This window comes from Neoarius graeffei, chromosome 5, assembly GCF_027579695.1.
Source record: "Neoarius graeffei isolate fNeoGra1 chromosome 5, fNeoGra1.pri, whole genome shotgun sequence".
Classification (NCBI taxonomy): Eukaryota; Metazoa; Chordata; class Actinopteri; order Siluriformes; family Ariidae; genus Neoarius; species Neoarius graeffei.
The window spans coordinates 59,847,193-59,964,908 of record NC_083573.1 but is presented as its reverse complement, the minus strand read 5'-3'; the positions used below and the strand labels follow the sequence as shown (position 1 = coordinate 59,964,908).

Sequence of the window (117,716 nt, the reverse complement as noted above, 5' to 3'; positions counted from 1 at the left end):
TAACCCCTAACTGCTCCCTGGCTGCTGCAGTATGGCTGCCCACTGCTCTGGGTGTGTGTGCACGTGTGTTCACTGCTTCAGATGGGTTAAATGCAGAGGATGAATCTCACTGTGCTTGAAGTCTGCATGTGACAAATAAAGGTTTCTTTCTTTCTTTTCTTTTCTTTCATTATACATAATCATGGATGCAAAAGACAGTTCTGAAAGCAAGTGGGAGATCATTGAAGGATTTCTTTGTTCTGCCATGAGATTAGTGGGTCATGAAGTTGTAACCAAGGGTAGCCGAGGATGATATCATGCTGAGACGTATTTGTGATATAGAGGGAGATGTGTTCTGAATGGAGAACTCCCACCTGAATCTGAAGAGGAACGGTTCTGGTGGTGACGAAGCCATCACCTATGGGTCCTCCATCGACTGCTCGGATGCTGAGTAGACTCTGCAGAGGGGTTGTGGGCAGGTTGTGCCCTTTGACAATCATACTGCTGATGAAGTTACCCTCTGCCCCTGAGTCTATAAAGGCAGACAATATGTGGGTGGCTGACTGTAACTTTAATAACACCGGAACCATAAACGAATGAGCATTAAGTTTTCTCTCTGGACTCATCGTATGACTAGAAGTTTCCACTGGGCTGAAGTGCGATGGGAGAATAAGGCACTGTCAAATTTGATGCTCTGAATTCCCACAGTAAAAGCAGAGACCCTCCTTTCTTCTCCTTTCCCATTCAGAATGCTTCAGGCACATGTTAGAAACCTCCATTGATGCAGGTTCGTCAGACGGTGGAACGGGTACAATGGTTTCTTTAAGAGAGGGTTGACTGGTCAGCAGGTGGTCCAATCGGATGGCTAAGTTGATGAGAGAATCTAATGTTAACTGTTCATCCCTGCATGCCATTTCACGGAGTACCTCAGGACAGAGACCTTGGCGAAACACTGCCTTTAGTGCTGGTTCATTCCAACCACTCGCCGCTACCATGTTTCTGAAGTCTAGGGCAGTGGTTCTCAAACTTTTTTCACCAAGTACCACCTCAGAAAATACTTAGCTCTCCAAGTACCACCATAATGACCAACATTAAAATACAGTAGCGTAGTAGGCCTAAGTATTCATTAAAAACAAGGCGGAGGTTTTATTTAACAAGTATATTTAATATTGTTGGCCACTGTAACATTACACACAGTACTTTGAACAGTAACACTGTGTTTAAATATAGGAAAATAAAACACTGTACTTAAATAATGAATCAAATAAATTGGCCAAATCTGCAACATCTGTAGTCTCATCAAGCTGTATGGTAAAATATCTACTGTTCTTAATGCACTCAATCAGTGTCTTTTTAACATCGTCAGCCATGTCATTTATTCTCCTTGACACGGTGTCATTTGAAAGCGGCACCAAGTTTAACTCTCTGCCAGCTTTCTCTCCACACATGATACATGTCATCTCTCTGGCTAATGGCAAACACAGCAGTTCCCCGATTGTGTGCGGCTTACCGGCTCTGGCGATCAGGAGGCTGGCGCGATATGAAGCTTCCTGTGCTTTGGCTACGGGTGTACCATAGGACAGAATGATGGACTTGGACTGCTTCAGTTCATCACGTTTTCGTAAAAAAAAAATCCATTGGTTTGTCCTTTAGTGCTGTGTGTTTGGTTGTAAGATGCCATTTGAGATGCGATGGTTTCATGGACTCATTGCTCAGAACGTCCCTGCATACAACACACTGCGGCCTGGGCAGCTCCTCTGTCCCGTTCCAAATGAATCCCAGTTTTATTTATTTTTCGTCATACTTCCTCCTCACTGGTTTCTGCCGTTTGCTAGCAGTTCTGGGGCTGGTTTTGCCACTGTCGTTAGCATCTGCGCTCGGCTCACACACGTCCTCTTCAGTTCTCCCTCTCTCCTGATCCACGCTCCCATTCGCGGATTTAAGCCACGACAGTAATTTTGTTGTACTCGTCATAATTAGCAAAGCCACCTCCACCTTTTCCCATCACAGCCTAGTCTACCAATGGCAGATAACTGTCTGTCAGCGGAACCGGCGGAAATGCGTACGTACGCTACGTATGGCTACCCAGAAGCACTTGCAAACTTTTTTAAAATTATTAACTTAATTTGTATCTCCTTTCATTTTCTTGTCATCGGTTAATATTTTCATCCATTCGGATATTATGGATAGTATTTCACGTTTTATTTTATTTTATTTCTTAAAATTTATTTATATTTAATTAAGTGATTCTTTGGAGTACCACTAGAATGGAGCCCGCGTACCACTAGTGGTACGCGTACCACAGTTTGAGAATCACTGGTCTAGGGCATACTCGGCAACACTCCGTGAACCCTGCTTCATGCTGAGTAGGCTCTCTCTGACTTGGATTCCCTCTGGTTCATGGTTGAAAACTTGTTTGAAAAGCTTGAGGAACCGCTCGTGAGAAGTTGTGTGATTGCCTCCACTGATCCATATGGCACTCGCCCACTGTAATGCCTTACCAGTGAGGAAAGAGAGAAACTTTGCAATTTTATGTTTGTCTGATAGATTAGGCAAGGTGGAGAAGTAAAGAGAACACTGAAGCAGGAAACCTTTACAGGTGTGCAGGGCCGCGTTAACCCTTGCCGAGGCCCTGGGCAGACACCCCCCCGAGGCCCCACTCCCGCCTGTTGTCAACTGCAAATAGGCAATTGCATGGTGAAAAAAATCCATCAGACATCACGGTTAACAAGTCTGGTGAACTAAAGTTTAGCCTCAAGAAGCCTTTGAATGAGTGAGTCAATGAACAACATGTCAAGAACATAACCTAGGCCTACAACAGTTTCTTTAGTATTCAGAACAAGAACATTCATTTGGTATATAACCGTTCGTTTTCATTTTGGAATCCAGGCGACTTTTAACTTGTGAAAACAAAGAGCGATAACAAAGAAAAATATCTTGCTTCTCAGAAATAATCTCAAAATGTTAGGCTATGTGAAACATTTCATCCTTTCACACACGTAATGTCCCAAACAGCAGTGGCACACAGCTTTGCGCATTCAGTTTGACAGCCATGGGTCAACTTACAAGGGCACTTTCCTACTTTTCTGGAAAGCGAAGTCATTAATTGAATCATTGAACTCAAGCTGGCATAGCGTGTGAAGACATGGTGGACAGTGATCATATTGACAATGACGGGTGATTTATGTGACGGGACAAGGTGGGCTTCCTTACGGGTGGCAAAATGCATCAAAAACGTTATCAATATGATCAAAATTTCTGAAAATATCGTTTCATATTTTCCAATCTCGCTACCTCCGAGGCCCCCTAGTGGCCGAGGCCCTGGGCAGCTGCCCATGAAGCCCATTAGGATAACGCGTCCTTGCAGGCATGAGCATCACCGGCGAATCTCTCCAGGACAGGAAGCTGGATAGCAGAGCTGGGAGATATCTCAGGGTGTGGAAGGAAGGCCTGCAACATAACAGATGCAAGCTGTGCCATCCATGTATTGAGGTCCACCAGCATTTGCTGATGTTCTCCCAACAGTCGTCCCTGAGTGTTCAATGCGGTTTGTTTCGCCTCCTCAGCTACATCCACTGTAGGCAAAGTATCCTGTCACGTTGCAGGGACTTACAGATATAATTGCAGAGGAGAGCAGGGAACAAATAGTAATGAAGCCAAATCGTGAGACATGAATCGTGGTTGGGGACAGGCGAGGGTCGGTCAATCAGCGAACTGGACAATGTAGACAAGACAGGAAGAATAAACGAGGAAATATAGCAAGAATCAGAAGAATAGTAGGCAGTCAGGAAACCAAGGCTTGGTATGCACTGGAGAACACAGAACAATACTTCGCGGTGAGTGCTTGTATGAGAGGGGTTTAAGTAGCGTGGTACTGATTAACGATGAACTTCAGCTGTGCTCAATACTCCGGTGACAAGGGCCCTGTGGCTCATGGGTGTTGTAGTCTTGAGCCATGTTTGTAGTTTGTTTGGCATTGTTGTTCTCACTACTGATACTGACAACATCATTACTGTCGTACAATTAAAACGTGCCAGATCAGTCAGCTGATGGGTTTTCAAAATAACATGCATGTATTTTTACGATAAATACATATTATACTGAGCGTATTTCCCACATTAATAAATACAAAGTACTGTGTGTCTGCTGCATCTTTCAGTTCTTTTAAACCAATGCTGAATACTTTCTTCTTTGCCGCTGCCTAATTTGAGGCCTTTGATTAATTCCTTGCTCAGCACTCTAATGTTTATTCTTATTTTTTATCTGTCTGATTCTATTTTAGCTTATTTTCTATTCTCTTACTATTTTTAATGGTACTTGAATGTCCGTTTATAATGGGTGTCTTCCTTTTTTTCTTTTGGCACGATCGCAATGCGTAATGGTATATATTGCTTGGTTAGTAGCCATCGGTTGTACATTACTTTCCACAATCTATTGTGTAATAATTCTTGTCTGTGTCTGAAATCACTCACTACTCACTATATAGTGAGTTCGCCATTTTGTAGTGCTGTCCGAATGTATAGTGAATAAATACTGTTAAGACATGACTGTGAAAATGAAGTGAAAATGGCAAATAACATGAGAAAATAATCTTGTTTCAACAACTGTCCTAAACAGAAAGGAAGTATTGTACAGCCTTTGTGTTGGTATAATATATACAGTGGTGCTTGAAAGTTTGTGAACCCTTTAGAATTTTCTATATTTCTGCAAAAATATGACCTAAAACATCATCAGATTTTCACACAAGTCCTAAAAGTACATAAAGAGAACCCAGTTAAACAAATGAGACAAACATATTATACTTGGTCATTTATTTATTGAGGAAAATGATCCAATATTACATATCTGTGAATGGCAAAAGTTTGTGAACCTTTGCGTTCAGTATCTGGTGTGACCCTCTTGTGCAGCAATAACTGCAACTAAACATTTTCAGTAACTGTTGATCAGTCCTGCACACCGGCTTGGAGGAATTTTAGCCCATTCCTCCGTACAGAACAGCTTCAACTCTGGGATGTTGGTGGGTTTCCTCACATGAACTGCTTGCTTCAGGTCCTTCCACAACATTTCAATTGGATTAAGGTCAGGACTTTGACTTGGCCATTCCAAAACATTAACTTTATTCTTCTTTAACCATTCTTTGGTAGAACGACTTGTGTGCTTAGGGTCATTGTCTTGCTGCATGACCCACCTTCTCTTGAGATTCAGTTCATGGACAGGTGTCCTGACATTTTCTTTTAGAATTTGCTGGTATAATTCAGAATTCATTGTTCCATCAATGATGGCAAGCTGTCCTGACCCAGATGCAACAAAACAGGCCCAAGCCATGATGCTACCACCACCATGTTTCACAGATGGGATAAGGTTCTTATGCTGGAATGCAGTGTTTTCCTTTCTCCAAACATAATGCTTCTTATTTAAACCAAAAAGTTCTATTTTTGTCTCATCTGTCCACAAAACATTTTTCCAATAGCCTTCTGGCTTGTCCACATGATCTTTAGCAAACAACAGATGAGCAGCAATGTTCTTTTTGGACAGCAGTGACTTTCTCCTTGCAACCCTCCCATGCACACCATTGTTGTTCAGTGTTCTCCTGATGGTGGACTCATGAACATTAACATTAGCCAATGTGAGAGAGGCCTTCAGTTGCTTAGAAGTTACCCTGGGGTCCTTTGTGGCCTCACCGAGATGGTTTTGTAACCTTTTCCAGCCTGATGAGCATCAACAATGCTTTTTCTGAGGTCCTCAGAAATCTCCTCTGTTTGTGCCATGATACACTTCCACAAACATGTGTTGTGAAGATCAGACTTTGATAGATCCCTGTTCTTTAAACAAAACAGGGTGCCCACTCACACCTAATTGTCATCCCATTGATTAAAAACACCTGATGCTAATTTCACCTTCGAATTAACTGCCACTCCTAGAGGTTCACATACTTTGCCCCTCACAGATATGTAACATTGGATTATTTTCCTCAATAAATAAATGACCAAGTATAATATTTTTGTCTCATTTGTTTAACTGGGTTGTCTTTATCTACTTTTAGGATTTGTGTGAAAATCTGATGTTGTTTTAGGTCATATTTATGCAGAAATATAGAAAATTCTAAAGGGTTCACAAACTTTCACAAACTTTCAAGTACTAATATATATATGAGTGATTCCACGCTTATGGGTACTGAAATGGGGACATGAACTTATTTTTAAAAATTCACCTAAAACCATTTCTTTTTTTACCATCAGGTCACAAAACATGTAATCTTTAATGAATGATATGTTAAAAGATAACTTTAATTTTCTGAGATGTAATAAAAACATATTTATATGCCAAAGTCAGAACGTAACAGAAGTGTTGTGGACATATATATTCTCAATTTTAACAATGTAGAATTACTTTTTGAAACATAGGAAGGTGATGTTTTAGCAAATATAATTAATAAACATGTGTAGTAGAATAAACATACACATTCTTTCAATAAGATTAACATGGTATATAGCTAGATTGTAATTAATTTGTAAGAGACACGAGATGGACAATCGTAACAGAAGTAATGGAACAGACATCATTTTGGAACTCATAGGCTTGACTTTGGCATATAAATATGTTTTTATCACATCTCAGAAAATTAAAGTAATCTTTTAACATATCATTCATTAAAGATTACATGTTTTGTGACCTGATGGTAAAAAAAGAAATGGTTTTAGGTGAATTTTTAAAAATAAGTTCATGTCCCCATTTCAGTACCCATAAGCGTGGAATCACACTCTCTCTCTCTCTCTCTCTCTCTCTCTCTATATATATATATATATATATATATATATATATGTGTGTGTGTGTGTGTGTGTGTGTGTGTGAGAGAGAGAGAGAGAGAGAGAGAGAGAATAACTATACAAAAGAGAAAGATACATTTTGTAAGAGAAAAACTGAAATAATCTCCGTTGAAATAATTATAGTAGTAAAAGAGCTGTTCAAAAATGATCAGAGACTGAACTGGAAAAGGAAAAAACATTAACAGTGAAGGGGAGCGCTATAAAGATATGTAAGGAATGGGGTAAAGGTGAGAAAATAAGAGGAGGTAATGAAAGGGAAAAAATAGGAGATACTTTTCTTGGGGCAAATTTGATCGGATACGACAGTTTAACACAATGTTTCTCAACTAGTGGGCCACAAAGCGCCATCGAGTGGGCTGCAAATTTTTTTCAAGTTGAAGCTAATTTTTACTCATAGTAGGGTACGCATCCGACGTCATATCTGCCTCATTAAGCTATGGTCGCACTACAGCTTGCGATGCTTTGCGATGGATTATCGATGAAAATGAGGCATTTTGATGGCAATATACATGTGAGCTAAAAGTTGTGGTCACACAGCTGGTGACCACTTGACTGTCGCGCCTTTGCGCGCTTGAGCCGGGCGCATCTCGAGCGGCCGCACACACTCGGGATCTATTCGGTCATTATAGGAAACACCTGATACTAATTTGAGCGCAATCAGTGGATACGGACGCTGTTTACACAGAGGCTTTGTGAAGAAATATAATTATCACTGTCACATTTCAGGTGGTGTAATGGTCAACACTGTCGCCTCACAGCAAGAAGGTCCGGGTTCGAGCTCAGCGGCCGACGAGGGTTTTTCTTTGCGGAGTTTGCATGTTCTCTCCGTGTCTGCGTGGGTTTCCTTCGGATGCTCCAGTTTCCCCCACAGTCCAAAGACATGTAGGTTAGGCTAACCGGTGGCTCTAAATCAACTGCGAGTGTGGATGGTTGTCTGTGTCTATGTGTCAGCCCTGTGATGACCTGGCGACTTGTCCAGGGTGTATCCCGCCTCTCGCCCATAGTCAACTGGGATAGGCTCCAGCTTACCTGCAACCCTGTAGAACAGGATAAGTAATCCTGATAATAGATGGTGTAAAGGACCACCATTGTCCTTGTATGTGTTTTGTCATTTTGCCTGGGAAAAACAACATATGTCTAATTTATTCTCTAACTTATTCATAAATATTTCTATTTTTGTACATGCTTTGATCTGATCTGATTTGTGTGTGAATTTGTGATTGAATATTGTATGTGCTCATAGTATTGAATTTTGGCCTATGGGTGACACCATAGTTTGCACAAGGGGGAGATCTTTGTAAAGGTAGCCTGTAGGTGGGAATGATTGGAAGCTGGTTTGTTCGGGCCGAAGCCGCATGAGTTTTGTCTCCAAGTTTTTGTATTTTATGTACACAAGAAAAACTCATTTTGACGCCTGTTTTAACGACAGAAGATTATTGTATCATACATTTTTCTTTGCATTCCTTGGTGAGTGCAGCGAGGTATGTTTATTCAGTCGTGGTTTGTAAGTCATATGTATGTATGAAACGTGGTTGCAGAGGCAATTCTAGAGTCTGTTGTGGCCCCAAGGAAAAATTTCCAGGGGGCCCTTCTGACCAGTGTTCATCACCAATACGTTATAAATAATCCGACACCAATGAAAAATGTATGAAACCAAAGTTTTTTAAATTCCAAATGTGAAAATACAATAGTAAAGAACAATAAAAATAATGAAAAACAAAATAAATAAGCCCTCAGGCCCTGACTCTCAGGGGCCCCTGGGCCAGGGGGCCCCAAGCAGTTGCCTGCCTTGCCTGTTCACAAGCGTTTGTGTGGTTGTGTATATGATTATTGCTTTCACATAATGAAGTTTGTCCTCATGGAAACTAGATGCCAAGATGTGTTTGTATGTCTTGATACAGTTTTCACGGTGCTATAAGGCTAAGACGAAATGGATTAAAGTTGATGCTATTACGAACTAAAATAAAAGAAACCTTAAGCATCTGTTGAGACTCTTTGGTCTCCAAGGGCTGCTACAGATGGATAATGGATGGATGGACTGTCACATTTCACGTTTCTAGCCATGTTTATAATGCTGTTTAACTACTCTGCTTTATTATTCTGCTTTTTTTTTAAAAATTAAAATAAAAAAAAAACTTGGAAGATGACTCTAGACACTTACAGTAATGGATTTATGTCTGAGGACTACAGTTGACTTGCTAACTTAGCACTGCAGTTGTCATGAACAGTTTTGCACTCAAGTTTCCATCAATTAACAGTTTATAATTTCAATAAAACAGATTTCATGTTAGAACTATAAGGAATTTCCTGGTTACACAGTTATAGAAGTGAATTATTTATAATCATATCTGTCATCACCCAGATGAAGATAGGCTCCCTTTTGAGTCTGGTTCCTCTCAAGGTTTCTTCATGTTGTCTGAGGGAGTTTTTCCTTGCCACCGTCATCACAGGCTTGCTCATTAGGGATAAAATTAGCTTATGTTTAAAGTCTTTAATTCTGTGTAAAGCTGCTTTGTGACAATGTCTACTGTTAAAAACACTATACAAATAAACTTGACTTAAATATCACGCCTGCTAATAAACACTTCCTGCACTTAGATCTGTCAACTGCCATATATCTTATAGTGTCCTGATCCCCAGATCTTTAACCCAGCCATATATTAAAAAGTTGTAAGTCTCCATGCTCTTTCAGATTTTCATCCGTTTGTCTGTATAGAACGATGTCTGCAGCACCAGGTAGTTTGAGATGTCTGGGAACTCAACGGATAGATAATTTTCCAACTCCCAGGAAAAATCCTTCTTTGTTAGCGTGTAAGGATCTAATCCCATTGAGTGGTTTCTGTATCCACTTCTTTTAAGTGTACTTCTGGGTTTAACCTGCTTGTTTTCTGTACACAAACATGGCAATAAGTTCTTGTGTTAATGGATCAGACTCCACTTTTGTATCATTAATCCCTTTTGACTGAGAATGCCCTGCATACATGGGTTTATGTTGGCTTCTGGTACATCCATACAGTTTTGAATACAATACCTACAATTAAAAACAGTTTGTTTTTATTGCACTTATTTAATTCCTGGGCTCCCATTTGTAACAGGGAGTGATGTTGCCTTCCGTTAATACACTTTACAATAGATTATTAGATTCTAATAGAATAGATAAGCCAAAATAGTTGGGAACCTTTTTTAATGGGCCCCGACTCATTATAAGTATGAATAAGTGGGCCTTAAAGCAGAAAAGGTTGAGAACTCCTGGTTTAACACACAAGCCAAATACACGCAATGCGAGTGGTAAGAGGGCGGCCAGATGGCTTCACTCTGACGAGCCTATGAGCTCTCCAGATTTTATATAGAGCTCAGTGATTCAGCCCTGTTCTGGTGCAGCTGCTTTGGTCTGAATTTGTGAGATAACCATGCCCCCATTTATTTGAAGATAACAGAACTACATCTAGAATTAGGAAATAAAAGTCCCCTGAAATAAATGTCATTTGAAATGTAAAATTCATTCATTCATTTTTCTATTTAAATACTATTAATATTTTTATTGACATTTATTGTGTCATTTATTTCAGAATTTATTTTGCCGGCATATTTGTTTTATCATATGAGATTGTCAGCTGCACTCGTCCACAGTACTCCAGATCAGTGGGTGGCAGTAAAGCACATAAAATTATTTTCCAACCGCCTTAAAAACTACAGTAGAAGACAAAGACCTTTATAGTAAAGAGAGTGTAGTAGCTGTATTTTTTTGATGTTGAAAAAGCATGTGATATGATGTGGAAAGAGGGGTTAATAATTAGGTTGCATCAATTGGGGATAAGAGGGAGAATGCAGAGATGGGTGAAAAGTTTTTTAACTGATAGGATGATCTCAGTAAGAATAGGAAAAGAGTATAGTGGGAATTATTTAATAGAAAATGGAACCCCACAAGGTAGTATAGTAAGTCCAATATTGTTTTCAATTATGATAAATGAAATATTTAGCAATGTAGATATCCATTTGGGCACTGTGTGAGATGGCTGCCTCTCCAGTAGCTCTGTAGTTTTTAGCTCTTTGAACCTCTTTTTTCCACCTTTTTTAAACTTTTTTGCTCTTCTTATGAAGACATAATGTGTTTACCTATATAACATGGATATATTTAACTTTAACACGTAACCAGGAGCTAGTTTTCTCACTTATTCGAGAGAGGAGCTGCTGGCCCTGAAAACAATGGACCAAGCCAGGATACGACACCCCATCCCAGCCGAGCTGAGGAGGAAACCCAGGGGCTGCAAAGCTGGAGCTAAGCTAAAGGCTAGGCTAGCGGACAACTGGCGGCGCTACAAACCATCCATTCCCTCTGTTATCATGGGGAATATGAACTCGCTGACGAATAAAGTCAACGAGCTTTCCGCTCTGAACAACCAGTGGATTTATCAGGAGAGCAGCTTATTTATCTTTACGGAGACATGGCTAACACACCTTGTACCGGATGTTAACGTGGACCTGTGGGGATTCACTGCTGTGAGAGCCGACAGAGACACTAACACATGCAGGAAAAGTAAAGGTGGGGGACTCATAATTTATGTTAACAACCGCTGGTGTAACCCGGGACATATCTCCGTAAAGACAGTTTTATGTTGCCCGGACTTGGGGCTGCTAGCCGTTGGCCTGCAGCCATATTATCTGCCGAGGGAGTTCAGTCACGTGATCACCATCTGTGTTTATATCCCTCTGAGGGCAGACGCAGCCGCTGCATGTGAGAGGATTCACTGTCACAGCAAGGCTGCAGACACAGCACCCTGAGGCGTTTATCATAATTTCTGGGGACTTTAATCATGCTACTTTGGACTCTACTTTGGCTGCGTTTTACCAGGCTGTGGATTGTCCAACAAGGAACAACAGGACAATTGACTTGCTGTATGCCAATGTGAGGGATGCATACAGAGTCACACCCCTCCCCCCACTAGGGAAGTTTGACCACAACCTGGTTCTTCTACAGCCGAAGTACACCCCCCTGGTTCAAAGGCAGCCTGCAACAACTAGCTCCATCAGGAGGTGGTCCCCTGAAATGGAAGATGCCCTCAGGGACTGCTATGACATCATGGACTGGGATGTGCTGCTTAGCCCACACTGTGAGGACATACTGTAGAGGGGCTGACACACTGTCTGACAGATTACCTCAACTTCTGTGCAGACATGGTCTCCCCCACTAAGACTGTACGGTGTTACCCTAATAACAAGCCATGGGTAGCACAGGAAGTCAAAGCTGTCCTCAACAGGAAGAAGGCCGCCTTCAGGAGCAGGGATAGGGAGGCAATGAAAGCAGCACAGCAGGAGGTGAAACGCTGCATGAGGGAAGCTAAGGACAGCTACAGGAGAAAGGTGGAGCAGAAGCTGAAGGAGAACAGCATGAGGGAGGTCTGGGAAGGTGTGAAAACCATCACAGGCCACAACACAAAGACCAGAGTCGTTGAGGGGACAGTGAAGAGGGCGAACGAGTTGAATGACATCTTCAATTGGTTCAACCAGCCCACGTCTGCCCCACCCTCTCCCTCACTGCAGCCATCTCTCCTCCTCCCCTCAACACACCTCCCCCCCAGTCATCACAGCAGCCCCTTCCTCCCCCACCTCAACACAGACTTCTCTATGCATTACTGCAGACCAGGTCAGAGGTCAACTGAGGAAGCTTCACCCCAGGAAAGCAGCAGGCCCGGACAAGGTGTGTCCACGACTACTGAACACCTGCGCTGCTGAACTGGGTGAACCACTCCAACGCATCTTCAACCTCAGCCTGCAGCTGGGGAGAGTGCCAACCCTCTGGAAGACATCATGTATCGTTCCAGTTCCCAAAAAGAATTGGCCCAGCGAGCTGAATGACTTCCGACCGGCGGCACTCACTTCACATCTGATGAAGATGTTGGAGCGGCTCTTTTTCAGCCTCCTCAGACCCCAGGTACAACATGCCCAGGACTGTCTGCAGTTTGCATACAGGGCAGGTGTTGGTGTGGAAGACGCCATCCTCTACCTGCTACACCAAGCCCACTCGCATCTGGATAAGGGAAATGCCACAGTGAGGATCCTCTTCTTGGACTTCTCGAGTGCCTTCAACACCATCCAGCCCCTACTGCTTCAGGACAAACTGAACAGGATGTGAGTGGACCCCTGCCTGGTCACCTGGATCTCCAGCTACATGTACCTCATTGACAGGCCGCAGTACGTCAGGCTGAAGGACATCACGTCTGACACTGTAATTAGCAGCACCGGAGCACCCCAGGGCACAGTGCTGGTCCTTCTTCTCTTCACCCTGTACACCACGGACTTCTGCTACAACTCTGAGCTGTGTCACATTCAGAAGTTTGCCGATGACACAGTCATCATTGGGTGTATCAGTGACGACAGAGAGGAGGAGTATAGGAGCCTGGTGAGGGACTTTGCTGTGTGGTGCAACAGGAACCATCTGCAGCTCAACACCTCAAAGACCAAGGAGCTGGTCATTGACTTTGGGAGGTCCAGACCAAGGTCACGACCAGTTCTGATCGAGAGAGTCGAGGTGGAGGCTATGGATTCCTACAAGTACCTCAGGCTGTGGCTGGACAGGACTTGCAATGCCAATCACTTATACAGGAAGGGACAGAGCAGGCTATACTTCCTTAGAAGGCTGTGGTCCTTTAACATCTGCAGGAAACTCCTGTGGATGTTCTATCAGTCTGTGGTCGCCAGTGTCCTGTTTTGGGCAATTCCATGTAAATGTCAACCTCACCATGCAAAAATAAAGCAACATGTAATACATCAAAACCACTCCCAGAGATATCACCTAGGCCTGTATTTTACAGATGTGAATAAGTTGAACCAATTTGTAACCAACCTAATATGTCACTGTCAGTCTTTCTTTCTTATAATGTAAAACCCAAGCTAAAATCAACTTTGATCATGTACAATTCTATATTATTGCCACAAGCCACAGAAATGTATGCTAAAATCCACAAAACAGCAAAACAATAGCCATCCTAAATATTATTTAAGAACTTTGATAGTTTTAGCTGATATTTAGAGAGTTTTTCAAAGGGTTATGGTGGTTAAATTGCTGATTTTCTAAACATATGCCATGTCTATTTCAGACGCGTCACATCCATAACGGAATTTCGTCACATCCATAACGCTGACTTTTCCTTCTGAAACTCTGCATGAAATACAAAATATTTTAAACAAAGATTTTTTTAATATTCACCTTGGACCCCTCTATCAAATGGATATCTCCATTTCGACATTAGGTTTACAATTTCAGAGAGTTTGATAAAAATGTACAGTCACCCAAGAAAAGTGATACTTTTTCTGTCACATCCATAACGCATCTTTTATTGACATTTTCTGGCATGCCCTAGATGTACTATGGGAATTGTTCTTGTTCTATCACTTCTCCAGTATGGTACAGCCTTAAAATATGCAACACCTGTTTAAATACTGGGAGACAATAAAACGTGCACTGGGTCATTTGTTGCCATTTTGAGTTCAAGTGTCACGTCCATAACGCTGGAATTGCTCTTTTACACTATGGTGTGCTGGGGGGGGCAGCACATCCAAGAAGGACACATCCAGGCTGGACAAACTGATCAGGCGGGCTGGCTCTGTGGTCGGCATGAAGCTGGACTCTCTGGTGATGGTGGCAGAGAAGAGGTCTATGGACAAACTATTGAACATCATGGATGATGCCAGTCACCCTCTGCACACCGTCATCAGCAACCAGAGGAGTCTGTTCAGTGACAGACTGCTCCTTCCCAAGTGCAGGGCGAACAGACTCAAAAACTCCTTTATCCCTCATGCCATCAGACTGTACAACTCCTCTCTGGGGGGGGAGGGGTAACAGGAGGACAGAGGATGGGAAGGAGCAGTAGCCTAGCCTAACAATAAGCAATACCAGACAATGTGCAATATAAAGTGCAATATCTTTCCTGCTCGGGGCGGCACGGTGGTGTAGTGGTTAGCGCTGTCGCCTCACAGCAAGAAGGTCCTGGGTTCGAGCCCCGGGGCCGGCGAGGGCCTTTCTGTGTGGAGTTTGCATGTTCTCCCCGTGTCCGCGTGGGTTTCCTCCGGGTGCTCCGGTTTCCCCCACAGTCCAAAGACATGCAGGTTAGGTTAACTGGTGACTCTAATGCCGCTTTTCCACTACAAACGCGGCTGAGTCGGGCTGAGCCGTGCTGAGTCGAGCTGAGCGGGGCTGTTGGAGTTGCATTTCGACTACAACCGCGCTGAACCGTGCTGGCTGGAAGTGGGTGGACACATTGGGTGGAGTTAGCGAAAGTGGGTGGACGTCAGGTGATGTCGTTAAGCAGCGCAAACAGTGACATCAGTGATCTTTTAAGCGGTAGTCTCACGACCCGGAGAGTAAACAATAAACATGGAGGACATGGAGTCGTTAGTGTGGCTGGTCTTGGTGCTGTGGCTTGTTGTCACCGACAACGCGGACAGATACTGGCAAGAGCGTATAGATGAGGCGAGGCGCATAAGGCTTCAGAAATTCTCGTAATTCGTAATTATTCTCCTTCCGGGTTTGCGGTGTTTACAGATCCCAGCGCGCTCGCGGGGCGTGTGTGGGCATGTGAGGACACTCCTCCTCACCAATCAGTGCACAGGGGAGTGTCTGCTCACGCCCCCAACCTCACTCGGCATGGCTTGGCTCGCTTCAGCCCCACTCCAAAACGGTGCGAGTTTTAGGGGCTAAGCAGGGCTGAAACGAGCTGAGTCGTGCTGGTTTTTGGTAGTCGAAACGCGAGCCGTGTCGGGCTGAAGTGAGCTGAAGCGAGCTGAAGTGAGCTGAAAAAGGGTAGTGGAAAAGGGCCATAAATTGACCGTAGGTGTGAATGTAAGTGTGAATGGCTGTCTGTGTCTATGTGTCAGCCCTGTGATGACCTGGCGACTTGTCCAGGGTGTACCCCGCCTTTCGCCCGTAGTCAGCTGGGATAGGCTCCAGCTTGCCTGCGACCCTGTAGAAGGATAAAGCGGCTAGAGATAATGAGATGGGATGAGATCTTTCCTGCTCCCCCCCCCGCCCCACCCACACTTACCCTAACCCCACTTCTCCCCCCCTTTCCTCCCTTCCCCATATCTTATTCTTTTATATTTGTATATGTAAATTCTTAATTTATCTAGAAGTTTTCTCTATTTCTTTTCTCTGTTTATCTGTAATGCTGCTGCTGGGATCTTAATTTCCCTGAGGGAACCCTCCCAAAGGGATCAATAAAGTTTCATCTAATCTAATCTAGGTCTATTGGGGTCTCACTGTTTGCTGATGATGGGGTAATGTGAAAAAGGGGACGAAATATAGAGTGTATAGTGAAGAAATTACAATAAGCAATAAAAAAAAGTAGAGGCATGGGCACAAGAATGGGGTTTGGATTTGCAGTTGTAAAGACAAAGGTACTTCTACTTTTTTTGAGTAAAAAAAAAATCAAATTAAACTATATGGAGAAAACCTAGAAAGAGTATCCATCTATCCATTATCTGTAGCCGCTTATCCTGTTCTACAGGGTTGCAGGCAAGCTGGAGCCTATCCCAGCTGACTATGGGCAAGAGGCGGGGTACACCCTGGACAAGTCGCCAGGTTATCACAGGGCTGACATATACCCCTTTTCCACCAAATCAGTTCCAGGGCTGGTTTGGGGCCAGTGCTGGTGCTGGTTCACAACTTGTTCAACTTGCGAGCCAGCTGAGAACCAGTTTGCTTTTCCATAGCTTGGGGTGCTAAGGGGAGCCACGTCAGTTACGTCACTGTATATGTAAGTTACGTCGCTGCGTTTGCATAAACCTTGGCGCGAACATCGAAGCAACAACAACACAGAGAAGAAGAAGCAGCAACAACAACAATAATAATGGATGACTTCGCGTTTGTACAGCTGCTGCTTCTCGTCACTTAAAAATGGCGACCTTTCGCGGTCTTGCTATTGTTGTCGGTAGTAACAACTCCGCCCCCGCTGACGTAAGCGGTTCTTTCCTCTGGCCCAGCAGAGAGTTGGTGCTAGCCTGGAACCGTTTTTTCTGGCCCCAGAGCCAGTTCTTTGTCAGTGGAAACAGAAAACCCGGTTCCAAACTAAGCACTGGCCCCGAACCAGCCCTGGAACTGCTTTGGTGGAAAAGGGGCAACAGAGACAAACCACCATTCACACCTACGGTCAATTTAGAGCTACCAATTAGCCTAACCTGCATGCCTTTGGACTGTGGGGGAAACCGGAGCACCCAGAGGAAACCCACGCAGACATGGGGAGCGCATACAAACTCCACACAGAAAGGCCCTCGCCGGCTGCTGGACTTGAACCCAGGACCTTCTTGCTGTGAGGCCACAGTGCTAACCACTACACCACCGTGTCACCCCCCTAGAAAGAGTAGATTGTTTCAAATATTTAGGGATTTAGTTTGACAAGAAGCTCACTTGGAAAACATATTGAAAGAATAGAAAAATGTAAAAAGACAGTGAATATTATTAGATGTTTGAGGGGTAGAGAGTGGGGAGCAAATAGATCGGCCTTGAAAGCTATCTATAGCGGTCTAATCAGATCAGTTCTTGATTATGAATGTATAATCTATGAATCAGCCTCAAAGACATTACTTTAAAAAATTGGATACAATCCAGAGTCAGGTTTTGAAACTGTGCTGTGGGGCCAAAAAGACCACTCCGATATCAGCTTTACAGGTAGAAATGGGTGAAATGCCTTTGGAAAAGAGAAGAACTCAGATAGCACTAACATATTGGGCAAATGTAAGGGGTCATAATGAAAGTCATCCAGCTCAGAGTGTATTGAAACCATGCCAGGAAAAAGAACATACAAAGAGTTTTGGTTGGACGATAGAGAATAAGGTCAATGAGATTGGAATAGCTGACAAAATGGCAAGCCCCACTGCGCCATTCTGTGTTGCCTCACCATGGATTCTAGAAGAAACAAGGGTCGATTTAAATCTGCTAAAGAAGAGAAAGGGGATAATATAAGCAAAAATGAAGTTGGTAAATACATCAAAGAAAGTTATCCAGAATATGTTAAAATATTTACAGATGCATCTAAAACATTGGACAATAGAGTAGGAATAGCGTATATCATTCCAGAAGTAAATGTCATGTTGAATAAAAGGGTTAGTGATAATTTAGCAGTATATACAGGGGAACTGTTAGCTATTCTTCTTGCTCTAAGCGGAGTAGAGGAAGTAAAACCAGTCAAAGTTTTGATAGGTTCTGATTCTAGCAGTGTACTAAAAAAGTATTAAATACATGCAGTCAAAGACAAGACATAGTACTTGACATAACTAACAATATTCAGAATTAAAAGGGCAGGAATGGAAGTTAAATTCATGTGGATTCCTGCACATATTGGAGTGGAGGGAAATGAGCTGGCAGACAAATATGCAAAAGGAGCAACAAGAAAAAGTGAAATAAGTATGGTTGTAAAATATAGTAAGGCTGAGGTTAAAAGTATAATCAAAACAGAAATAAGAAAGAAATGGTAGGAAGAGTGGGGTACAGGAAATAAGGGTCGATACTACTGCAGCATTCAAAGTGTTTGTCATATGCATGGTAAGGACATGTCCTCTTGCACAATGAAATTCTTAGTTTGCTGTCCACCATGAATGCCAATTACAAATAAATAAATAGGCAGAAGAAATAATACAAAGTAAAGGCAATATAGTGCAAAATAAAAGCAAAAAAGAAGGTAGAAGCAGTGGCAGCTGGCCCAAAGGGGGCGCTCGGGCGCCGCCCTCCCAGATGTGGAGGGGAAAAATCTCATCTCATCTCATTATCTCTAGCCGCTTTATCCTTCTACAGGGTCGCAGGCAAGCTGGAGCCTATCCCAGCTGACTACGGGCGAAAGGCGGGGTACACCCTGGACAAGTCGCCAGGTCATCACAGGGCTGACACATAGACACAGACAACCATTCACACTCACATTCACACCTACGGTCAATTTAGAGTCACCAGTTAACCTAACCTGCATGTCTTTGGACTGTGGGGGAAACCGGAGCACCCGGAGGAAACCCACGCGGACACGGGGAGAACATGCAAACTCCGCACAGAAAGGCCCTTGCCGGCCCCGGGGCTCGAACCCAGGACCTTCTTGCTGTGAGGCGACAGCGCTAACCACTACACCACCGTGCCGCCGAGGGGAAAAAAAAAAATATATATATATATATATATATATATACATATATATATATATATTTTTTTTTTACAAATTTTATTATCAATGTCAGTTTTACTTAATGGGGCAGCACGGTGGTGCAGTGGTTAGTGCTGTCGCCTCACAGCAAGAAGGTCCGGGTTCAAGCCCCGTGGCCGGCGAGGGCCTTTCTGTGCGGAGTTTGCATGTTCTCCCCGTGTCCGCCTGGGTTTCCTCCGGGTGCTCCGGTTTCCCCCACAGTCCAAAGACATGCAGGTTAGGTTAACTGGTGACTCTAAATTGACCGTAGGTGTGAGTGTGAATGGTTGTCTGTGTCTATGTGTCAGCCCTGTGATGACCTGGCGACTTGTCCAGGGTGTACCCCGCCTTTCGCCCGTAGTCAGCTGGGATAGGCTCCAGCTTGCCTGCGACCCTGTAGAACAGGGTAAAGTGGCTAGAGATAATGAGATGAGATGAGTTTTACTTAATAGTGTGTGCCTACATGCAATCTGAATTATTTAAACAACATTTCCACCAACTGACTCTCATTCAACAGTGAATTTCCACTGACAGACTCGTATCATTTCTCTTCTTGGGGCGCTCGGCAAAGTGCCCCAGAAGTGCAGCGAAATAGCCAATCGTGTATGGTTGCTAGGGAAAAATAATAAATATTTGGCCAATCAGCATCGCCGAATTTAATGGTTTTGGGGCGCTGGAAATTTCGCCCCTGCTACAGAAAATGTAGCTCTCTCTCTGGTTAGAGGTGATGTTCAAAACTAGACTTTTGGTTCATACTGGACAATAAATCACATCTTTCTTGTCATAGTTTGTATTCACAACAAGAGTGTCAACACTGTTTCACACCCCCGCCTCGTTTCACAGAAATACACCTAGCTCAGAACACACACACCTCATTTCATAGTCAGTCACTCTCTCACACAGAAATCTTACACTCACCTTAGAATCAGACACACACACCACCTCTCTCTCTATTTATTTTCATACAATCACTCAGTCCCACACTCACCTTAACCTTCCCCTCTCTCTCTCTCTCACACCACCTCTCTGTCTTTCTTTTCATACAATCACTCAGTCCCAGAGCCGGCCCGTGGCATAGGCAATATAGGCAAATGCTAAGGGCGCTGCGTCCATCCAGGGGCGCAGAAACGGGGGGAGAAAAATTATGACTTCCACTATTCTGAAAACGAGTCAGCATTATAATGTCTTAGCCTAATTTAATTGTACAGCAAAGCATGTAGTCAGGGTGCGATTTGTCAAAAAAAGCGGGGTGGGGTGGTGGTTGTTAATCATGAAACAATAAGCGCTCAAGTGCGCATCCGCGGCTATTCTCTGTTTTGGCCATGTAATAGCCTAATGCCGCTTTTCCACTACAAACACGGCTGAGCCGTGCCGTGCTGAGTCGAGCTGAGTCGAGCTGAGCGGGGCTGTTGGAGTTGCATTTCGACTACAACCGCGCTGAACCGTGCTGGCTGGAAGTGGGTGGACACATTGGGTGGAGTTAGCGAAAGTGGGTGGACGTCACGTGATGTCGTTAAGCAGCGCAAACAGTGACATCAGTGACAGTGGCGGAACAAGTCAGAGCCGGGCCGGGGGCGGGGCAAATGACCGGGCCCTTTATTAAAGCTTATCATAACATCATTTTAGGCTACAAAATGTCCGCAACTGCGGTGTTTACCAATTTCAACACTACCGGGTGCAACTATGTTATTTAGTACATCAAGTCCTTCAAACGAACATGTAACTCAGAAACAAAAAACATTAGGATACTGTACATGGCTCATAATAAAACATCAATAGCCTATACTGCGCACATTATTTGAAGGGCATACGAATGAGCGCTCAGAGGTTGCAACGGTGACAGGAAGAGTCAGAAATAAAAGGAGGGCGGTGCAAACCTCACTGAATGCACTGTGTTTACCAATTTCAACACTACGGGGTGCAACTATGTTATTTTGTACATTAAGTCCTTCAAACGAACATGTAACTCAGAAACAAAAAAACATTAGGCGACATACTGTACATGGCTCATAATAAAACATCAATAGCCTACTGCGCGCATTATTTGAAGGGCATACGACGAGCCTTGCGCTCCGCGAACTCGTCCATGATGCTCTGTATGTCACTGATTCAGTGATCTTTTCAGCGGTAGTCTCACGACCCGAATAGTAAACAATAAACATGGAGGACATGGTGTCGTTAGTGTTGCTGGTCTTGGTGCTGTGGCTTGTTGTCACCGACAACGCCAACAGATACTGGCAAGAGCGTATAGATGAGGCGAGGCGCATAAGGCTTCAGAAATTCTCGTAATTCGTAATTATTCTTCTTCCGGGCTTGCGGGGCGTGTGTGGGCATGTGAGGACACGCCTCCTCACCAATCAGTGCACAGGGGAGTGTCTGCTCACGCCCCCAGCCTCACTCGGCACGGTTTGGCTCGCTTCAGCCCCACTCCAAAACGGTGCGAGTTTTAGGGGCTAAGCAGGGCTGAAACGAGCTGAGTCGTGCTGGTTTTTGGTAGTCGAAACGCGAGCCGTGTCGGGCTGAAGTGAGCTGAAGCGAGCTGAAGTGAGCTGAAAAAGGGTAGTGGAAAAGGGCCATAAGTGTTGTAGGCTAAAGAGTGTTTTTGCATAACGTAGATAACTGACATAGATCTGTTGCTTGTTTTGAATATGGCTGCACTTGGAGCAGTCTGTCGGTGTCGTTGAGCAGTCTGGGCTGAAGTAAAGGTCTTTTATGCACTGAACACGTTTCGCAGCGAGATATTCCAATGGTGCCTGGCATGTTTTTTTTTTTTTTTTAATAAAACAAATTCAAGCAACCATGTTGCAAAGAGCTTCCTGGAGGAAAATATAATAAACGCATTGAAAACAAGAAACAATCTCAGTGCATCAAGACTGCATAGAAACGAAACAAGCACTCAGATGTGTTCTCTTTACCAGCGCCGGCAACTGCCTAGAGTGCAAAGTGTGCCCAGGGGCGCCAAGGGCGACCAAAACCCCACCAAAAAGGAGGGATGGAGTTATTGAATGGAGATGTTACCAAGTGCATCAGTGGTGTACAGTGTTTTCAACCACTGTGCTGCCGAACTCTAGTACCGCGGAACACTAGTGTGCCGTGAGAGATCACCAAGTGTACCGTGGAAAATTATAGAATGACTGTATATTGTAAATATTGGCAACAGCGTTTTAGTTTCAGTCAACATTTTCTACTGGTGATGTGCCTTGAGATTTTTGCATTGAAAAAAGTGCGCCCTGGCTCATGAAAGGTTGAAAACCTTTTTTACAACACCTCTGATGCAGCTGGGGATGTAGAAATACGCGCTCCTTACCTCTGCTGTTACACTACCTGTGACTATAGCTTCTGCTGAAAGAAGCTTTTCAAAATTAAAACTGCTGAAGACATACTTAAGGTCAACAATGAGTCAAGAACGTCTGAATGGGCTTGCTCTAATGAGCATCAACCAAGAGATCTCAAGAGAAATATCATTTGATGATATTATCAAGGAATTTGCCATTAGGAAGACCAGACGAGTCCCATTGTAATGTTACTTCAATAACAAAGTACCCATAATAGCACTTTTGTTTGAAAATACAGCCGATTGATGTCCTAACAGGGTGCTTAAGTTTGCACAATTTAGAATTGTAGAATTTTTTATTCATTTAATTTGTTAATTCTTCAGAGATGACTTAACTTTTAATAGCAAAAAAGAAACTAAAAATAATTTCTTGTTTATTGTCCATGCACTACACTTTGAACAGGGTGCGGAAGAGTTTTTGCCCATTATATGGAGATATGTATTGAATTTGTGTGGTCATTTTACTTTGTGACACTTTATGTGAATAATGATTAACAATAATAACAATAATGAAAAAGATAAAAATGACTTCTTGGGACTTCCGGTGTAGCGACTAATGGAGTAGGACGCGTTTCTCCGAGCTCCTGCAGCAACCTTTAAAAAACCCTATTTTAGGTACACCTTTTGTATCTTTTTTCGGTGTGTGTGTTCTCCACCACCATAATTTGAATTTAACGCTGGTTTTTTTTGCCGATCTAAATGCCTCCAAAGCCTAAAGTACCTGTGCAGCCACCGCGGCCTGCTTCGCACGTTACATCCCCGCCTCGTAGTGATTCTTCTTCTGGTCTGGCTGAAGCCGCAGGCGGCGCTGCTTTCCACGACTTTAAGGCCGAGCTGCTCTCGTCACTCCGTGTTGAGATGTCGGCTATTTTTAAAACTGAGCTTCAGGCTGCCTTGACCGAAAACTTGTCAAATATCAAGGCTGAGCTACAGGCAGTGAAGACTGAATTATCCAGTAGCATTACAAACATCCAGTCCGATGTGTGCACTCTGAAGACTACCGTAGGTGAAATGGAGACATCGCTGTCCTCCTGCGCCGACGACATTACTACCTTACAGGCTAAAGTGGAGCATCTGACAACTGAACTGACGAGATTGGACAATAAATGCGAGGATTTGGAGGCGAGATCGCGGCGCAACAACATACGGCTAGTGGGCATTCCCGAAGACTTTTCCACCTCCTTTACTGCTACAGCTGTTTCCTCTCTGCTCAAGGAGGCCTTTAACCTCGCGAAGGAGCCTCTCGTGGACCGCGCTCATCGTACTCTCCAGCCGAAACCGAAGCCCGGAGAGCGCCCGCGCCCCATAATCGCTCGTCTGCACTACCATACAGACTGTGTGGACATACTGCGCCGAGCCAGGGCTCAGCAACGGATCAAGATTGGAGACATGAGTTTTTCTGTCTTCCCCGACCACACTCCGAGGACGGCCCGTGCCCGAGCCTCCTTTAATGAGGTCCGACGCCAGCTCCGCGAAATACCGGGGATTCGCTTTGGTTTGCTGTACCCGGCGCGCCTCCGGGTCACTCATAACGGTGCAGAGAAGGAGTTTAAATCACCAGAAGAGGCCAGTGCATTCATCAGATCGCTCAGTAGTGAGAGAACCGAGAAATGATACACAACCTTGAGGAAGCAGAGTCAGTTAATATTGACAGTTATTACTTTATTTCATTTGTTTCCTCTTTATTATTCTCATATACGCACAATGTGTGGTTTTCAGTTTTCACTTGGACTTGATTGGTTGTACCGATCTGTCAAATGTTGCTAGGACTGCAGGAGCTCAATCCGAAGCTCGATAGTCATGCTCAAAGCCGCAAGTTTTCGTTTTGGGGATCTGACTCCTTGTGGAGTTAGCACTGGGTTCTCCATCGTTTGGGGATGGGGTCGTTGTAAGTGCAATGGGGCGGGGTGGGGGGTTCAATTTGTAAGTGTGGTGTTTTTTTTTTTTATTTTTATTTTATTCTTTTTTGTGGGTTTTTTTTATTTTTTGCGTTTTTCCCCTCTTTTCCTTCCTTCCCTGGGGGTCCGTTTTCAGTCTATTTCTATCTCTAGGAACTTAACATATGTCCACCAACGCTCGTACTCCTGATATTCCACATATTGGGTCCTCTGTGAGATTTTTGAGCTGGAATATTAAAGGCATGGGGAGTCCAATTAAGAGATCAAGGATATTTGCTCATTTGAAACGTCTTAAAGCTGACCTAGTGTTTCTGCAGGAAACCCACATGCGCGTCAAAGATCAGGTCAGACTTAAATGTTCCTGGGTTTCTGAGGTGTTTCACTCTAATTTCAACTCTAAAGCCAGGGGGGTTGCTATTTTAATTGGTAAGTCAATCCAGTTTTCAGCTTCTAAGGTGATATCAGACAAAAACGGCAGATACTTAATTGTTACAGGCACGCTATTCCATACTCCCGTTTTATTAGTTAACATATATGCCCCCAATTTTGATGATCCACACTTTATGAATAAACTTTTTGAATGTCTTCCCTCATTGAACAACAGCCTTCTTATAATTGGAGGGGACATGAACTGTGTAATTGATCCCAACCTAGACCGCTCTAACCCACAAACTCTGATCCCTTCTTTAATGTCAAGGTCACTTTCAGATTTTATGTCTAAGAACAGTTGCATTGATCCTTGGAGATTTTATAACCCTTGTACCAAGGAATATTCATTTTTCTCTCAGATGCATCAGTCTTTCTCTCGGATTGATTATTATTTTATTGATGCCAAACTAATTCCCAAAGTACTGTCTGTCAATTACCACCCGATTGTTATTTCTGACCATGCTCCTCTTTCTTTAGATATTCAGTTTTCTTCACAACCCCGTTACTCAACACCTTGGAGGTTCAATACATTACTTCTCTCAGATGATAAGTTCACAGAATTTATTGCAACTAAAATTGATGATTATATCTCTATAAATCAGAATGATATGGAACCTGTTTCTTGTTCATTGCTGTGGGAATCATTAAAAGCATACTTGCGGGGACAAATTATTTCCTACTCTGCCCACTTGAATAAGTCCCGTAAAACCAAATTGCAAGAACTCTCTATTAATATCGCCAAATTGGACCAACAACTCGCTACTTGCCCCTCTCCCAGTTTACTTAAACAACGTGTTGATTTACAGACTGAATTTGATCTCATTACCACTAGTGATGCAGAGCGACTTCTCTTACGATCACGCTCCACATATTATGAACATGGCGACAAGGCAAGTCGGCTCCTGGCTCATCAACTACGTCGCCAGGCAGCCTCACGTATGATCCCTCAGATAAAAGATTCATCTGGCTCATTGCATAAGGATCCCATTACCATTAATTCTGTTTTTCACTCATTTTACTCCTCTTTATATACATCTGAATCTTCACCTGACACCACTGAAGTGAATTCATTCCTGGATAGCCTCAATTTTCCTGTGTTAAGCTTAGATGCTGCTAAAAAACTTGACTCCCCATTAACGGTAGAAGAAATCACTCTCGCTGTGAGTAGCATGCAAAATAACAAAGCTCCTGGCCCTGATGGATTCCCAGTTGAATTTTTTAAGAGATTTCAGGAAAAACTGCTCCCTTTACTGCATGCTGTTTATAAAGAATCACTGGAACATGGCACTCTCCCTCCCACTTTAAGGCAAGCCTCCATAAGTCTCCTCTTAAAAAAAGATAAGGATCCAAATCTCTGCAGCTCATACAGACCTCTCTCATTAATAAATGTAGATGCTAAGATCCTTGCTAAAGCTTTGGCCTGTCGCCTGGAAAACATTGTACCAACTATTATCTCACATGAGCAAACTGGATTTGTTAAGGGGCGGCAGTTATTTTTTAATGTCCGCACACTCCTAAATATTATTTATTCTAAAACTACCACAACAACACCCGAAGCAGTAATCTCGGTTGATGCAGAAAAAGCTTTCGACAGGGTTGAATGGGACTATTTATTTACTGTACTAAAGAAATTTGGACTGGGAAATGGGTTCATTTCATGGATACGTCTCCTTTATACATCTCCACAAGCAAGCATCTCCACTAATGGCATCCAATCCAGTTTTTTTACTCTAACCCGTGGTACCAGACAGGGGTGTCCCCTATCTCCTCTATTGTTCGCACTAGCTATAGAGCCCTTGTCAATCTTTCTGAGGTCCTCCTCAACTTTTAGAGGGATCTCACGATTGGGCACAGAATTTAAGTTGTCACTTTATGCTGATGATTTATTGTTATATGTCTCAGATCCTGTCCTTTCCATTCCCACAATTTTATCTGCTTTCCAGAGATTTGGATCATTCTCAGGCTATAAAGTGAATATCTCTAAAAGTGAATGCTATCCTATTAATGCTTCAGCATCACAGCTTACACAGTCAGATATCCCTTTTAAGATGAATCTGTCTGGCTTTAGGTATCTTGGGATCAGCGTTACTAGAACGTTAAAGTCACTTTTTTCTGCTAATTTTTTACCTTTAATGTCTAAAATTAAATCTGACTTCCAAAGATGGAGAAGCTTGCCTCTCTCGTTAATTGGAAGAATTCACGCAGTTAAAATGAACATCTTGCCCAAATTTCTATTTTTGTTCCATTGTCTCCCACTTTTCCTGCCAAAGCAGTTTTTTAAAACAATTGATCAAACTATTTCTGATTTCTTATGGTGTGGAAAGGCTCCCAGGATCCGTAAATCCATACTTCAGAGATGTAAATTCAATGGTGGATTGACACTTCCGAATTTCCAACTGTATTATTGGGCGGCACATATTCATAAAATTTCATTTTGGTTCAAATCTACCAATCTGCCATGGTGCAACTTGGAGGCACAGTCATGTGTTTCATCCTCCTTACCTGCTTTACTTACCTCTTCTATTCCATCTAACCCCTCTGGCTTTACAAATAATCAAGTGGTTCTCTCCACACTTAAAATTTGGTATCAATTTAGGAAGCACTTCAAATTTAAGTCAGCGTCTACATTAGCTCCTTTACTGAAGAATAATTTATTTCAACCTCCGTTTACAGATTCAACCTTTCTTGCATGGCATAATAAAGGCCTGAAATGTTTTAAAGACCTTTACAAGGATGGTATTTTTCGCAGCTTTATAGATCTCTCAAAAGAATTTCATCTCCCACCTTCTCATCTCTTTCGATACTTTCAAATTAGACACTGCGCTAAAGCTTTGTTTCCAGTTTTTCCTTCCTTACCGCCTACTCTACACTGGGAGGTGTTTTTAAACCGCGATCCACTTCAAAAATCATTTATTTCTAAAGTTTATAACGAACTTCTTTCTTTTGATTGCTCACCAGTTACTAAAGTTAAGACTGCCTGGGAAGATGAACTGGATCTAAACTTGGAGGATGACTGGTGGGACACTGCTCTTAAGAAAATTCACACAAGCTCATCCTGTGCTCGTCTCACACTTATACAGTTTAAAGTACTGTTTAGAGTCCATTTTTCCAAAGCTCGATTGTCTCAAATCTATCCCAGTATTGCTGACAAATGCGACAAATGTCATGCCTCATCCTGCAATTTAACCCATATGTTCTACTCTTGTCCGCTACTCTCTTGCTTCTGGTTGAATTATTTTGATACCATGTCTAAAATACTATCAGTGACCATAAAAGTCTCCCCCCATGTTGCTATATTCGGGCTCCCAGAGGACCATAACCGGTTTACCTCTCATCAATTGGATATTTTAGCTTTTACTTCCTTACTGGCAAGACGCCACCTTCTACTCCACTGGAAGTCGACTAAAGCTCCCTCGAGTCGTCAGTGGCTCAGTGACGTCATGTCTTTTCTAAAGTTGGAAAAGATCAGATATTCAGTGAACGGTAACTCTGCTAAATTTTATAACAAGTGGCTTCCCTTTCTTACATTCTTCCACTCTCTCCAGTCTCTGCCCCCTAACTGACGGACCCTCTCGTTCCCTTTTTTTTTTTTTTTTTCCCCTTTTTGTTTTATTTGTACTGTGTAGCTTTAATATTTTAATTATTTCATAAAAGAATCTCGTTATCAATTTTTATTTTTTTTTTTTTGAATTGTGTAATGTTCTTGTTTGTATGAAAAAAAAAAATCCTAATAAAAATATTAAAAAAAAAAAAAAAAATGACTTCTTGTTTATTGTCCATGCACCGTACATTGTTTAATAGTAATAGAATAGAGTGATTAGATTAAAGTGTTATTTAGATGTTATTCGAGGGTTTTTTTTCTGGGGGGGGGGGGCGCCAAAACTCAATCTCGCCTAGGGCAGCCAAAGACCTAGAGCGGGCCCTGCTCAGTCCCACACTCACCTTAGAAACCTTCCCCCTCTCTCTCACTCATTCACACACCACCTCTCTCTCTCTCTCTCTCACTCACTCACTCATTCACACACATCACCTCTCTCTCTCTCTCCATTTCTTTTCATACAATCGCTCAGTCCCACACTCACCTTAGAAACCTTCCACCTCTCTCACTCACTCACTCATTCACACACACCACCTCTCTCTCTATTTCTTTTCATACAATCACTCAGTCCCACACTCACCTTAACCTTCCCCCTCTCTCTCACTCACTCATTCACACACACCACCTCTCTCTCTCTCTCTCTCTCTCTCTCTCTCTCTCTCTCACTCATTCACACACACCACCTCTCTCTCTATTTCTTTTCATACAATCACTCAGTCCCACACTCACCTTAACCTTCCCCCTCTCTCTCACTCACTCATTCACACACACCACCTCTCTCTCTCTCTCTCTCTCTCTCACTCATTCACACACACCACCTCTCTCTATTTCTTTTCATACAATCACTCAGTCCCACACTCACCTTAGAAACCTTCCCCCCTCTCTCACTCATTCACACACACACTCTCTCTCACACACAGTTGATTTGTATAGATTCAGCTGAAATCATATCCTTGCTGTAAACTTCTCTCAAGAACTTGAGTATTGTATTATATTTGATACCGCTCCTTTCCAAAGCATAAATGGAGCCTAATATAGCTGTAAATTGTTAATTTACTTTATCTGTGAAACTGCTGATTTTGAGAAGGAAATTAAATTATTGTGGAATTGTCATTTTCTGACTGTTCATTTGAATGCTTATACTGGACTAGGCAGGGAAATCTATTGGCACACCAGCCCCACCAAGAATTTTTTTTCACCAGCCGCCACTGGGTAGGAGAAATGAGAGGAAGCAATAGAAATAGAAAGGAGGAAGACATTATATTAAGGATGAGGTTTGGTTACACTGGGCTGAACAGTACATTAAACATAATGGATAAGCATGCTACTGGTAGATGTGAATATTATGGACTACAGGAAACGGTGGAGCATGTGATGTTGGCTTGTCCTAGGTATCAACAAGAGAGACAGCCACTTAAAAGGAATCATATGACACTAGATATCAGAGAGATGTTGCAGATGAGGTCAGATAGGGCTGTTTTTAAATTATAATTTAGCACAATAGTGTAGTAAACGTTCTGGTTCACACTCCAGTCCAGAAGGTGGCGGTAATGCACCTAAAAGCTGTTTGCCAACCGCCATAAAACAATGAAAAAGAAGTCTTTATAGAATTGCGCAACCATATGGCTGCCTAGTGTACAACGTCTTGTTGCTAAGCTGTGTGTTGACACTTCAGAGTGCGGATAATATGCAAAGATAAACATCACAGAGGATATAGTTAAGAAACCCTGCGGTAAGATAATGGAAGTGTGGCGTCTTGCGCGGGTTTTGTCGTGTTATAGTTCGGCGTGTGGAAGAGTTTTAGTCTCTGGATCCCGGACTCGGTCCAGTGGTGTGACTGTGCTCCAGGGCAACATAACTCACTGTGACTTTTCAACAGGACCCCCAGTCACAGAGAGCACTGCGTTAGTGTACAAGAGTCACGGAGATCCATCACAAGTGGTTCAGTAAGCACGGTCTACATCATACAAACACATTCCCACTTCCACACACCTGCTATAAATTCTGTTGCCTTTTGTCATTGGCAGGTTGGAGACTCTCAGACTTCCTGCCCTAGAAGCTAAAAGTGCCCTTGTGAAAATGCTTGCAGCTCCCATCAACCCCTCGGATATAAACATGATCCAAGGCAAGAACTATTCGAGCAGAAGTCTTTATTGAGGTTAAACGGTTAGCTTTGACATTTATTTTACCTGACTGCATGATGTACCTGAGAAAACTCTGTCGAGCAAATAACTAAAAAAAAAAAATCCATTCAGCTATATTTATAAGCCGAAAGTTGTTCTGACCAGGTACTATCTGCTTAAAGGCCCGGTCCCACTGCACTTACGGATGCAAAGAGGATGTAAAACGTAAAAAAAATCTTTGCCATCCGTTGGAAAACGCTATGCATCTGTTGTGTACTCATTGCATACGTGCTTCATACGCTCTATCCATCGAGCATCCGTCCACTGTGATTTCATCCGCGCAAGAAGTTTTGAGCTGCACAAAACTTTTAGAACGGATGAACTTTCCGCCGTGTACGATGTAAATCCGCGACATATACGAGCAACAAACGTTCTATGTCCGTTATCATCCGTTAACCGTCTGCTGTATCCTCTCTGCATCCTCTGGGCATCCTCGCAACTCTCATCCGCTGCAGCTGAAAACGGAAAGAGGGAGGAAAGATAAGGTACATGAAACGTCTATTCATCGTTAGTAGCACGGAAATAGAAAGGATGTAAGCGTATGCATCTCGTATATAAAGTATTCAAAACGGACAAAGCGTTTATATCTGGGATGTATCTCGTATATTTAGGATGTCTGGAGTATGTCTAGAGTATGTAGAAGGACACCTAGCGGACAATCGGTCTGCATCCGATATACATCCGCGCAACATCCCCTTTGTTTCCGTTAGGCGTACGTGATGCAGCCCCATCTTCCGCTATGCATCCGCTCTTTCTGCTATGCGTCCGCTTCTCAGTTATCACCGGTAACCCCTTCAGAGCTGTCATCCACTTCCATCCGCTTTCATCCGCTAGGCTTCCTATGAACATGCGTTTAACATCCCCGCTATATACTACCCACGACCGTTCTTTTCCGTTCTGTTTTCGCAAATTTTCGCCATTTCTGGAGCGGATGAAAACGGATAGAGCCACCCCCGAAATTTTGCTCGTCCGCTGTGTCCTTTTTGCATACGTTTTGTGTCCATCGGCCAGTGGGACCGGGCCTTAAGCCGGTCAAAACCACTGACTGAAGAATTTATAGGCTGTGTCCGAAATCACTCAGTCATTCACTACTCACTATCTAGGGAATTCTATATAGAGGACTATGTAGTGAGTGATTTCGGACACAGGAGTGGACCGTGTGAAAGTACTGCAGCTCTAGCGCCCCTGCTGGCAGGCTGAAGCAGCGTCCATCCACACGGGTTTCAATGACAAAAAGCCAATTATGTCCCTTTTCTCCTCTAAACTCTTTCCATCTCCAGCACCTAATTCAAACATTTTAGTTTTCCCTGTGCTGATATTTGCACATTTTTTAAAATTCCCCTAGAAATTACAATGTTATTCTACTGTACTGTCAGAAGGTGTGGCTACACTTAGGAATGATGTGATTGACAGTTGTGGTGACACGTTGGACCTTGGGATGGGGCTTCCAAATGAGTAGGTGCACCTAACTTTAACTCTGGTCTCTCATGCAGCTCCGAATTTGACAACACGGTGGAGGAAGTCTGGCTTTGTTTCTATAGAACGGAAGGGCATGGAGCTATGCTGTCCGTGTTTTATTAAAGTTATTTAAACAGGTTGACCATCTTTTCCAGCTGTTAAGTCTGGAATAAGAAAACCATTACTGTTGTTACATCATAGACAAGCCTTTTTTTTAAAGTAAATAAGTGGTAATGAAAGATGTTATGCATCATTTGCATTTAGAAAAAATTCAGTTCTCACTGGGAGAGCATGAGGATAATTTCTACAAGATCTGGCAACCCTTTATAGAGCACTTCAGTAACATGTTTACTCTTCCTACAAACTAGTCTCTCTATTTAAGAGTCACCAAAACCAATTCTTTTGACATCCTTTTTGTCTTTTTTCCTTATTTTTTCCTCTTTTTTTCTCCTTTTTTCTCTTTTTTGAATGTTTACATGTTTTGTCTTTGTAAATGTTCTGAAAACCCCAATAAAAAGAGTTGTTAAACTAAGTGGTAACATCATTAGAAAATCTGAAATATTGATCGGTTGGTTTAGTCAAGCAATAAGGAAGCTTGATGCAACTTACTAACTGGTAAAGATGGTCTCCCAGTTTGGCCAGCTTGGCCTGTATTTAGTCATAGCAAGCTTTATTTTTTTTCTCAGCATATTTGCTAGACCTGCTTAACAGTAACAACAAACACATTTATATTAGTGCATTATATCAATCTACTTTGAATATGCACAAGCAAATGGTAGATAGCTTCTTGATTTATCTTAAGTAGATGTGCATCGATGACGGGAATCATTTAACCCACTGATATTTACATGCTTTGTCTGCTTTTAATAGGAACCTATGCTATCCTGCCTGATCTTCCAGCTGTAGGTGGCAATGAAGGAGTGGGTCAGGTCTTGGAAGTGGGCAGCCAAGTCCAAACGGTTAAAGTGGGTGACTGGGTCATTCCTAGAGATGCTGGTCTTGGTGAGTCCTTGCACCTTAATGTAGATCCTGGATCCCTAATATACTTTTTTAAATTCAGATGTTTTTGTATAGGCACATGGCGAACTGCTGCCGTTTTTGGAGAGAATGATTTGGTGAGAGTGCCCAGTGATATCTCTCTCCTTTCAGCAGCCACTCTAGGAGTCAACCCTTGCACTGCATTCCGAATGCTCTCTGATTTTGAGAGTCTCATGCCTGGTAATTTATGCTTTTATCTTGATGATAAAAGGTTCAGTATAATACTGGCTTCATGTTAAATTGGAACAGTTTTCACTCTGATTGAGAGGGGTCATGTCTCATGTGCATTTATCATAACCTGTAATTTTAGGAGACACAGTCATCCAGAATGCAGCTAACAGTGGAGTTGGACAGGCTGTGATCCAGATAGCTGCAGTAAAGGGTGTCCATACAATCAATGTAGTCAGAGACAGGTAAAATGATCCCTTTAAGGGTCGTGTTAATTTGTTATACAGCCATCTTGGCAGCATTTTCTCAGCTCAAAACATAGTTTAGAGATAAATTGTAGCCTATTCATGACTTAAGTGTAAATAAATGTTTGATTTGCTTATCCAGACCAGACCTTCAACAGCTGACTGACAGACTAAAAGCGATGGGAGCCACACATGTGATTAAAGAGGAGACATTAAGAAAGCCTGAAATGAAGGACATCTTTAAGGCTGATTTCCTAAAAAAATCATCTTGAGATTTTAGTTTTAGATTTTTTTTTTTTTTGTATTTTTTTTTTTTTTTTTTTTTTTATTAGAGCAACACCAAAGTATTCATAATAAACAAGAAAATGTGTGAAAGCTGTGCTGAACATGCAGAGTTTTAATACTTATTGTTTATTTGATACAGGTTTGTCCTCGACCTAAACTAGCCCTTAACGGTGTGGGAGGAAAAAGTGCCACAGAGCTTCTTCGGCATTTGCAGTAAGTTGCATTGCTGAGAAAGGAACGTGGTTTTAGTGTTTCAAAATTATAAAATAACTGAAAAATGTTTATTAAGGGAAACAAAACCTGATAAAAGAAAAGACTTTTGCCAATGTAGTTTGTGTTGTGTTCTGTGCAGGACTGGGGGCACGATGGTGACATATGGAGGGATGGCCAAGCAGCCAGTTACTGTGCCTGTGGTGAGCTAAAACCTGTTAAAAGGCATATCTGCAGTTGCTGAGGTTTCCTGTTCTCTGGTTCAGCTGTGTTTCTCTGTTTAGAGTGCTCTCATATTCAAGGACGTAAAAGTACGAGGGTTTTGGGTCACGCAGTGGAAAAGAGACAATAAGCATGGTAAGAACAAACATTCTAAGGGAGTAAGTTAGGAGAGGATTTTTGAATTAACACCCTTGTTCTCCTGACGTATGTGTAAAACAAATATTATATGATATGAGAAGAATTGGGGCGGCACGGTGGTGTAGTGGTTAGCGCTGTCGCCTCACAGCAAGAAGGTCCAGGTTCGAGCCCCGTGGCCGGCGAGGGCCTTTCTGTGTGGAGTTTGCATGTTCTCCCCGTATCCGCGTGGGTTTCCTCCGGGTGCTCCGGTTTCCCCCACAGTCCAAAGACATGCAGGTTAGGTTAACTGGTGACTCTAAATTGACCGTAGGTGTGAATGTGAGTGTGAATGGTTGTCTGTGTCTATGCGTCAGCCCTGTGATGACCTGGCAACTTGTCCAGGGTGTACCCCGCCTTTCGCCCATAGTCAGCTGGGATAGGCTCCAGCTTGCCTGCGACCCTGTAGAACAGGATAAAGCGGCTAGAGATGATATGAGATGACAGGAAGTCTTATCTTTCTTAAACTGTGTCTGTGATTTGCCCAGATGTGTTGCGTGTCATGTTGGAAGAGCTATGTATTCTGATCCGTGCTGGGAAGCTATCCGCCCCGTCCTGCACTGAAGTGGACATGAAGGACTTCCACAAAGCTCTGGACAATGCCATGAAGCCATACATGTCTTCAAAACAAATTCTGGTCATGTGATCCCACACACATTCAGGTTTTAACAATAGTAATAATTACATTGTCAGTGTACAAATTGTGCTTTTAACATTAAAATATAACAAACGCTATCCACTTATGTACTCAACAAATGTTTCATATTAGTTGAAGCCTCAAATCCTGCAAAACTGCATAAGCAGTTTTGATAGCAAGATTACACAATGCAGAGCATATAGATTTATCTACATTTATAAAATTGTATTTTAATCTTGAGCTCTCATAACTGGTGTATCTGTATTACATATTGTGCAGGGCTAAACAAGAGAAGGAAACTGTCTGTTAATAAACAAAACGAAAAACCCATTACCCTACTTCCTTTTTGCCTCTTCCTCTCCAACCATTTCTGAAAAAGTTGAGACGCTGTGTAAAATATAAATAAAACCAGAATGTGTTGATTTCGCAAATTATGTAAACCCTGTATTTCATTGAAAATAGTACAAAGACAACGTATCAACTGTTGAAACGGAGAAATGTAATTTTTTTTTGAACAACATATGCACATTTTGAATTTGATATGGGATTGTAGATGGGGAAAGGGGGTTGTAGATCATTTGAAAGAATCTCAGATTAAGGAAAATATGGCTTGGTGTGATAAAATGAGATCACTTCCAAAGGCACAAAAGAGCTTGTAATGGGAAGGGTACTAAAGGATTAGTAGCTAGCCCACAGGCTTACAGTTAGTGCAAAAACTATAGTCAGAAATGCTGGGACAGCAGAAGAAGCCCCTTCTTTGTCCACACACTTCTCATAAGCCTCAAAGCCCACCTCTCTTATAGCGCACACATGGTCAATACGGCAATCTGCGTTGCATATTGACAGGTCGTAGTTTACTGAGTTGAAGTCATAATACTTTTGCAGGTAACAGTTCTCATGTGTTATCTGTTCCAACACACGGTGCATGGAGGCAGGGGAGGCATCCGGCACTCTGAACGCTTCAGTCAGGCGATACTCCTTCTCCCACCGTGCACGTGCAAGGTTTGCATAGGTCAAGTTCAGATAGTACGTCACTATGTCCTAAAAGGTTCCATGGAAAAGACTGGGTCACACATTCTGTTTAAAAGTGATTTAAAAAAAAAAATTTAAATAGCAGTCAAGAAAAGAATAATCCATTATATTTCAAGATGGAGACTGTTACCTCAATCAAAAGTGTTTTATTATCATACTCAAAGACCCGAATGGCAGGATTATTTGCCCCATCTACCACTCCAGGTAGTGTTGTTTTCCAAGGTGTAACTCCTGGACTCAGGAACATTGCACTGATTGGAGATCCTGTACAAATGTTTGTGGGGTTTTTTTTGTGATAGAAAACATTAAACCTAACGACTGAATACACGTCAGGCAAAACTATACACTTCAAATGACAATTATTTGCCATTTCAGTTTACCAATATTCTGCTTGTTCTAATTTATGAACATTGTTAAAATTTATAACATGACACATGTTCACAATCAGTATGACTGATAATACCTGATGTACCGTAGAACATCCGAAAGCTGTCGGTATGGTGATGACCAAAGAACTGGCCGATTATAATGTCATGATATTTCTGAATAAGCTTGATATATTGTTGATTGAACTCAGGTCTGAACCATGGCTTATGTCGTTTCTTCTCAAAAAAACCAGGTGGAATGTGACCAACAATGTACACCTGAATAAGGGAGAGAACCAGTGCTATTCATATGAACATTATATGATACAAGCTCACATTATTTACACTTTGTTCACAACTTATCAAGTATTTAAAATGAAACAAAAATGTGACCTTTTCCTTGTTTTTGGCAGCTTCAGTGAGCACTTGGTCTGCCCATTTAAACTGGTCTGCTGGATCTTTTATGTTCTCTGTAATTTTATTCTGGTCGTAATACAGATTAGTGTTTAGGACAAGAACTCTGAAACCTGTTTGGTTTAGTAGCTTTTCTGTGTAATATCCACCTGAAAACAAAACACAAAATTCATTCATCTTAATTATAGACGTTCTCAAGAATTTCTTAAATTAAAAATGCCAATCAGATCCATGATTAAATCAGTGTTTGGGGAGGTTTCTTCATTGTCTTCTGCCCAGTGTGCAAGACTGCCAGGTTGTTTTACCCCTTTTAAAAGTATCCCTCGATGCAGGATCCAGCCAGTCTTCCCATAGCTTTTGTATTTGCTCATAAATGTTGCTTTGTGTGGGTGGCAACTGACTCTTTGGATGGTAATCATGATTGCCCAGAGCTGAGTAGACCTTTGTTTCTGAGAAAACAGAAAAGTAGCCAAACACTACAATGATCCACAATTTTAATTGTGCCAGACTCACCTAAGGTCTATATAGTTACATAAATTGTATAGAATCCTTTGTTTTTGACAGTACATACTAGGAAACAGTGTTTTTATGATGTGTGTGAGATTGCCAATGATCCTCAGGACGGCCTCTTCTCCCAGCTTTTCATTCGGAACATGAGGTGTATCATCTCTGTAGAGGAGGTTCAAATATTTGGCATTAAATATCAGAAACTATCAGTGCTGGTGGAAAAATATTTTGTGGATGTCAATAATTATCAATATAAATTAATTATATTTCTGTGTTAAAAAGGGAAGGTAGTGCACATCTAGATATTTAAAGATTAGCCCAAAGAAAATGTTTATCAAGAATGACAATGAATACCCGGTCCAAATAATGAAGTCTGGATCAGGCAGGATATCCTTCATGGCATGCACCGAGGAGCTGATGAGGTCCCATGGTGAATCACAAAAATAGTCTCCAAATTTACCTGCTTGTGGGGTTGGACGACCCCCACTCGAATTGCACACTGATCCTGAGTTTCCATCTGTTAATCTGTACGAATCATCCCAGTGAAGGTCTGTGATGTGCCAAAAGCTACCTGAAATTCATGAATGTAAAATCGCAGATGAAACATGCATTCCCAGTGTGCATCATTTCAGTCTACATTGAGACACCAAAGTTACATTCGTGTCATTACTTCAAAGCCGTGCCACATAATCTTAACATGTATGGTAGCTCATTATGATATCTAAACTTAGCACTGCTACCCAGGTTTATAGTGAACTCCAAACTTGGCTCAAGAGCCAAGGGCTATTTTTTTTTAAACTTTATTATTCCTATCATACTGTCACTAATTTTAACTACAGTGGATATAAAAAGTGTACACACCCCATTAAAATATTTTTGTTTACATCAGAAAAACCTGAGACCACGATAAATAATTTCAAAACTTTTCCCACCTTTAATGTGACCTACAGTATAACCTGTACAATTCAATTGAAAACAAACAAATCTATCAGGGGGAAAAACATAATTAAAAAAAAGTACAATAAGCTGGTTGCATAAGTGTGCACACCCTTAAATTAATACTTTGTTGAAGCACCTTTTGATTTAGTTACAGCATTCAGTCTTTTTGGGTTCACACCTACCATCAATTAAAATGACACTGATTCACCCCAAATAAAGTTCAGACATTTACTCGGTTGCATCCTCCAGCAAAAGCCAGGGTTCTCAGAGAGCTTACAAAGCATCAAAGGGATCTCATTGTTAAAAGATATCAGTCAGGAGAAGGGGACAAAAATTTTTTCCATGGCATTAGCTATACCATGGAGCACAGTGAAGACAGTCATCAAGAAGTAGAGAAAATATGGGCCAACAGTGACATGACAGAGAACTGGACGTCCCTCCAAAATTGATGAAAAGAAGATGAAAACTGGTCAGGGAGGCTGCCGAGAGGCCTACAGCAACACTGAAGGAGTTGCAGGAATATCTATTAAGTACTGGTTGTGTACTACATGTGACAACAATATCCCGTATTCTCCATATGTCTGGACTATGAGGTAGGGTCAAAGAAAAACATCCAGGCCTGGCTAAATTATCTCATCTCATTATCTCTAGCCGCTTTATCCTTCTACAGGGTCGCAGGCAAGCTGGAGCCTATCCCAGCTGACTACGGGCGAAAGGCGGGGTACACCCTGGACAAGTCGCCAGGTCATCACAGGGCTGACACATAGACACAGACAACCATTCACACTCACATTCACACCTACGGTCAATTTAGAGTCACCAGTTAACCTAACCTGCATGTCTTTGGACTGTGGGGGAAACCGGAGCACCCGGAGGAAACCCACGCGGACACGGGGAGAACATGCAAACTCCACACAGAAAGGCCCCCGCCGGCCCCGGGGCTCGAACCCAGGACCTTCTTGCTGTGAGGCGACAGCGCTAACCACTACACCACCGTGCCGCCCCCTGGCTAAATTTTGCAAAAAAAATACATCAACTCTCCCAAAAGCATGTGGGAAAATGTGTTATGGTCTGATGAAACCAAGGTTGAACTTTTTGGCCACAATTCCAAAAAGGTATGTTTGGTGCAAAAACAACATTGCACATCACCAAAAGAACACCATACCCACGGTGAAGCATGGTGGTGGCAGCATCATGTTTTGGGGTTGTTTTTCTTCAGCTGGAACAGGGGCTTTAGTCAAGGTGGAGGGAATTATGAACAGTTCTAAATACCAGTCAATTTTGGCCCCAAACCTTCAGATGCATACGTGTCAAGTTATACGGTTTCCCCATATTTTGTATGGGAAAATGCAATTTTTTGGCTAATACGGTGTACACTGATTTTCATACAGGAAAATTACGTTTTGTATCAGAGATTTTTTCCGTTACTCCGAGAAAATTTTCTTAGCATCCACCATTTATTTTTTCAAACACACATGCCCAATGAAACGGAACCATTTTCAATTTACAGTATGTGGTTTTATAGTTGCATGTGGTTTTCTCAGTCATTTAAGTCCATCGGCTCGGACTGCCCAGACTTCTGTGATGGCTGCAGAAGTTATGTTCTGCCAATTTCTCATGGAACACAACATCCCCCCAACTGTGGCAGACCATTTTTCGCAGCAAGCGAAAAAATGTTTCCCGATTCAAAGACTGCACAGGTAAGCATTTTTGGTTTGTTTTTAAGTTTTTACTGTTTGCATGTAGGAAAGCTTCCTCCATTATCATGATTATTTAGGGAGGCGATACTGGGAGTCACCGTTTATACAACGGCAACTATAGTTACCCGGCGATTTCTGGTTTCGCTTCCCTAAACATTTTAATTGCTGATAGACATTATATGTTGACACAGATGACCAACACCCATGACTACCATCAGTCATCAGTAAACTGGAAAAGTATTGAATGAAGAGTAATGGTGGTAATGACAGCTAGTAACCTGTCTCTAAAATGTGTAGTAGGGGATGGAAGCAATTTAACGCCATCTGCATGTTTGCCGTGCTCTGATTTTCTTTTATTGACCAGGAAAATAATAGATGTTTATTTTTTTCACGGTCCAAATCCTGCACTCTGATTGGCTGGCTGGATGGGCCCCGGTTACGGGCCCCGGGTACAGACTCTGGCAACTTGTTCGTTCACAACAACAACAAACATAGTAGCATTTTTTGTCAACATTTATCTTTTTTTTTAAAATAAGATTTATTTATAAGATTATCAAAAATCTTGTAAATTTTTGCCAGCAATTCTCAGGAGAATAGCATTAATTTTACAGCATGGATAGCGATAATGACAGTGTTCACAGCGAAAGCGAGTTTTACTACCCTGAGGAAGAAGAAATAAAAGAAAACATTTCAGGAGAAAGCTAAAAACCTGTAATTTACTAACACCGAGCAAAAACATGGCTGAATCCTGAATGACTCCTATTTGTATAAATAGGGGACTACATAGGCGGCAAAATGTAGGGATTTTTTTTTCCTGCCATGGAAGTGCACTTGTATACTGAGGAGGAAGCAATTTGCATTACAGCCGTGAATGAGGATTCAAAATAGCATTAATTTTACAGCATGGATAGCGATAACGACAGTGTTCACAGCGAAAGCGAGTTTTACTACCCTGAGGAAGACAAAATTAAAGAAAACATTTCAGGAGAAAGCTAAAAACCTCTAACTTGCTAACGCCAAGCAAAAACATGGCTGAATCCTGAATGACTCAATTTTGTATAAATAGGGGACTACATAGGCGCCAAAATGTAGTTTTTTTCCTGCCATGGAAGTGCACTCGTATGCTGAGCAGGAAGCAATTTGCATTATAGCCGTGAAAGAGGATTCAAAATGGCAGCTCGGCTCTGTTCTCCCTTTTGGGTGCTCTCGTTTTCTGTTAGAATTTGGTAAAGAAAAAAATAAATATATTATTTACCAGCTTAAGGTCGGTCCGTATGGTGAAATACCGTGACCTCGGCCTTGAATACTGACCCAGAAGGCCTCGCTCAGTACTTTCAAGACCTCGGTCACGGTATTTCACCATACGTACCGACCGTAAGCTGGTAAATAACATTATATACTGGGGAAAGATCTTCGATGTAAAAACTGCTCTCGGTGTTGCAGGTTTCCAATGCTGAAACAACTTTTTACTGCTTTGCTGTGCCTCCCACATAGCAATGCAGATAGTGAGAGGGCTTTTTCATTGGTTAGGAAAATTCATACTGAGGACAGAAAAAATCTGGCTGCAGACACATTAACTGCATATCTGAAAATTAAAATGAACTGTGATGAGGAGCTACAACTGCTACCCAAGCAGTGATATTATAGCTAGTGCCAAATCTGCAACATCTTTGTACAACAAAGAACACTCCAAAAAGGAATAAGATTTAAATTCCTGTTATAAATTACTGGGAGGCGGCATGGTGGTGTAGTGGTTAGCGCTGTCGCCTCACAGCAAGAAGGTCCGGGTTCAAGCCCCGTGGCCGGCGAGGGCCTTTCTGTGCGGAGTTTGCATGTTGTCCGCGTGGGTTTCCTCCGGGTGCTCCGGTTTCCCCCACAGTCCAAAGACATGCAGGTTAGGTTAACTGGTGACTCTAAATTGACCGTAGGTGTGAATGTGAGTGTGAATGGTTGTCTGTGTCTATGTGTCAGCCCTGTGATGACCTGGCGACTTGTCCAGGGTGTACCCCGCCTTTCGCCCGTAGTCAGCTGGGATAGGCTCCAGCTTTCCTGCGACCCTGTAGAACAGGATAAAGCAGCTACAGATGATGAGATGAGATGAGAAATTACTGGGAAGCTTTTCAATTTAACTTCATAGTTTATTAATATTTTCAATTATCCTTGTTTACATAATATACTTGATGTGGTTCAGTCATCTTTAGTTGGATCTAACACTGCTTGTGGTGTCGACACTTTCTCAAATGGAACTTTTACTAACCTTCATTTACTGTTTGACCTGATTATATATAATTTATTACATGTAACCTACTATTTTAATTAACATACCTACTTAGTACTGCTGTTATATTTCAAGTAATTTTCTTTGGTGGAATATAATATTGTAGGTGATGTCAACACTTGTCAAATGGAACTTTGTGTAATTTTTATGAACTATTTAATATTAATACATCTTATTTGCAAAATTTACATCAATAATTCTGGTATTACTGATACAATGTATATTAAATAATTAATTATAGTTCAGTCAGTCATTCTCTTTAGTAAACAATTGTTTACTTGACTGTACATATAGTCCTTTTTAATTCAGTTGTTTTCTCTGGAATCTAAAATTTCTTTTTATTCAGTACACGCTTATTTGATCCCTTTAACTTGATGCAGTGTGATAAATATGCCTATTACAATAGGAGTCTATAATGTGGAATAAAACAAATCGGTGCTTTGGATTATATATTGGAATTTTTTCTCGTGTATAAGGGCTCATGGGTGTATGTAAGGGAAAAGTACAGATGTTGTAAGGGCATGGGTAACTAAAGGTTGACATGTATGCAGATGTCTGCTAGAAAGCTGAAAATGAAGAGGAATTTCATCTTTCAGCATGACAATGACCCCAAAAAAGTTTTGGAATGGTCCAGCCAGAGCCCAGACCTAAATCCATTTGAAAATCTGTGGGGTGACCTGAAGAGGGTGTACAAGAAATGCCCTCGCAATCTGAAAGATTTGGAGCGCTTTTGCAAGAAAGAGTGGGCAAATATTGCCAAGTCTAGATGTGGCACGCTGATAGACTCCTACCCAAAAAGACTGAATGCTGTAATTAAATCAAAAGGTGCTTATGCAGCCAACTTATTGTACGTTTTTTTTTTATGTTTTTCCCCCAAACAGATGTTTGTTTTTCAACTGAATTGTACAGGTTATAGGTCACATTAAAGGTGGGAAAAGTTTTGAAATTATTTATCGTGGTCTCATTTTTTTTTTACATCAGAAAAACCTATTATTTTAAGGGGGTGTGTACGCTTTTTATATCCACTGTATATAGTAGACTATCCAGTTACATACTCTGGAAACATTTAAAGATAGTAATCCTCATTCTAAACCTATTTCATCTTTACAGATGTACAGAACATGTTACACATAATTTTTTTACAGACTCACCTGTCAGCAGCTTGCCTTGCCCAGAGAAACTTAAAACAGCAAGAAAAAGAACTTTCAAGATGCAGTCCATCGTGAGACTTATCCAACTATAGCCAAAGCAGAAAGCAGCTGGCCATGAATTCAATATTATCCAACAGCAGAGGCATGCAATTGCCAACTGACAGTAAAATGACAGATAGGATAGAACAGCTGGAGCAAGCAGAATGACTCACATTAATATCTCAGCCCTTAACTAACTGGAATAACCCCATCAACCCTGGAACCATAAAGAAGAAGTGAGATGAGGACTTTGTCCATGCTATGAAAGTTTACAGTCATTAGCTGATTTAAAGGCATGCACACGTTGTAACGCATAGTACAAGTTAGATAACTTGTAAAAGGTGAAATAGTTTAAATAAATAAATAACAAACAATTTTATGTGTAATATCTTTATTTTTATAATGTGTCCCAGAGTCTACTGACTGACAGTTTGATACAGTTTTCATGAGTCAGTGTTTTAATAACAACATTGCTTCTAAACCCGTATCCACAGAGGAGGAAAAATGTTGATAAAATCCTATGTAGCATATTCTTGGTGCTTGCTTTAAAAATGTGGCTTTTATTTAGTTTACCTATAGTTTAAAATCTTTGGAAAGTTACAATATTGATTTTCAGCAAAATGATTCACAAAAGAAAGTGTTATGTTCAATTTGTCATAATACACCTAGTAGGCAACATAAATACTGTTTTGTCATATAATAGATCTCTTATCTATTGGCCAGAAACACAATAACAGTCCCTGGCCTCTTAGCAGTCTTTTTGCTGCTTGCACTTATACAACAGTGATTTAGATTCAATTAGATTAGATTAGATTCAACTTTATTGTCATTGAACAACAAAATGCAATTTGCATCTAACCAGAAATGCAAATTAGTGTAAAAGTGCAATTGCGGGGGCGTCGTGGCTCAGGCGCCATACCATAAATCCGGGGACCCGGGTTCGAGTCCGAGCCGAGTTCATTTCCCGATCCCTCCTCATCTCTCTCTCCCGCTCATTTCCTGTCTCTACACTGTCCTATCCAATAAAGGTGAAAAAAAGCCCCCAAAAAAATCTTAAAAAAAAAAAAAGTGCAATTGCATGTCAAAGTTAACAGGCCTATTGTAATATCCATCCATCACCACTTATCCTGTTCTACAGGGTCGCAGGCAAGTTGGAGCCTATCCCAGCTGACTATGGGCAAGAGGCGGGGTACACCCTGGACAAGTCACCAGGTTAACACAGAGACAAACAACCATTCACATCTACGGTCAATTTAGAGCCACCAATTAACCTAACCTGCATGTCTTTGGATTGTGGGGTAAACCACAGAAAGGCCTTCGCCAGCTCCTGGGCTCAAACCCAGGACCTTCATGCTGTGAGGCGACAGTGCTAACCACTACACCACCATGCCGCCCTATTGTAATATAAATACGTAATTAAAGTATATGTTTTATTTATGAGAGAGAGAGGATATTACACAGTTGCGTGAAGAGATGAAGTTTATCTTCAAGTGGTGAATAAATTTCACAAGTGAGCGAAGCAAACGATTGAAAATATTTTCAACACAAGAAGATAAACTTCATCTCTTCGTGCAACCATGTAATGTTCTTTATATTATATAGACACATCCACAAAAATTATGCAAGTTAATCAAAAGAATTTTAATTTTGAACCGGTTCACCATTTTGACAGCGCACAGTCAGCAGGAAAACACCAGGAGTGACGTCATTGGAGTGAAATATGAGGAATTATACATACAGGACACTTTTTCAATGGACTAAAAACATGTATTCTATTCCCTTCTAGCGGGTTTCATTTGTTTGGTTTGATACCATTCAATATTGTTAGCATATCGCTTATCCTACGTGTATTATGTCACTCTACCCAATGGAGAATGAGTGTTGAATATGGTTTACGATATTGCATAGTTGTCAAGACAGCGCGGTGTCACACGTCGGAGACGTAAAACTTCCATGCTAGTGAGTGACTGTGACAATTTGTAAACAAACATGGCTGCGAGGTTTGCTTCATTAAATATGGAAGCTTTTGAGAGAATTTTGAAAGAGAAAGACACGTTGAACACCCGAAAGGAATGTGTAATAATAATAATAATAATAATAATATTGGCTGGCAGGGCGGCACAGTGGTGTAGTGGTTAGCGCTGTCGCCTCACAGCAAGAAGGTCCGGGTTTGAGCCCTGTGGCGGGCAAGGGCCTTTCTGTGCGGAGTTTGCATGTTCTCCCCGTGTCCGTGTGGGTTTCCTCCGGGTGCTCCGGTTTCCCCCACAGTCCAAAGACATGCAGGTTAGGTTAACTGGTGACTCTAAATTGACCGTAGGTGTGAATGTGAGTGTGAATGGTTGTCTGTGTCTATGTGTCGGCCCTGTGATGGCCTGGCGCCCGTGGTCAGCTAGGATAGGCTCCAGCTTGCCTGCGACCCTGTAGAACAGGATAAAGCGTCTAGAGATAATGAGATGAGATATTGGCTGGCTTTTTATCATGGTATATCACATATATTCCATTCAGCAAGCATGATATTGAATGAGTCGAAGATGACTCATTCAGTATCATGCTAGCTGAATGGAATATCTGATATACTACAACAAAAAGCCAGCCAATATTATTTAAATATGTCACTCAGAACCGTGGTGTGTTTTGTATGAAAAATGCGAGTTTTTCAACACGAGAAGATAAACTTCATATCTTCAAGCTAACGTGTGATTTTCTTTTATTATGCAGACACATTCACACACAAAAAGTACCCAAATTTATCAAAATTGATATCCTCATTAGGGAGGATATTAAAAAACATGTTACTGAATGTCCTGGATGTAGTTTGCATGAAAAATATGAGTGGTGTATTTCCCAGTAAAACACCTGTGTCTGTGTTCTATATAAAGTGGTGAATCTGGTAATATTTGAAAGAGGGAAATGATTTCCTGAATGTTGTCACCTTTTTTTTTTTTTAAATAATAACAATAGGTAAACCTACAATTTTAAGAAACCTATGTGGGTGGCACGGTGGTATAAGTGGTTAGCACAGTCGCCTCACAGCAAGAAGGTTCTGGGTTTGAGCCCAGTGGCCAGCAAGGGCCTTTCTGTGTGGAGTTTGCATGTTCTCCCTGTGTCTGTGTGGGTTTCCACTGGGTGCTCCTGTTTCCCCCAAAGACATGCGGTTAGGTTAAGTTAATATGGGACGGCCTTGAGCGAGGCACCTAACTCTCAACAGCTCCCTGGGTGCTGTCACAGTGGTGCTTGAAAGTTTGTGAACCCTTTAGAATTTTCTATATTTCTGCATAAATATGACTTAAAACATCATTAGATTTTCACACAAGCCCTAAAAGTAGATAAAGAGAACCCAGTTAAACAAATGAGATGAAAATATTATACTTGGTCATTTATTTATTGAGGAAAATGATCCAATATTATATATCTGTAGTGGCAAAAGTATGTGAACCTTTGTTTTCAGTATCTGGTGTGACCCCCTTGTGCAGCAATAACTGCAACTAAACATTTCCGGTAACTGTTGATCAGTCCTGCACACCAGCTTGGAGGAATTTTAGCCCATTCCTCTGTACAGAACAGCTTCAACTCTAGGATGTTGGTGGGTTTCCTCACATGAACTGCTCGCTTCAGGTCCTTCCACAACATTTCAATTGGATTAAGGTCAGGACTTTGACTTGGCCATTCCAAAACATTAACTTTATTCTTCTTTAACCATTCTTTGGTAGAACGACTTGTGTGCTTAGGGTCGTTGTCTTGCTGCATGACCCACCTTCTCTTGAAATTCAGTTCATGGACAGATGTCCTGGCATTGTCCTTTAGAATTTGCTGGTATAATTCAGAATTCATTGTTCTATCAATCATGGCAAGCCGTCCTGGCCCAGATGCAGCAAAACAGGCCCAAACCATGATAGTACCACCACCATGTTTCACAGATGGGATAATGTTCTTATGCTGGAATGCAGTGTTTTCCTCTCTCCAAACATAACACTTCTCATTTAAACCAAAAAGTTCTATTTTTGTCTCATCCGTCCACAAAACATTTTTCCAATAGCCTTCTGGCTTGTCCACGTGATCTTTAACAAACTGCAGACGAGCAGCAATGTTCTTTTTGGAGAGCAGTGGCTTTCTCCTTGCAACCCTGCCATGCACACCATTGTTGTTCAGTGTTCTCCTGATGGTGGACTCATGAACATTAACATTAGCCAATGTGAGAGAGGCCTTCGGTTGCTTAGAAGTTACCCTGGGGTCCTTTGTGACCTCGCCAACTATTACACGCCTTGCTTTTGGAGTGATCTTTGTTGGTTGACCACTCCTGGGGAGGGTAACAATGGTCTTGAATTTCCTCCATTTGTACACAATCTGTCTGACTGTGTATTGGCGGAGTCCAAACTCTTTAGAGATGGTTTTGTAACCTTTTCCAGCCTGATGAGCATCAACAATGCTTTCTCTGAGGTCCTCAGAAATCTCCTTTGTTTGTGCCTTGATACACTTCCACAAACATGTGTTGTGAAGATCAGACTTTGATAGATCCCTGTTCTTTAAATAAAACAGGGTGCCCACTCACACCTGATTGTCATCCCATTAATTGAAAACATCTGACTCTAATTTCACCTTCAAATGAACCGCTAATCCTAGAGGTTCACATACTTTTGCCACTCACAGATATGTAATCCTACAGTTAACATCCTAATGTTTAACCTGCACATTGTGTAGGATACTGTCAGCAAAGCCAATATATGTCTATCAGCAGCTTTTTATCTATTTGTTTCTGTATTTGCATTTGACCATGATGAAATTAAATATTTTTACCTATTAAAACACTTGATCTCCTTTTGTCAAAAGTTGTTCCACACTTGACTTGAGCTTCTTTTTGGGACGCTTCCACTCGAAGTGATTTGGCGTCCTATAAGTATTGGAACTGCTAGTTCTCATATTGTGACCAAACACACACATTAAATACGAGTTTCTTTTTTCCAAAATTAAATTTTTATTCATTTTCCAATAATAAACCTATAAATGTCATCATAAAATTATTTATGTAGCCGTAAATTTTTAATATTAATTTCTAATTGTTTATTTCTCATTTTTTGAATAATTTTATCATGAAAGTTTGGATATTTGATACAATTTAGAAGCAGGTGTTTGACATTTTCTTTTACACCAAGTTGTACATTGATTGGAGTTTTTTTTGAAAGAGAAAGAAATAGTGTATCATTTAGTAGACATTTTCCAAATCTAAGTCTTGTAATTATCCTTTGTTTGTTTCTGTTTTTGTCAGAATATGTAGTATGTGTTGTAATATTTGGTTCTAGTTGGTAGAAGAATCTACCAGTTTGGGAATTTTCCCATCTGTCTTGCCATATTGTAAAAATAACATCTTTGATATGTTTTGTGATATCAGAAGTGGTAAAAGGGTAATAAATGTCATCATAGGCTTTATTTACTGATCTTTTGGCCAATTTATCAGCCATTTCATTTCCTATAATACCCACATGAGCTGGAATCCAACAAAAAAACAACCTTACCACCCATATGTTTAAACTGATACATAAAATATCAGAAACCTAATAATTCTATATTATTATCTTCCTTTTGAATTTTTTGAAGGGCAGACAAGGAATCAGAAAATCTAAACACTTTGAGGGAGAGATTTATCAACGAGAAGCTCCAAAGCCTTTGTAATTGCTAGTAACACAGCTCTAAAGATAGTACCGTTTGAGATTTTATAATCTTTTTGAATGTTTAGACTTGGAATTACAATGCCAGATGCACAATCGAGATCTTTTTTTGAACCATCAGCAAATATATGTAAGTGTTGGTTGTATTTGAGTTGAATGTGTTCTAATGACGATTGTAACATGAAGCAACTACTGTCCTCTTGTTTGGATATTTTAGGGACTAAGTCAACTTTTGGAGTTTGGGATTCCCAGAATGGAAAAGGATCAATCAAAGGATTGCAAGCTGGAACCGGAAGACTATTAACCAAATTAACAACTTTAGAGAATATAGGACGAAATTGAATATTAAGGTCACAATTTTGTTCTTCCAGAAAACATCTTTTTGTTGGATGAGCTTCAAAAGATCTATATTTAATTGCACGTTGAGTTTGTTTGAATTCTCTTCTTAGATCCAAAGGCATAGAGCAGTCTATCTCCAAAACAGAGACAGGAGTACACTTAAGAGTACCAGTGCAGATTCTAAGGTATTGATTTTGAATAACATCTAATTTTCTTTTCCGAGAAATACTTGCAGTATCATAAACTTCACCACCATCATCAAGTTGTTCCACATGTATGTCAATAAAGTTTTATTTTCGAAACGTGAATTTCCCGGCAGTTTTGTAACGCATGCGCTTGCCTCACTGGTTGCTTTCCGAATTCTTCTCTACTCCCTGTATAAGTGCACTGCGTACCGTTTAAAGTAATGGCTTGTGCGCCCTATCTAGTGTTCTTGTCTGACCGATAGGGCTCCAAGTGTAACACCGCCTCGGTGAATATTGAGCGCGCGGGGAATACAGGCACTGAGCGCAGCACGGAAATACAGGGCTGTTATTTGTGTGTGTGGAGGCTGGCCGTTCATTTCTTTCTCATAGTGTGAAGAAATTCTTGTTCATTGTGATAAAATGTGGAACCAAGGTATGCGGCTTTAATAACTTTAATACACGTAGCTTTCTTCCCGCAGCTTGTGGGCCACCGGCTAACAGCGCGCTCGAGCTCCCTGTCCCACCACACTGTGACTTGTTTACTGAACTTAATGCACTGCTGCTAGTGTAACTGCTACAAAGACTTTAACTCATTTTCCTTCACTAGTTACAGCTGTAGAGATTGAGGCGGACTTGTCATTATATGCTGAATATAACCTTAGAAACAGTCTAGCTTTATTTTGAATAGTTATCATTCTGTTCTCTTGAGCATTAGCAGTTGCTTCTAGTGTTCAATACATTAAAATCTAATCCAGCTACAGAAGGCTGATTTCACCAATAGAAGACTATAACAGGTCTAGCTGTTGAGGGTTCAGTGCCCATAACCCGTATTGTCAGTCTTTCAGGTGAAATACTAGCTAATCCTCTGGAAGGCGCCAGATGATGACGTAATCAACCAGCATGTTGATTGAGTTGTCATGGTGCTTTACATGCCAAAGCATTTATCATTAAGACAAATAAGAGTTGTATCAAGATAGAAGGAAGTTGATTATAACAGATCCTAAGAAACAAGTAGTCTTGGTTGTGGTACCACGAAATCGTCTTTATCACATATACATGACAGCGGAGTTCTTTTCTTCACACATCCTAACTTGTTAGGAAGCTGAGGTCAGATATGATCCAGTGCCCCTGGAGCAGAGCGAGTTAAAGGAATACTCCGGAATGAAATGCTTTTAAGGGCTATTTTCGCATGATTGGGAGTGCATACGTTGAGTTGGTAGCACAATCACGTCAATCAGTTGTGTTTTGAGAAAGTTGATTTTTTTTTGTGTGATTTAAACCGAAAGCGCTAACACGGCAGTGCGAGGGGCATGTTATTTCGCCGATACAAAACGCTGTTTTTAAAACCATTGCCAAGGTCCAAACAACATTACAGTTCAGTGGAAGTGAGTACAGGGTTCCTACACACAAACCGAAGCGTCCCTGGCTCTGTAAGTGTACGGACAGATCGTCTAGAAGACTGAATACAAACCATGTCCCTTCCCGAAAGTAGTTGTTCTTCAGGGGACAGTCCGTAAAAGTCGAGTGCCGAGTGCAGAGCTAAATCCTCTGGAAATGCACAATTTCGTAGCATCACATGACCTCCCATTCAATTTTCCAACCCGCTTGGACTATAATGTTGTTGCATGCAGTTTCCTTTTAATTTCGAACTAAACACTAGACTGAGTTTCCATAAAATGCTAGGAAATTGTGCATTCCCAGAGGATTTAGCTCGGCACTCGACTTTTACGGACTGTTCCCTGAAGATGGCGTCTGGAGAACAACTACTTTCGGGAAGGGACATGTTTTGTATTCAGTCTTCTAGACGATCTGTCCGTACACTTGGGGTGTTTTAACACCTGGTCCCCTTTAAAGGAACCAGACTCAGTCCTCTTTAAGTGGACCAAAAAGTGGACCAACAGAAAAAGAACTCAGTTCTTTTTGTGTTCACACTGTGAATTTATTACAAAGAGGACTGGGTTCTCTTTCTGGTCCAGTTAAGCTTTGATGGGGCCTCAGTCCTCTTTCTGTTCACACCAGGTCCTCTAGAGCCCTCAGACCCCCAGTGCACGGAATTCTGGGTAATTTTCTCTTGAATCAAAATGTCTGCTGCCATGCTTGCCCTGCTGTATTCTTTGATCAAAATAGTGCGGATTACGGAAAATAAATGTATTATATTTTATATATATATATATATATATATATATATATATATATATATATATATATAATGTGTGTGTGTGTGTGTAATAATATATTTATATATGTTATATATTTATAATAGTTATATTATTGTGGCCGACTCATCAGTCAGTAAGTTCAGAGAACTGTAAAGCGGCTGTGGTAAGTTCCAAAAGGAAGTTGAGTTTCCCTGCTACAGTCACGTGACCAACTACGGCAAACGAAGAAGGTTAAACTACAGTGAAAACGGCGAAGTGAACCCGGTGCGCTTTTTGTTCACAATGCGCAGATTAGGTGAACCGTACCGTTGATTTTTAGCGACCCGTACTGAGACCACCTCCTGAGGTGGTCTCAGTTCGGTTCGCTTTAAAGGGGTCTGGGTACGGTTGGAGTGTTCACATATGCGCAAAAAATGCTGAGTCATCGATCTGAGTTCGGTTAGATGGCTGAAAGGGACCAAGTGTGAAAACACCCTTACAGAGCCAGGGACACTTTGGTTTGTGTGTAGGAACCCTGTACTCACTTCCACTGAACTGTAATGTTGTTTGGACCTTGGCAGTGGTTTTAAAAACAGCGTTTTGTATCGGCGAAATGACATGCCCCTCGCGCTGCCGTGTTAGCGCTTTCGGTTTAAATCACAAAAACCAACTTTCTCAAAACACAACCGATTGACGTGATTGTGCTACCAACTCAACGTATGCACTCCCAATCATGCGAAAATAGCCCTAAAAAGCATTTCACTCCGGAGTATTCCTTAAGGGCTTTCCTCAAAGACTCAACAGTGGCAGCTTGGTGGTGCTGGGGATTGAACCTCAGACCTTCTGTGTCAAGTTTCCCAAAATCATTGCAGCACAAAGATCATCATTAAATGGTAGCGCAAGCAGCACAACGAACGCTCTCTCCGAGTTAAGATCCTCTTTGCTTTAAGAGGCTTTTAGGAAACCCACCCCTGATCAGTAACCCAGAGCCTTAACCTTTGAGCCACTGCTGCCTGTATTTAAAAAAAATACTGCAGTAGTAGTAAATACTTGTATTATAGACATGAAGGAAATGTTATGGATGGAAAAAAACCCTATCTTTTTATTACTTCAGTTTAATGGGATGAGAAGGGACAAGCAGTGGTGATGATTTGAAGATAGGTCTGGTGCAACTTAATGCAGCTCAGTCACGCTTTACATGCTGGTGGTAAGTTGACTGAACCGGCTCTCACAACTTGTAGAAACAGCAGCTTTGATATGAGCTGGAGAGCCATGTCAGGTGCTGCACTGAACGCCAACATCTGCTCAGAAAGTCACTAGACGTGATTTTTGAATAAAGTTACTAAAGAGAGCTAAAAATTCAACTAAGATGTCAAAGTCATGAGTAAGTATAATCATTGGCCCGAGAACAAACCTGATTAAGTGACTCACTGTGGTCCAATGAGCGAATCTTTGTGCACCTAATAATTTTAAAATATTTTGGAGGAAATATGTGTTTTCTCCTCTTGTCTCAGGGTCATACGGAGAGGCCAGCATGGGTGGTGGATACACTCAGTCACCAGGGGGCTTTGGCTCACCTGCTGCCTCCCAGGGAGGAGAGAAAAAAGGGGTCAGTCTTTATTTTTTTTTAAACTGATTTATTTTTGTTTGTTTTTAGTTAAAGCATAGACCAAGTATTTCCATTTCAAATGTGCATGCATCATGTGTTCCTTTAATGACTTGTCACATCCATAAAATTATTATTATTTTTATTTTTGTAGAGGACACGGGCACAGCAGATAGTCCCCTGCACAGTGTCACAGCTCATGTCTGCATCCCAGGCAGAGGATGTCTTCAGAGTAGGCGAAGTGGAAATTGCACAAGTGAGTTTCATTTCTCATTTTTGGCACTCTTATTAAAGTAATATGACATGAAGTGTTTCTCACATGACATGTTGCACTAAACATTTTCAACATTTTTTTAGCCTGAGTGACGCAATGGGTTTTTTTTGTGTGTTTCCTAGGTTACTATTGTTGGAATAATCAGAAGCACAGATAAATCTATGACAAACATTCAGTACAAAGTGGATGACATGACTGCGGCCCCCATGGACGTGAAGCAGTGGGTAGATACAGAGGTAGGGCCAAAGCAATGTGCTTCCCCACTGGTGTGTCAGATGTCAATACATTAGAAAAATAAACAGTGTTATATTATTGCAGTAAATGTATATCATTACTAGTGGCAACAGAGAACCAGAGATATTCTCCACCACATGCGAGTTCACCACTATAACCTGTCAGCTATCCAGAGTTCAATAGAGCATTTATTTCACATGTGAAACCCAAGCAGTGTTTGTTCGCATTTTTTTTTTTAAATGGCCAACATTTAAGAGTGATCAGAATCAGAATCACTTTTATTGCCAGGTATGTGAACACACACGAGGAATTTGACTCCGGTTTCACTTAGCTCTCTTAGTACAAACAGATAAAAAGCATAGACCAAAACAAAAAGCTATGCACATGTAGACGGGTAAATATATATATGTGTGTGTGTGTATATTATATATTTATTTATATATATATATATATATATATATATATATATATATATATATATATATAAAATTATTGTGTATGTATATGTATATATATTTTAATCTTTTGGTGCAAATGGAGCATAGTGCAAGGATGACAGTAAATATAAATATACAGTATGCACAGAATGACGGTATGAGTGTGCAGATATTTCACAGTTGATCTTACTGATATTTGAGTCCGGTTTTAGCTGTTCATCACAGAAACAGCCTGAGGGGGGAAAAAAACTGTTCTTGTGTCTGGTTGTTTTTGCGTACAGTGATCTGTAGCGTCTCCCAGAGGGGAGAAGTTTAAACAATTTGTGATCAGGGTGTGATGGGTCTGCAGAGATGTTACCTGCCCGTTTCCTGACTCTGGACAGGTACAGGTCTTGGATGGAGGGCAGGCTGACACCAATAATTTTCTCTGCAGACCTTATTGTCCGCTGCAGTCTGTTCTTGTCCTGCTTGGTGACCGATCCAAACCAAACAGTGATGGAAGAGCAGAGAACAGACTGAATGATGGCAGAGTAGAATTGTCAGCAGCTCCTTAGATAGGTTGAGCTTCCTGAGCTGGCGCAGAAAGTACAACCTCTGCTGGGCCTTTTTGATGATGGTGATGGTGTTGGTCTCCCACTTCAGGTCCCGGGAGATTGTGGAGCCCAGAAACCTGAAGGTTTCAACAGTAGTCACAGTGTTAATGGTGATGGGCGGCAGGGTGGGGGGGCTCCTCCTAAAGTCCACTGTCATTTCCACAGTTTTGAGTGTGTTCAGCTCCAGATTGTTCTGACCGCACCAACAGACCAGCCGTTCAACCTCCCGTCTGTATGCAGACTCGTCACCGTCTCGGATGAGGCTGATGACCGTTGTGTCGTCTGCAAATTTCAGGAGTTTAACAAACAGGTCTCTTAAGGTACAGTCGTTGGTGTAAAAGGAGAATAGCAGTGGGGAGAGCACACACCCCTGGGGGGCGCCAGTGCTGATAGTCTGGGTGCTGGATGTGATGCTCCCCAGCCTCACCTGCTGCTTCTTGTCAGTCAGGAAGTTTGTAATCCACTGACAGGTGGAGGAGAGCACAGTGAGCTGGGTGAGCTTGGTGTGGAGGATGTCTGGAACGATGGTGTTGAACGCTGAACTGAAGTCCACGAACAGGATCCTGGCGTATGTCCCAGCAGAGTCAAGGTGTTGCAGGATGTAGTGCAGTCCCATATTGATTGTATCATCCGCTGACCTGTTTGCCCGGTAGGCAAACTGCAGGGGGTCCAGTAGGGGGTCTGTGATATCCTTCAGGTGTGACAACACCAGTCTCTTGAAGGACTTCATGACTACAGATGTGAGGGCAACAGGCCTGTAGTCATTCAGTCCTGTGATGGTGGTTTTCTTGGGAACCGGGATTATTGTGGAGCGTTTGAAGCATGAGGGGACTTCACACAGCTCCAGGGATCTATTGAAGATCTGGGTGAAGATGGGGGCCAGCTGATCAGCACAGACCTTCCGACAGGAGGGTGACACTATTACCCCTTTTCCACCAAATCAGTTCCAGGGCTGGTTCGGGGCCAGTGCTGGTGCTGGTTCACAACTCGTTCAACTTGCGAGCCAGCTGAGAACCAGTTTGCTTTTCCATAGCTCACGGTGCTAAGTGGAGCCACGTCATTACGTCGCTGTATACGTCAGTTATGTCGCTACGTTTACATAAACCTTGGCGCGAATATCAAAGCAAAAACAACACGGAAGAAGCAGCAACAACAACAATAATAATAATAATGGATGACTTCGCGTTTGTACAGCTGCTGTTTCTCGCCGCTTAAAAATGGCGATCTTTCGCGGTCTTGTTATTGTTGGTCTTAACAACTCCCCCCCGCTGACGTAAGCGGTTCTTTCCTCTGGCCCAGCAGAGAGTTGGTGCTAGCCTGGAACCGTTTTTTCTGGCCCCAGAGCCAGTTCTTTGTCAGTGGAAACAGAAAACCCGGTTCCAAACTAAGCTCTGACCCCGAACCAGCCCTGGAACTGCTTTGGTGGAAAAGGGGCAACTGTCTGGGCCGGGTGCCTTTCTGATCTTCTGTCTGCGAAAAAGCTGACAAGCATCCTCTTCACAGATCTTGAGTGCTGGTGTGGGGTCAGAGGCGAGAGGAGGCAGAATAGCAGGGGGTGGAAATGGGTCTTTAATGTGTGAGGGGGGGAGAGGTGTGAATGTGTCAAATCTGCAGTAGAACACATTCAACTTGTCAGCCAGTGGATGGTTCATTGCAGTGTTGGGGGATGGTCTCCTGTAGTTTATGTTCTTCAGGCCTGTCCACTTTGACGCCGGATCGTTGGCTGAAAGGCTGTTTTTGATCCTTTCGGCGTAGCTCCTCTTAGCTGCTTTCACCTCTTTCGTCACTGACTACGTTTACATGCACGTCCAAATCGAGCTGCTGTTGGTAATCAAGCAAAGGGTCCCAGCAGGGGTGCCAGAGAAATCCAATCCTACATGCACAAGTGAAATCGGGCTATTGTGCAAGGTGCATTGTGCACCCGAGCCACACGTGGCGCTACACGCCCCATCGTGTTGGTACACTTCCGGTTGTCGTCATGAAGAAGAGCTATAGTGTTGCCAGATACTGCTGACGTTTTCCAGCCCAAAACATGTTCAAATCCGCTAAAATGCACTTACAACCCCCAATCTGGCAACACTAGCAGTTCCGTGCTCAAGCTGTTAGGCTTGCTCTAACAGACTATGGCTACAAACTGTCCGGCGCAGACCACTGTTTTGTAAGACAACTTATTTTGCACAATAATATTTTTCTAAAGTCCATTTTTTGCTTACAAAAAATATATATATATTTTTTTGCTTACAATTTAACTTGTGTCTTAATAAACACACAAAAAGTTCAATTGTTTTGTTTTTATTGACATTCTTCAGATGTTGGACATATATATATACACACACACGCACACACAAATACAATGACTTGTTTATGTACACAATTCACAGCTATGCAACAGCTGTATAGATGTATTTGGTGATACAGTAAGTGAGCTAAATTTTAACAGTGCAAACAATGCCACAAAAAGAAAAGATTCATGCCATTGTCATGATTCGTTGTCATGCCGACCGAGGCTGTTGTGTTTCCCGCTTGTGGTCTCGTCACTCGTCACTTCCGGAAGTAGCTCGACAACTAGCTCGATAGGGTATACATGCACAAAGTAGCTCGGCAGAAATCGCATAAACTAGGTCGTGTAGCTCGATTCCGAGAAATCAAGTTCGGTTCAATTTCAGCCGAATTAAGGTGTATACATGGCATTTTGAACTTCGATTTCAGTCGAGCAACGGCAGAAATTCGATTCTCTCTATGTGCATGTAAACGTAGTGACTGTGTTTCTGGCCTGTTTGTACAGGACTCTGTCCCCACTTCTGTAGGCCTCCTCCTTGGCCTGGCAAAGCTGCCTGAGTTTTGCAGTGAACCAGGGTTGTTTGTTGTTGTATGTGTGGAAAGTTTTGGTGGGCACACACATCCTCACAAAAACTGATGTAAGATGTGATGTGATGGCTTAATGACTTGTTTAGATCAGCAATGTTTCTATTTTAATGATCTGGTGGACAGAGACTGATTTAACATTGTAAAGCGTTTTGCTCAGTCAGCAAATTTCGAGTTTTTTCCATTACCACTCCATTAGGCGACTCATTTTAGATTTTTCAGATCACGGAGATATATATATATATTTGTGTGTGTGTGTGAGTTTGCATGTTCTCCCCGTGTCCGCGTGGGTTTCCTCCGGGTGCTCCGGTTTCCCCCACAGTCCAAAGACATGCAGGTTAGGTTAACTGGTGACTCTAAATTGACTGTAGGTGTGAATGTGAGTGTGAATGGTTGTCTGTGTCAGCCCTGTGATGACCTGGCGACTTGTCCAGGGTGTACCCCACCTCTCGCCCGTAGTCAGATGGGATAGACACTAGCTTGCCCGTGACCTTGCACAAGATAAGCGGTTATGAATAATGGATGGATGGATGATTTCTTTGAAGGACTGTTTCAGACTTGGATTCATAGGCCTAGATTTTTATTTCCCATTGTACTATTTTAAGACTTTACTTTTTTTATTAATTTAAGTATGAGTTGATTTCTTTTAAGTATGGACTTAAATGTGTGTATATTAAGGCTGGGCAATATAGCTGAAGGTTGAATTTAACCGATGTATTTTGATTTTAAATACCATACTTTTTTATCAATAATTTCCTCATTATCTGTGGTGTTTCCCAACACAAAGACTTTACTTGGGCAGGCCGACTAGGAATATTAATGGCCACTCACAGTATACAGGGATGGGAATTTTCCGTGGATCCGCGGAATTCCGCGGATTTTATCAACCCAGGGGTCATTTTTGTGAATCGTCTAAATCCGAGGAGAAAATATTTAGGGGGGGTTAGGTATGTGTTGACCCGGTCAACCATCGGGAACAAGGCTCTGTTTACATCAGCAGTTCAGAACGTACACTGTATTTGATTGGCCGTTGAGAGAGAAATATCGTGATTTGACCAATGGTAAACAAGCATAGATAGGAAAGGCCAAAATGTCACATGTAAGCTTCGTTCTGATTGGTTCTTCGCATTTCGCTTTCTTACTCATTCAACATGGCGCTCCACGAGGCCGGAGATTGAGGATGTAACAACGAATAAGAGCTTCAAAATGGTGAAAATTATCACAAAAGAAAACGAATCGCTTATTCAGGTGATAAAGACGTGAAGAATAAATTCCGTTGGGACTGGTTAGAGAGAACTGTAACTTTGAAGATAAAAATCGGCAAAACCACTGAAGACGTAGTTGAGAAATTGTCCGATTTCATTGGAAAATGTGACGCTCCCGGCAAAGCCCAATGTATCTACTGCAATGACATTATTAATTATGGCTCTCGCGGGTGCATTGCTTTGATTGAACATGCTTCAAAAGGGAAGAAAGGGAGCTGAGAGAACTGTTCAACAGGGAAATTGTGTTTCTGTTGAGACAAGTTCACTGCAAAAGAGGTAACTGCATTCTTTAATAAAGTAACTGAAACATTTACAGGATTATGTCAAATATTCTGTCTTTATGTGTTTAATTTATATTCATCATTCCTTTCATTCTAGCATGAAGTTAAAAATTCTTTTTAGCTGAGCATTATTGAGACTATTTTTGTTTATTAGTGTCTAAAACTCAAGCTTCTTTGGACTGAAAATATTATTCAACTGAGCAATCTGAGACCATTTCTAGTGGTTTAAAATGTATAAAACTCATTAGCTTCCGGGGGCCTTCGGCCCCCTGGACCCCCGACCAGGTTCTGCCCTGGACCTGGCTGGGGGCCGATGGCCCCCAGACCCCCGATTAAATTTTCAGCTGAAAATACAATTTCTCATTCTCATCCCTGAGTATATCTGGCGACTCATTTTAACAGTTAAAGCAGATACGCAGAGCCTTTATTTTTAAATAAATTTCTGAGTGGATAGTATCTCCTTGAATCTTGTATGCTGCATAAATGGGAATAAAAAAAAAATTGAGAGTTAAAATCGACTGCAAAGTTGGCGTTCGAGCTGAGCCAGCCAGCCCTGAGTGCGTGACGTCACAGCAGGAACTGGTTTTAAGGCCGAGGCCTTTAACAGCTATAGACCAAAGTCATATAACTAAAAATTTATGGTGAAAGTAAGAAATACCGTTACCGACTTGCTCAAGTAAGACTGATTTGACTTCACTGATTGTGGGTTGACTCTTATTAAACAGGATAGGTGTTATAACTTATGCAGCATGCATGCATTTTCACTGATAAAACGTAAAAGGCTAATTAAATAATCAGATGTACTGAGACAATCACATTCTGAAGCAAATTAAATAATCTTATACCAGTAACTTAAACACACAATACAAGTTGCATCTCATCTCATTATCTGTAGCCGCTTTATCCTGTTCTACAGGGTCGCAGGAAAGCTGGAGCCTATCCCATCTGACTACGGGTGAGAAGCGGGGTACACCCTGGACAAGTCGCCAGGTCATCACAGGGCTGACACATAGACACAGACAACCATTCACACTCACATTCACACCTACGGTCAATTTAGAGTCACCAGTTAACCTAACCTGCATGTCTTTGGACTGTGGGGGAAACCGGAGCACCCGGAGGAAACCCACGCGGACACGGGGAGAACATGCAAACTCCACACAGAAAGGCCCTCGCCGGCCACGGGGCTCGAACCTGGACTTTCTTGCTGTGAGGCGACAGCGCTAACAACTACACCACCGTGTCACCCCACAAGTTACATGTATTAATCTAAATTCAGGTAAACAACGTGTTGTTTTTTTTTTTATCCAAATGAGAGTCGGAGCTTACCCCTCTGCGTTCTTGCTTCTTGAAGGCTGATCTTGTGGCTGATTGTTTTTGAAACAATCTGATTTTCAGTTCTCCGTTCATTCACTTCTTCCATGTAAGGGAGAGATGGCAGCAATATTCAGTTTAGAAATAAGACGGCATGCTACACTCATTCACTTTTCTTCATACTGTGTAGTCCGCCATTACTGCTCTGCTCAGGCAATTACTAAAACCCGGGACGGAACGGGATGTCACCGGTTTTAGCAACAACTGCAGGGACGTCACTGCCCGAGCGGTATGTCGCGTCCCGTTCCGTCCTGGGTTTTAGCAACAACCTCACTCCGGGAGAACTGGTGCAACTGAACTTACTTTCCTTTTAAAATAAATAAATAAAATGAATATTTTCGTTTTCTTTTTCTTTAATTGTTGGTACTGCACCCTCTTTCAATACGGGCTTATAGCCAACACTCCTCAATAGATCAGAGGTTTCGTATGAGTCTTCAATAAAATGTGCAGAGGAGAGACCACTTCATAGGCACTAGGCCTATCGCGATATTTGATATATCAACTTATCGTACGGTAAATGAAAATGAAGTCGGTTGTTTTTTTTGTTTTTTTTTTTACCGGGATTTTGGCATTTACGTGTACATCTACATAGGGAAGTTGCCAGAGTATTAGCTTGACCCATTGACTGAATAAAACACGTGCTCTGTCAGAGGCAGGGCCTCTCAGCATGTAACAGTTATCCAGCCAGGGTATCCACTGAATGGGGGAAAAGACAACAACACGTTACTCCGTTGTACAGACCATAGGCGTAGAATTGGGCATGGACGGTATGGACATGTCCCTACCAATATCAAATGATGGCTGCTATGTCCCTACCAATATTTCTGATTGAAGAAAAAAAAAATCACGTTCCGCGCACGGTACACAAATGGTTACTGTAGGTTTCCACTGGGCGAAACCATGCAAAATTCACTCATGAATATTCACTCTGGGGGCGTGGTCGTGAAAACAGCAAGCAGTTAAGGCCTCTGCATGCTCTTGCGACAAGGCTTTCGCAGATAGCTTTTCACAGACAATTGTAATTTATCGTTGAGCGGGGAGTAATAGGCGTGCGCGATGTTATTCACTGCCACAATGCAAGGGGGCGCGAAGTCGCGAAATCGCTAGGAGTAGTTGGTGGGTGTGGTTAGTGGAGTGTTTATCCTCCGGTTACTTATAATGACTAGAACTGGAGTCGTATAGATGTACGTACTCCCTCGATCAACCGCTCTTTGTGCTGCTCCATCTTCGCTCGTGTTTTTAAAAATGGCGGTCGTGAAAACAAACCAAACCGGGAAAGTAGGGAAGCGGAAGTGCATGTACAGCGGATGTAGAGTGGACCAATCAGAGCCCTCTTGTCTGCGACGCTGTCTGCGAGGCTTCTGAGGTGGTCACAATTTTTGGGAGGTGCGCGCAGAGCGTCTGCGAAGGTAGGGGGGCTACGCAGACACTGTCTGCGATGCTATCTGTGAGGACTGGGTTGTCAGCATAAATTGGCCTTTAGGCTACCATGTCAATTAGCAAGTGCGATTGCAGTGCAGTGACCGGCTGCTAGCTAGCAAGCTAGCAAACTGTCCTTGAGGAATGTAACGTTAGATTAGGTTGTAAAATGAATCGGTTAACAATAGTTCGTATTCAGTGTGTAAAAACGACAACATACGAATATGACTGTTTTCTAAGTTTGTGTGGCATGTAAATAACAATCCGACTTGATACCGACAACAACTGGAGTTCATTAAGGTCACAAAGACATTATTAAATCATATCAAATTGTGCTAATGTTGGCTAATATTGCACCGAGTCTTGCTTGTGAAGTGCCTGCGAACTTTAGCAGCCCGCTAACCCTTAATCTGAAGTGCTTCAGTTAAGACCTGCAGAGCCCTGACCAAGTTCGTGTAACATGTCCCATGTAAACAACAACCCGATAGCGATGTGGACATTGTTGGTGGCCCAGACACCTTTTAATGAAATAAAACATTTTCACGTAATAAGCATAACAGCCTCCACCTTCTTGATCAGAAATTTTTGGTTCCTCCCACCTCTCTTGAAAATGTCACATATCGAGTACATACATCCGCTGAACTGATTGGTTTTCGAGGGGGTTCATTTGAAAGCGGTGGCTAAAATCTTTTCTCTGTAGAACCCTGTCCCTCCATCCCCTCCCCTCTCCGCTCTGGGCTCAAGAAGACAACAAAAGGGCAATAATATAACAACCAATCAGAATTCAGATGCATTGTGTTTCCAAGTAAAATTGTCACCTTTCATCGTGTCAAAGTTCTAGAGCCCTCGTCCTGTTTTACCGTTAAGGCCAATTTATGCTGACAACCCAGTCCTCGCGGACGGTGTCGCAGATAGCATCTGCGTAGCCCCCCCACCTTTGCAGACGCTCTGCGCGCACCTCCCAAAAATTGTGACCACCGCAGAAGCCTCGCAGACAGCGTCGCAGACAAGAGGGCTCTGATTGGTCCACTCTACATCTGCTGTACACGCACTTCCACTTCCCTACTTTCCCGGTTTGTTTTGTTTTCACGACCGGAATTTTTAAAAACACGAGCGAAGATGGAGCAGCATGAAGAGCGGTTGATTGAGGAAGTACGTACATCTATACGACTCCAGTTCTAGTCATTATAAAAAAAAAATTCTAGTCATTATAAGTAACCGGAGGATAAACACTCCACTAACCACACCCACCAACTACTCCTAGCGACTTCGCGCCCCCTTGCGTTGTGCCGGTGAATAACATCGCGCACGACTATTACTCCCCGCTCAACAATAAATTACAACTGTCTGCGAAAAGCTATCTGCGAAAGCCTTGTCGCAAGAGCATGCAGAGGCCTTTAGATCAATCACATATCAGCTTAAACTAGCATTCTAAAACTAGTTAAAGATCACACAGAAGAGAGCCTACTCCCCCTGCCAGTGTTTAAGGCTCCGTATGTGTTTTACTTCCATTTATGAGGGGAAAAGAACATACTCCCTCCCGACAATGTGTTATTCGCTTGTAAAACACATTCGCAAATTGGTAGATTGAGTTAATCATCACATGCAAGATTTGCAATTAATCAAATGAATTGCTTATTATTATTATTATTCATGAATTACTACAGTTATGAACTTCAAATTTTAAAAGTCTGGACTTTGGAGAGATGATGAATCTCTTTTGGTGGAACACAACGGAGCAAAATATTGTGACCCTCTAATGTTGACCTGAAGTTGGCACCACTGTGGGTTGGAGTTGGGTTTATGTCCTCACCAATGTTAATACCAAACCTACGCCCTTGCCTACATGTTATCTCGTTCTAACTGTTGTTACTTTTATCCAAATGACAGCTGGCAATACGTTGTTACTTTGCACTTTTTGTTTATCTGTGTACTAATCTTTGAGAAACTGGATTGGCAGAATGTTGCATGTGAAGAAAAGAATGTCTTTTTATTACCCTGTGCCAAGTTAATATTTACTTAATTGCAATTTTCAAGAGCCATAGATTGTATTTTATTTATTGTTTTTGTTGTGTGTGGTTTTGTTTGATTGTTTTATTTCTTTAGGTTATTTAGGCCAAACAAAAACAATACTTTGTTTCCAGTTACCCGACCGACCCCCTCTCAGTCTACAAAACGTTCATGCGGTGCACACAGCATGGTTGTCCCTGGTCATAGACCAACGTCCGCATGTTATGCATAGCGCGAGTGTCTCTCGCATCATAAATGACCCATTGTACGCATGCGCGTGACTACCTCTAACAGGAAGCAATGAAAATGGCAGTGGTTTGTGTGCTGAATGACGCGTGTCTTGCACATCGCAAGCCCAGTCTCAGACAAATTATGTTGCTAGAAAAAGAGACATTTAAAGACATTGAAGATTTGTTAGCTTGTACCAGTAGTTCTAGAGTAAATATAGAAACTATCTACGCAAAGCATTGGTTGACACACTGACAACAAACAGCACTCACTGTGTTGCTGTCAGAGTTCGAGTACTCTTGCGGGGCACCGGTAATACCCCCCGAACATTTTCTTGCCTCAGTTTGTGGTGTCAGAATGTCTCTCAACTGCAGGGCTCTACATTAACTTTTGAAACCACTTGTCCTGTCAGGCAAATTGAAAGGAAATTTACCGTACTTGTCCAAATGTGAAGTTGACTTGTCCGAAGATATATTTGAGAAAAAAACCCCACAAACTATTTGTAACCCAACAATCTTTATGGCATTTGTTTCTGAATTCACAACATATGCATAATATCTATGAATCAAAAGTAATCAATACTTGATATACTGAGGCAAAAGTTCAAAAATATAGTAAAACAGACTGATGGATACCATAATTCACCAATTAGGCCATCCTTAAAAAAAATCCATTTCCTGTCCACCGGGTGGGGAAAAAAAATTTCAGTCGGGAGGGAGGGATTTATTTATTTTTTATTATATATGGATGGATAAGAAATCGCAATGCTGTTTGCTTTTTCTTTCAGTACTTTTTTATTACAAAAGCAGACACATTTAATAAAACATGACCGTTAAATCAACTGAAACTTGTACAAAAACTTTAAGTTAGCATTTTAAATGCTGACTGCAACATTTGTAAAACTTTTACAAAGGTACTTAAAATGTCCGACACACGGACTTTTTGTAGTTCTAAATCGACCGTTAGGCCTAGTTCGGATGAAATTACACTACTAAAATGATCACTGAATGATTTATTTTTTTCTGAATCTTTACTATTTTGTTGTTCGCTAGAATACCATTTTGCGATTTCACACTTAAGCAAATGTTTGAAAACTCCGGATCTCCTTCCTTCATGGTGGCTGCCATTTTTTTTGTGCCGCACGGCGCATGTGCAGAGCTGATTCGACAGGGCTTTCCACAAGCGCCGGCTGCCGGCCACACAATTAAGTCCAGCCGGCTACTTTAATGACTATTTTTGTAGCCCACAGGCTCTAAATATTAATTTTCAATTTTAATAAAATTAAATGTTTATCTAACGGACTGACAATAATGTCAAACTGAACCGTTGATCAAGGGAGAGTAACTCATCTGCGCCCCGACATGCGGTGTGCGCGCGCACTCAGCTGCGTGAATGTGTCATACACCGAAAATAAGAGATTTACAAGCCAGGAACGCCTCATGATGCAATACGCAAGAAAAGAGAGAAGATTTACTGCCATTTTACTTTGTATTTGAGTAAAGTGAATAAATAAATGGTCTGTGGAAAATACATTTAACCCTGGGAACTGCGTGCACAGGAGTTTATTTTGTGTTCCCCCCCCGGCTACTTATTTGCCATGGCTGGCTAGTATGAGCCTTAGTGGAAAGCCCTGGGAATGCGTAAATGTCAAGTTCGATTTTAGATTTACGAACCCGAAAAAAATGTCGAAAAACCGGCGTTAAAAAAAAAAATTTCACCTGCACAAATGGCACTCACCCGGCCGGTGGACCGGAAACAGAACATTTTTTAATAATGGCCTTATTATGCTGAAGTCCAGAAGCAATATATTCCAATAGAGTACAAATTATGAACATAAAATTTTAAGAACAAAATAACTATACTATGAGATCCAGAAACACTAACCATTACACAGATCAGTACTCTACAGTTCAGTAACAAATATCACAAAAAGTAACATTATCATAAAATTTATGACTTGATGAGATATCACTAGTTTAGACGAGAAACAAATAACAACAATGCTACAAATAAAAACAACTGATAAAACTGACTGATTAATACTGTAAATCACTGATTATTATACACTGAAATCTAGTTATCAAATGACAAGATAATATATCTTATGAAAACCTCCACACCTCTATAGACTCACAGATGAATGGATACAAATAAAGTTTCTATTCATCTTCATCTATCAACCCTTGAGTTCTGCTCCATCAATTGGACTCCATCAATCATTAACTTATTTATGAGAAATTGAAAACCAGAAAATTAAAATTATATATATTTTCATTTTTAAATTATTCATTTTGAATATAGGCGGCACGGTGGTGTAGTGGTTAACGCTGTCGCCTCACAGCATGAAGGTCCGGGTTCGAGCCCCGTGGCCGGCGAGGGCCTTTCTGTGTGGAGTTTGCATGTTCTCCCCGTGTCCGCGTGGGTTTCCTCCGGGTGCTCCGGTTTCCCCCACAGTCCAAAGACATGCAGGTTAGGTTAACTGGTGACTCTAAATTGACCGTAGGTGTGAATGTGAGTGTGAATGGTTGTCTGTGTCTGTGTCAGCCCTGTGATGACCTGGCGACTTGTCCAGGGTGTACCCCGCCTTTCGCCCGTAGTCAGCTGGGATAGGCTCCAGCTTGCCTGCGACCCTGTAGAAGGATAAAGCAGCTAGAGATAATGAGATGAGATCAATTTTGAATATATATCCTCCACTGATTAATTGTTGTCTAATTATTCAATGTGGCTCCTGTATGGTATTTAATGGTCAAAAAAAAGATAATTTCAAGTAATCCATAATTATATCTAAATTATAGAGCTCTATGTTTCAAATCCCTAAACTCCCATTACTAATTAGTTAATTAATACAGCCGGTAACCTAATTAGCAGCCATTTGACAGCTTGGTATTTCATAGATAACTTTCCCCACTCCTACCTCACTCCCTGTCAGTCCACACGCATGCAGGCGCACATTCCCCGCCAGCACATGCTCGGCTGTATAATGAACACCATCAACAACAATTCAAAGATTTTTTTACTTTTCAGCTCAAATACACGAAGCGGTATTGGCCGGTTTCGCAAGTGGAATATTGCGCATGCGCACATTTCTCTTTCCGAATAGAAACATCCGGCGATTCATCAAAGTAATATGTCGAGTGAGATGCTTCGGAAATCATGTTAATAAACTGATAAATTTGATATGTAACCCGAATATCGGTGTATTTTGGCACTTGTCCTATCGGACAAGTAACTGAGACGATAAACTTGTCCGACATTAAGTATCGCTTGTCCCGGACAAGCGGACAACCGTTAATGTCGAGCCCTGTAACTGTGCAGATCCTGTTGAAATAGCCTACTATAGCAGTGGATTTGGAAGAACAGACATTTGTCCATATTGTCTTAAAGACTCTGTTAAACCAGATCTGAGAAAAAGATTTAAGAGTTATTGAAGTATGTGATGAGTGCTTTTAAAAAGGCATAAAAGACATTTGCTACAAGCCATATGGGAAGTAGACATTGAACAGCTGATCTTTACAGTTCAACCACATGTTCAGTGTGAGAAGTTTGTGTATGGTTCGAAATAAATCTTTGAAAAGTGTTCTTTTGTGTTTTATTTCTGACAACAGAATACCTGCAAACATGCATTGAAACAGTGCTGGGTGGGTGGATATTTTATTGTGAATATGGGGAAAAAGAGTGGTGATAGCCATGGAAACATTAAAAAAAAAAAAATCCCTCCTGACCTACCCTAATTTTTCAAGGCATGTAATAGGAAACAAACAATTTTTTTTGTTTGGCCTTATTTATATTTATATTTTTTTTACGTTCCACTGTTGAATTGAATAAGTTGACTTAATTAAACTTTACTGTTCTTTGAAAGGGTGTATTTGCATGATCATTATTATTCTACTAGTGGCATAAAATTGTCTTGAAAAGACGTCAGCAATACTATCGTTTATCGCAATAATTTATGAAACAATATATCGTCTAACAAAATTTATCATCGTGACAGGTCTAATAGGCACCCAATGTACCCGTGAACAACTCACAAAACGCGTCCAAACCTTTGCAGTTTGAGCATTCTTCGGCCATGAATGCAACGTAAGTCCAGCTTCTGTCATGTTGCTGCACCGGCCAAAAACACATCTACGTGGCATGGCGATAAATTAGCTCAAGATGGAGGATCAGAGTTGCAGTCAGCTCTGTGTTTTAGTATAGCAGAAATGGCGATGAGACCGATAGACTTCCTGCTGTGACGTTACGGACGTCAAGGTCATTCACTCAGACCGCTACCTATATGAATCACTTTAATCGTAAAAATTGCTATATTAGATTTATTGTTGATGCTTAAAACTATTCCTGTGCCATTCTTGAGGTCTCGAGACATTTATAAACAAAAGTGAGGCCATGGCTCTGCGTATATGTTTTAAATATGAAGAACAAGAATGTTCTGTGAGCAGTAGATAAAAAATAATGATGAACACAATGCTTGAAAAACCTCATGTCTGATCGTCCGAGATGACTAAAGTCTGTGTAAGGACGAGTAAAACTTGAATGGTAATCGTCTGATCGGACGACAAAAGTTAGTGCTAGCAACCTAAGCAACACAGGTACTAAGAGAGCAGGGAACCAGTCTAAAGTAGCTCGTCTCGTTTCACAGGAAATGCATTAAAAAGTTTTATTCATCGACATGGCAATATATAAAAGTACAACAAATATTTTGAGGAAATCATTCAAATTTCCTTGTTTTTGGTTATAATTCGTCAAAGTATGCGTGTGTTCGAGTGTACTGGAAAAGCTCTGCTCAGAGGGGTCCACGTAATGACGTAATTATACCAATTGGCTAAGGGTGACGAGGGTCAAGGACATCGTGTGCCAGCAGCACAGTTGAAGCGGGCAGGTGTCAAACTTGGAACTTTTATATCACGATTGGAGTTAATAATACCTGATATCACTGAATAATGTCCCTTACAACTTAACCAGTGTATATATATTACTATTTTTTTTGTTTTTGATGGTTTCATATATTTCGTAATGATATAATTTTTGTTTTCTAAATATTTATCAACATACCGCCATTGTGGCACGGGAACCTGTGATTGGTGGACAGCCGACAAAGGGTGCCTCTCATTGGTTGTAAATCATGACATAAAAATCGTAAACACATGTAGGACCCGCTGATTGGCTGTTCACATACTGAAGCCAAGCGGAGATGTCCGGGGTCTGTTGCTGTTGTCTGACGAAAACTACAGCTAATAAAGCTCTACTACCGGATTACTTGGAAAATCTTAGTCAGAAAGAAGCGCAGGATACATATACATGGAAATTAGAGTTTATTAGCGCTTATGATCCATACAAAATTTCTCGAAATGACTGGAGTGACGGTGCAGATTAGTAGCCTATCATTAGCATTAACTACATGTTGGACTATACCTTCTTTTTCCCCAAAAACACCTGACACAGAAGAACAGTTTAAAAAAAATTACAGAAGCGAGAAAACCTGCTTTGTGTACAGACTTTTTCCCGACATCAGCTTTTGAGAACAGAATGTTGTGAAAGCCAAAGCATTTACTCTCAAAGGGCTCGGACCTAAACTGTGGGTTACGTGGTATCCCCATGTCTCATCAACCCCAAGGACATCTAGTTACACAGCTATCTACACGCTATCATTTATACAGTGATGCTTATTATTGTTAAAACAATATCTGAAGTGTTATTATTTGTAAAATAACAAAATATCTTGCTCTAGACTTTCAAGCAGTAAGATTTTATTTTAATTTTATCTTATGGTGGAGGGTACAATAATTACAAACACTTAGAGAATCAGCACGTTTCAGTTGTAGCTGTGGTCATATAGTAACTATAATCATTCTTGTAATAATAATTTCAGTAATGGTTAATGTTTAGTTCCCTTTTCATTAATTCTCGACTCAAAGGCACAGCTGGGTCACACAGGTTGATAAGTGTGTAACGGACAGTAACAATTTTATCCAAAATAGTTTGTCCTGCCTTAGTCGATTTATTTCCATTTCACATGCGTGCAGCTGTTGTAAAGTTCAGTGTGTGTGTAGAACTCTCTCAAACTGTAAGTTCCTTTCTACACTGGTTCCATGGTGACATTTTGCACAGGACTGTGTTCCTTTGATGATAAAAACAAAGCTCCGGCATTATTATTATTATACTCATAATAATACTCTCCACAGCTTAATATACCCTAAATCATTTATTCCTCTGCTACTAGAACTAACTTATTTCTGAATGTATCTGCATATATTGATGTTATGGTTTTTTGGATTTATAATAATTATGGCGGCACGGTGGTGTAGCGGTTAGCGCTGTTGCATCACAGCAAGAAGGTCCGGGTTCGAGCCCCGTGGCCGGCGAGGGCCTTTCTGTGTGGAGTTTGCATGTTCTCCCCGTGTCTGCGTGGGTTTCCTCCGGGTGCTCCGGTTTCCCCCACAGTCCAAAGACATGCAGGTTAGGTTAACTGGTGACTCTAAATTGAGCGTAGGTGTGAATGTGAGTGTGACCCTGTAGAACAGGATAAAGCGGCTAGAGATGATATGAGATGAGCTTGTATGAAATGTAGCTCACTCAATTTAAATTTTTTTTCTTTTGTTTTTTTTTTTTCCTCCTGCACCATTCTGTGTAAACTCTAGAGACTGTTGTGTGTATGGAAAACCCCAGGAGATTAGCAGTTTCTGATATACTCAAACCAGTCCATTTGGTACCAACACACATGCTATAGTGAAAGTCACCGAGATCACAATTTTTCCCATTCTAATGTTTGAAGGAAACATTAACAGAAGCTCTTGATTTGTATCTGCATGATTTTATGCATTGTGCTGCTGGTAAAGGATTTGCTGATGAGAGAACTGCATAAAACAGTAGGTGTGTGGGTGTACCTAATAAAGTGACCAGTGAGTGTACGTGTTCAGAATAGGGATGGCAAAAACTAAAAGAAATCTTGACCGACCACCGAGCCTCATTAGCCGGTTAAAGTCGGTTAACCTATGAGTTTAAAATTCTTGAATTGGAATTATTAGAATCTATTCTAAATCTAACCGTGAGCATCCGCACATTCAGTCCCAGTCGCTGCCCTCCACTCACATTACCTTTTCTACAGCGCGAAACATTTAGTCAAACGCGGCACTGTTGTCGAGGGGTTTGTATTGGAGCGGAGGACAAATGGCTCCAGCTTAGAGACAGTTTCAGTTGGCCATGATGCCGTTGAAAATAAAGTCAAGTGCTAGAAGAAGTACATAACATTCAGTGATGGGAATAACGGCGTTAAAATAAAGGCTGTTATAACGCCGGGTAAATGAATTAGCTACAATCGTTATAACGCTGTTACCAATGTCAACACGCCATTACTGCATGGTATTGAAGTTGCTCTGAAGCATACTGCTACGGACTGGGCACTTTTCTTCGAAGTGAGACACAGAGACCTCATACTGCAATTGTTTTCCAGCTACTGATATTACGGTTACATGGCTGCTAATTGTGCACAGCCATTGGGAATGGGATAGCTGGAGCTGAGCTGATTAGCCGCTAAGCTAATATAGCAACTGTCTGATGCTAAGTAACATCAGTGAGTAACCAGGTTTTAGTTCAGATCTTGTGTATTATTATTATTACGTTGACATTAATATTCACCAGACTAATCAACCATCGACTTCATTCATGCGCCGTGTTCTTGTTTCTTTGATAGTCAAGAATTTCCTTGATGTTCCGTACCTGGTTAACATCGTAGTAAAATGTAATCCAACACTGAGACTTTTCTTTCGCCGAGTGGCAGCTGTCTTCAACTGGGGCGAGAGGGCGGGACATGACTGAATGGGTATTTCTGATTTGTCAGCTGTCGTCCTTACACCGCATGGCATGCCCCAAGCGTTTACAACACAGAATTCCAGGTTCTCCGCTCTAAAATCGGCAGCTTCAAAACAATTGATTTTTTTTTTTTTTAACCGACAACCAAAAAAAATTAACCGGTTGACGTTGATTCGGTCAACCATCAGTCAAACGGTCATCGGTTAACATCCCTAGTTCAGAATTAACGAAGGTATAATTATTAAGCTTCACTTAATAATCACCTGCCCACAGAGCCTTCAACCGTTCAGTCATTCATCTTTTCAAAAGCATAGCTAAAAGCTCTGAAAGCAAGAGATGAGAGGCAAGGTACACTCTAAGTAGGTCATCTGTTTATCGCAGGGCTAACACAGAGACCAATAACATTCACACCTATGGGCAATTTCAGGTAGCCAGTTGTGGTCATGCTGCGCCATAATGGGTTATCAGTTAATAAATTAAAAATTCTATTAATTTGCAAATTGCTGTGGTATTAAAGGGATATTATGTCTGACACTGAAATTCAACAACAACTCTGCTAAATTTTAAAGGATAAAACCTATTTGTCTATCCATTTATTATGATTATTTTCGCAGCTTTGGCGGTTGTGGCTCAAGGAAATCCTGAAAGTAATGGGCATGCCACCCTCAGAACCCATACTTCCTGTGTCTTGATACAACCACAAATTCCAACAAATAAAAATGTTAGTGATGAGTAGGGTTTTCTTTCTCTGTTGAAAAAGAGAAGAGTATGAATTAAAAAAAAAATGAATATCTCAGACATGTACTGTAATCATCTTTGCCTGGGTGCACAAGTTACTGATTGTTTTTCACCCCCGTGAATGAGTTTAATCCACTTAAATTTCTGGATGTATGCTAATATGAAAAGCATATAAACTGCTATTTGTGCAGTGGTATACAAAAAATTTGTAAGCAGTTAAAATAAATTCCAGAACTTCCTAAAGCATTTTCTAAAATTTGGCTTTGGACACGAATTTTCATTTTGTTGCATCACTAAGTGTAGGTACAAAGAACTGTTCCTTCCTAAAAATGCACTTTTTCACTCTCTTAGGATCCTAATGTGGACAACTCAGTCATTCCTCCAGACACATATGTCAAGGTCTCTGGCAACCTGCGTTCTTTTCAGGTAAATCTCAGTGCGTATTTGTATGATTTGGCTTTATTTTTCTTACTGCTTTTTTTAACTGCAATTATGAATTACATTGAAATCAAAACAGCATTCAGCCCATTTTAGGATTCTACCACTGTACTTTTAATGCCTTTGCTAATACAGTATCGACAGATGTAATTGCATCATTTCCAACAATTTATTTCTGCACTCGGATTTTGATCACTAGTTTAGATTACATGAATCTGACAGGAAATCATTACCTTCGGCCCACCAGTCTTTACATGTTTTGCAGAGAAACTTCACATTTTAATGTCTGACTATGCTGCTAAGAATTATAACTCAAATATGTAAAACAGCAAGTGAGGTATTTGATGTGATTATCATTTGCACAGGTGTTTTCAACTCTGATATTAATTGACATTTTGGAAGCCCCGCCCCTTCCTTCCATCTCACATTAGTCTAGTCCCCCCTTACTTTCTGTCAAGGCAAACGGAGAATGTTTTGAGTTCATTAATGTGAATTAAATTCTAGCAGTGTATGTTTGACTTAACAAACATTTAAATGCATGTGTAGTTAACATCAGTTAACTACACAGCAATCAGCCATAACTTTAAAACCACTGACAGGTGAAGTGACTAACATTGACTATCTCATTACAGTGGCACCTGTCAAGGGGTGGTGTATATATTAGGCAGCAAGAAACGGTCAGTTCTTGAAGTTTATGTTTTGTAAGCAGAAGAAATGGGCAAGCGTAAGGACCTGAGCGACTTTGACAAGGGACAAATTGTGATAGTTGGATGACTGGGTTAGATCATGTCCACAACGGCAGGTCTTGCGGGATGTTCCTGGTATGTAGTGGTTAGTGCATATCAAAAGTGGTCCAAGGAAGGACAACTGGTGAACCAGTGACGAGGGCATGGGCACCCAAGTCTCATTGATGTGCAAGGGGAGTGAAGGCTAGCCCATCTAGTCTGATCCAGCAGAAGAGCTACTGTGGCACAAAGTGCTGAAAAAGTTAATGCTGGCTATGATAAAAAGGTGTCCGAACCCACAGTGCGTCACAGCTTGCTCCATAGCCACAGATTTGTCAGGGTGCACATTACTGAGCCCTGTCCACCACAGAAAGCACCTGCAAGGGGCATATGAGCATTAGAACTGGACCATGGAGCAATAGAAGAAAGTGACCTGGTCTGATGGATAATGTTTTCTTTTACATCATGTGTATAGCTAGATGTATGTTGGTTGTTTACCTGGGGAAGAGAGAGCACCAGGATGCACAATGGAAAGAAGGCAAGCTGGAAGAGGCAGTGTTACTCTATTGGGTAACCTTGGGTCCTGGCATTCATGTGGACGTTACTTTTACATGTACCACCTACCTAAACAGACCAAGTACACCCCTTCACAGCAATGGTATACCCTAATGGAAGTGGTCTCTTCCAGCAGGATAGTGAGTCCTGCCAAACTGCAAAAGGGGAGTCTCCAACTCCCATTATTTTGAAAGAAATATTTGCAGTTAGAGCAACTTTAGACAGTCTTCTAACACAAGATGAGGAAGTCAAAAGTCAAGATTAGATTTACTAGGCAAAAATTTTATGAACATGGAGATAAACCTGGGAAGTACTTGGCATATCTTACAAAAAAAAAAAGAGCAGTCAGAATATTGCAGCCCTTTGTGATGCTCAAGGCAACCGTGCATATGGTGGTAAGCTTATAAATGACATATTTAAATTATTCTACCACAATCTTTATATTTCTGAACAGCCAAGTGATGCGTTTGTTTTAATGGATAAATTCTTTGCCCAGCTCAGTTTGCCCACCATACCATCAGACTATAAACTCATTCTTAATTCCCCCATTTCGGGAAAAGAAGTGGTTAATGCTATAAAAACTCTTCGCCATAGACACCCTAATCACAGATGTAAGTTCAACCCCAGTTTGTCTCCAATGTGTCTCAAATGTAAAACAGAAATTGGCACTCTAACTCATTGTCTTTGGTCATGCCATAAGCTGCAAAAATATTGGTCTAATGTCTTAACAGAAATTGAAACGATACTAGGATTAAAACTGGGGATGGACCCATTGTCTTTTATATTAGGCCTGCCTGCTAGAGGTGTAAGGTTAACAAATCAAAGACTGTTCTGTATTCTTACATTTGCAGCTAGGAAGAACATTTTGTTGCAGTGGATTAGTGATAAAGAACCAAACGTTAAGGGTTGGCATAAAGTGCTGTTTGATTTAGTGCCTTTGGAATACTTGACTTGTATATCACATTCAAAATCAAACCAATTTTATAAAGTTTGGGAACCTTATTTGAATTACTTGGACCCCAATGTATTTTCCATTCTGTTACAGGGATTCCCTGGAAGGTAGAGCTGGGCGATATGGCCTTAACCCTGGAGAACCCACGGGGTCAAATAGTTCATAATTTTCCAAAGAAGAAAAGGGTGCTTGGGTTCTACAGGGTTAAAAAAAAAAAACTTCGATTTTTTCACAAAAAATCCGATTTTCGATTTTAATCGATTTTTTTTTTCCCCCTACTAAAAATCAAACTACAGATGACAAAGAAATGGTTCAAAACAAGTTTTACCTTTATTTTGTTTTCACTTAAATTTCCCCTTTGGGGTTAAAGTGCAACCAGAAACCAAAAAGAAGCCAAAAAACAAGCTTGTAGATGAGATGGCAGATAGGATTGCCGCATCTGAGTTGTGAAAAGCCAGGACGCCTGCGGGGGGGCGTGGTTACTGACTGGGCGGAGGTTGATGACGAACCATTTTATAAAGGAAGTTTTTAATGCAAGTGTCTTACCTGGCTATTGTCCTGAGGAACTCCCTGCAGACGCGCTCACTGACGCACTCCCTGATGCACACGCACTGGCCCTGGACTCTGCCTCCTTTCCCTGCTGCTCTCCCTCTCTATATATCAAATATAGACTTTTAGACAACAATACACAGTATTTTCATTTAGCCTAATTTATCATTATCATCTACTTCATTAACTGAACACTAAATAATTCTCACCTCTTTCTCCATTTGTATTTCTCATCCCTTTTTGCTGCCAGCAAGGCAAGGCAAGTTTATTTATATAGCACATTTCATACACAGTGGCAGTTCAATGTGCTTTACAGAAGCAAAAACAAAAACAGTAAACAATAGAGAAATAAAATTACATAAAATAATTTTATTTTTAATCTAAAACAATTAATTAAAAGAATTAAAAGAAAATAATAAGAATTAAACAATAGTAGAAATAAAATAATAAAATGCCAAAAGGAGAAAAAGAAAAAGAAACCAGCGGAATAAAATAGAATAAAATTAAAGTAAATTTAAAACATGCAGAGAAAGTAAAGATTATAAAAAATGTAAAAATATTAATTATTTAACAGAAAGCATCTGAAAACAGCTTGGTCTTTAACCTTGATTTGAAGCTGCCAACAGCAGGAGCATTTTTGATGTCCTCTGGGAGTTGGTTCCATAGCTGTACTGCATAGTAGCTAAAAGCTGCTTCACCACACTTTGTTTTAACAACAGGTTTTACCAGTAAATTTTGCTGCTGCGATCTGGTAGATCTGATTGGGTTAGGCCGCTGCAACATATCAGAGAGGTAATTGGGCCCTGTACCATTTAGAGATTTGTACACCAGCAGCAATGCTTTAAAGTCAATTCTGTAGCTTACTGGAAGCCAGTGAAGGGACCTTAGAATTGGGGTAATGTGCTCTGTTCTTTTTGTTCGTGTGAGAACCCTAGCCGCTGCATTTTGAATCACCTGAAGTCGTTTGATGGTCTTTTTGGCAGGCCTGTGAAAAGGCCATTGCAGTAATCAACCCTACTAGAGATGAAGGCATGTATAAGTTTTTCCAGATCATTTTTTGACATAAGTCCTCTTAGTTTGGAAATGTTTTTTAGGTGATAAAATGCCGTTTTAGTGATTGCTTTCATGTGACTGTCAAAGTTTAGCTCGCTGTCAATGAAAACACCAAGATTTTTAACCATTTCTTTAGTTTTAATCCCTTTTGTGTCAAGAATAGTGGTAATCCTGAGTCTTTTGTCTTTTTTTCCAAATAGAATTACTTCTGTTTTATCTGTGTTCAGCTGAAGAAAATTTTGTGACATCCAGCTATTGATTTGATCGATACACTGGTAGAGACATTCAAGGTAGAGACAAAAGTGCCTTCTGTCCCTCGACGAATGCTTTGAACTCCAAGCAGGACATTTTAAAGTTCAGTCTGATCTGGAGTTCAGCTTTGACTAACCCTACTGACATCCTATTCCTTTTGTCGGACCACACATCTTCCATGTGACTAAATACACACTCAGTATAAGCGTTGCTGACGGGAACTGACAGAACAAACGATACTACTTTCAGCAATTCTGTTGCTGCTTTCTCCCTCTTGAAAAAAAAATGCCCATTTTTTGTCAGGGCTCAGCTCTTCTGGAATGCGTTCAAACACATTGTTCAGTACAGTGTAGTCCTGATACAGCTTGTCAGCGTCAATGTCCTTCAGTTTCAATTTGTCAACTAATTCTTCCAGCGCATTCCATTCAATTGGATCGGCAAGTCACAGGCAGGTGGAGTTGTGCATTATTGGGTCATCAAAATCAAAGTTAGCTTCTAGATACTGAACACTTTTTTCAAAGAAGCTGTCGGCCAATCCAACAAACTCTGCTTGTTCTGTTTTGGTCAATTTTCGTAATGCCTGCCTTGTCTTGCTCCCATAAAACTTGTCTGAGCGATGCAACATTAATTGGCTGCGCAGTCGGCTCATCACCTCAAGAACATCTAGTAAGCTAACATTCTCATTTTCCAACTTTCGAATTGCGCTGTCAAATTCCTGCATGAGATTATGCATAAGCAATAGGACACTGACACCGTCACGTCATCACTGCTGTCTGCCGCATCACCTTTGCAGATTGCCTTCCAAATAACAGCAGGACAATCATTCTTCCCTAATGACAAAAAGTAAGATTTCAAGGCAGGCCAACATTCTAAGATCCGATGAATTGCAGGTAGTAGGGATAACCAGCGGGTAGGTACATGTCTCAGAATTTGTTTGTATTGTACTGCAGTAAATTCGCAGAACTCTTTGAGAGACTACTTTCTTGGCTGAGCAAGAGAACTTGCTGTATATTTTAAGGACAGTGCACTCCACATCATGTCCTGCCGAGTTTAGAATTCTGCTTGCATTTTTCAGGGTGTTGTGAATCAAGTGACACTTGCAGTTGGCCTTGACGATATACGGATTGACATCTTTTAGTTTTTGAAAAACAGAATTATGCTTGCCAAAATTGACAGAGGCATTGTCAGCATCATATGCACTGATCTTACCGACACTCAGTCCGCATGATTCTGTGATGTCCACTATCTGATCGTAGATGGCTCTGCTGGTTTCATGGGGGTCCTCGTAAAATTTCCAATAGCCCATATTTAACACCCTCTTCTTCATGGAAATATTGGGCAGTGTACGGAAACAGTTTGGCATTGCCTGAATTTGATGCGTCGGAACAAACAGAAAAGAATTGCGTTTGCTTCAGTTCTGAAACCAAACGCTCCTGGCTATATGGGGCTAGGACACTCTGCTTCGCTTTTTGTTCGTCCACATGACACTTTTGAGGCTATACTTGAGTCATGGAAGATTTTTGTATTGACTTTAATGCCACAATCTATTGATAGGTAACTATGACCGTGAAGAACCCCGTGGTATACACTAGTAAGCTCTGCCGCTGCTACTCTATCTTCCTCTGGGGAGCCCTTTTTAGTCAAAAAGTAGCGATGGCTCGATTTTGGCGTTTATTCAGTATAGCAGTCTGGTGCTTTTTTTGTTTTTGCATGATTGTCGAGTGCCATTTTCCCTTCATATTTCACAATAACTTTGGCTGGGCACACAATACAGGTGGCAGAGAACGGGTCTCCTTGGGTAGGCCTTACCCATTCTGCAAAGGTCTCTTTTTTTCATCCAATCTGAGTTGAATGTGACATGTCTTTTTTTTTTTCTTCGTCGCTGGCTCTCCTGACTTAGTCTGTTCCTCCTCGTCCGTTTCTCCCCCCATTTCTTCACCACCTACAATGTATTAATTTTTCTCTAGCCTAGGCTACATCTCACACTGACTGCGGTAACTTTGCCTCTGTGTTGCTGCCTCTGTCAATCTGCTCCATGTGGTTGCGCGTGCCGCTGCGGTAGTTGCTTTAATTTTGCACAGGCTACAACAACCAATCAAATGAAAACATCCCTGCGCTACGGCAACACAGGACAGCAAGTAAAATGGTGGCGGGGAAGAGAACACTGATTATGGGATTATAGGTTTATTCAAAAGTGAATTATAGGTTTATTCAAAAGTGAAACTAATGAATATGTGAATAGAAGTGCATTTTCACAAAAAACTGGGACAATACGCGTCCCGGGAAGGATGATCAATTTTCCGGGACAGACACTAAATAAACGGGACAATCCCGGGAAAACCAGTACATGTGGCAACAGTAATGGCAGATCGTGCCATTGTAAATAGTGAGAACATACAGTAACTTTTAGAAAGCTTTCTCCAACATACTGTAGCTTAGTTTCAAACTGGCACTGACACAATGCACCCTCAAACTTAAAAAAAAAAAGCCCCCTCAAAAAAATATACATATGTACCAGCTGGGAGGTCTGTATCGTGAAATACCATGACCGAGGTCTTGAAAGTACTGACTGAGGCCCTCATTCAAGGCCGAAGTCACAGTATTTCACGATACAGACCGACCTTAAGCTGGTAAATAATATATTAATTTTTTTCTTGACCAAATTCTAACAGAAAACGAGAGCGCCCGAAAGGGAAAACCGAGCCGAGCTGCCATTTTGAATCCTCATTCACGGCTGTAATGCAAATTGCTTCCTCCTTGGTATACAAGTGCACTTCCATGGCAGGAAAAAAACTACATTTTGCCGCCTATGTAGTCCCCTGTTTATACAAAATTGAGTCATTCAGGATTCAGCCATGTTTTTGCTCAGCGTTAGCAAGTTAGAGGTTTTTAGCTTTCTCCTGAAATGTTTTATTTTATTTCTTCTTCCTCAAGGTAGTAAAACTCGCTTTTGCTGTGAACACTGTCGTTATCACTATCCGTGATGTAAAATTAATGCTATTCTCCTGAGAAATGCTGGTAAAAATTTATAAGATTTTTGATAAAAATCTTATAAATGAATCTTATAAAAAGATAAATGTTGACAAAAATTGCTACTATGTTTGTTGTTGTGAACGAGCGAGTCGCCAGAGGTCCGTAACTGGGGTCCATAACTAGGGTCCGTACCATAGGATACGGACCCGCTCGCCGGTTTCCATCAAATCCAGGATTCAGCCATGTTTTTGCTCGGTGTTAGTAAATTACAGTTTTTAGCTTTCTCCTGAAATGTTTTATTTTATTTCTTCTTCCTCAGGGTAGTAAAACTCGCTTTTGCTGTGAACACTGTCGTTATCACTATCCATGCTGTAGATTTGATGCCATTCTCCTGAGAAATGCTGGCAAAAATTTAAGATTTTTAATAATCTTATAAATAAGTCTTATAAAAAAAATGATTAATGTTGACAAAAAATGCTACTATGTCGTTGTTGTGAACGAGCGAGTCGCCAGAGGTCCGTAACTGGGGTCCGTATCGTAGGATACAGACCTGCTTGCCAGCCAATCAGAGCGCAGGATTTGGACCACGAAAAAAAAAAATAAATAAAATTGTGTCCTTTTCTATAAAACTGACAAAATAGGGAAAAAAAATCCCGACTTTTCCACCGTATGTATGGGCACCATGTTTTTTGCAATAAACATCGCGATAGCATCTGTGATTGCCTTCCACCGCCCCATTCTGATCATCAGGCGCACAGTTCGGAAATGTGTCCGGGACGGCTGCTTGCTTTATTGTGGATGGTGCACTTGTGCTGCGGCTGTGTTCATTCGGCTGGAAGCAGCACTTCTCCCGCTCTGCTGCAGGCTTCTGTTTAAGGGGTTGGAATAAATTCGTCGTTCTGCTTCCTTTGGAAGCAACCATTTTCAAACACACCTTACAACGAGGACTTGTTTGGTCTGCGTCCGACGCCGCAAAACCAAACCAATCCCAGATCACGGAGGAAGTTATTCCTTTCTTGGGCACAAGTTGCAGCTTTCCCCCAATCGCTGCCATGCTGTTTGTGTGTGTCTATGGCAAGCGCGCTGAAGGAGGGCTATAGTGTCAGTTCCCGATCCGTTCTGCACATGCGCAGAGGGGAGCGTCGGTGGTGGAAGTTAAAACTGAGAGAAAACCGATTTTCATAAAAACACGTTTTTATATCTCTTTCAATCAATTCCACTTGCACCACCTTCATCCTTTTTTTCTTCACTCCGAAAGCTTTTTTCTAACTTCATATGGAACAATAGGCGCCCCAGGCTCAGGCTATCACTTTTGTATCTACCGTATGATAGAGGTGGACTACAGCTCCCAATCCTTGAGTGGTATTACTGGGCAGCTCAAATCAGAGCAGGGATGTTTTATTTTGGAAAAAATAATCCTCCATCCTGGATTTCAGTAGAATCACATCAAATCAATATCTCCCTAAACTTATATTTATACTCTGCCAGTAAGAACATACTAACTAGTAAGACAAAAAATCCTTTCCTCAAAAATACTATTTCAGTCTGGTTTAAAGTTTGTGCACATTTAGCTGAGCTTCCACACACACTATCACAGTTTTCCCCCATTTATGGCAATAATGCCTTTCAACCTGGTAGATCTGACTCAGGATTTAAATTCTGGGCATCTCAAGGTATAGCTAAGGTTGCTGACCTATATGATGACAGGTCTGTTTTCATGTCATTTGAAGAACTTAAGTCTAAGTACACAATCCCTTCTAAACATTTCTTTAAATATTTGCAATTGAGAAGCTTTATCCTGAGCAGCCAGTGTTACAGCTTACAACTGCCCCCTCTTTCTAATTTAGAAAAATTCATTCTCAATTTCTTACACTCTAGAGGACAGGTCTCTATACTGTATAACCTCCTGGTAAGTAAATCCTCAGAAACATCACATAACATCCTTCAAGCTTGGAAGACAGACTTACAGGAGAATATCACAGAGGAAGAGTGGTCTGAAGCATATATTTTAGCCCAGTCACAAACCATAAATACAAACTCTAAACTACTTCAATACAAATGGTTGAATAGACTATACATTACTCCAGCCAAGCTACACCGATTTAATCCCAGCATTCCAGACACTTGTTTTAAATGTAAACACGACAAAGGGTCTTTATTTCACTGTATGTGGAAGTGTCCGCAAACCTTATCATTTTGGAAGAAAGTGATAGAGGTTGTTAGTCAGATAATTGAGGAAGAGGTGCCCCTTAAACCAAAACTATGCCTACTGCACATCTATCCAGAAGACTTCACCCCCTCTAATAATGTACAACACTTGCTGAATATTTGTTTTTTGGAGGCTAAACGCTGTCTAGCCAAGGCATGGAAAACAGAAGTGTCCTGTGTTTTAGCGCATTGGTTGAAAGGAATGTGCTTTTATTTTGCTTTGGAGAGAATAAGTTATACCACAAAAGGCAAGCTAGACAAGTTTTGGAGGATCTGGGACATATTTTGTGACTTTCTTGAAAATAATAATATTGAAGTAGAAGGCTGGGAAACTGTTGGAATTTGAAATGAGCCCCCCCCCCCCCCCCTTTCTTTTCTTTTTTTTTTCTTTTTTTTATGTATGTATGTATTTTCCTTTCTCCCCTTCTCAAAGAGCCCATAACCTTTACAGCACTTCACTGATTGTTTTTGTCTGTGTGTATTGTATTGAGGCTTAGACATGTGTGTCTTGGAACATACATGTGGGTTGTTTTTGGACTACATAATGTGGACTTACTGTCTTCATGAGTCTTTATATCTTTACATTAGGTGGATATTTCTACGGAGCTGATGCTCTCAGGGGAGACTTTCTAGATAATTTCAGTTTGTGCCTTGGGATTGGGGTTGTTGTGTGTTTGTACAAAAGAACAAAACCTTAATAAAGAAATGTTTCCAAAAAAAAAAACACATCGTCCTTAACTGTAAATTCGAATTAATCGATAAAATCGATTTATCGCCCAGCTCTACTGGAAGGTCATAATAAGGGGACGCATTGCTGTACACCTATTTTTCTTTTCCTTCATTTACTTATGTACTTTCTTTTCACTTCCTTTATTAATGTGGATACTGTATGTGTGTAACTGAGCCATTGTGTGTTGTTGTGTTGAAGCAGGGTTTCCCATACATAGACAATTGTGTGGCGCAGCGCCACACAATGGATTCCTATCGCCACACAATCAGACTCGTGATTTTGAAGAAAAAATATTCCGTTGCATATCGTTCCGTTCATTCATAGTGCTCTTTCTTCTCGTTCACGCGTGCACGCACACACCCACACACAGAGAGAGAGGCGTGTCCACAGGCCTGCCGTTGCGCATATACCCGGACTGCAAGTAGGCCTGTTAGGCTAATTAAAAATAACGCAGCCTTCCTGATTCGCCTTCCGACCCCTTATTTTAAAAGGTAGCCTACGTCGTGCTCGTGATGAGCTTTATCATAGCCTTCTTGGCTTACATGAAACGGACATCCCTGAGTCAGGCTATAAACCAATTTTGATGCATACCAATTTTGATTTTCACCAAAAACCCCCTATGGAGAAAAAATCCAGGACCGTGACGTCGCCCAGTAGGACGCAGCCGGGGCCCCACCCTGGAGCCAGGCCCGGGGTTGGGGCTCGTATGCGAGCGCTTGGTGGCCGGGCCTTTGCCCATGGGGCCCGGCCGGGCTCAGCCCGAAGAGGTGACCTGGGCCCGACCTCCTGTGGGTTCACCACCCACAGAGGTAGCAGTAGGGGTTTGGTGCAGTGTGGATTGGGTGGCAGTCGAAGGCAGGGGCCTCGACGACCTGATCCCCGGACACAGCGGCTGGCTGTTGGGACATGGAATGTCACTTCGCTGGGGGGGAAAGAGCCTGAGCTTGTGCGGGAGGTTGAGAGGTACCGGCTAGAGATAGTCGGGCTCACCTCCACGCACAGCTTGGGCTCTGGAACCCAGCTCCTCGAGAGGGGCTGGACTTTCCACTTCTCTGGAGTCGCCCGTGGTGAGCGGCGGCGGGCTGGTGTGGGCTTGCTTATAGCTCCCCAGCTCAGCCGCCATGTGTTGGAGTTTACCCCAGTGAACGAGAGGGTCGCCTCTCTGCGCCTTCAGATTGGGGAGAGGGCTCTTGCTGTTGTTTGTGCCTACGGGCCAAATAGCAGTATAGAGTATCCGGCCTTCTTGGAGTTCCTGGGAGAGGTACTGAGGGGTGCTCAGACTGGGGACTCCATTGTGCTACTGGGGGACTTCAATGCTCACGTGGGCAACGACAGTGACACCTGGAGGGGCGTGGTTGGGAGGAACGGCCTCCCCGATCTGAACCCGTGTGGTGTTTTGTTATTGGACTTCTGTGCTAGTCACGGTTTGTCCATAACGAACACCATGTTCGAGCATAGGGGTGTCCATAAGTGCACGTGGCACCAGGACACCTTAGGTCGGAGGTCGATGATCGACTTTGTAGTCGTTTCATTTGATCTCCGGCCCTATGTCTTGGACACTCGGGTGAAGAGAGGGGCTGAGCTGTCAACTGATCACCACCTGGTGGTGAGTTGGATCCGCTGGCGGAGGAGGAAGCTGGACAGACCTGGCAGGCCCAAACGTATGGTGAGGGTCTGCTGGGAACGTCTGGCCGAGCACTCTGTTGGGGAGGTCTTTAACTCCCACCTCCGGGAGAGCTTTTCCCAGCTTCCGAGGGAGGCGGGGGACATTGAGTCTGAGTGGACCATGTTCTCTACCTCCATTGTGGACGCAGCTGTTCGGAGCTGTGGCCGCAAGGTCTCCGGTGCCTGTCGTGGTGGCAATCCCCGAACCCGGTGGTGGACACCGGAAGTAAGGGATGCCGTCAAGCTGAAGAAGGAGTCCTATCGGGCCATGTTGACCTCCGGGACTCCTGAGGCAGCCGACGGGTATCGGCAGGCCAGGCGTGCTGCAGCTCGGGCAGTTGCGGAGGCAAAAACTTGGAACTGGGAGGAGTTCGGGGAGGCCATGGAGAAGGACTATCGGTCGGCCTCGAAGAAATTCTGGCAAACCGACTGGCGCCTCAGGAGGGGGAAGCAGTACTCTGCCAACACTGTTTACAGTGCGGGTGGGGAGCTGTTGACCTCAACTGGGGACATTGTCGGGCGGTGGAAGGAATACTTTGAGGATCTCCTCAATCCCACCGTCATGTCTTCCACTGAGGAGACTGAGGCTGATGACTCTGAGGTGGACTCGTCCATTACCCAAGCCGAAGTCACTGAGGTGGTTTGCAAGCTCCTCGGTGGCAAGGCACCGGGGGTGGATGAGATCCGCCCTGAGTATCTCAAGTCTCTGGATGTTGTGGGGCTGTCTTGGTTGACACGCCTCTGCAACATCGCGTGGCGGTCGGGGACAGTGCCTCTGGAGTGGCAGACTGGGGTGGTGGTCCCTCTTTTTAAGAAAGGGGACCGGAGAGTGTGCTCCAATTATAGGGGAATCACACTTCTCAGCCTCCCAGGGAAAGTTTACTCCAGGGTACTGGAGAGGAGAATTCGACCGATAGTCGAACCTCGGATCCAGGAGGAACAATGCGGTTTTCGTCCTGGTCACGGAACACTGGACCAGCTCTATACCCTTCATAGGGTGCTCGAGGGTTCATGGGAGTTTGCCCAACCAGTCCACATGTGCTTTGTGGATCTGGAGAAGGCATTCGACCGTGTCCCCCGTGGTATTCTGTGGGGGGTGCTTCGGGAGTATGGGGTTCGGGGCTCTTTGCTAAGGGCTGTCCGGTCCCTGTACGAACGGAGCAGGAGTCTGGTTCGCATTGCCGGCAGTAAGTCAGACCTGTTCCCAGTGCATGTTGGACTCCGGCGCAGGGCTGCCCTTTGTCACCGGTTCTGTTCATAATTTTTATGGACAGAATTTCTAGGCGCAGCCAGGGGCCGGAAGGAATCCTGTTTGGGAACCACAGGATTTCATCTCTGCTTTTTGCGGATGATGTTGTCCTGTTGGCTTCTTCAAACCAGGACCTTCAGCATGCACTGGGGCGGTTTGCAGTCGAATGTGAAGCGGCTGGGATGAGAATCAGCACCTCCAAGTCCGAGGCCATGGTTCTCAACCGGAAAAGGGTGGCTTGCCCTCTCCAGGTTGGTGGAGAAGTCCTGCCTCAAGTGGAGGAGTTTAAGTATCTCGGGATCTTGTTCACGAGTGAGGGAAGGATGGAGCGTGAGATCGACAGGCGGATCGGTGCAGCCTCCGCAGTGATGCGGTCGCTTTACCGGTCCGTCGTGGTGAAGAAGGAGCTGAGCCAAAAGGCGAAGCTCTCAATTTACCGGTCGATCTACATTCCGACTCTCACCTATGGTCATGAGCTTTGGGTAATGACAGAAAGAACAAGATCGCAGATACAAGCGGCTGAAATGAGTTTCCTTCGCAGGGTGGCTGGGCGCTCCCTTAGAGATAGGGTGAGAAGCACAGTCACTTGGGAGGAGCTCGGAGTAGAGCCGCTGCTCCTCCACATCGAGAGGAACCAGCTGAGGTGGCTCGGGCATCTTTTTCGGATGCCTCCTGGACGCCTCCCTGGGGAGGTGTTCCAGGCATGTCCCCCCGGGAGGAGGCCCCGGGGAAGACCCAGGACACGCTGGAGGGACTATGTCTCTCGGCTGGCCTGGGAACGCCTCGGTGTTCTTCCCGAGGAGCTGGCCGAGGTGTCTGGGGAAAGGGAAGTTTGGGCTTCCATGCTTAGACTGCTGCCTCCGTGACCCGGTCCAGGATAAGCGGAAGAAGATGAGACGAGACAGTAGCAGCTTGATGCGAGGAACCGGCCTTATTGCATTATCCCGTTTATCCCGCTTCAGCAATGACTTCCCTTACGATAGGGCACTTGAGTTTTTTTCAGGAAGCCACGCAGAATTAAATGTTCTGATAGGGCATGCAGGCTTTGCACCAATTAGGGTAATGCTTTTTCATTATTGTTAGTTGCCTTGGTGTTACCTTAAGTGGTTTCTTGCATCTAATTATGATATTTTATTTTATTATTTTTTTGTTACATTATACTATTTATTTCATTTTAGTATTGGTTGAGGTAAGTGTTGAGTTCAATATTTTAAAATAAAAACCAACAGCTTGTTTTTTGCAATTTATTCCTTGAATGTCAACTAAAGAATGATTGAAAGATTGCCACCAAAAAGGCAAAAAACTAAGGTCAAAACCAGAGATGCACCGATTGACCGGCTGCCGATCAGAATCGGCCGATTTTCACGTGATCGGCCATGACCGGCGACCGGCCGGTCAAAATTAAAATATGCCAATTTTCTGCCGATCAAAACTTGTGTATCACATAGAGATGAAAGTGGAAATACTTGTAATTCGCAACTAAAAAGACTGCAGCTACACTGGCAGCTTGAACATGCTTTCTGGTGCGATTGTGTTGCGCTTGTGCAGAACAGTGTCAGTCCTGCGCGCCTAACGAGCTCCGGCGCGCGCACCGTTAACAAAAAAAAAAAAAATTCACTATATTTGGATATATTATATATCCAAATATAGTGAATTTTTTTTGTGCCAGATATTGGATGTGAAAAGAAGAAAATGTTTGTGATTGTGTGAATTTCCTATTACAGGAATTAATACATTAGCCTATTACCAAACATCTAGTTAGATTTGTACAAAGAGAGAGAGGAAAAAAATGTCTTTTTGTTTTACAACCTTGGTTGCACTTGATTCCATTGGAAATTAGTCTACAAATACACATTTGACAAAGATGATAGAATGGCTGTGGTATAAGTATGACTGGAAATTATTTTTGTATTTTGATACTGAATGAAGAAATGGGTTGTTCTATAAGGCATAAGTTTTCAGATCTAAATAGGCTTATGAAAGTGTGTTCCATAGCAGTAGGCAAATAATATATGAGGGGGAAGTTGTTTTTGTGCCAGATATTGGATGGGAAAAGAAAAAATGTTTGTGTGAATTTCCTATTTCAGGAATTAATATGTTAATACCAAACATGAAGAAAGATTTTACAAAGAACAATGTCTTTTTGTTTGTTTTCAACCTTTGAGGTGTTGAAAATTTATTACTGAAAATCTGGCAGAATGTTCTATTAAAGAAAAGATAAAAAGAAAATAGTCTTTGTGTGTGCTGTGAAGTGGTTTGAAAAAATGAAATCGGAATCGGCCAAAATCGGTATCGGCATGTCACACTCCATGGAAAATTGGAAATCGGAATCGGCCCAAAAGATTGCAATCGGTGCATCTCTAGTAAAAACTAAACTTTAACTTCAATTTTGGTGAGTAATTTTCATAAATTTAAAAGACAGGTTTTCCACCAACATCAAGCCCAGCAAACTAATGGCCTGCCCTGTAATGTAAAGTTGGGTCGAGGAATGAAACCAGGCAGGGTTCTGGTAAAAATTGTTTTAGCTGTCTTCTCTTAAAGAACTTAAAAGAATTTAGATTGAACTGAATAATCTCAAATGCTTCTTGTAGCTTTAAAATAGTCCCAGCAGGTGACTCTGAAGAAAAATACTGTGTTTGAACACTGCCCGCTGTAAACACTTTGCATACACCCCAATGACCGACTCCACCGACCGCCACAACACCACCGCGCACGATTCCCTCATCAGCACAGTGGAGCACCACAAATTGCTACCTGGTCTGTGGGAAACACTGGTTGAAGCTTTGTGTTTTTAATTTGCTTGCTTGTGTTGTTGGAAAAAGGAAAATTAGTAAACACATTAAAAAAAACAAAAACAAGCATGACTACAGCAAGTGTAGCAATAAAGCGCACATGGTTGCAAAGTCCATAGGTTTCCCTTTGGGTCGGACAGTAGATTATTTACATTGTTTTGCAAGCTGTTTAGGCTGTGGTGATTATTAAACAGTAGTCAGTTGACTTACAGGTAAAATAGAGTAGAAATAATATACTGAAATCAGGGATGAGAATTTTCTGCCGATCGGCAGATTTCCAACTTTTTCAGACCAAAATTATCATTTTTGAGATTGATGTAAATCCGTTGAGAAATTTTCGGGGTGGGGATGTATGGTTAACGATCTGTGGTCACCTTTATAACATCTTGATTTTTGGTGGGCTCCGGGTTAACACACTCGAGTCTTTCGACATGTCGTAATTAACATTCACTTTTGCGACAATGTTCGATTTATTTACGGTAGAATTTTTGGGAAATCCCATCGCGTGCAGTGTATAAACACAAGTACGCATGCTCTCCACGCGTGGCTTGCAATCGCCATTCACCGACCGTACACACTGACGATACGCTTTGGTAACATCGGAAAGACACGTATTCAGGCAGGATATTTTAGCATATCGACAGTGGCAAAAGTCCTAGATAAGAAAGAAGAGGATCGAGCGAGGGAGATTGATAAAGGTGCAGGAATAAAGAACTGTTTTCGATGGGCTTGGCTAGAAAGAACACCGAATGTCGAGATCGACAAGCAGACTGTCACAACGAAGCTCGGTGATCACATACGGAAAATAGACGTCCTAGGAAAAGTACTTTGCTCATTGTGTTCTGACATGATAAACTACGCTAGTAGGGGGGCAAGGACTATCGAACTTCACATATTGTAAGGTTTTATTCCTTTGTAAGGATAAATAATTGTAAGTATTTATTCGTGACCAAACCCTAACACATATACACCAAAAAACACAAAGGTAGGTCGAAAATTATTTTGCCTGTTCAGTGATTCATTATATTTATAATGTATATCGCACAAATCAATGCCATGGTGTGTATATATATATATATATATATATATATATATCTCATCTCATTCATCTCATCTCATTATCTCTAGCCGCTTTATCCTTCTACAGGGTCGCAGGCAAGCTGGAGCCTATCCCAGCTGACTACGGGCGAAAGGCGGGGTACACCCTGGACAAGTCGCCAGGTCATCACAGGGCTGACACAGACACAGACAACCATTCACACTCACATTCACACCTACGGTCAATTTAGAGTCACCAGTTAACCTAACCTGCATGTCTTTGGACTGTGGGGGAAACCGGAGCACCCGGAGGAAACCCACGCGGACACGGGGAGAACATGCAAACTCCACACAGAAAGGCCCTCGCCGGCCCCGGGGCTCGAACCCAGGACCTTCTTGCTGTGAGGCGACAGCGCTAACCACTACACCACCGTGCCGCCATATATATATATATATATATATATCAAATACATGTCATAAGTGTGTATCTTTTATAAATGGGGTTAGCTTATCTAAGGTAGCATGTTGGGGAGAATCATAGTATCATATCTATATTTCTGATAAAAATTTTAGGTATGATACCGTGTATAACTCTCCTACTTATTGCTCATTTCATGGGGGGGAATTGTTGGTATGTGCCGCGCGGGAGCGTCTGCCCAAATTTTTTAGGCCGAGATGAACTTATAGTTTTTGATTTAAAAAAAATTTCCAATATGTAATGCCCATTGTACATGCCTGTTCTTTAATTCAAAATCACCATCTTGATCTTCAAATTGACCATATGGTATATGTATTACATTACACAACATCCTGTCCAGATAAAACCTAGTTAGTTCACACAACAGTTGAAAGGGAAGTGATAAGTGATGCTGAATGTTGCCTGCTTAATATGCAAGACCTCCTGCTCACAGGAAGCTTAAGAGAATTATATGATAGAACTTTTTTCTGGTTTGCTCTTCATTTTAAAGGATTCGACTATTCAAAGACATGAATAGCAAAAATGCAGAAATATAATACTGTAGAGCTCATTTATATTAAAAGGTGCATTGATTTTTTTTTTTTGAAATCATCAAATGTGAATTGATTAAAAACAAGTCTCTTGAACCATATTAATCATTTTCACCTGGTAGTCCACCAAGAAGGGGAATTTATTTCCAAATAAATTGCACCTTTTGCTGATAAAATTTAATGGTTTTGGGGTAAAAAAAAATAGCCAAAAATCATTAGCTCCCGCCCCCTGGGCCCCCACCGGGGCTCTGCCCCTGGGCCCTGCTGGGAGCCTGCGGCCCCCAAACCCCCGGCTTTTTTCAGACTTTTTAAATATTTTTCATTCTCATCTCTGTGAAATGGCTAAAACTATAATGAATTTCCTGGTTAAACAGTTGCACTTTGACTATATAGGATACAGTTATAGAAGCAAGTTATTTGTAACCATGCTGTCTGTTGTCACCCAAATGAGGATGAGTTCCCTTTTGAGTTTGGTTCCTTTTAGGGTCTCTTCCCATTGTCGTCTCAGAGGTTTGTTTTTTTGGGGGGTTTTTTGCCACCGTAACCTCAGGCTTGCTCATTAGGGATAAATAGGTTTATTAGGGATAAAATTATTTCATATGTTGAGTCTTTATATTTTTGTAAAGCTGTTTTGTGACCATATCTGTTGTTAAAAGCATGATACAAATAAACTGACTTGACTATATTGTAATGCTAACAAGGATAAATTCATATGAATTTAGATAAGTAGACTTGGACTACTTTCTGTACGATTGTGCTTGTTGTTCCTCAGTAAAATTGGTTTACTCAGTTATGCTTTGTTTATGAGAATATTCATGTTATTATTCCCCTTTCAGGAGCGTGATAAATACATATCTACATGGAAGACTATATGGCTTGTAATATTGCTTGGTAGTTATGATTTGTGTTTTCAAACATGGTTTTGCAGTTTTGGAATCAAGGTTTGGTCTTATCTCATCAATATGGCAACCCTGCGTTGCCCTGAACGCAAAAGCACCTCAGCTCCTCCTTTCTGCCTGTACTTTATCGATTGTGTTGTATCTTCAACAGTGTCTTGCATTTATTTACAGTTTTTAATCTTCAGTCTGTTAGATTTATGTTAACATGTCAAAACTAATGTAAGATGTGCCATGCTTGCTTTTTTGGAAGAAAAAAACCCTGTCTCCTGTGTAATATTGTCATTTCTTATGTCACTTCTTGATTCCTACCGGTGAAAGGTCTTGTCGTTTGTGACTCCCTGTTGCTGATCAGTTGTGTAGTTTGCAAACCAACATGAGTTCAGTGTTCCCGTTTACAAGACAACAAATTGTGTAGCGTGAACAGTACAGCAGTCTGATGACTTTGAAAGTCGTGTAGTGTGTTGCTGGCATTACAGGACTGAAAGGATTTAATGTCTTGGTGCCAGATACCACATCACACTTTGTGAGGTCTTGTGGAGTCTGTGCCTCAACAGATCACAGCTATTTTGGTGGCACAGGTGGGACCTACACAATATTAGGCAGGTGGTTCTAACGTTATGGCTGATTTTGTGTGTTCATTAAAGAACAAACAAACTAATAAAATAATTTTTTAAAAAGGCAGACAAAGAAATGTAAAATGTCACTTAAGTAATTTTTATAGTGGTAATGGTATTTTCAAAGCACAAACAGCATTTTTAATCACTTTTAAGCAAGCCATTGCAGTTGTGTTGAAACATATACAGAGTAAGGACCAGGCACGTAGCAGCTATTTCCCCTTTGCTCTTTAGTGTCCTGTGGTTACTGTAAAGCTCTGTATATTTGTGCACAACAGTTTCTACCTTGCGCATGTAATTTGTGAAAGGGCTACAATGTACTTTTTTACAGTATTGTCTTTATCGTCCGTTTTCTCTGCCTTTAATGTATTAATGTTAGAATGCAGCTTATAGATTCCTTACAAAGCATGGCAGCTGAAACGTTTCTTTTTCTGTAACAGAACAACAGGTCTTTGGTGGCGTTCAGTGTTCGGCCATTAGAAGACATGAATGAGATCACATCTCATATGCTGGAGGTTGTGCAGGCTCACATGCTGCTGAGCAAACCACAGAACATGGTGAGAAACCCTCTACAAACCCATTGTTCTTCCTGTGCAACAGCAGAACTGTTAACCAAGGAGTCCTTGTATAACACCCATATGCGTTAACATTGCTCTGAACGTGTGTGATCTCTATGATGTACAGAATACAGCACATAAAATTAGAATGATAGCACAGTAAACTAAAAAGCTGGTCTTTTACCAGTGTGTGAAATGCATTGTGGATAAATGGTTACCCAACAGGATCAAAGTACTGGTTAGGAAGCTGGAACAAAGTGAAAACTCTGTGTGAGTGTGTTAGCCCCTTTTTTCTTGGTATATTTCAGATGGGAGGAGGAGGAGGCATGAGTAGCAGCATGGTGCCTATGTCCCGCCCTGGCCTGGGTGGCATGGGCATGAGTGGGGGCTACTCTGGTGCCAGTGCCATGGCCAATAATGGATTAAACCCAAGTCAAAATCAGGTAAAATTTATGATGACTGCATGATCACCAGACATTACTTATTTTAATGAAAAATATTGACGCTTATTTTGTATTACAAGTCACACACACGCACACTTTTTTTCCTTCATCTCTGCTCTCTGTTGTGTAGGTTTTATGCTTAATAAAGAGCTGCCCAGAACCTCAGGGGATCAGCATGCAGGAGCTAAAGCAAAGACTAAGTGGCATGAGCATGACTGTAATCAGGTACCTGTCCATTTGTCTGCATTATTCTCTTTGCATACTTTTTTGCACCTACATATACATAAATAGACCTTTTTCTGTTGTTTGGTCAGAATTATGGAGTGGAAAAATGATTGCGTCACATAAATATTACTAAGCAGTCCCCCCAGGATTTCGCGGGCCTTTTTTCTGATTGTTGCGGGCTAAAATGTCTGATGTTGCGGGGGTTTTTCCAAAAAATTGCGATGAAAGTTGCGGTGTTTTTTAGGTTTTTGTTGCGATTACATTGCGGAAGGAAGTGAAAGTTGCGAGAAATTGTTGCAATTTTCTCTTTTTGTGATTAAAATTGAGTGATATGTTAAATATTAAGTTATTACTGAAAAACTATTGATTAAAAAAACAAAGACACTGAGAAATGGTCCTATAAACAACTTTACCAATATAAAAGATTATCAGAACTACAAAAATGCAGAAAAATAGGCTTTACTTATCCAAATGCACCTGTTGGTTCAAAGGTTAAAGTGCATAGAACCTCACAGCACAACATGAAGTTACCTTAAAATATAATATAAATACCTCAGCTTTCATGTAAGAAAAAAACCTATTAATACTAGTACTGTGTGCAGGCAGTTCCTCCTGAAGACTAAATTAAACAATAATTATAAACTAATAAAATAAATGGCTCAGGCTTCATAGAAGAAAAAAAACAATTTGAACAGAATCTCACAGTATGATGCTGAAGCTGCCTAAACAATGGAAAATAAAATACCATTTTGGCAAAAATGTTGGCATCCATTAATTTCTTGTATTAAGTAAAAAAATAATGTAAAGTGCACACAGTCCTTCACTGTAAACATCACACACTTTCAGTAACAGAATTTAAGCCTATATAAACACCGACTCGCACATGCTGTTTCTCTTGAACGTATACACGGAAGTAAGGCAGAAGGTAGTTTGTCGACATCACCTCAAGATGATGCCAACGATTGGTCAAATTTGCGGGAAAGTTGCGGTGATTGGATATAATTGCAACACCGCCCTGAATTCGCAGGGATTGGTTGAATTTGCGTTGAAGTTGCAAATCACAACATCGCGAAATCCTGGAGGGTCTGACTAAGGTTGGACCGTCCAGCATTTTATTTGGTGTTTCCAAATAAGTATCCAGATACTGGTTATCAAAACCACCTTTAAAAAAAGGGGGGGGAATGTTAATGTTATATTTTAGTGCTGTAATAAATTGTACCACTTTCACTAGATCAGGGAAATGTTTTCTTCCAGGGACCCCTTTAACTGCAAAATAAATTCCACAGAGACTCTAACTACGGATTGATTTCTTGAACATTTTTAAATGTGTACACTGTCAGAAAACAAAGTACATCATTGTACCTTTAGGGGTACACTGGCTTGTCACTGGGTGGGGCAGTACCCTCAAAGGTACTTATTTGTCCCATTTATATACTGATTGGGACCATACATGTACCTTTTTGACCCTAAAAAGGTATCTACAGTATAGTTACCTTGAAGTCCAGTAATGAGCCCTAGGGGGTACATCAGTGTAGATTGTACCTTGAGGGGCAGAAATGGACTCCTACTGTGTACCCCTGTTTGACAATGTACAATATTTTACAAGCCTAAATGCCAGGCATTGCCCAATTTGCCTGACCAAGACGCTCGGGCAGAAATATTTTAGCAAGTTAGGCCCGTTCGGGCACACCTGTGGTTGGCTTCTTTAAGCACAAAAATGATTTTCGAGAGAGTCCATTACAAAAAACAAGACATATTAACCAGCATCCTTGCCTCCCCTGTGATTGCCGTTTTGTTTTTTTCTTCCCAATTTGTAACGGTGATTCTGATTGGCTCACTTCAGGTGCGCGTGTGCATTTGTGCTTTATCATTATGAGTGGTCGCTGGTGCCCTCTGCGTTTTCCCAGGTTGACTTCAGGCTGTCCACATATAGACCCCTTGCTCTGATGTCACGTTTACCTTAGCAACCGTCACTACCCGATGCCTGGGGGGCAAGCGAACTTTGTTCACATACTGAAGCCAAGTGAAGATGTCCGGCGTCTGTTGCTGTTGTTTGAGGAAAACTACAGCTAAAAAAGCTCTACTACCGGATTACTTGGATAATCTTCGTCAGAAAGAAGTGAAGGATAGATAGACGTGGAAATTAGGGTTTATTAGTGGTTATGATCTGTCCAAAATTCCTCAAAATGACTGGAGTGATGGTGCAGATTTGTGGTCTAGCGTTAGCTACATGTTGGAATATACCTTCTTTTTCCCGAAGACTCCTGACACGGAAGAACAGTAAAATAAATAAATAAAATAAGTCAGCTTTTGGGAACAGAATGTTGTGGAAGCCAAAGCATTTACTCTCAAAGGACTCCAACCTGAACTGTGGGCTAGATGGTATTCCTGCCCCTCCATGTCTCAGCAACCCCAAAGACATCTAGTTACACAGCTATCTGCATTCAATCATTTATACAGTGATATTGTTAAAACAATATCTGAAGTGTTTATTTGTAAAATAACAATATCTTGCTCTAGACTTTCAATGTTGTAAGATTTTATTTTAATTTTATCTAATAGTGGATGGTACAATAATCACAAACACTAACAGAATCAGCACATTCCAGTTGTAGCTGTACTAGCTATCTAGTAACTATAATCATTCTTATAATAATTAATGGTAAATACTTTCAATGAATGGAAAGACATGCTTTTGTGTTTCAAATAGTAAACCACACTCTCTACAGTAAATATAGATCATTTACATATTGAATTATCCCATAGATAAATATATCTTACCCCATTTATCATTTGACATTGGCCCATCATGCATGTGAAGATGAGGGCAGGTTGTTTAATTTCCTCCTAAATGCAATAGCAAACTGAATGACAAGACAGTACTGTAATTTAGATTCCTGCTTTATAATAGTTTTAGTTTTAGAAAGAAAGCACAACTTTATTCATCACACACTTGTGAAATTCCTCTCTGCATTTAACCCATCTGAAGCAGTGAACACACGCATGCGCACACACGTGAGCAATGAGCACACACACATACCCAGAGCAGTGGGCAGCCATGCTAACAGCGCCCGGGGAGCAGTTAGGAGTTAGGTGCCTCGCTCAAGGGCATCTCAGCCCAAGGCCATCCCATATTAACCTAACCTGCATGTCTTTGGACTGTGGGGGAAACCGGAGCACCCGGAGGAAACCCACGCAGACACAGGGAGAACATGCAAACTCCACACAGAAAGGCCCTTGCCAGCCGCTGGGCACAAACCCAGAACCTTCTTGCTGTGAGGTGACTGTGGGAACCACTTAAACCACCGTGCCGCCCCATTCATCTTTGCAATATTGCCAGTCATTGTTATAGGCAAAACAAAGTGTGTTTTGTGTCCTAAACTCTATATAAAAAGATGTATTATGTACTAGTACTGTACGTAAATTTTACATATATGGTGTTGATTTATGTTTCATGTTTTTAGGGCTTGTCTTGTTCTTCTGTTGCAGAAATAAATGATGTTTTTAAAATTAAATATTTTTTTTAAAACATGTACTTTTGTCAAAATAACTCAATTATACCTCTAGAAAACATATCAGTATTGCCTTGAACCGTGTACTTGAAAACTTGCCGAAATACCGCAAAATTTTAGGGCAAAAGGAAATTCAAGGGGGCAAAACTTTCTTGAGGCCATTTGCCCTGCAGGGCAAAAGGTGTCAAAAGTTATCGTTGAGGCCTATTTATTTATTTATTTATTTATTTAAATCTATTTGTCAGAGCCATGTTCATTTATTTTCCTGAACTTTTTACCAACAGAATACCTATGGTCGAATTTGACTTTATTTATAGTTATACTTATTGAGAGGGTGGTGCAGTGGTTAGCACTGTTGCCTCACAGCAAGGTTCCTGGTTTGAACCTCACAGCCGATGGAGGCCTTTCTGCGTGGAGTTTGCACGTTCTCCCCATAGTCCAAAGACGCACACCTTGGTTAACTGGCTACTCTAACTTACCCATAGGTGTTAGAGCTTGTCTGGGGAAGCTGTGACAGGCCTAGCAAGCCAGCAGTAGATGAAGTGTGCTCAAGATGCGATGCAGACAGCCTCATAAGAGGCTGGTAACTGACAGGCCAGTTGGCCGTCAGGGTGAGTGCGTGCGTGTGAGTTGAGGTTTGGATTAATTCAATTTAAAGCATTAGTCAAACAGGCTAATGATTACAGGGAATCCATTGTAATAACTTAGATTATGATGGGTTGTGATTTGCACCACTGTAAATAAAATAATCACGGACCCCCTGACTTTACTTCATAGACACCTGGGAGTCCCTGCTCGTTTGTTGAGAACCTCTCTACTGTAGTACTAAAATAAATTCACTAAACACTACAGTAAATACTTTCTGTTGTATTCACAGGCAGGTTGTGGACTTTCTCAGTAATGAAGGACACATTTTCTCTACTATCGACGAGGACCACTTCAGATCAACAGATCAAGAGGCCTAAGAACCATCTATTATTTTTAAGCACTGCAACAGTAAACTATCTCTAACTGCATGTTCATTGTAAAACTAGTGCTAACACATTTATATGCACTGCCTCAGCAAGTGCATGTTTCATCTGTGCTAAGAATATGTTATGGCCAGGAAATGGTCAGCCTAGCAAGTGCTGACAGGGAAACGTTCAAATGTGAGAAAATTCATGCAAGTCCTGCAACAGTTCATGTCGTTTACGAGGGGACATGTAAAAAGCAGTAAAGAATAACAAGCTCTTTTGATAATGTTTTAATATTAATGTATACAGTGTCCTTTAAATACATTTCTACCCCTAAATAAATGGTTAATTTGTAATAGTCTTTTTTTTTTCTTCTTTAGATGTTATTTGCTTATTTTCCTACTGCCCAATAAAAAGGAATTTAAAACACAGTCTTATTAAGTACATTAGAGATTTCATATTACAGCTGTTTATCTTCTTTGCAGGTTTGAGGAGTGTCATTTTCAAGATTATAAAGGTCTATTAAAACATGATATGATCAAGAGCATTTAGCATGTCTTCCACAGGTTCGTAGTCATGATCGCTGTCTGAAGATTTTCTTTCTGTTTAGGTTAAAAGGGGGGCCAAAATTACTCAGAAGCAATATTTCTCTGTTGGCCTTAAAATGATTAGCATTGAGATTTTTTTTTATTATTAAGATGCCAGTGATGATTGTAAATCTTTAAATTTTATCAAGTGAGAACTCACCTGATTTATGTGGCTTTTCATGCTGTTTCCTTGGGGCCTTCACATATGTATTTGGTATGGCTAAACTCTCGGAGACAGACTTTCTAGGAACCAAAGGAGGGGGTACATCTTCTGTCTAATTTGATTAAAGGAAGCAGAAACAACTGGTTTAGAAAGTTAACAGTTAAGAATAATACCGGTGGAGAAAAGGGGAAGTGTTTTAAGACTTAAGTTTGGTTTCAAAAATGTTTTGAATAAAGTCAAAGTCAAGAGTCACTGTTCACGTTTAATTTCAGATTAATACAAGTGAAAGAAAAACAATGAAAAATGAGGTTCATGTGAAAAATGCTTACTTTGTTTGGTAGTGGAGGTGGTCTGTGTTTTGTTTGGTCCAGAGATGAACTCTTCTGTTTTGTGGTGGGGAGGTTACTTTTGACGTGCAGAGTGGCATCTTTAAGCTTAGAACAACAACTTTGTGATTGTAAGGTCAGTGATTTGCGCTTAGGAGGACGTGGAGGTGGAGCCATAGGTATTTCTTTAAGCTGCTGATAGTCATGGTAGAAGTGCTCCGTTACTTCAGTGACCGTCTGTAGGTGAACCTCTGGGTTCTTGCAATCAGACCAGGGTAAGGGGTCTGAGATGAAGGAGAGAGATAATTGCAGCCAGCGAACAGGCAATTCAAAGCATTGCTCTGGAGTATTAGGCAAGCTGACAAGCACAGTGGTCTCTTCTTGAGCATCTTCCAGTCTCAGAGCTGCTAAACCTGCCAGTGGATCTTTTTCCAGTGTTTTATCATGAGTCGCTACTTTGACCTCCAGAGGAAAGGAGTAGTTCTTGCTCAGTTCGGCTAAACCATACTTTTTCTTGTCTGAAAGTTTCTCAACAAAGTTGGCTGGAGTGAATAGAGGGAGGCAGACCTCACTCTCTCTAGCACACTCATCGTCATTGTCGTCCTCATCCTCATCCTCCTCCTCAATCCTTTTGCAGATAAGGCTGTCCACACACTGTGGAGCATCGGACTCTTTTTCTGACCTGTTTGCTGTCTGTAATCTCAGAACCTCTAGCTGTTCCCCAACACTGAGAGCAGGCAATCCTTCCTCTTCAACTGCCTCACAGTACTTAGTGACGGATATTCTCAGTCCTGGAGACTTAGAGAATGCCACATACACATCGTACACTGAGCTAAACTCCCTTGCTCTTCTCCGTAATTGGCCACCATAGCTCTGAGAAAGCAGGAAGTACTTCTGGGTTTTTCTCCCCTTTGGGGTACATGCTAACACCATGCGTGTTTTATCGCGCCTGTGCAGCACAAGGTTCTTTCCTTTCTGTAGCTCTTTCAACCAGCTACTGCAAAAGAAGGGATTAGCCTCAGGTCCCTCCAAGATCTCTGCCATAGTAGGAAAGGCCTCATTTGGCTGAGCAGCTACCTCAGCTAGAGATAGTGGAGTTACAAATGTTAAATGTTTACATTGTTCAGTTACATCAGTTATATCCACTTCCAAGTTTGAGGGAAACTTCACTATGTCCTTTCTCACTGTAAAAATAATAACCATGCTTTAAATACTGAAGAAGCTTATTTACATACACAAATCAATGATGAAAAGAAAGAAATGTTAGATGAAATGGATTGGTAATACGTACTGTGCATAATGCCTTGGATTTGATAGATTGGGCTTAAAAGCAGGGGGCCACCAGATTTCTTTGGTTTTGTCTTATAAAACCGTCTCCTGCACAGGCTCTCTGAGTGCATGATCTCATGAAGAGAGTAACCACGGTCGTTCTGACATTCGAAGAAATCTCCGTGACAGGAGAAGGGAATGAGCACTTCTGCAGAGGCTTCCTGCTGGTCTGTTATCTGGCAGCGAGCAAAACACTTCCCCTCCTTATTGCACTCCACAGATAGAAGGGTCATCTCTGATCTGGCTGGCACTGTGAGGCTGTCAGTGATCAGTTCATATTTGCTGAAGAAGGTAAATGAGCCAAAGGCATCCACACCACCAGGTATGAGGCCTACCATCTCCTCTATTGTACTGTAAGGTTGTTCCTCAGGAACCAGTGTGAACAGACCTGGAGATGAACGTGAACAATAAGGAAAAGGAATGACTGCGTCATTTTAGTGGCTAATAATTACCTGAAAATAAAATATTGCTGTAACTGTTTCTTCAAATGCCTCATGTTGTACCCATTTTATGCTATTATTTCTTGCATTATGAGGTTCTATAGCCTATTTCAGAAATTATAAATATAACACTACGTAATTACAGGTATTCATCATAGAGGTCGAGTTACTCTTTTTAGTCCAACTGGATTTGCAGTAGTAAGAAATTATTTTGACTCAATTTTTTTCTTTTTTAGATTCAAAATTTATTTTCAAGTTGTGTGAACCATTACAAATTATTAAACGTGAAACCATATTAATTCACTTAGAATTTCAATACCTACCTGAATGGTTGAGAGGCAGCTCAACTGTGGTATTATTGCTAATGTCCTCACAAGAGACACACAGGAGCTCGAAACTTATAACCTTCACCAAGTCACCAGTCGACAGACACACCTCACTCCCTGAGATTTCATACACTGAGCCTGGAAAACAATTCCCCTCTCACTGATCATTAAACAAAATAGACGCACAAATAAATAACTGTGAATCTTTACAGTACTGGGTGACTGAATGGCAATAAATGATGGCTAACTAGCCCCAGCATCAATAATCTAATAAAATGCAAATGGTAATCAGCGTGTACTTTTATTAGTCAAAGAAACTTTTACGTCTAGGTTCATTTTGAATAGCATATTTGGATTTCTTTATTGTATAGGTTGCATGAATTAGCTCATGGGAAAAGGGGAACTGGGCGGCACGGTGGTGTAGTGGTTAGCGCTGTCGCCTCACAGCAAGAAGGTCCGGGTTCGAGCCCTGTGGCCGGCGAGAGCCTTTCTGTGCGGAGTTTGCATGTTCTCCCCGTGTCCGCGTGGGTTTCCACCGGGTGCTCCGGTTTCCCCCACAGTCCAAAGACATGCAGGTTAGGTTAACTGGTGACTCTAAATTGACCATAGGTGTGAATGTGAGTGTGAATGGTTGTCTGTGTCTATGTGTCAGCCCTGTGATGACCTGGCGACTTGTCCAGGGTGTACCCCGCCTTTTGCCCGTAGTCAGCTGGGATAGGCTCCAGCTTGCCTGCGACCCTGTAGAACAGGATAAAGCGGCTAGAGATGATGAGATGAGAAAAGGGGAACTGAGCTTTCTGAAATGAAAGTAGCAAACTTGAAGATTTAACTAGATATGACACTAATCCAATACCCTAGCATTTGAATTGGGTCGATGCCAGGAACAAATATTCGACTGGATATCTGAGGGGGAAAAGAATGAATTTGATCTCACCCTGGAACAAATGTAAATGCTTCAACTTGGATTTCATAATGGAAACGTTCAGCTACATATAAAGAAAGTTGAGTGTTTTTGGTTGGATTGATTTATTTTTTCCACATTTATATTTGCAGTGCAAGTTATTCTTGTGTAAAGATGCAGTTTTCTTTCAGTTGTGTTCAGCTGTGTATTTTTGCTATAGCCTCATTTTTAATGCTTCAGTTAAAAATCATAATGGAGATTAGTAGGCTATTAGATGTTTATTGGAAAAAAGGGGATTGTACCATCTCTGTATCCCTCATTTTGTTTTATAAAATGTATTAAAGTAAGAGAATATTTGGAGAAAACTGTCGACGAGAACGACTTGGGGAAGACTGGAGTCTACAAATGGTTGACTGAGATCTGTTCTTGTGGACCTGTGATCATGAAGATAATAATAAAGATAATGCTGATGATAATGAAGCTGTGCACGACAGCGGAGGCACGCTACAGTCCTCTTCATGCAGACATGAAATAAGTGTAACCTTTGTTCCTCTGAACCCTGTTCTAAAGGCCACAGGATGCAGCTGTGCACGTGAGAAAGCTCGAAGAAGTAAAGTGCGGTGTTTTGTCCACAGCCTTCTTACCTTGGAAATAAACTCCTGAGCAGACCTGCAGAATGCGCGGTAAGGACGCCCGATCCACAGTGCTGAAGTACTCGTGCAGAGCCAGAACTCCATCACTGTCCTCCATCCTAAAATCCACAAAACCTTCAACACCAGAGCCGACAAATGCAGAGTAGAGTGCACTGCTGTTTGCAACAAAGAAGCATCCGATGTGTCGACTGGTTCCGCTTCAGGACAGTAAATGAGGGCTGGCCACTTCCTCCTAACATCTGAGTTTCATATGTAATGGTTGCTTAGGAAATATGCCGACCCTTGAACTTCTGCAGAAACGTCAAAAGATTTTTCACACTTTTACAAAAGCCTGCATCACCCTCTAGCTATTGTTATGAAGGTCTGCAAATAATATACTAAAAAAATGTTACAAATGTTACGTGGTAAAATATCTCTCTCACAAACACACACTAAAATGTTCATATGTTTGCTCACATATTTAGGCAGACTGACCATTTTCATCACATGTAGATTTTTTTTCCCACATATTTAATGGATAATGATTTTCCTTACCAATATAGTCAAGTCAAGTCAACTTTGTCAAATATGCTATACATGCTCGACATACAGCACAGATGAAATTTCAGTCCTCTCTGACCCACGGTGCAAACAGGCAATGCAATAAATAAAAATAAAAATAGAATAATTGAAAAAACAAACAATATAAACAGTATAAACACTCTAGATAAGAACTAGACGTAGACTAAACACTCATATATACACACACACGTAAATTGGTGCAAAGAAACAAACAGTCAAGGGCACTTGAGGTATAGCAGGTAAACATGAAATAAGCAGTATAGACAAACTAGCAGCTGTTAAGGTGAGGTAGTGCGGAATAGTGCAAATGAGCGAGGTAAAGTGAGATGTGCGGTCCCTGAGTTCAGTGCGTTAATGAACGATGAGATGTGTGTGTTTGGGGGGGGGGCTGTGAGGATGACATGTCAGATGCTGAAGGGGGGGGAGTGCGAGCGGAATCTGTGGCAGGGGGCAGAGGGGGGAGGAGGGGCAGAACAGGGAGGGAGTTGAGCCTCCTGACCGCCTGGTGAAAGAAACTGTTCTTGAGCCTGCTGGTTTTGGCCCGGAGACTCCGCAGTCTCCTCCCCGACGGCAGCAGACTGAAGAGGCTGTGAGATGGGTGGGTGGGGTCACCTGCAATCCTGATGGCAATATCCTCACTTCTAAGCTCCCAGTTTCATGAGAATAAACAGGGTGAAGTCAGGTGAGATCAAATAAAATGGGCCACATGGTTACAGCTAATTGCTGTACATCATTTCATGACACTGCCACAACACCACCTTAGAGGATAACCTCAGAAGAGTATTACCTTTCAATCAGGCTCCTAAGTCAAGTATTACCCTTTTAGGAGCCTGATAAAGAAAGGCAAGTTTTTCTTGTTCTTGTTTAAAATGTGAAAAGTAAAGCTGTAAAATAATGACTTCAAAAAATAATGAAATGAAATCTTGCTACTGAAAAGAAAAATCCTACAATGTACTAAACAAAGTCAGTATTTTGTATGACAACCTATGCGTTTTTGTTTCTTAAATAGGTCTGGTAGCCCCAGGTATGATTTGTGCAGTTTTATAAGGAAATTAGCTGGTAAGTTATACTGAGCATTTCGGAGAATCAGTCATAGCTTTTCTGGAGACTTGGACAGTTGCTTCTTTTCTCATGCAAAACCCTACAGTCTGTATTATGTGCTTTTTTTTCTTTTTTGCTTGCTTGCTTGTTTGCCTGTTTGTGGTCTCTTCTGTAACATGTTTTCTTTATTGGCACACATTTTTCTATACCCTTTTTTTTTAATGTTTGGAAATCTAAAATGTTTTCGTATTGTTTATCTATCAGGGTCATGGGGAAGCGAGAGCCAATATGACTTCAGGCGAGAGGCAGGCTACAGCCTGGGCAGGCGTACAAATTTTGTTCTAGATTTTAATTTTATGACTTGTACATTAAGCCAATCTACTGCAGGGCTTAATGTAGAAGTCATAAAATAAAAATCTATAACAAAATTTGTGCTAAAAATTAGGGTGCCTAAGACTTGCACAGTACTATAGATATTTAAATATTTTAAATTAAATGCTTTTAACTTTGATTAAATTAAATAATTGTCATGTTTATATGTATAGTTACTTCAATTACTTATCTATAACAGTTAGAAGATGATTTTTGTTTTAAAGCATGTATGTCATTTTGACTGAAACATCATTCAGTGTCTAAGCTTACTGGACATATGTCTGACTAACACTATGTACTTTGAAAATAAATTAGCCAGAAGTAAAATATCCTGTAAATAACCAATTTTTACCATTAGCTAGAATTTGACTTGCTGCCTCATCAGTTATGTTAGCTACTGGAATCAATATTAACCTTATCTAGCATATGAAAAGAAAATAACCTAAATACAGTTAAAAAAGCAGCAGTACAACATCAATAACCTGCTGAACCACTATTATTAGTAGTAGTGATATTTTTGCATGGCAAATAATTTCCTTGTAGATATAGTCATGTAGGGGCGGCACGGTGGTGTAGTGGTTAGCGCTGTCGCCTCACAGCAAGAAGGTCCTGGGTTCGAGCCCCAGGGCCGGCGAGGGCCTTTCTGTGTGGAGTTTTGCATGTTCTCCCCGTGTCCGCGTGGGTTTCCTCCGGGTGCTCCGGTTTCCCCCACAGTCCAAAGACATGCAGGTTAGGTTAACTGGTGACTCTAAATTGACCGTAGGTGTGAGTGTGAATGGTTGTCTGTGTCTATGTGTCAGCCCTGTGATGACCTGGCGACTTGTCCAGGGTGTACCCCGCCTTTCGCCCGTAGTCAGCTGGGATAGGCTCCAGCTTGCCTGCAACCCTGTAGAACAGGATAAAGCGGCTAGAGATAATGAGATGAGATGAGATGTAGTCATGTAAAAGGAAAAATAACAGACCCAACTGTCATGACATGCACACTGCTTGTTCTGAGTAATTGACTCATTCATTGAAAGGGGCGTGTTCAAAATAACATCAGTGTAGAGTTTAATTAAAGAATTCATTCATTCTGTGAAAAAAAACAGGTGTCATTAAGGAAGAAGGGAAGCAAATGTTTCACACATTGTTATAAAATATATTTCCTTCCGAATTGCTAAGTAAAATGGGCCGTTCTCAACATCGTTTGGAGGAACAACATAATTTGATTAAAAAGTTGACTGGAGAGGGGAAAACGTACAAAGAACTACAGCAAATTTTAAAATGGTCAGCTAAAATCATCTCAAACATTTTGAAATCGCAACAAAAATCCAACACACGTGGAAGAAAATGAGCAACTACTGTTAAAATGGATCACAGAATAGTCAGAATGGCAAAGATTCAGCCAATCATCACCTCCAGAAAGATCAAAGATGATCTAAAATTACCTGTAAGTACTGTTACAGTCAGATGATGTTTGATAAAACGCCATCAGCAAGAATCACCCGTAAAGCACCATTGCTGAAGAAACGGCATGTGCACAATAGGTTAAAATTTGCCAAAAGAACACATCGATTGGCCCAAAGAGAAATGACGTACACTGTAAAAAATGATTTGTTGTTTTAACTTAAAAAAGTTAGTGCAAGGGTTGCCTTAAGGGCTGCCTTAAAATTTTGAGTTCACTGAAATTAATATAGTAAGTTCACAACAATTTAACTTACTATGTGAATTCCAGTGAACTCAAAATTTTAAGGCAGCCCTTGCACTAACTTTAAGTTAAAACAACAAATATTTTTTTTACAGTGTAACATTCTGTGGACTGATGAGAGTAAAACTGTTCTTTTTGGGTCTAGTGGTCATTGACAGTATGTCAGATGGCCCCCAGGTACTGAATTCAAGCCACAGTACACAAATGACAGTGAAGCATGGTGGCTCAAAAATCATGGTATGGGGATGTTTTTCATACTACAGCGTTGGCCCTATTTATCGTATACCAGGGATCATGGATCAGTTTGAATACATCAAAATACTTGAAGAGATTATGTTGTCGTATGCCGAAGAGGAAATGCCCCTGAAATGTGTGTTTCAACAAGACAACAACCCCAAAACATATGAGTAAGTGAGCAACATCTTGGTTCCAGACAAAAAGGAGTGAGGTAATAGAGTGGCCAGCTTAATGCCCTGACCCCATTGAAAACTTGTGGGATGCAGTGGCAGAACAACTGCACACAAGGCCCCGGAACAAAACACCAATCAGGCCCCCTCCCCTCCCCTCCCACATGGTAAAATTGCAAACAAACAAATTAGAACGCTTGCGGCATATAGGCCTACTCAGGCTATATCTAACAAAAAGCAGTTTTTAAGAACGTAGCCTTTGGACCTAGCCATGGCGAAATTGCAAACAAACAGAAGGCCTGCGGCATATAATCAGGCTATATTAGAACAGAACTTGCTCAAAGTTTTTTTTTAATTATTATTATTTTGTAATTTTTATAGGCCTACATAGCCTGTATTTTCCATTCATTTTTTATTATGTTCCAAATAGACACTAAACAACAACAACAACAAAAATCCAGCAATTATGAATGATACACCCTCATTGTGTAAGTGTGTCTTCAGCTACAAAGCCGACACGGAAACCTGCATTCGTCATTAAAAAGGCATTCGACGCATCTTGCGCTCCGCAAAGTCGTCGACTATTTGAGGGATGCTAAGCGCTCTTGCTTGCTCATTCTCAATTGATAAAATGGCCAATCCACAGAGTCTCTCTTGACCCACTGCGCTCCTGAGATAATTTTTTATAAATTTTAATTTGGAGAAAGAGCGCTCTGCTGTCGCAACGTCTTAATACTGATGCAGGCAAAACATCGGTCCTGGTATTACTGGACCTCAGTGCAGCTTTTGATACTGTTGATCACAACATACTGCTATATCGACTTGAACACTGGGTTGGATTGACTGGTAAAGTTATCAATTGGTTAAATTCATACTTAAAAGATAGAAGCTTCTTTGTTACCCTGGGAAATTGTTCCTCAACGTCAATGTCCTTGACCTGTGGTGTCCCCCAGGGGTCGATTCTTGGACCATTACTTTTCAACCTTTATATGCTCCCACTTGGGCAAATTATCAATAAAAATTCAATTTTGTATCACTGCTATGCAGATGACACCCAAATTTATTTTGCTCTATCACCTAATGATTATGCCCCCCTTGAATGTCTCTACCAGTGTATCGATCAAATCAATAGCTGGATGTCACAAAATTTTCTTCAGCTGAACACAGATAAAACAGAAGTAATTCTATTTGGAAAAAAAGATGAAAGACTCAGGATTACCACTATTCTTGACACAAAAGGGATTAAAACTAAAGAAATGGTTAAAAATCTTGGTGTTTTCATTGACAGCGAGCTAAACTTTGACAGTCACATGAAAGCAATCACTAAAACAGCATTTTATCACCTAAAAAACATTTCCAAACTAAGAGAACTTATGTCAAAAAATGATCTGGAAAAACTAATACATGCCTTCATCTCTAGTAGGGTTGATTACTGCAATGGCCTTTTCACAGGCCTGCCAAAAAAGACCATCAAACGACTTCAGCTGGTTCAAAATGCAGCGGCTAGGGTTCTCACATGAACAAAAAGAACAGAGCACATTACTCCAATTCTAAGGTCCCTTCACTGGCTTCCAGTAAGCTACAGAATTGACTTTAAAGCATTGCTGCTGGTATACAAATCTCTAAATGGTACAGGGCCCAATTACCTCTCTGATATGTTGCAGCGGCCTAACCCAATCAGATCTACCAGATCGAAACAGAAAAATTTACTATTAAAACCAGTTGTTAAAACAAAGTATGGTGAAGCAGCTTTTAGCTACTATGCAGTACAGCTATGGAACCAACTGCCAGAGGACATTAAAAATGCTCCTGCTGTTGGCAGCTTCAAATCTAGGTTAAAGACCAAGCTGTTTTCAGATGCTTTCTGTTAAATAATTAATATTGTCTTCTTTACGTTTTTTATAATCTTTACTTTCTCTGCATGTTTTAAATTTACTTTAACTTTAACTGTATTCTATTTTATTCTTTATTCTATTCTGCTGGTTTCTTTTTTCTCCTCCTATTTGAACTACTACTTCATTTTATTATTTTATTTCTACTATTGTTTAATTCTTATTATTAGGATGCAGTGCTGCAGCACAGCAACCTATGGGCTCCCCTATGGGCTCCCCTCTCTCAAACAATGCTTAGGTCATGGTATGATGAAATTTTGGCGACGCCAGTCGCCGAAATTTCATAGTCGCCAAAATTTTATCATCCCATCATACAGATGGATGATATGTTAAATATTACGTTATTACTGAAAAACTATTGATTAAAAAAACAAAGACACTGCGAAATGGTCCTATAAACAACTTAACCAATATAAAAGATTACCAGGACTACAAAAATGCAGAAAAATAGGAGCAGAGAGGGGAGGGGCTGCTCTCTCTCTCTCTCAAACAATGCTTAGGTCATGGTATGATGAAATTTTGGTGACGCCAGTCACCAAAGTTTCATCATCCCATCATGCAGATGGATAATATGTTAAATATTAAGTTATTACTGAAAAACTATTGATTAAAAAAACAAAGACACTGCGAAATGGTCCTATAAACAACTTTACCAATATAAAAGATTACCAGGACTACAAAAATGCAGAAAAATAGGCTTTACTTGTCCAAATGCACCTGTTGGTTCAAAAGTTAGTGTATAGAACCTCACAGCACAACATGAAGTTACCTTAAAATATAATACAAATGCCTCAGCTTTCATGTAAGAAAAAAAAACTATTAATACTAGTACTGTGTACAGGCAGTCTCTCCTGAAAACTAAATTAAACAATAATTATAAACTAATAAAATAAATGGCTCAGGCTTCATAGAAGAAAAAAAAAACAATTTGAACAGAACCTCAGTATGATGCTGAAGCTGCCTAAACAATGGAAAATAAAATACCATTTTGGCAAAAATGTTGGCATCCATTAATTTCTTGTATTAAGTAAAAAAAATAATATAAAGTGCACACAGTCCACTGTAAACATCACACACTTTCAGTAACAGAATTTAAACCTACATAAACACTGACTCGCCCATGCAGCGTTGCCAGATACTGTTGACATTTTCCAGCCCAAAATATGTTCAAAACCCGCCAAAATGCACTTAAACTCGCCCAAATGGGCTGGATACCGCCCAATCTGGCAACCCTGCGAACATACTGTGTCTCTTGAACATCTACATCATGTAGCCCGCGAATTAATCAGCCATCTGATTTGACAATACACGTTTGAAAACAGATGACGTCTACAGGAGGACTCTGATTGGACAGTTCTGTGCGCGTGTCCGCCCGTCATATAAAAACCCTGAGTTTAAATTTTTTCGCTCCCGTTCTCTCTGAACTCATCACAGGTAGGTGAAAATGTTTAATTTTCATTGTGACTGAGAAAGAATAAGAAAGAGCGCGCAGTGCCTGCGGAGTTTTATCAGTAAGCTTTTTTAATTTTTAAATTTCGTAGCATTATGCTCCATTGTTTGCTGAATTGTTACAGCAGCGTATGTACAATATAATGCCATCTTTCACAAAAGTGAGATTATTGAAGATAGATATTGTTCTGTCATTATTCCGGAAATGTATTTAATTATTTATGGGCGTGAGTTTATATAAAAGCATAGCTGCGCTAAAAGCTAACGGTGACTGTGCGTTTTCTAAATGAAAACATTGAGCCAAGCCCAAAGCTAACAGCGCTAATTGTGCTGATATGAATACATCTTTAACAAAAGTGAGATTATTGAAGGTAGAGATTAATCTCTGGTTATTTTACGGTTGGTTTGTTTCTATCCATGAACCGAGCTAAAACCTAACGGAGCTGAGGCCGAGCGGCTCGAGCCGGCGCCATTTTAAACCGACAAGCAAACAAGCCTCGATCCATAGATATACATAGAAGACTAGATGCCTCGTCCCCGTTGCCCGTCAATGAAGTCGAACGTCCGCACATGGCGGCCATCTTACCTCAGACAACTGGCTTACCCATTACATTGTGTTGGTAGCGATATGTACTTTTCAGATGACCGTAACTTCCTCAAATTTCAATCGATATTCAAACGGTTTGGTTTGTTATATTAAAAAAAAACCACAAACGGAAGTATGTATTTATGATATTAATGATGAATAATCATTTTATGTTTTAAACAAATACATGCTGAAATTCCTATGCTGTGAGAAGCCTAACACTGCATACTTATGGATAACTGTGGCCTTAGGACAAATAACCATACAATTTATTTCCAATTTTTAGTGAAAATATTTTTACATGTGATAGGGCCGTAGGGGAAGCTAAAGTTAAATAAACAGCTTACTCACTTCTGAAACTTCAGAAATACTTCATCCACCTCAAAAACCTAATGCACTCACATCATAGCATAATAACAAATGCAAACTCACATCATAGCATAATAACAAATGCAAACTCACATCATAGCATAATAACAAATGCAAACTCACATCATAGCATAATAACTAATGCAAACTCACATCATAGCATAATAACTAATGCACTGCCCGAGTAAGTAATAGTATAAAACAGTGACAGCGACTCACGGTAGTTTGTGACAAAAAAAGCATTTAATTAATCTCGTGGTTATACTTCCAAGGATAAAAATATATCTTTACATTTACAAAAAGAACATTCAAAGCTGATTATCATGTCAAAGTCAATATATGTTAGCACAGAAGACTGAAATTTCATTTGACTAGGCTCCAATGTGCAGTTAAAATAAAACTAAACATACTGATATAAACATCTACAATTAAAACACACACAGACACACACATCATCTTGTCATCAAAGTCAGTACTTTGATTTCCTGTAAATCATAATGTGAGTGCTGGGCTGTGCTTGCGTAAGTCTTCATACCCCTTGAAAATTTTTATACTGTATATTTGGCTAATGCCCTTTATACACTGCTTTGTTGTGCTTCTGTCTCATGCTGTTGTTTGAAAAGTAAACATGTTTAACGTGTGTTACGCTGTTGGATTGTTGCTCACACTGAGTCCAAGTAACAGAAGAACATTTCTATTTTTATTGCAGGTTTTCTTTGATTTGTGATCAGAGGTTTGTACGTACTTCACGACTGAGACTGATCATCGCCCTCAAGACTCATCGCACTCAAGTCATCCTCAAGACTCCCGGAGCAGATTTGTTCACACTCACACCATCACATTTTGTATAAAATATATTAGGTTACCGTATTTTCTGGACTATAGAGCGCACCTGTATATAAGCCGCATCCGCTCTATTTTTAAAAAAAAAATTAAAAAAAGATATACAAGCCGCACCGGGCTATAAGCCGCAGATATCTATGTTGAAAAATTAGATATTTACTGCATGTACAGAACGATTTTGTACTGTAAATGTACATGTATGTACCTGAACAGATTCTTTCCGAACAGTGCCTTTTAACACGGCAGCAACTTTGCTGATTAAAACGGAACAGAACCAAGAGAAAATAACCGGTATTTATTTACCTTCATTTCTCCTGTGTTTGAAACCACAAATCACTTTAATCATCTTCGCTGGATTTGAAAATAATTACCAGTTAGTAATTTGTCGTGCGTGTTCTATCTGCTAAAGATCTGCTAATTCTTCTTTGCATTGATTTTTCGTCTATCTTATTTTTGATTCTACTTCCGGTTAGAGCGCCCCTAGCGGTGGAAGAAAAATCCACAGAATAGCCGCACCTTTGTATAAGCCGCATGGTTCAAAACCTAGGAAAAAAGTAGCGGCTTATAGTCCAGAAAATACGGTATCTTAGATAATTTAAGTTAAGTAGTTAAGGTAGGTTAGGGTTTAGGTCACTTAAACTTTGTAAGAAGTTTTTTCTTTTTTTCTTTGTCTTCTGTCCAGCAGGATGCCAAGGAAGGGGAGGAGGTCTGAGGCGGCCAGGCGCCGATGGAGTAAGCTCGACCTGGAGGAGCCGACTCCCTCCACTTTCCCCCTGAAGGTATTTACACAGTAGATAAGCTTCTGTGTCACAACTGTCTGCATGAAAATAGCTGTAGAAATGTCACATCAATCGCTTTCTTTTTAACTGCCAAGTTCTGTATGTCTGCCATGTCTTTGATGTTAATGTTTCATCAGACGGTGTGTCCCCCCCCCGGCCGGAGAGGAGCCTTCCACAGGGTCGAGGACCAGGGAGACCCACCCCCCTGCTCCCGAGCTCCAGTCAGCAACGTATGTTCATATGAGACATTGTCTGAGGTTTAATGTATTTTGTATTACTTTTTAAATTTTTATTGTATTTTGTTTGAACTTGTCTTTGTCTTATGCTTATTATTTTATCTGTCATCAGTTGGTTGGATCTTCACCCCCAGCCAAGCCTTTCTGGAGCACGGGAGATGTCCTTCCCAAAGTTCGGCCATGTGAGTATCCACCTGTTTTATCCCTAAATGATCAATAAATTAATTCATCAATAAGCTTTTTAAACTGGTTTTCTGTACTGTTTTACTCGTATAAACGAGTGATTTCTTGACATTTCCTGGTTTTTCAATTCAATAATACCGTTATCTGCTTTGTCTTTTACTAAACAGGCCGCGGTACCGGGTTCCGCCATCGGGTGCTGAGGTGGCCAACTTCAAAGCTCACAGGACGGAGCCACAAGTTGGTCATCCCGCCGGAGTCTCCTGACAAGAAGGTGTTGTTATTGTCCAGTTTATGAAGAAAGTAATTGATCTTGAGAGGGATTAATGATTTTCATGCTAAAGAAATTTTCTTTGTTGTTGCAGTTCGTTCTGATTGTTGGGGACTCCCACCTGCGGTCCATCGCGGACGGTTTCGCCGTGATGCCAGAGGGTAAGTTCTCGTTTGGCGTCATGTCGACCCCTGGGGCCCACGCTGCTCAGCTGCGGACGGAGGTCCTGCATGCTGATCTTCCTCGGGCCCCTGCTGCGGTCTGTGTTCTTGCCCCCAGCAACAACCTGACGGCGAGCAGGACCATCGAGGAGGCAGCCGTCGACTATGCAAGTTTCCTCACTGCTGTGAGGAGCCGCTGGCCGGAGGTACGTGTTTTTTCATGTCTCGCTTGTCCTGTATTTGTAGTAGTTTGACAACACTAGAGATATGTTTAATCTCAGAGTAATCAATGTATGAGCTTTTAATGTGTAGTTATTGTAATGTGTGATTTTGAATGAAAATGCCGATTGTTAACGAACATGTTTTGTTTTCTACAGGTTTTTGTGCTGGACTCCCCCCCCACCCCGGCCTGCAGGAGGATGACATGTACCAGGTCCTCCTGCGCCAAGAGTACCACCGCGTGACAGCTCGTATGGGTGTGTAAAAATATCATGTCAATAAAACAAGAACAAGAAATTTACTTAATGTCTGTGACATAGCAATGAACATAGTCATAATGCATGTGTGGATGTTGTAATGACATGTTTTTCGTTTTTATATTTTTAGGTGTGAGGTACTTCTCTGTGGCGGAGCACTTCCCCCTTACGCGCTTGGAGCTGTGGAGCAGAGACGGCGTAAGTAGAATGTCTGTGATAGAAAAAGTCTAATTTGTTATAATTTCTCGTGCTGACATGAACCAGTCAACACGAGCTACTTTTTATAGTTGAACTTTGTCTGTAAATGGATTTGTGTTGTCATGTCTGCAGGTTCACCTGAGCGACCGTGAAGGGATGGGCATCCTCACCCAGCTGCTGTGGGCCGTGACGGAGCAGTTCCTCAAGACACCACCACCTCCCCCGGTGTCTCCCACTCCTTCACAGCCACTTGGGAAGGTATCTCCTAAGCTGGTTGTGAAGGGAGAGGTATGTGCTCCTCTGTCTCCTGACCCCTTCCAGTGGAAGGTCGTTGGTCGGAGAAGCAAGGTTAGTAAAGTTTATTATATTGTGTGTTTACATGTGTTTGGGTACATTTTGGTGAACGGGTTCACAGTTGTAATTAAAAAGCATCTATTTAATCAAATGTGATGTGAACTTTCCCAGTCGCAGGTTCCTGGTCAGGCCAGCGTGGCGCAGCAGCAGGTGAGTGACTTTTTTTATTTTTTTTAACAATAAGTTAACTGGTTAATATTTAAAGTTTGTATATTTGACCAGACAAATATTCATGCGGGTTTTTTTTTTTTGTCTTTCACAGGAGGAGTCCTTCCTCCCACTGAACCCAGTGTGGTTCAGTAGCACGATCCTTCGTGCTGTGGAGGAGGTGTCTCCTTCTTGGCTGTCTGGCGTGGAGGACTGCAGGTCTCCTCCAGCGAGCAAGAAGGTAAATTGTCTGATGTCTCTTCTTGGCTGTGTTATAAAGTTTCTCCTTGTTCTACAGTTACTGATGCTATGTTTTATTTGATGGTGCAGGTGGCCTCCCCAGCGGCAGCCAGGCGTCGTAGGACCTCAGAGAGATGCCCCCCCCACCACCAGTCTCCTGTGAACAACGTATGTTACACAACTGACACACACAGTGAATGTTTACAGTTGACACGGTGTCATGGAGACATAACTAAACTGTCTGAATTTTGATGTATTTGTTCTCATCTGTCGACAGCTGGTTGGATCCCCTCCAACCAGGCTGTCACAGAGACTGGAGGACGACGCCCCCTCCAGCCCGGTTCCTCGGTCCAGGACCACGGACGGACCATCCCCCCCGCACCCAAATTTCAGTGACCAACGTATGTTACTCTCTGCCACAACAGACACAATCTCACACAGAACACACATTGTGTTCACTGAGACATGAAGTTTAGCGTGTTTGTTCTCGTGTGTCAACAGCTGATGGAGTCCCCTCCAGTCAGGTTGTCCTGCAGTTTGGGTGATCCGGAGACCCCCTGCTGTTCCCCGGTTGCGAAGGTAAATATTATTCCTATTAAGTAAAGTTCATAATGTCGTTAAAGTCTTCATTTTATCAAATTATTTGTTTTCAGGTGCCCAGGATGAAGACTCCTTCACCGGCTGGACCATCCAAGACCATTAAAGATGTGGCCCATCAGTCTCCTTACCCAGCTAAGGTATTTACTCCACAGTTGACACAGAACGTTTACTGTGAAATCAGCTGTAACTACATTAAACTGGTTCATTTAACATCTGATAGCATTATCTTTCTCTGCACACAACACAAATGTCAGTGAGAAATTGAAATACACTTGGAAAACTTTTCTTGTATCAACTTGGTGCGTTGTTTCCTCATGTCTAAATATTAATTGGAGTTATGACTTATCACAGACATGGACACCATTTCCCTCATCGACTTCCTGGCCCGGGATAATCGACGATGGACTCTCCAGCTCCCCTGCTAAAGAGGTCAGGACATTTACATTCGGGTTTATCGTGGGTTTAATAAAGTGCTTGTGGGGGTGTGTGTGTGTGGTTTATTTCAACTCGAATGCATAAAAAGACCTTTAAGGAAGAAATAATTCAGAGTAGTATAGTCTAAACAGTTTATGGTTCTATTAATTGTTTAAAGATAAACACAAGTAATGGTACAGAGGTTTTCTAAATATGATCTTGGTAAACTTAAGTTAATAATACTGGTCAGAAAACCTCTGTACTTGTAAAGTCAACATCCTGCAGTGTCAGTGTGGTGAAGGTAGTAGCCTCCTTTAAAGGTCCTTTAAATCCTCCTTTAAACTTTATTCTAGAAGACCATGGGACAAAGGAGAAACCACGATGGTCTCAACATGTTTAAATTTTAAGCAAGGAATAATGTAATGTAATGTGTAGCCAAATATACTTGCCATAACATGTAAGATTGTGTCAGCTTTTTTATAGATTTATTTAATTGATCTGAAAAACTTGCTGAAAACGTTCTACAACAGTTTGTAATGTGATTAGTTACGACTGCTGCTATTACTACTAGTAGTAATAAAGTTAACAGTATTAATTACAATGCTGGCAATAATGGGTAGTAACTACTAGTAAGACTAATAACTAATTGTGACTAACTTAGTAATAATTAACCTTTTAACATCTTTACAGGCGAGCGTCAAGGTAAGTGTGACGGTAAGTGGGGGTCAGTCTGTTGTTGTTAGGGCTAGCCACAGTCAGGCAGACATGAGGTACAGTGAATTCTCTAGAAATCATCAGTGTTCCTGCATGTCCCTGACTTTTCTCGCTTTTGAGAATGAGGGTGGTCACTTTAACACGGCTGCCCTCGATAGAGTGCTGGCACAGGGAGATTCACTGTATGTAGCAGTGAAACAACAGCTGATCCTGGAGAGAAGATACAATGATGACCATCTTAGCATTGAGGAAATGCCAAAACAAGTCCTGACATACACAAATATGTACAATGTCCATATGTCCGACATTAAATGTGGACTCGTCAAAGCCAGCAGCAACGGAAACCAGGGTTTCCTTTCCCTTGCTGAAGAGCTTCAGTGTCTGTCAGTAGGCATGCGTTCATCATTGTATCTCCAGAGGTTATTGCAGTTTTCCGTGACAAATCAGGGAGGTATGGCGTGTTTGATTCACATGCCAGAAATTCAGCAGGTCTACCAGACCACAACGGAACTGCAATCATGAAGACCTTCACTGAAATCAGTGACCTGGCTGAGCACCTGCTCAAACTCTTTGCAGATCGTGGACCTTTTGCCACCTATGAGTTGGTGCTTGTGTCATTTGAAGCCGTCGGTTCCAGTGAATGTCTTCAGCAATCGGTGGTAGAAAAAGTCTCCAGGACAGCTCTCCCTCCAACAAACGAAAATATCTTAAAACTCGGTAAAACCCAGCGACAAAAGGCCAGAATGTTAGGACTAGGACTGTTTTGGCCTCTAGAGGCCGCTGTTGTTTCCTTTTCGTGTCATGTTTATTTTGGCCTCTAGAGGCCGCCACTGTTCCTGTGTTTTGTGTTTTTGTTAATTGCCTGTTTAGTCCTAATTATCTTCACCTGTGTCCTTAATTA

General features: G+C 41.4%; 5 protein-coding genes across 9 annotated transcripts; 3 read left to right on the top strand and 2 right to left on the bottom strand.

Annotated features, from left to right (window-relative positions):
* Positions 1-29,820: 29,820 nt before the first annotated feature.
* Positions 29,821-35,271, top strand: mecr (mitochondrial trans-2-enoyl-CoA reductase). 4 transcript variants are annotated; one of them, XM_060922162.1, is made up of 10 exons: positions 29,821-30,166; positions 30,248-30,345; positions 32,732-32,863; positions 33,014-33,079; positions 33,210-33,312; positions 33,455-33,557; positions 33,737-33,810; positions 33,950-34,010; positions 34,092-34,164; positions 34,692-35,271. In XM_060922162.1, the coding sequence occupies exons 1-10, from the start codon at positions 29,961-29,963 to the stop codon at positions 34,847-34,849; spliced, it is 1,074 nt and encodes a 357-aa protein (XP_060778145.1). In that variant the 5' UTR covers positions 29,821-29,960; the 3' UTR covers positions 34,850-35,271. The 4 variants fall into 4 exon arrangements, with proteins under 4 accessions (XP_060778145.1, XP_060778144.1, XP_060778143.1 ...); XM_060922161.1 differs by having other exon boundaries at positions 33,011-33,079; XM_060922160.1 differs by having other exon boundaries at positions 32,936-33,079; positions 33,455-33,506.
* On the bottom strand, positions 34,913-43,340 carry smpdl3b (sphingomyelin phosphodiesterase acid like 3B). Its single transcript, XM_060922158.1, has 8 exons — positions 43,227-43,340; positions 37,513-37,729; positions 37,223-37,320; positions 36,957-37,100; positions 36,631-36,800; positions 36,336-36,516; positions 36,003-36,136; positions 34,913-35,881 (listed from the first exon to the last, which is right to left on the bottom strand). The coding sequence occupies exons 1-8, from the start codon at positions 43,294-43,296 to the stop codon at positions 35,519-35,521; spliced, it is 1,377 nt and encodes a 458-aa protein (XP_060778141.1). The 5' UTR covers positions 43,297-43,340; the 3' UTR covers positions 34,913-35,518.
* Positions 43,341-49,729: 6,389 nt separating this feature from the next.
* rpa2 (replication protein A2) lies at positions 49,730-98,544 on the top strand. 2 transcript variants are annotated; one of them, XM_060922156.1, is made up of 9 exons: positions 49,730-49,885; positions 53,105-53,199; positions 53,351-53,452; positions 53,593-53,706; positions 73,075-73,149; positions 92,864-92,980; positions 93,289-93,423; positions 93,554-93,648; positions 98,038-98,544. In XM_060922156.1, exons 1-9 carry the CDS (start codon positions 49,873-49,875, stop codon positions 98,123-98,125), a joined length of 834 nt encoding a protein of 277 aa, XP_060778139.1. In that variant the 5' UTR covers positions 49,730-49,872; the 3' UTR covers positions 98,126-98,544. The 2 variants fall into 2 exon arrangements, with proteins under 2 accessions (XP_060778139.1, XP_060778140.1); XM_060922157.1 differs by lacking the exon at positions 49,730-49,885 and adding an exon at positions 51,202-51,512.
* themis2 (thymocyte selection associated family member 2) lies at positions 96,263-103,009 on the bottom strand. Its single transcript, XM_060922155.1, has 6 exons — positions 102,830-103,009; positions 101,282-101,422; positions 100,481-100,906; positions 99,193-100,271; positions 98,861-98,975; positions 96,263-98,715 (listed from the first exon to the last, which is right to left on the bottom strand). The coding sequence occupies exons 1-6, from the start codon at positions 102,933-102,935 to the stop codon at positions 98,636-98,638; spliced, it is 1,947 nt and encodes a 648-aa protein (XP_060778138.1). The 5' UTR covers positions 102,936-103,009; the 3' UTR covers positions 96,263-98,635.
* Positions 103,010-112,692: 9,683 nt separating this feature from the next.
* Positions 112,693-115,064, top strand: LOC132886277 (uncharacterized). The gene is made up of 10 exons (XM_060920832.1): positions 112,693-112,824; positions 112,962-113,054; positions 113,173-113,242; positions 113,411-113,514; positions 113,606-113,878; positions 114,050-114,064; positions 114,106-114,148; positions 114,279-114,346; positions 114,479-114,850; positions 114,963-115,064. Exons 1-9 carry the CDS (start codon positions 112,732-112,734, stop codon positions 114,794-114,796), a joined length of 1,077 nt encoding a protein of 358 aa, XP_060776815.1. The 5' UTR covers positions 112,693-112,731; the 3' UTR covers positions 114,797-114,850; positions 114,963-115,064.
* The last annotated feature ends 2,652 nt before the right edge of the window (positions 115,065-117,716 follow it).

Bases quoted from the DNA above. Each gene is read 5' to 3' on its own strand.
- themis2 (XM_060922155.1), bottom strand. From the start codon at position 102,935: ATGGAGGACAGTGATGGAGTTCTGGCTCTGCACGAGTACTTCAGCACT. The intron at 101,423-102,829 runs GTAAGAAGGCTG...ATTGTTTTCCAG, and splicing joins CTCAGGAGTTTATTTCCAAG to GCTCAGTGTATGAAATCTCA. The intron at 98,976-99,192 runs GTAAGCATTTTT...TAATCAAATTAG, and splicing joins CACCTCCACTACCAAACAAA to ACAGAAGATGTACCCCCTCC.
- mecr (XM_060922159.1), top strand. From the start codon at position 29,961: ATGGAAGTGTGGCGTCTTGCGCGGGTTTTGTCGTGTTATAGTTCGGCG. The intron at 30,167-30,247 runs GTAAGCACGGTC...TGTCATTGGCAG, and splicing joins GATCCATCACAAGTGGTTCA to GTTGGAGACTCTCAGACTTC. The intron at 32,864-32,935 runs GTGAGTCCTTGC...GTTTTTGTATAG, and splicing joins TCCTAGAGATGCTGGTCTTG to GCACATGGCGAACTGCTGCC.
- smpdl3b (XM_060922158.1), bottom strand. From the start codon at position 43,296: ATGGACTGCATCTTGAAAGTTCTTTTTCTTGCTGTTTTAAGTTTCTCT. The intron at 36,801-36,956 runs GTAAAACAACCT...TTTTGTTTTCAG, and splicing joins GAGGGATACTTTTAAAAGGG to GTGGATATTACACAGAAAAG. The intron at 36,517-36,630 runs GTCACATTTTTG...TCCCTTATTCAG, and splicing joins CTGCCAAAAACAAGGAAAAG to GTGTACATTGTTGGTCACAT.
- LOC132886277 (XM_060920832.1), top strand. From the start codon at position 112,732: ATGCCAAGGAAGGGGAGGAGGTCTGAGGCGGCCAGGCGCCGATGGAGT. The intron at 113,515-113,605 runs GTGTTGTTATTG...TTGTTGTTGCAG, and splicing joins CGGAGTCTCCTGACAAGAAG to TTCGTTCTGATTGTTGGGGA. The intron at 114,149-114,278 runs GTGTGTAAAAAT...TTATATTTTTAG, and splicing joins CCGCGTGACAGCTCGTATGG to GTGTGAGGTACTTCTCTGTG.
- rpa2 (XM_060922156.1), top strand. The intron at 53,453-53,592 runs GTGAGTTTCATT...TGTGTTTCCTAG, and splicing joins GCGAAGTGGAAATTGCACAA to GTTACTATTGTTGGAATAAT. The intron at 93,424-93,553 runs GTAAAATTTATG...TCTGTTGTGTAG, and splicing joins TAAACCCAAGTCAAAATCAG to GTTTTATGCTTAATAAAGAG.